Consider the following 106793-nt stretch of genomic DNA (forward strand, 5'->3'; position numbering starts at 1 on the left):
CTTGGAGGGACCTTAGTCAATTTATCTCTAGATTCCTGGCCTGAAGACAGTGTCTGGCACACTTAGACACTGAAAAAAATGATGAAAGAGGGAAAGAATTAATGAACAATTAACATAAAATTTTATATTTCGCTTAACCTTGCCTTCCCTGATCAGACTATGTTTACATAAATGGACACTTAATTTTCATTTTAAGAGCTCATTTATCTCATGATTTAAGAAAAAATCTGGGCCAGGTGCAGTGGCTCACACCAGTAATCCTAGCACTTTGGGAGGCCAAGTTGGGAGGATTGCTTGAGGCCAGGAGTTTGAGACCAGCCTGAGCAAGAGCAAGACCCCGTTTCTACTAAAAATAGAAAAATTAGCCAGGCATGGGGTCATGCACCTGTAGTCCCAGCTACTCAGGAGACTGAGGCAGGAGGATCACTTGAGCCCAGGAGTTTGAGGTTGCTGTGAGCTAGGCTGACACCATGGCACTCTAGCCCAGGTGACAGAGTGAGAGCTTGTCTCCAAAAAAAAAAAAAAAAGAAAGAAAGAAAAAGAAAAAACTCTTTGTCTTGTAATAAAAGAGATTAATTCACTCAAATGCATTATGATAATGATATGTTTGAAAGTACTTTTTCTTTGTACTTTATGCTTTTTTTTGAAGCTACCCTGCAGTTCCTTGGCTTTTCTTTTTCTCTCTTTTGCTATGCTGATCAAGTATTTTTTTCTCTTTTTCCCAAGCACAGTTGGCCTTTGGTACCCGTGGGTTCCCCATCTGTGGATTCAACCAACCATGGCTCAAAAATATTCAGCAAAAAAAAAAAAAAAAAAAATACAATGACAAAAAATAATACAAATAAAAAACGATAAGTAATCTAGAGATGATTTAAAGTACACGTTGGTTATATCAAATACTACACCATTTTATGTAAAGGACTTGAGCATCTGTGGATTTTGGTATGGGAGTCCTGGAACCAGTCCCTCCTCAGGTACCAAGAGAGGGCTGTAACTGCAATGTTAGCCTGTTAGTGGTTACTGTAAATAAAAAAGAAAAATACTATTTATTTTAGAGAACCTTCTTGCTCTGTCACCTGGGCTGGAGTGCAGTTGTGTGATCATAGCTCACTGCAATCTCCAACTCCTGGGCTCAAGCGAAGATCCTACAGCCTCAGCCTTCGGGTAGTTGGGACTACAGACATGCACCATTATACTTGGCTAATTTAAAAATTTTTTTTGTAGAGACAGAGGTCTCTTATGTTGCCCAGGGTGGTCTCAAACTCCTGGACTCAAGCAATCCTCCTACCTCAGTCTCCTGAAGTGCTGGGATTATAGGTATGAGCCACCAGCTGGGCCTGAAACTGTATTTTCATAATTAACAGCTTTAAGAATAAAAGTTTCTGACTGCCTTGCCCTCTGTGAAAGTTGAGATCTAGCACACTTTGCTTTCTCTTCCAATCTCCTCCCAGAAACTGTTGATTAACTCAGCGATATTTACTGGGAATCTACTATGTCCAGGCACTTGAATTACTAACTACTAACAATTATAAAAGTTCCTATTTAATGAACACTTCTTATGTGCTGCCGCACATGGCATTAGGAGTGTTACATATACGCCGGTTTTGTCCTATTTAATCTTCCCAGGAACCAGGGCTGTAACTTCGCCCTGGAAGGAACTAGAATCTCTGGCTGTGGAGCCTGGGCCTGGCAGTTTTAGAAATAAGATGTGCCGGTGTGTCCCCGGGTTGGGGTATACCACCGAGGCAGATTCCGTGCACCCCAGCTTTAAAGATGAGGGTCAGCGGCGACGCGGAGCCCGCTCAGAGCCCCTCCCGCCCCGCCCCCGCGCCCTGCCCCGGGGGAGAGAACGAAGGCGCGTTCCAGGGGACTCGACTGCGGACCTCGACACCCCCCGGGCTTGCAGGAGGCGGCGGTGTCCCCCAAGCTTTCCGTTTCTAGATTCTCTTTACTCAGAGGAGCCTGAGTAGAGAGAGGTTTAAAAGTTAAAAGTACAGTGTCATTCCTTCATTAAAAATAGACACACAGACGGCGAAGAAGGGGGCACACCGCCCGCCGAGCAGGACGCAGGCCGGCAGCGCCGCCTAGTGGCGGCGGCGAGTAGTCACCGCGTACCTATAGGGACCGCAGCAAACCCGCCCGGCTACCCGGGAATATCACAGACTCGCAAGGTCGAAGGCGGCTTTAAAGAGAGCATCCACTGCAACCCTCCCATTTTATATCTGGGGAAAATCGCACCTTTAAGGCGACTCTCGACGTGACAGAGAGTGAGTGAGTGACACTACGGAGGAAGGCTGCTGTTGATGAGAACCAGCCAGGGCCGGAACACTTACCTGCACCCGGTGGGCTTTCCCGAAGCCGCCTGCTTGGGGCCGAGCGAGCGAGCACCAGTTCTTCAGGACTAGCGCGTGTCGCCCTCTTCTGGACACCAGCGGTTTGTCAGTGACCGTCATGAGATTTGCTTCGCAGAACCGAAGTCCTCGTGACCATTGCGTTTTTTCATGCATGCATTCAGATTCATTTATTCAGCAACTGTTTATCAGTGGCGCCCTGTGCCAGGCACTGTGCTTCCTGCTGCAGATTCAACGGCACACCCAGCCCCAGTTCTTGGGCTCGGCGGAGACAGATAAAATATTCACACAAACTCACACAAGCTGTGATAAATGGCCAGGATGAAAGAACAGGCCAGTGAGAACACATTACAGGGGATCTGACCTAGTCTGGGGTTCAGGGAGGGCTTCCCGTAGGAGGCGAATTGCTCCCGATTAAATAATGTCACGCTGGGGGGGGGGGGGGGCCAGTGTGTCAAGGATGGAGCCTCCAGCCAGCCAGGTGCTCGGTCACTGCAGCAGTGGGGCCACTGGCCGGGCAAGCTGACCCGTAAGTGGAAACAGTCTACCAAGAGGCATAAGAAGCAGAATTCCATTTTGAAATTTCATCGAAGACTGCTAGTTGGAGGTCATTTTAAAAAAGGAAATTTGAAAAATTCTGTCATCTTTGTGGTTGCTGGTCAGTTTATACATCTGATGTTTCGCCAGGCTACAAGTCACCTTTTCCTTCTTTCTCCTATTTCAAGCAATTTTTTTCCTTCTGTCACTCTGTCACCCAGGCTGGAGTGCAGTGGCAAAATCATAGCTCACTGCAGCCTGGAACTCCTGGACTCAAGTGATCCTCCTACCTCAGCCTCCTGAGAAGCTGGGACCTCAGGTGTGTGCCACCATGCCCAGCTAATTTTTATTTTTATTTTTGAAGGGACAGGGTCTCACTATGTTGCCCAGGCTGGTCTCGAACACTTGACCTCAAGAGATCCTCCCGCCTTGGCCTCCCAAAGTGCTAGGATTACAGGTGTGAGCCCACCACGCCCAGCCTCAAGTAATTTTTTTTATTGGATGCCAGACATTGTGAAATTTGTGTTCCTGGGTGCTGGATTTTGTTGTAATCCTTTCAAAGAGGGTTGGAGTTTTTATTGTAGGCAGTTAATTTATGTGCAAGTCATTTTGATCATTTTAAGCTTTGTTTTTTAAGGTCTTTCAGAATTGGTCTGGAGTGGCCTTTGTTCTCTGGCTAATTTAACCCTACTTTTAAGGTATAGCACTTCTGGGCTCTCTACCCTATGCATTCAACAAAATCTCTTCACTCTGGCCAGTGGGAACTCAATTTCCAGTTCTTACAAGTTTGGGGAAATCACTCACTTCTGGCTCTGCAATAATTATTCTTTCCCAGGTGTTTCTGTCTGGCCTCATGGGCTTTCGCCCCACACATGCAAAACTTGATATTCAGCCAAAGACTCAAGGGATCCCCATGCAGATTTCTGCAGCTCTGTATCCACTCCCTCTCCTCTTGTCCACTCTGTCCTGTCAATTCTAGTTGTCTTGGCCTCTCCAAACTTTGATCTCTGTCTCTTCAACTTGGTGAGATTGCTGGGCTGTTTGGGTTTCCCTTCTTGGTGCCACAGTCTGGATTTTACCTACAGCCAGAAAGTCTGTGAGATAGAAGGGCTCACCTCAATTTTTTCCCTTTTCTTTTTTTGTTTTTAATTGGCACATAATAATTATACATATTTATGGGCTACAGTGTGATGTTTTGATACATGTATACATTGCATAATGATCCAATCAGGGTATTTAGCATACCCATCACCTCATACATTTATCATTTCTTTGTGGTGAGAACATTCCAAATCCTATCTTCTAGCTATTTGGAAATACATAGTATTGTTAAGCATAGTCACCCTACTGTGCACTGGAACACCAGAACTTATTCCTCCCATTTAACTATAACTTTGTACCCACTGACCAATCTCTGTCCATCCACACCCCTCCCTCCCCCAGCCTCTGGTAATCACTATACTATTCTCTACTTCTATGAGAACAACTTCCTTAGATTCCACATATAGTGAGATCATGCAGAATTTGTCTGCCTAGGTCTGGTTTATTTCACTTAATATGATGTCTCCAAGTTCATTCATGCTGCTGCAAATGGCAGCATTTCATTTTACCTTTTTTAATGGCTGAGTAATATTCCCTGTGTATACATACTACATTTTCTTTACCTATTCATCTGTTGATGGACAATTAGGTTGATTCCATATCTTAGCTATTGTGAACTGTGCTGCAATAAACATGAGAGTATAGAGATCTCTGACATACTGATTTCATTTCCTTTGTTTATTTTTAAAATTTTTTTTAGAGATGGGGTCCCAACTCCTGGCCTCAAGCAATTTTCCCACCTTGAACTCCCAAAGTGCTGAGATTACAGGCATGAGCCACTGCACCTGGCCAGCCCAGTCATTTTGTAGAATGTCCTTCAATTTGTATCTGTCCACCGTTTCCTAAAACCCAGGGAATGTGTATCACATATGCTGTGTCCTCTCCCTTCAACTTCTGTCCCACAACTGGTGGTAATAATTTTGTCCACTTCATCAAGAAGTGTCAGTGGCGTGTGTCAGTTTTTTCCACTGTCGAGTTTTTTCCTTCTCTTTGTGTTTAATAAACGTTTTGTGGGGAGATACTTTGAGACTATGTAAAATCCTGTTCTCCACCCCTTTCCACCCCCTTGTTTTAGCATGCCTATTATTTCTTACTAGACTTGATACTATGGTGGCTGCCAAACAGTGAGTCCTAATCCACCACTCCTAATGCTCTTAGCTGGCATTCCACTGTGAGGACGAGCTCTCCGTTCTCATGTCATTCGTTCATTCATTCATGTGGGCAGATGCCTGGATTTTTATGTTATTTAATGGATTATAATCTGTTACTATCATTAGTTGTTTTAATGCTAAATTGTCCCATGTTTGGCTACTGGAAGTGCCTTCAAGTTGGCTTTTCTGCCATTAAAAAGTCCCTGCTTTCTTTGCACACTTCCTAATAATCTGGCACTGAAGATGTCCCAGCTTCAGCTTGTACTTGCTCTGCTTAAGTCCTAGGATCAGTCATTTCTCCAAGGAGCAGCGGTTCCTTTCAGTGGAGAGCAGAGTTTCACAACTGTGAGGATACAGGGGGAAAACTCAGTTTCTCCTATTGTACCCTCACAACAGAACACTTCTGTGACCTGTGGTCACCAAAATGTGTGAGGATTTCTCCCCACCAAAAACCAATCAATTCTGCGGTGGATTCTCCAGCAGACACCAGCTGGGTGTCCTCTAATGCAATTCAATTCTGACACTAGCTACCTGGACACAGCATCAGATCCCACAGTGTGAGGGCTCAGTCCCACAAGACTGCCCCCACTTCAGCTGCCTGTCCTTCTGACCTGCTAGATTTAAATTGGGGTTCCCATGACAGCCTTCTTGGTCTCGATTAATTTGCTAGAGTAGCTCACAGAACTCAGGGAAACACTTGATTTTATTTACCCATTTATTACAAAGGATGCAGATGACCACCAGAGGAAGAGATGCATGGGGGAGGTATGGAGAGGGGCGCAGAGCTTCCACGTTTTCTCCAGGTGCGCCACCCTCCAGGAACCTCCATGTATTCAGCTATCTGGAAGCCCCCAGAACTCAGTTCTTTGGGGTTTTTATGGAAGCCTCACTACATAGGCATGGGTGATTAAATCATTGGCCATTGCTTTATCAACTCAACCTCTGGCCCACTCCCTCTCTCTCTCCCCAAAAGTTGGGGAAAGTAGGGCTGCAAGTTTCAACCTTCTAATCATGCAGTTAGTTTCCTCGGCAACCAGCCCCCATCCTGAGGCTGTCTGGGGTCCCCCAGCTACCAGTCATCTCATTAGTATATAAAAGATACTCTTATCACTCAAAGAACCCAAGGGTTTCTAGGAGCTATATGTCTGGAAATGGGAATGAAGACCAAATACATCTTTCACAATATGACAGTGACCAAGGCCTGGATGGTGGGTGTGGTCGTTGTTACACATTTGTTATATTCAGGAGACTGGGGAGTCAGGGAGGGGACAGTGGCCAGAGAGGCCCAGCCAGACAAGGGATTGAGAAGGGTGTTTTGTTCCTGAGTGTTCCCCATGCCAGGGAGGACACAGAAAGGGGTGGGGCCGACCATGGGGTCAGGAGAGAGCAGTGGCAAACAAGCAGATTCGTTCTAGGAATGCAAGTAGGCGTGCTCTGGGAATGCAAAGCAGGTTCAAAATTAGATAACCTACTCATGAAATTTATCACATTCATATAGTAAAGGAAAAGAAAAGGTGTCATTTGATACCTAGGAGGAAGCATTTGACAAAAGTCAACATCCATTCCTGATAGAAATTTTTGGTAAATGAGCAGTAGAATGGTTCCTTGAATGAATATGAAGAAGATTTATCTCTAGGTAACTGTAGGACATCCTAGAAGCAACTCATGTTAAATCAGAACGAGGAAGAAATCCCAGTATCACTGCAATCATATGACATTTTTTCCTGGACATTTTGGCCAATGTGATGACATAGAAAAAAATGTAGTAGTATAAATATTAGGAAAGAGAGAAGCAACGATTATTAATATATCACGATTTAAAGATGATATGGTTATCTACTTGGAAAACTCCAAAGAGCCAGCCACTCTCTCTACAAAACCAAACCAAACCAAAAACCCTATAAAATCAAAATACACAATAATTATTCTGAGGAGGGAGAGGAAAAAACAAACTCAGTTTCTTCCTACTGTACTTTCACAATACAAAATACTTCTGTGACCTGTGGTCACAGAGAATTGTGTGGGGATCTGACCACACCAACAACCAGCGAGTCAGTTCTGCAGGACGCGAGCAGGCTGTCCTCTAATTCAACTCTGACACTATCTACCTGGAGGATAGGGGAAGAATACCTGGACCTCTCTGTACTATTTTCACAACCCTGTGAGGCTACAATTATTCCAGAATAAAAACTGAAGACAACAGCAACCAAAGAGAACCTACAGAATGAGCCCACTTGTTAGAGTTCTCTAATGTGTACCTAGTACAAGGTCACACCTTGGTCAGAAGAGTGGTTTTCTCTTAGTAAGATGATGGACTTTTCTACAGCTTTTTCTTTCTTCCCATCTATACTTTCTATAAAGGAGCAGTTTTAGGTTTACAGAAAATACTGAATGAATAATACAGAGTTCCAATATATCCCCTGCCCCCCACTCCGATTTCCCCTATTTTTAGCATCTTGCTTTAGTGTGGTCCAATGATAAGCCAGTATTGATACACAATTATTAACTAAAGTCCCTAGTTTACATTAGGTGTCACTGTTTGTGCTGTACATTCTATGGATTTTGATAAATGTACAATGACACATATCCATCATTGCAGTATTAGACAGGGTAATAGTGTCACTGCCCTAAAAGTCTCATGCTCTGCCTATTCACATCACCCTCCCCTCCACCATCTCTGGCATCTTACTGTCTTCATGGTTTTGCCTTTTCCAGAACGTCATATCGTTGCAGTCATACAGTATAGAGCCTTTTCAGACTGGCTTCTTTCATTTAGCGTTATGCATTTAGGGTTCCTCCATGTCTTTTATGGCCTGATAGCTCATTTCTTTTTGTCACTGAATAATATTCCATTGTATGGATGTATCACAGTTTGTCTAACTTTTATTTTATTTTTGTTTTGTTTTTTTGAGACAGGGTCTCATTCTGTTGCTGGGGCTCGAGCGCAATGGCATGATCGCAGCTCACTATAACCTCAAATTCCTGGGCTCAAGTGATCCTCCTGGCTCAGCCTCCTGTCTAACTTTTAGTTTGTCTAATTTAGAAATAAGAAAAAAGCCCTTTATTTAGAAAGGAAAAAAAATGTTTTGGGGGAGAGGAGGCATCGATGCTGTCGCCAGGGCGGTCCAGTGAGGAGGGAACGTGAGCAGAGCAGGGCATTCCTAGGGTGAGGTGGGAGTCAGGTGCCTGGCGGAAGGACGGTGGCTGCAGGAAGCCCTTTGCTGGAGCCCCGGGCCCCTGGGTCCTGGAAGAGAGGGCGGGGGTGTGACAGGTGCTGGAGCCACGGAGATCTGATGTTGCTTCATGTTGACCTATGTCTTGAGGGATTTCCTGTCTAGCTTGTGGGGTATCAAATCACCCCTTCTGCCCCTTCCTGGCAGCTGCAGTCTGGAAAGCTTGCTACAGAGGCATCCTTTTGTAAATATGCTGCACGGATTTCCCAGGAGGCCATGGGCTCAGAGCCTGGACCTTGAGCACCTTCCTGGTCAAACTGGCAGGCTGCCGGCTTGTCGCTGGTGCCAGGGCCTAATTCATCAGCTGATGACAGCCCATCTGACACCACAGCATTCCCAGGGCCAGGGTACCTGCACGGGTAGGGGAGGTTAGCTCCCTCCAGCTTCAGTTCCGAGACCCTCAGATCTCACGACTGAATGGGGCCTTAAAGGCCATCTGGTCTATTCTTGGGTCTGCCACTGGCATCTCCTCAGCAAATCCCCCAACAGGTGGCCTTCCGGCCCCTGCTTGTTCACCTGCAATGCCTGAGCCAGCCACTCCATTTTTAGACAGCTCAAATGATCGAGAAGCTTTTCTTAAACCTAAAGGCTGTCTCGCTGTAACTTCTGCCCAGAGGTGCTGGTTCCACACACGAGGCCATTTTCCATGATCAATCATTTCGATATTTGAAGCCGTTCCTCTGGCACTGTTCCCTTCTCTAGGCTAGAGGGTTTCAGGGCCTTGGCTGTGCTGCAGGCAGCACCAGTGGTGCCCCACCTCTCTCAGAGCACTGATCAGCCCCGTGCAAAGTCAGCTAAAGCCCCTTCTCCCCCTCTGGAGAATCGGGTGTAGGTTTCCCTGAGCACATTTGTCTCCCGCCTGGGTTAGCGCTGGGACCCGTGATCTCCCAGGCTCTTGCCTGCACTCATGCAGATCAGCCTTGCCATGCTCATGGCCTGTCCTCCAACACGGAAGGCGATTTGTTCTTCCTCTGCACACCTCTCACACCACTTGCCCCATGTTTTTTATGCTCTGATCATCAATTAAAAGACTTTATGCAGTGTCGCCCTCAGTGGTTTTTGCAAGCCTCAGCTCATTTTGGACTTACATCTTTTTTGTTTTTTTTAAAACAAAAGGTCTCACATATTTATTACTGAACCAGCTTATTAGTACAGAGCATATAAACAAAGAGAAAAATCACTTTTCCCAATGAAATGTGTCTGTCCAGGTATTAGTGACATTTCCAACTTGATATGGTAAGATGATAGTGACCTTTATACAGCATAAATATGCACGCCATTATATCATATGCAATCTTTATAGACCCAGCTTGGTTCTTCTCCAATGTCTCCTCTTGGAATTGTACCTGATTTTATTGCCAGTCTTCATACGAATCCACTGGGGAACGGGACGATTTTGCTTCTGCTTCTTGGCCAGAAAGCTCTTGATTCTGAAAGTCTTGTGAGAAGACATGGCGAGGGAGACTCAATGGGACCTGGACTTACATCTTAATAACAGCTGCCCTAGAGATCCAGCCTAGTGTTGGTATGGTGCCTTTTTCCTGACTGTTTTGCATGATTTCGTTGACCTGTGACCACCTTAGCATGCCCTTAACCTGGAAAGGGACAGTCTGACCATTGGTTCTTCAGTGAACCACAGCTGGTGGCAGCTTCCCCCTTGTTTGGGACTCTAGACACTTCCCTTGTGCAGACCAGACAGAGCCCCCTGGGGGGGATTCAGGAGGGGGTCCTTGGTGGGCAGTGTGGCACTCACCTGCCTCTCGGGGCTGGCTACACTGTCCCCTCTCTGTTGGTCCCTCAAGAGCCACACCTCCTCTCTGGGGTCCTTCTCTTTACCACCTGACACTTTGCGTCCCACCACTTCTCCTCCTGCTTGGTGTGTATCCCGCCGCAGGTCAGGGTGGGGTGGGGATCCCATTAGCCCTCATATGTGGGGACTTTTTTGACCTGAGCTCACGGAGATGTTTCCCTTATTCCAAGTGCAGCTCACATTCATTTATTGTCAGGCCAGATGGTTGCCACTAAAGCACTTGCATGCTCTGTGCCGACTCAGGAAGAACCGGGGGTTAATGGCGGCTGGTAGGGAGAGCAACAAGCAGAGCATCCTTGAGTCACAGACCTGCCAGCCAACGCCCTGGTGCCAGCACCAATGGAGCCGCTGCCTGTCTGGAGAGCAGGAACCCAGGCCCTGCCTTACCGCAACATCTAGGTATTCAAATCAAACATCACCACCATGCAGGTTTTTGAACTTTTCATTTTGAAATAATTTTATTTATTTATTTTATTTATTTCTTTTTAATTGGGATGGGGGTAGGTCTTGCTATGTTGCCCAGGCTGCTCTCGAACTTCTGGGCTCAAATGATCCTCCTGCCTCAGCCTCCCAAGTAGCTGGGACTACAGGCGCACCACCATACCTGGCTGTAAAATAACTAGATTTACACAAGAGTTGCTGAGATAGTAGGCAGAGTTCCCATATGCCCTTCACCCCACTTCCCCTAATGTCACCATCTTAGCTAAACATGGCACATTGATCAAAACTAAGAAATTAGCATCGGTACACTACTGTTAATTAGACTTCAGACTATTTGGACTTCCCTGGGTTTTCCACTGATGGCTTCTTCTGTTCCGGAATCCCATCCAGGATCCCACATTACAGTCAGTCATCAGGTCTCTTCAGTCATCTGTGACAGTTTCTAGATCTTTCCTTGTCTTTCCTGATTTTGAAACTTCCGAATAGCACTGGTCAAGAATTTTGGTAGTCTGTAGAAAGGCTCTCCGAGTGGGTTTGTCTGAAGTTTTCTCATGAGTAGATTGAGGATACGGATTTGGGGGAAGAAGACCTCAGAGGTGATGTGCCCTTCTCAGCACATCCTACTGAGGCACATGTCAACGTGCGCCGCTGATGTTAACCTTGACCACTAGGCTAACGTGACGTCTGCCAGGTTCCTCCACTATAACGTGACTATTTTTCCCTTTCTACACTCATTCATTAGAAGTAAGTCACTAAGTCCAGCCCACATTCAAGGGAAAGTAAATTAAGCTCCATCTCCTGGAGTGAGGAGTATCAAATATTTATGGATATACACTAAAACCATTGCTATAATTAATAAATATTTGGGAGGAGAGATACTTTGAGGCTATGGAAAATATCCTGTTTCTCCTTAAAGTATTGCTCACTATTTTTAGCATTTATCAGTGGATCTTGCCTGTAACATTTATTAATAGGGTGTTCTGAGCTGGGTGCAGTGGTGCATGTAGTCCCAGCTACTTGGGAGGTTGAGGCAGGAGGACTGCCTGAGTCCAGGAGTTCAAGGCTGTAGTGTGCTGTGATTGTGCTTGTGAGTAGCCACTGCACTCCAGCCTGGGCAATAGCAAGTCCTTGTCTCTTAAAAAGAAACAAAAGTCCATACTTTATTCACAAGTCTCTAGTTATTACTTAATGTTCTTTTTCTGTCCCAGGGTCCTATCTAGGATACCACATGACATTCAGTCATCCTGTCTCCTGAGGCTCCTCTTGGCTATGACAGTTTCTCAGACTTTTCCTTGTTTTTATTTTTTTAGAGATAGGGTCTCACTCTGTTGTCCAGGCTGGAGGGCAATGGCTTGATCATAGCTCACATAGCTCAATGTAACCTCAAACTCCTGGACCCAAGTGATCCCCCCTGCCTTGGCCTCTTAAGTAGGTGGGACTACAGGTGCACCCTACCATGCCCAGCTAATTAAAAAAATATTTTATAGAGATGGGGTCTCACTATGTTGGCCAGGCTGGTCTTGAACTCCTGGGCTCAAGTGATCCTCCTGCCTTCGCCTCCCAAAGTGCTGGTCTTATAGGCGTAGACACTGCACCCAGACTTTCCTTGTTTTTGATGACTCCTCACATTTTGAGGAGTACTGCCAGTATTTTGTAAAATGTCTCTCTACTGGAATTTGTCTAATGTTTTCCTAATGATTAGATTGGGGTTATGGGTCTTTGGGAGGAAGACCACGGAAGTAAAGTGCCATTCTCGTCGCCTCACACCAATGGTACAACTATCACAGGACTTCTCCCTGTTGATGTTGACCTGGGTCACCTAGCTGAGGTAGTATTTTTCGGGTTTCTCCCTGGCAGGTTCACTTGTTATCTCTTTTTCATGATGTACTCTCTAGAAGGAAGTCACTGTGTGCAGCCTACACTTACGGAAGCAGTTATTCCATAAATTATTTGGAATTCTTCTCCACAGGTCATTTGTCTATTCTTTCCCATTTGTTTATCTATTCAATCATTTATTTAGGTCAGTATGGACTTGTAGATACTTATTTTATATTTTGGGTTATAATCTGATACTGCTGTATACTGTTCCTCAGATTATTCCAGCTTTGGTCACTGGAGACTCTTGCAGTTGACTCCTATGTCCCTTTGATATGTCCCCATCAATGTGGGGGTTTTTGTTTGTTTTTAGCACTTCTCTACTTTCTGACTCTACAAATTTCTCCAGGCTTATGTTGCATTTTTCTTGTCTCAGGCCTATAATAGCATTTTCATCAAGGAGCTGGGTGCCTTTTATTGGAGAATTGTAGTTAGAAAGCAAAATCCAGGTGTTCATTGCTACTGGGTGTCACTGCTTCTAGTCCCTCTCAGAGGGCAGAGCTAGGGAATATGTCTATGTATACTAACCCACGTATACACAAGTAATTTAATACATATGTGTGTATGTATTAAAATAAACATGACTTTATATTGGTATCTCCTATTCTAATCCAGAACTACAGGTTTCATTCTAGCATCTCATGTGATTTTAACAGGCTTTGCGATGCCAGTAATAAACGTGGTATACTGCAGGAAGGCTACAGTAAATGGCAATTATCCCCAGTGACTTCAGCGTCTTTTGTCTCCTCACGCCCTTGACCTGGAAGACATTTTGCTACCAGACATTGGACTCATCAAGATGAGTTGACATGCTGCCAGAATGACACTTCTGAGCCCAAGCTCATCCCTGGATGCACCCGCAGGCTGCACGTGATCTCAGCTACTGGGATCTCAGAACTGGGACCAGGAAATCAGGTTTGACCCCGTCTGGGGCTGTTAGCACTGTACCTGGTGCTGCACTGTGAGAGTTGAGGCACCGGGAAAAGGTTAGGAAATCCATGTGGTTAGGGCTAAGATGAACCGACAGGGTCTCTTGGTTTTGTTTAATTCATGCTCCCCACTTCATCAAAGCTAAGTTAACAGGACATAAGTTAGGGCAGTGATTCGCAACCCAGCTCACACTGGAATCACTAATGCCAGTCCAGACCCTGGTGATTATAATGCACAGTCAGGACCGAGACGTGCCCAGTCAAGGAGTGGTATGAGCAAGCTGGACCCCTGGGGCTCTGCCTTCCGCTGAGCTTCACATGGCTTCACCCCAGCAGACATGGACCGGGCACCACCTGCATCTCCCATCCTTTGTGGTTTCTTGACCTCCCCCCCTTGCTATAGCCACTCTCTCTCATGCTCACCCTCTGGCCTTTGCCATTGCTTGGAACTGCTCTTTCCGAAACAACTCCTACCCCATGTGCTTTCTGCCTCGCTAGGGCCTCTGGAGCCTATAACCTCTCTGTTGCTCTGCCGTGATTCACCCCACTGCCTGCCATAGGCCTCTGGGCCAGTCACTTCTGGTACCCGTGACCGGCACCCTTCTCCAGCTCGTGTCCTCCATTTCCAGCCCACCAGCTCTGCCAATTCCCAAACCTGGGATCCAGACTGGACTTGGGCCTTCCTGGTTTGAGCCACTGACGCAGGCCCTCAGCACTTCCTGAAAATCCTTCTGTGCAGGGGTACTTGTTTCCATCTCCCCACCCCTGCCCTGTGGCTCTTCCAAACCTTTATACTTCTCTATAAATAGATCCAGATTTTGTGGGAAGGGCCTTTCAAGTACAAATCAATCTCCAAAAGCCATAAAAAGACAGATTGATTGATTTGAATACATAGCAACAAGACTTTGGAAGTAAAACACCTTGGGCAAAACAAGACAAGCTTGGAAAGAATACCTGCAACTCTGCTAGTCAGCAATTTCAAGGAGAGCAAATGGAATCACTTGATGCTCCCACAGATCAGAGCAAAGGATTATTCATAGAAGATAATGACTATTAGACAGAGAGAGCTACGCAAATCAACAAGTCCTGACTAGAATCCTTACAGCGTCCAGAGGGACAGGAGACAGTGGAGTTGGACAGGTCATCAGTCACCATAACAGGAAGCAACTGTCGCTCCTTGTGGGAGGAAAGGAAAATGCTCACACCACCCTCTGGGTACCTGAGCTTCTTATATCCTGGAGATTCTAACAGGCAGCCACTTTAGAGCCCAGCTTGCCTACGTACAAGTTTTCTTGTTAAGAAAGTACAACCCATTGTTGACTCTTGCCCATCACTGGCCACCAGCAAAGTAAAGGCCTCACCCCACAACACTGGGTAAGCCACCCTGGACTCCTCACTAGATTGTGTTGGTGCCTGCTCTGGTCAAGCTCATCCTACAAACAAGGGAAGTCTCCTTAATATATAAAGAACTCCTATAAGTCAATAAGAAAAAGACCATCAATAGAAAAATGGTCAAGAGAGGACAACAAAAGCAAATACAAACTGTCCTTAAATATATAAAAAGAAATTCAATCTCAATCATAAGAAGAATGACACTGACGCCAGGTATGGTGGGCTCATGCCTATAATCCCATACTTTGGGAGGCCAAGGCAGGAGGACTGCTTGAGGTCAGGAGTTCAAGACTAGCCTGGGCAACACAGGGAGACCTCATCTGTATAAAAAAAAAATTAAAAAATTAGCTGGGCATGGTGGTGAGTGCCTGTAGTCCCAGCTACTTGGGAGGCTGAGGTAGGAGGATCACTTGAGTTCAGGAATTCAAGGTTATAGTGAGCTATGATCATGATCAATGAGCTACACTCCCGTCTGGGTAACAGGGAGAAACCCTGTCTCTAAATAAATAAATAAAAAGGAATGACATTGAAATACCAGTTTTTGACCTATCAGATTAGCAAAAATCTGAAAGTTTTATAACGTACTCTTTTGGTGAGGCTGTGATGAAACACACTCATACACTGCTAGTGAGAGTGTAAGCCGGAGAGTAATCTGGCAATATTTGACAAATCCATGTACTCTTTGACCCAGCCTGTATTAGTTCTCCAGAATCAACAGGATACTTATATGTACATGTATGAGGAGATTTATTATGGGAATTGGCTCATATGATTATAGAGGCCAAGAAGTCCCACCATCTCCTGTCTGTAAGCCAGAGAACCCAGGAAAGCCAGTGGTGTAATTCAGTCCAAGTCTGAAGGCCTGAGAACCAGGAACTCTGATGTCCAAGTGCCGAAGAGGAATGTCCCAGCTCAAGAAGAGAGAATGAATTTGCCCTCACTCTGCCTTTTTGTTCTATCTATTTGGCCTTCGATGCCCACCCCCAGGGGTGAGGCTGACCTTCCTTATGCAGTGTACTGACTTAAATGGTAATCTCTTCCCGAAACGCCCCCACAGACACACCCAGAAATAATGTTTTACCAGCTTTCTGGGCATCCCTTGCCAAGTTAACACAAAATTAACCATCAAACAGCCCAACAATTCCAATTCTGGAATTGATCCTACAGATATGCTTGTACATGTGTAAACTGATAGATATAAATATATATAATTCACATCTTTCAATCAGCAAAAGATTGGAAACAATCCAAATGTTCATTAAATTAGGGAACTAGTAAAAAAAGATGGTACATCCATGTTCTCTCCCACACAACTTTTATACTTTTTCCTCTCTTCTTTAACAGGATGCCATACATCTTAGCTCCAAAGCCAGCATCATATTTAATGGAGACGCCAAGAGGCATTCCCACCAAGCCAGGGCAAGACAGCATGCCCACTGTTACCAGTGTGAATTAACAATGTGCTGGAGGTGCTAACCACTGCAATAAAGAGAAACAAAACAGAGGCATAAAAATTTGAAAGGAGAAAGCAAAGCTTTTATAACTTGAAGATAATAAGGTTATATACCTGGCAAATGCAAGTATATCATATGGAAGCTCTACATATGGCGAGAACTTAATTCCCAGTAAACAAAACTTAATCATAGAAGTCAGTAGCTCTCACGTTACAGCTTTAGGATGGGGCACCAGTAAGAGCAGGGGACCCCATGAGCGTGAGCCTGAGGGGAGAAAATATAATAATTTCCTCGGCCAGGCGCAGTGGCTCACGCCTGTAATCCTAGCACTAGTCGAGGTGGGAGGACTGCTTGAGCTCAGGAGTTCAAGAGCAGCCTGACCAAGAGTGAGACCCCATCTCTATGAAAAATAGAAAGAAATTAGCCAGGCGTTGTGACCAGTGCCTGTAGTCCCAGCGAGGCTGAGGCAAGAGAATCACTTGAGCCCAGGAGTTGAGGTCGTTAATGAGCTATGATGACACCACTGCATTCTACCCAGGGCAACAGAGCAAGATTCTGTCTCAAAAAAAAAAAACATAACATAACATAAAATAAATAAAATTTCCTCTACCCTCCTAAGTGCATAGCTAGAACAGGCCTTCTGTAACAAAAGACAGATTAACAAGAGAAAAGCAAGTTTTATTTTATAAACCATGTGGGAGAAGCCTCAGCTCAAAGGTACTGCTCTCAAGGAAATGGCCTGAAGCTCCCCCTGTGCACAGAGGTCGAGGTGGAGGACAAGTCTCAGGGTGTGGAATCCTATTGCCTGTGTTTACTACTTATATGAGGAAGTGGGGGTGAGACAGAACGTGGCAATTTTCTTCCCACACAGTTCATGGAGAGGGTCTGATAGAACACGCCTGCTGGACAAACATGGAGAGAATGATTTGGGCAGAGGGGGCTTTACAGAAATATTCATGATGATGCCTAGAACCTACATGTTGTAATCCAGGGTGAGGCTAGTACTCAAGGTTGGGAGGATGTGCGATTAGGGGAAAGGATAGAAAACACCACCCTGCTAGCAAACCACTGTGCCCTCCTGCCCCTCACAGGGACCTCACAGGAAGCTGCCCTGCTGGCTGGCTCTGGATTTTCTATGCCAGCTGGGTAGAGCTTCTTATCTTTCGGGATCACCTGGAAGGAGTAGGAGTCATTTTGCAGCCATAGGGCCCAATCTGGAAACCTCTTTCCCAGAGATCCAAATAATGATTTACAGATTAGGTGAGCTGTAACCTACCCACATTAGGAGGTTTAAGAGCTCTAGAATTCAAGGTCAAGCTCCATCTCTGTTCTTACATGATGAATGACTTTCTGCAAGTTACTTAACTTCTTTCTGCCTGTATCGTCATCTGTAAAATGGGGAAGGCAATAATCTACCACAGGGTTGTGGTGAAATTTAAGTGAAATATGCATGTAAAGTTACTGCAGTGTCTAGCACAGAGTTTTCAAAAAACAGTACAATTTGGTACATGATACTAGTCTCACCTGTAGGCAACATCTCCAGCCCAAAGCCCATGGGCCTAACATCTGCACTTCCAGAGTCAAGGTGAGTGAAGGTCATCTGCCCACTGGACTGGGTGCACACTGACTACATTTGAACTACAAATCCTCCAGGCCTTCCTACCTTTATTCCCATCTCACTTGCTATATTCCATGCTCTCCTCTTTGGACTGTGAGCTCCTCAGGGTACAGCCCACGGCTTCCTATTCATCTCTCCATTGCCCTATCCGTCACACTGCCTAGCTCACTAGATGGGAGGCAAGTGTTTGTTGGACGGACATTCTGAGGATCGCAGAAGCTGCCTGTGGACCCTATTCTCTTGCAGTTGACACATCAGTGAGGTGTATTTCTGTGAATTGTTAGAATGGAGGTGAGTTTTTGGGTCCAGGACTTTTAAGCTTGAGTCAAAATGATCTTGGAGGGGAGCTCAGTGTTGGGGACCACATGATACTATGCATTAGGGGACAGGATTTGGCTGAGGCTTTCAACTGACATCAAACAAGAACTACAGCCAAGGAAAAGCAGACCCAAGGCCAATGAGCAGACACATGAGATGAGAAATACCAAAATGTGGACCATCCAGGTGTCCAGGGGACAGAGCTCAAAAAAAAGGACAGGGAATCAGGGAATGGATTAGTTCCCTTACACTTTGATGAACATGTAAATAGATGCATATTCTGGATGTGAATTTACATTCTCTGCTTGTAATGCTTTTCCTAGCAAAACTAATGGAATGCCTTATTCACCAGCATGATACTCTCCAGATTGCCTTTAATCAAGAAACTAATTTTATAGCAAAGGAAGTCAGGCAATGGACCTGTGAGCAGGTAATACACTGGTTTTACCATAAACCTTACTAGGAAGCAGAAGCTGAATAAACAGAAAGGAAAAATAGCCTAGTGAAGACTCAGTTACAGCAGCATTTGGGAGACAATATCCTGAAAGGATGGGTACTAACTCAGAGGTTATGTTTTGCATGAGTTTGTCTCTCCCATACCCAGAGTTCATAGGTCCAGGAATGGAGGGACAGGAGTGGAAGTTGTCTCTTTTCACTTGTCCCCTCAACTTGAAGTGCTGCCAGTTTGGAAGGATTGGTTTTCCACGCAGGAATGGCTCCAGGGGACATGACAATGGCGCCACTGAATTGCAAACTGAGGCTCACCCTGTTATTTTGGGCTCTTCAGGGCACTGAACTAACAAGCAAATAAGGGGATTAATTCCACTGACTAGGGGAGTATTGCCAGGGCTAAACGAGCTGCTGAGCAGCTGAGCTGCTGCTGCTGCGCACTAGGAGCAGAGAGAACTGTCTGGCACCCAGATTTCCTGGGGCCCCTCTTAGAAACAGCAAAAATGAATGGGAAACTATTATCAAATAAAGGCAGGACAATTAATTCTGACCCTTTAGGAATAAATGTTTGAACCAACCATAACAAAAAAAGAATCCTGACCAGCTGTGATCCCGGCTGAAGGCAAAGGAAATAGAGAACAGGCAGTGGAAAAGGAAGTAATATCACCTACAGCCTCATGACAGTTATAGATGATGCACATATTCTTTCTTGTTGTGCATGCACACACACACAGACATACTCTTTTCTTCTCTCGCCTCATGATTTCATGTAGTTTTTTGTTGGACGGTAACAAAGTAACTTTACCCCTTTAGTCTTTTGGTACCATTCTGTTGTTCTACATTCTATTCAGTGGGACTTGACTGAATTACAGGAATGAACACAGCCCAGAAGGTTGAGACAATGATTTTGGACTTTATACTACCTCATTTTTGGGAGAGGGTGAGTAGATCTTTTACTTAGTTACATCTTGTTGGGCAGAAACAGAGCTGCTTTGTGGTAGGATGGAAGGTCAAGCACGTGTGGAAGGCTGTGCACAGATGCTAAGTGGCTAAAGGGGAGGACTGAGCCAGTTAAGAAGCTCTTGTCTCTCAGCTCCACCCCTGCTCTTTTCAGCTCTGCCTTTGTGATACCAAGGATAGAACTCTGCACACAGTTCTGCTTTGCCAGCTGACACCCTACTGGATTCTTTGAATAGAGTGCACTTGAAGGAAACTTCCGCACTGGAGGAAAAAGGAACATGCTCGTGCTCCTTCCTGTTCCAGTCAGCATCACTGCAGCAGTTTGTTCCCACAGCCACAGGAGACTCCAGCTGCCCTTTTCAACCCACTCAGAACCAGCTTCATTACAGTCTAAAAGGCACCAGTGCCAGATGAGCAACACCCATCCTCAGAGCTCTTCCTGAAGTTGCTACCTCCTCGATTCTTGTTTTCTTTTTTGCTTTTTTAGTTACTGTGTCAACAGTTCCTTATATCATAATGTTAAACGAACTTGCATGGTTTCTGTCTCCTATTTGGACTGTGACCGATAGACATAGAAAGGAGATTTCTACCTACTGAAACTGAGTCTCAAGACTCTATCACTTTAAGTTCTTTGTCAACAATAACTGAGGCTTGGCAAAAATTTCTTTCTCCCTTGGTATTTCACATGGGCCCTGGTCATCCAAGTGCCTCCAATGTCCATCTTTAAGCTAAGATACTTAATCTAAACAAAACATTCCAAGCTTAGGCCTGGAGTGATTTACTTTGAAACAGAATTCTCTGAACTTCCTTCTAATCCAATATTCCTTACCCCTAGTTAAGGAGAATAAACAACTATATTTTGATATTAAAAATGTAAATTGGGCTGGGTGAGGTGGCTCACGTCTGTAGTCCCAGCTACTCTCAGGTGGCTGAGACAGGAGGATTGCTTGAGCCCAGGAGTTTGAGATTGCGACTCTGTCTCAAACAAAAAAAAAAAAAGGAAATTGAGTTGTGGCAATGATTAATACCAATTAGAAAATGTTTTCATAATAAATGTATGTCAATGACATTAACCTTGCCTGGACTGTCCCACATATTTTATTCTGCAATGCAGTTCAAGCAGAGACTCATACACCAAAGGACAGGATTAGTACAAGATCCCCATTTCCCTTGTATTGACAAGTCCACAACCTGGTTCTTGCTGATATTTTCCATTTATTACTGCAGTAGACAATTGCTCTGAAAGTGCAACACTAATGACTCTTGTCACAGCCTCTGCTCCTTCTCCACTGGCAAATACTCGGAAATTCATTCTTGGAGCATCGCAGACCACAAGCTTCTTTCTGGGTGGTAAATTATTGCCACTGCCAGTGTCACAGGGAAAACACACACACACACACACACACACGCCCGCACACACAAACACATAAACAGAAGGATACACAGAGAAGAGCACGGGAAAGGAGTGGGGGCCAATTTCAAATAAAACCCAGCAAAGGGGTGAGAGAAGAGCAGCCCCAACTGTGCAAAGTGGAGACTGACTCCCTGTTCTCCAGCGGCAACCTGGCATGCTGGTTACCTTGGCCCTGGCAGACCTTTTTTCCCTTTGTCTCTAAAACAGGTGATACCATAACCATAACTGTGTCACATCTCAGCATATGATGCCCATGGAGTCAAAATAAATGAACTCTCAAGCTGGTTTAGAAAAATGGGTGGTTTGGATAAACTGACTATTCTATCTCCCACTTAAAGCTGTTAGGCAGAATATCTGGGAGAACACTGGGAGTAAGATGCTGCCTAACAGGGAGAATCCCTTGTGCTAACCAGCATAGGGTCAGCATACTTTTGATGGGAAAAGAACTGTTAAATACTACAATGACACAGAGGAAGGGAAAACATGAGCAGCTCTAGTAAACATAAGATTTAAAAATCTGAACCAAAAAAAAAAAAAAAGCAAAACAATGGACAATACACCTAATCCCTAGGCCTGGCCAAACCCTCACTCATAAGCACGTTGTACACATATGCATCCCCTCCCACACACACACACACACACACACACACACAACGAACGGTCAGGTAGATGCCCCAAAGAGGGCAAATCCAAACGTCTGCTCTCTTTGGAATTTTCATGGCAAATCTGAGTTTAGGCAAAAGTGAAGACCTCCCTGGAATGTAAACAAATCTCAGGAGGCAGTCTTTGCTCCCCACTGTAGCCAATGTTGCTCCCATGCCTGAGCGCTTCACAATTGTCTAGACACCAGAATGCATTCTTCATATGCCTGGAGTTTAAATCACTGCTAGATCTGATCTGATCTAACTTCACCTGTAATGGAAGCACCTCCCTTTTGGCCCCTGTACTCCCCTGTTCTTTTAGGAAAAAGTATCCTAAAACAGTGGTAATTAGGGGGTATTCAGGAGTTGGAAAATAGGAAGAAAGTAATATAAATACAGTAAGGAAATGCTTGCCATTCTCGTATGATTTCTCTGAGACCAGGTTGTCAAGGATCCCCTAGCCTTCAAGGATATGTTTTAAAGAGAGGCCTTAATTTAAGGTACTGCAATCTTTGCTCACAAGAGCCAAGTAAGAAATGCTACTTGGAGGTTGCTGTAGGACTCTGACTCATTACGTATTTGAATCCTAGGTGTTTTTTTGACCTCTCTGACTTTAGTTCTTCTGCAGTGAGATCACCCAGCCTCTCTAATAAGTGACTGGGTCGTTTTCAAAGCATGCCTGCAATAGCCTTCAAGAGGTTTCTGTCTGGGCGTCACAGACCAGCACACATTTGCTAACATACATACCAGGTGATGAGGACTGAAAGTAGGGTTTTCCAACCTTCATAGACAGGCAAAGCCATGCAAATAAAGCCATCCAGCAAGGTCACCTTTCCTTCAGAAGTCCCAGTTTCAGGATCACAGAATTTACATATTAAGTATTAACAGGCCTGGCAATAACCAGTTTCGCTTCCCTTCCTCGATGAGGGGCATGCAAGATCCCACAGAAACAAGCTTGACACACCAGCCCTGCTCATCTGGGAAAATGATCTCAGTCACTGCCCTCAGCTCCAAATCCTGTACTTGGAGCCTATGTTATAAGCTAGCTCCTGGTCAAACTGGATTCTGCTCCAGTTTCTTACCAAGGCATTCCCTCTAAGCCGCCTCAGGGAAACCAGCATGACCCGCTGGATTACAATTCTTAAGTGCAGCAGTGCCTAAGAAGCAGAGAGTCCCATAGGAGGGAAGACTGGAGGGCATAAGGCAGGAGATGACACCAAATCCTGGACAATCAGCACATCAGTAACACAGCTTCAGAAAGTGGTCAGCTTGGGGGAAGAGGGGAGAGAAAGAAACAAAATGTCCCAATAATTTAATGGCAGAGCTAGAAGAGAGCATTTATAGCTATTCCGGGCTCTCCAACAGAAAGCTTTTCCTGGATGCACAGACATTCATAATACTGATTTCTCTCATCCACAGCTCTGGCATGTACACGTGGTCACAATGCCCTTCGTACAGCATGAGAAGAGCACAACAGGATGCCCAGGAGGCATCTGGACAGCACACAGCAAAATGAAAGGCTGAACTCCCCCCACAGAACCCCATTAAAAAACAATGTCTATTACAAAGTCACGTTTGCCGTTTTTCCGCTTTATAAAGTCAGCGATGCTGGAGGGTGTCTAGCGGAATCCGTCCTCCAGGAATGAGTGCAAAAGGGGAGCACACGGCTCAGGGACGTCCCTTCAGTGAGCAGATGGAAGGACTGGCTGGAGGCCTCCCATCCATTTCGGACAAACACACACACACAGAAAAGGATTATTGCCAGCTTGTGTACTTTCACAATGTGATTTTTGTATTTCGAAAGCTTGAATTGTCCCTGAAAGAAAAAATGGGAGAAAATAGAGCGTTCAATACATGGATCATCTACACACAACCACACACATACAGGGGGAGAATTGACTCGGCAGCCCTTGGGCTCTCCAGGACACCCCCAGGACCTTATCCTCACTTGCTAATCTACTGCCAAAACAACCCCAAAGCAACCCGCCTCCCAAGTCCCTTCAAAAACTTTGATTCAATTGTTTGCAATAGCCAAAGATTAGAAACAACCCAAATGCAGATCAAGTGGGGACTGGTTAAATATTAATGCTATGGCACATTCACAGAAATAAAACAAGGAAGCTCTCTACTAATATGGAAAGAACTCCAAGATAAATGTAGCATATATGTACACAGTATGCTTCCTTTTGTATAAGTGGGAGTGCGGGAAATAAGGGTAGATGTTGATACTTGCTTTTGTATACATTAAGAAACTCAGCAAGACTACACCAGACACCCATAATAGTGGTTATCTAGGGCAGCAGGGCAGAAGAGGGCACAGTGGAATCTGGGCACATGGAGTAAGCCATGTGAGGGAGACATTCTCTCTCTCACACACATATTTTAAAAAATTGAACCATGTGATTGTATTACATAAACCAAGAAACCAACCAACCAACCAAATAAAAATCCTTAGTTTACCATTTAGAGCTGCTTACAAAAGGAAAGGATATTCCAGGTGAAATCTGGGTACCCATCCCTCTGGAAACATGCTCTAATTCCTGAAAGAGTGACTGTGTGTGTGTGTGTGTGTTGGGGGATTCCAATGTGTTTCCTCTTAGTTGCATTCTATTGGATGCAAACAGGCTTGGCCACCCCCTGGTGATCTTTCCTGTCCCACACTAGAAATCCAATGACATCTTAGCAGGTCCCATCACCATCTGAATCTCAAAATCTCAGGGCTGGTAGGGGCTTTCAAGTCTACCTAGCTCCTGCCCTAGCTCAATGCTTCAGACTTAAATTTGCTGGAAATTTTGAAACAATTCTTATTAACCAGGATTATTTCCCTTTAACTTTAAAAGGACATTCTAGAAGCTCTGCCTTTAACTGACCTATCTTAAAATTGTTACAATAAACTGGGCATATGGCAATTGGTCCAGAAGAAATAAATACCAAAAAAATAATATGCTCAGCCCAGCCTAACAGCAGTCTCCTCCTGTTACCAGCTAATACATCCTCCCCTATGATGGCAGCAGGCTGAGAGCAACTAACAGCCTCCACTACACAAAGATAACGACTGCAAACAAGTACCAACTGGAAACTGGAGCTGGTGGAGGTGAACTAGGGCTGGGAACAAACCGATGTTATTTCAAAAGCCTGCTGGCATTTATACAACTGGCATGCATGTGGATCATCTTATCAATGACTACCAAGTGTTCCAACTATTTTCATCTAAGGAGCTGAACACAAAGTTAATGGGGTGGTCATCTTTTTAAAAGGCCAATGGTATAAAAAACTCCTTTCAAAAGGAGAGACCCCTCTGAGGTACTGCAAGTAGCTAGCAAAGGATAAGGAACAAGCCAGGCCTGTGGTCCCAGCTACATAAGAGGCTGAGGCAGGAAGACAGCTTGAGCCCAGGAGGCGGATGCCAGCCTGGGTCACATAGGGAGACCTTGTCTCTTTAAAAAAAAAAAAAAAAAAAAAGGATAAGGAACATATCTGATAATAACACAGAGAAAAGCAAGCCTAACTGACATGCACATGTTATTTCTGAGTTCCCTCAGGGATGATATGCTGTGTTACTGAGACTGCACTACAGAGAGCACCTTTTCGTATCTACATCTAATACTAAAGAAAGTAATTACAGAGGAACAGATGGCTCTGTTCCATTTCTTCCCTTTCAGTGACACCTCTATGCCAATATAGCCATTAGACAACAGAAGTCTATCGGTAGGGATTCCGCTCTTCCTACTAACTAACGAGTGAACAGAAAGCTGGGAGTGTGAGAAGGAAGAATCAGAGAATTTCCTGACTGTGATAGAATTAGCTATCTTGGAGTAAGGGAGATGGCAGGCAAGTATCTGGATCCAGCTCTTTCAGCTGTTCGGTGACATAGACAAGAGAACTTTTAAGATAATCATCACTATAAGCAGTCATCTTATCTTTTGGAAGAATTTCTCTACCATGCTGGGGTTGGGCCAGAAATAAATTCTTCTCTCTGTGGCAGGTAAATTGAAGAGTTCTATAACACTTTCTCATCCAGATATTTAATATTTATTCTAATTATTTCTATTATTATAGACCTCTTTACAGTCAGAAAAGCTAAGAAATTCTATCATTCTAAGGTCTGTTTGTGAAATGGAAATGGGGAGGAGAAGAGTAAAAGAAGAGCCAGGAGAGTCCAGCTGAGTTTTTCTACTGTTTGACTTAACAGGAAAACAAAGAGGGTGGGTGGCCTGCTCCTGACAGTGACAGGCTAAAGCAGGCTGGGGGCAGTGAGGCCCTATGGTTTTGGTCCAGCCTTTCGTAAAAAAAGTGGGCTGAGAACAGCTCAGTGACAAATTGGGAACTAATTCTCAATTACATTCCTCACCCCAGGCTGCAGTGCACAGAGAGATCAGGAGACAAGGCAAGGGAACATGTAGACAGGAAGTGGCACAGGCCACAGGTGACTTTTTTTTTTTTTTTTTAAATGAGCTTCTATTCTTTTAAAAGCCAACTAAAATTTAGAAAATCCACAGTGAGCTCCTGAAAGCTACCCTCTAGCCATCTGCCAATGCTGTGATGGCACATAGGCTACACTTAGGCTATCGAATAGGACACAGGAGCTGACAGTCCCACAAAGCTGGAGGAAATCAAAAGAATTCTTTCTCTACTGGATGCTCCTTCGTCCTGAAGATGAGGTTTCAAAAATATCAGAAAGCCCCATCCAAACTGGCTTCTAACTTCACATTTCCCAGGTATTGTGAAGAAAACTGTTGCCCAAATATTCTCACATGGCTTTCTATCCGCTCTGCCTCACCTTTTTGTACTTCTAGAGACAAATTCCCACTCTGGGAACAATGATCTAAGGCAGAGGTTAACTCCTGAGGGTGGACGGGGCGGGGCAAAGCAGTCACTCAGAAGAATGCCTCCCTTCTCTTAAGAGTTACCTGCCACTATGCTTGTGCCCACCAAGGGCACAAAAGTGATTCTGGGTCCTCAAGTGAAAGTTAGGAGTCATCCAAGGAGACATCCCTGCCTGAGTCTCTGCTCTGAAGAGTGGCTCTGGGGGCCACTATGGACCTAAGAGCACGTGGTCTTCAGGAGAACATTCTCTGGCTATTAGCTGTCCACCCCAGGCCAGTTCTGGCTTCCTTTTCTCTCCTTGCATATTCAATCAAGCTGTAAACTCTTTTTAGGTTTGGTGGGGCAAATTTCAATCTCGCATCTCCAACTTTATTCTCCAACAGTGTAGATCATGGTTCTGTGCATGCCAGCCCAGACAGCTAAGTAACCAGAATCCTTCCCTAGCAGCTAACTGGGACTTTTAAGCCAAGGGGAAATACTTTAAAAGGGAAATACTTATTGTAATGGAAGTCAAATGAAATAGTCCTAAAATATTAGCAGTCATAGGTAATGACATAAAATAGCAGATAAATTGAGGAAAAGTATTTGTGGTTCAAAAGTATGACTTAAATAGCAGTTTTCCTACCAAGTTTCTTCACAGATCATGATCTACTCAGAAGAGGTAAAAGAAAAGGGAGAGAGGGAGAGAAGGCTGAAGTGTTAAGGGGCCTCTAACATGGCAGATCCAAGTACGAGCTGGGCAGCATCTTACTGGAACACCTCCTTTCACTTAAAGCGACGTTAAATCAATAGAGTAGCAATATGAAATCCTTTACAAGTCTGTTAAGATAATGAAGCAAGTGGATTTTTTGTTTGTTTGTTTATATGCAACCACTCCTCATAGACTTCCAAGTCTGTGCTTCAAGGAGAACACTTAAACCACAGTACTGTCTTCATCTGCCTCCCCCACTGCACAAAAAAGATATGAGGGGGCCATAAAAAGAACAAAGAGACCACAAAATGGCAATTATGTAAATATATGACTTTTCACAGCAATTCAAAGATATTTTTCCGGGGGGATTTAGTATCTGCTAAGGGGAGAAGGAGTCATTTTAAGTTTTCTTCCCTTCTGACAATTCCACTTGTATTTTAAAGATTTTTCTCATGGTACCTAATATGCTATTGATTTTTAAAGGTACCATCATTTTATGTACTTTAAGAAACAGGTCGGGAGCAGTGGCTCATGCCTGTAATCCCAGCACTTTGGGATGCCAAGACAGGAGGATCTCATGAGGCCAGGAATTTGAGACCAGCCAGGGCAACATAGCCAGACCCCATCTCTAAAAATAAATAAATAAATAAGAAAAATCAGCCAGGAGGATTGCTTGAGCCCAGGAGTTTGAGGCTGCAGTGAGCCATGATGATGCCACTGTACTCTAGCCTGGCCAACGGGGGGAGAGAGAGAGAGAGAGAGAGAGACAGACAGACAGACAGACACAGACAGAGACACAGACACACCCTATCTAAAAAAAAAAAAAAAAGGAAAGAAGAAAGGAAGGAAGGAAGAGAAGAAAGAAAGACTATCCATTAAACTATGACAAAACCCTTCTTATGACATTCACTGTATGCATCCTGATTTTAAGAATATTAAAAGCAAAAAAAATCTTAGAAACCTTAGAAATAATTAAATGTGGTATTATTAAAACAATTCCATTTAACACCAGGCTTCTAAAAATTTAACTTATTTTATTTCAAATATTTGCTATTTTCCAGCCTGAAAATCAATACCTTATCCATTCTTAGAGGTGGTACATGTTTTACCTCCCTCCTTGTGGATATTAGCAGCCACCTCAGAATTCTATGTTGACTAAATTTTAAGGAGAAACCTTTTTTTTTTTTTGGAGACAGAGTCTTGCTCTGTTGCCCAGGCTAGAGTGCCTAGTGGCGTCAGCCTAGCTCACAGCAACCTCAAACTCCTGGGCTCAAGCCATCCTCCTGCCTCAGCCTCCCAAGTAGCTGGGACTAAGGCATGCACCACCATGCCCAGCTAATTCTTTTTTTATATATGTATTTTTAGTTGTTTAGATAATTTCTTTCTATTTTTAGTAGAGAAGGGGTCGTGCTCTTGCTCGGACTGGTCTTGAACTCCTGACCTCAAGCAATCCTCCTGCCTCGGCCTCCCAGAGTGCTAGGATTACAGGTGTGAGCCACCTCGACCGGCCAAGGAGAAACCTTTTAAATTGAAATTTTTAAACTGTGGCGTTACCATCTGAAACTGAATTTAGAATAAAGGAATTAAATATTAAAAAAAAAAAAAAAAAAAAGGCATGGGTGGCCTCAGCCATGTGCAGGAACTCTGTGACTGTGTTTTATCTGTAGGTCACATTGACACCCCAGAGCAACCAGACCCCTGGCCACCTACTGCTGTCCTTCACAGTGTCATCTTCTCTTCTAGCCCATGTGAAGGATGCAGGTCTCCTTCTCTGGAAAACCCTCATTTCCTTCCTGGGAAGGGGGAATTCTGAAGTAGCCATGACAGCTGACATGCTGTGTTCCGATTTTAGAAATGCGCGCGCACGCGCTCTCTCTCTCTCTCTCCCTCCCTCAGGGATCGCAGCAGTAGGGGTAGTCTGATGCTCAGGAATAGGCTCTCACCTCCAGCACATACAGATACTGGCCTTTCATCCATTCCTCTCATTCAGAATAAATTTACCCAATTCCCTTTCCCTTTGCTACAGAGACAGACACGGACTTGGTACTCTCTTAATTGAAATCCAAATATTCCTAAAGTCAGTGCTTTAGTTGCCCCAGCCTCTGCTATGTCAGTGCCTCTCCCTGTCAGTACACGTGTGCTGGTCTAGTGACAGTATAACCTGGAACTGTCTTTTACAGAGCCCTGAAATCCAGCCCCCATTTACTTTCACCACAGACACCTTGAATTTATATCACTGTTTCCTCACAACTGACAAACAACACCAGCAAACAGGAGACATACCTCTCATCTAACCCATACTGGGGCCTGTAGAACTGCCCTTTAGTCACAGGACACTGCTAGATGGCTTAACAATGGCCACATCTGAGCAAAACAAAAAAATCTGTGGCACATTTACCATCATGAAATGCTGGCATGGAAAGAGATCTGAGAGACCTGTTGGTCCATGGAGCCTCATTTTCCAGATGAGGAAACAGAGGCATAATGAGGGTAAATGGTCTGCCCAGGGTTCACCAGAACACACGTGACCCAGGGAGGGCAGTGTTTGGGACTCAGTGTTTTTCTCTGAGGCTCAATGTTGGCCGAGGCAAGGTTGGGAGTAAATGGGAAAAGGGCATCCCTTTGGGAAGAGGGGTCCTATGGCTGAGAGGTATGTCACAGGGTTACACAGAAGATAGACAAGGCCCTACCCTGAGTGTGAGAGACAGAGGGGGAGCGTCCGATCAGCGGCCGCTGCTGTTCACCAGGCCATGAAACTCCTCCCAGGCCCTGGCAAACCAGAGACAAAAAACAATAGCACATTCAGATCAAAAGCTTTTGAACAGAGAGCAGACACGATAACCCCACATCCCATTTCAGATGCCCTCCATGCTGAGCAGAGCCCAAGGTACCGGGGAGCAGAGCAGTGAGGTCTCTCTCAGATCAGCAGCGGCACCTGCCCTTTCAGGGGAGTGGAACTTCTCCCACTTGCTCCCCGTGGGAAGTCTGCTCCTACTCCCTCAAGGATTTGCAACTGTTCCTCCAACAAGGCTTCAGGGAAGGCCAGTGAGGTCAGAGCTAAAGCTCAACCAGCACCAAAAACACTTCTAATTTATAGTAGCACTTCCTGCCTTTCCTGCCTTGGGTGTGTGGGAATAGGTGGTAGAAACAATCTTTTTTTATCAGGCTTTACCCTCAGGGTAGAGGCAAGTACCCAACAGCATAAAGATGCTTAAAGATGCAATGAGGAAATTACACCATTTTCTCTGCTTTCACATTCCAGCCTTTTAACCTTTTTAAACTCAGACCCTAAATGTGCCAGGTTCCATCTGTTTCTTGAAATATCTAACTATTACCTCAAATTTTAAGCTGTGTAGATCATGGCACTTCAAAATTTCTAGGGAACAATGCTCACCACAGCTTTCATGCTGATTAACTCAATTCAGAATTTGGGGTTAGAAAGGGACAAGAAAATGTGACAGAAAGGGCACACAGTCTCTCAGGGTGATGTTCCACAAAGAAAAGGTCCTTGGTGACTGCAGGACGAGTAACAGAAGGAGAAAACCAGACCCTCTACATTTCCGGAAGCTCTAACCCAACCTCAGGTTTTCTCAGGGGAGCTGATTTCCTACCTTTTTGCCCTCCCATAGCATACGTTCCCTGGGGAGTATACATAAAATTTGGTGCTTCTAAGTCACAAGTTCCTTATTATCAATTATTCCATTTTTGGTTTAATTTCGTAACACAGTACCCAGGGTGACAACACACTGTGTCACTCCTTACATGTTTAATATTATGACCACTAAAATATACTTCACTACCAGGCTTTCTACAGGTAACTTTTCTTTCTTTCTTTTTTTTCCGAAAGGGAGGGATTAAATATCGAAACTTGGTACAACAAATTCATTCTTCTAGGCAATGTTTGTACCAGTTTTGTTAGTATTTCCCTCTTTCGAACAGCAGTATTTACAAGTTAATGATCTACATCTTAGAATAACATTCTACCTCTTAGAATAAGAAGCAGATTTGCAGTTAATAGTTTCTTTGGAAAGTATTCCTAAATCTACCAGTATGTGCTAACTGAATTAAGGAAGTTATGTAAAGACTGCCAAACAAGCGTTCCAGTTTTTGTCAGTTCCCAAACTCAATGTCCCCAGCAAGACATCTCTTCCACAGCCCTTTCTGGAGAGATGGTGATGTGATGCACTTTGTGACTCCTGAGTGGCATCAGAAGGCAATTTCATTCTTAACTCCAAATGAAGGACAAAGCAAAATCCAATGCTCTGGGAAAAGAACCAGGAAATCTTTCCTCTTAACAGTGAGATTTAAACTCTCTTTTAAACAATTTAGGTGTCAACAAGAAACTACATGGTTGTGTTGAAGCTTTGTTTCATTTATTCTTTTGTTTCCAGAAAGGCTCACACCTACACTAGCCCAAACAAGCAGTTCTAAGTCAAGAATCTGAAAAAATATGGACTTCAGAGCTCCTCTAGTCCACTCTAGTATTATACTGCCCTCCCAGTTTCTTCAGAAGTATGATACTTCACTATAGGTTAAACCTCAATATGAAGAATCTGGATTAAGAAATTTCCTCACATGGGTTCAGTGTAAATAAAATAGTGGGCCACAGTCTTTGGTATAATCACTCTTACTCTCATAGGCCTACAGCGTGGTTAAGAGGCAAATCTACCATCTAACACTAGCTGTGAATATACTAGTTATTTTCTCCTTGGCATTCCAGGCATGTTAGGTAATATTAAAACTTTCTTCTTTTAAAGGTAAGAAAGAACAAGATAAACATAAAAAGTGTCGTATGACTGGAGTTTCTAAAAGAAGAAAAAAATTACCAAGATTAATATACCCTATAGGGAATTCTGAACAGATTCAAATTACAGAGGAACGAAGAGCCCTCCAAGACGACTCTTGTCCCATCTCCCCAGAAAGCAAATTCTGAGAGCAGAGAGATCTTATTTCTGTGCAATTCTGTACTTCCTTCCACCCCTGTCCAAAGTCTGTGAGGTTCACAGCTTCCCACTCACCCAGCCCTCAATACTCATTAGAGAGCTCAGCCTCCTGCTACTCTGGGCCTTCCTCACTGCAACTATCAGTATGGTGGCACATTTCACAGACACAAAGCCAGCCTAGCAAGTATGCTGGTGTGACCCAGCACCACTGGGCTATGACTTAGCCATGACAAGAGAAGGGATGGATTGGTCCTTGCCTGTATGGTAAAGTTCAGGTTGAAATACAATAGCTAGATGTGGTAAAGCAAAGTCCCAATGATTCAACCTGTCTCTCCAGGATGAAGGAATAAAGAGGGATCCCCTACCCTCAAGTCTCTGCAGAAAAGTCTGGCGAGTGTTCCCCTGCATTGTGGCCCACTATGGAAGCTGGCCCTGTCCTCCCCTTTCCCATTCGAGGCCAGAGGCACAAAGGGAAGCAATGGGACAATTCTAAAGAGGAATTTCTTCACAGAAGGCACGGCTGTTCCATATGGCTTTGGGCATAGTTTCATCCTGGTGGCCCCATGATTCTGGCTGTATTATGAGATTTCTCCTTAAAGCAGAGGATATGGTGAGTCACTTGATGCTAGCAAGGACTCAAACCTATGAAAACGCAACTATGAATTGGTCTTATTAAAAGGAGTCATGACCAGTGCAAAAGCTCAGTTTAACAAGTTTTCTATTTCTTAAGGGTGAGCTGGCAGTAAACATATGGGCAGGAGCCCTCTACAGCAAAATGCTCATTACCCATGCTGTGTGGCAGTCAATGCCTCTATGGTCACCTAGGGCTGCGGTGGGAAAAGGCCACAAGCTATGTGAGTAGGGGAAGGCTGGAAAAACCAAACAGTTGTAGGACATTGGAAATTGGACCAAAACATAGCAAGCTGGAATCAGGAACACCTGACTGAAAAATCTAAGCCATGCCTCAAAAAAACTCCCCTCACCATTTCCAGCACCCCTAATCTCCCCTAATTAGGGGAGAATAATTGTTGGCTCACTTTTCCTTCATTTCCTTGCAATCTCAAGTCCCAGCAGTTCCTTGGCTCAGACAAAGCCATATCTGTGGAAGAACCACTAGGAACAGAACAAAGCAGAACTAGTTCTGACTTTTTTCACGTGTGACAAGAATCAAGCGGTCTCAAGGTCAGTTTGGTGCTTTCTGATTGACTTTTACTCTGGGAGGTAACATCAAGCTCATCCCCTGAAGCAGTTACAATACAGCTGAAATTAAGGTCAATGCATATAACATAATACAGGGTGTCCCAAAAGTCTCCAGACAAAGGAAAAATTTTGTAAAATTTTGTAATGAATATTTTATAAATAAAGGTACATTTAGCTACAATTTCCCATTTTCCGTATGTATGCTGACTTCTGGGACACCCTATAGTTGAAGGTAATAGCAATACGGCCAGAGAAGGCAATTCTTTGACAAGTGCTAAAAACAGAGAGAATGGGCCTTTCCATATGCCAGCAAATCTCCCATTTTCTAGGTAGGTTCAACTAATTTTGGATATGCAATAAACAAAAAAGCCATGACACAAACACCCCTAGAACACTGAGCCCACAGTGCTAGTCCCAGTGTGTGTTCTGTGGGATCCTGGGCCACGTGGAGATTAGGGGTAAGTCAGGATGGTATGAGCATAGGGTGTCACTGCCAAAGTGGAACAGCTACTCTGGAAAACTCCACAGCCACTTTCACAGACCCTCTCAGGCAGCCAGACCCACTGTTTGCAAAAATGATTGTTTATTTTTGGTTTTGGTGGTAGCTCCCCCAAAAACCTAGAGTAGCATGAGGCTTGCTGAAACTCTACATGCAGGTTAGGGGCCTGAAGGCCAAGCTGCAGCACATACAAGCCAAAGCCACAAAGCACATGAGGGGCTGGCATGTGCTACGGTCAGATGTCCTAAGGAGCACACTCACACAGGATGAAGATGTTTCCCCACCCCAGATCCTGATGCACAGTAACGCTGGGCCTGGGAGAAAGGGAAGGGCTATAACCTTGAGATCCTGCAAGCAGGGCTAGTTCAGAAAGAAGATGATCTGGCTCTAAAGGGAAAGCAGAAGGGAGAAGGCTGGCAAAGAGCTTGTGGCTTGGGCACCAGAGAGAAAATCCCGTTAGCACAAAGCAAGGAAGCTATATACATACAGCCACACACAGACAGAAGCAGAGATTTACCTCCAAGCAAGAGATTTCTTTGAAGTAAAGGCAAGTGGAAGTCAGCAAAGCAAAGGCTAAGGATCCCCTTTTCCAACCTTAACAGACTTTCAAGCTGAATTCTAAATCAGAAATCACTCTGTTCTGGTCCTCAGTGTGATGAGACGGAAACTAAAATTCAAGTACCAGAAAACAGGGTCTTATTTTGAGAGCTAGATGTCACCTCATTATATCAGACCTCAGCAGTCCTGGAACAAAATGCCACATGACACTACACAATGGACTTTTGGAAATGAGGCTGCATTCCCCGGATGGCCCTCCATGGAGAAGCCTGTGCCATCCCTTAATATGGTGACAGTCCGAAAGGCCACATCTTTGATGCACCATAAAGAGCAAGAGCATGAGACAAGCTAGTTTAGCACCATTTATTAAGTGATCTCAGCTGTTGTTGTAGCTGCTGTGTGTCAGCCTGTTCTTAGAACATAAAATGCTCTTCCAATTCCTCTTGTCCAGGACAGAAGGATCTTCCAGGTAGCACGCCAACAGAACAAGAGACTCCGATGACGCCAGCTTCAATGATGGTGCCATCCAGAGAGGGAGAGGGTCATGGCACATTCAACCGCGGCTTCCAGAGGTTTTGAAAAAGGAGCCTTTGGGGGCCCAGCCTGCCTGGCATTCTAGTAGAAGTGCAAAAGGTTGGCTCATTGGGAGAGGAAAGAGAGGGGGACGCAAGGGAAAGTAGTATCTGGGTCTCAAGGAAGGTTTTCTGGTCCCTACAGCTGCAGGGCTGGAGTACCAGAGTCAGACCTCTGGGTAAAGTAGTGAGCAGCAGGCCAGTCTTTCTAGCAGTCTAAGGCAAAAAGTCCACAGGCTCTCCTAGACTCTGTAAGGACTTGTACACATTTCTACAAAAGGCAGGAAGAACTGCCTCAGGGTATTAGAAATAGAGAAGAGCAGAGAGGGGAGAGTTGATGAAAAATACCTCTTTCCCTTTCCTATCCAAGTGAAAAGTTTGCTTTCAGGGTGGGTGCGGAGGGGGGTATTTGGGAACCTTGAAAACAAGAATCCTACAATCAGGTGTAGATCTCTCCAGCCTGGACTGAATGTTAGAGGGCAGAAACTACTTCTATCCCAGAACAGAGAATAAGAAAAACTTGCCTAGAGAAAAACAATGCTAACATGGGACTGCCAAGGCAAGCAACAAGGGCCACGGCTGGCTAGTAACTGTTGGTGGCTATGATGAGTCATACCTAGCCATGTGACTATGGACCAACTCCCATGGCAGTGTTCCCAGTTAAAAAATGGCACTTAGGCTGGTTTAAGCCTACTCCACCCACAACATTATCTGTGAATGCACGGGAAAGAGATTCCCAAATGGCCTGCCTGCTGAACACAATCACTGGGCTCACTACTAGTCTTTACTAAGAATAACACGATGATGATATTACTAGTGATGATGACAACAGCAATAATAATACTTGGCCCTGTAAGAGCATTCTCCATCTGAGGACTCTCAGTTACAAAGATTAAATCAGCCTCACAACAGCCTTGTTACATACAGCATTACTGGCCCCCATTTTACAGGTGGGAAAACTACAGCAGAGTTGCAAAGAGACTTGCCAGAGGCACACACTGATACGAGGCCATAGGAGAGAACTAAACCTAAGTCCTGACTCCTAGTTGGCTAGCTCTCCCTCCGGTTTTGAGACGATCTGACAGCTAATCCTCACAACTTTCTCATAATAACCTGAGCTTATTTCTGACACTCAGTCACTGAAGGAGCAAGCCTAACCAGTGATTCTCACTGTGGACAGGGAGCTCCATTTTCCTGAGTCCTCGGGAGATCACAAAACTTATTTTCCCTGAGGCCTTCATGCTTCCCTTCCCTTCTACTCTCTCACACACACTATCCTGTTTCCTCTACGATTTCAGCTCTACACACAAGGAAATAGAGTCATTCCTGATAAGTAGTCAATTTCCCAGGACAAAGAAAACAGACTGAAGCTAATAGGTTAAAAAGACGTGCAAAAGTAGGGTGAGGGGTGGGCAGGGAAGAGGACTTCATTGTTCAGTGAAATTATCTTTAAAAAGCAGCAAGAAAAAGAAAAGTGCTTTGTCTTTCATTTTAAGATAGTGGTCAGCATATGAAAGACAAGACAGACTGTAGAAATTAAGCAAGCCCAGGCAGTGCAACTGGGTTTCTGCAGAAGGGCTCTCTCTGCTACAGAGCACCCGGCAGCGTGGTGGGCAGGGAGCCTCACGACAAAGAACTGCAGCAAGTGGCCAGAAGCCCTGGAGGGAAAGCCTGGTCTGTCCCTTCTCCACAAGTTAGTCTCTTGTGCGACCATATTCCTCTGGGGCCATCTATGGATCTCCTTCTGCTAAACTTAGGGACATGTCCCCCCAATGCCCCCCAACACGTACTTGATGCTGTCGGTGTGAGTTTTGTATTCCATAATGGTGTTGGGAGGTAGGTTAAGCACTCGTCGAAGCGTATCCCGGATTCGGGCTGTGGTTGCTTGGTCGCTGGCAGTCTTATTCCATATTGAAATAATGTCCTCCTACCGGAGGAACAGAAGGAATCATAAAAGCAAACCAGAGGCAGTAAGGGGAGCAAAGGCAACACAAGAAACCAGACTGGTGGCTTACCTGAAAGCGGACAGAGACCACAGCCCCACAGATCTCCTCTCCAACCATGAACTGTTCCCCCAACATGGCCAGGATGAGATTCTCCCAACAACGGGAGGCCAAGCCCTTCCGGAGCCGAATAATCCACTTTCCACCATTTTTATTTGCGTCATCCTGTAAAAAGACAGAAAGTGTTGACATTAAAATATGGTTTGCTCTTTTTCTTTTGCATTAAGGCAGTAAATAGACAAAAATCCTTTGAGTATGAAGAAATCTTGTCATTTTACAATTATTCAACCCTATACAAAAAAATGGCAGTAGCACTAGGAAGAGAAGAAATGGAAAAACAAAAGAAAAACAAGGCTGGGATCCTTGGCATAAGCCATTTATTAATAATAAAATGGCTAAACAGACCTTTTAAAAATAGTCTCTTTTTTTTTGTTGTTGTTGAGACAGAGTCTCACTTTGTTGCCCAGGCTAGAGTGAGTGCCGTGGCGTCCGCTTAGCTCACAGCAACCTCAGACTCCTCGACTTAAGCGATCCTACTGCCTCAGCCTCCCGAGTAGCTGGGACTACAGGCATGCGCCACTATGCCCGGCTAATTTTTTCTATATAGATTTTTAGTTGTCCATATAATTTCTTTCTATTTTTAGTAGAGATGGGGTCTCGCTCTTGCTCAGGCTGGTCTCGAACTCCTGACCTCGAGCGATCCACCCGCTTCGGCCTCCCAGAGTGCTAGGATTACAGGCGTGAGCCACCGCGCCCGGCCTAAAAATAGTCTCTTTTTACTGGAATTATTTTAGGAATCAAAATGAAACGATGTCACATTTCAAGCACAGATTATTCATCACTTCACTTGCTAAATATTTTCAGAGTGTCACTACACACCAAGTACAAAGACACGAAGCCCCATCTCTACCTATATCTAGCCTACTAGAGGAGACAGACAAGAAAATTAATTACAGTAATGCTGCTATAATTACAAGTGCAGAGGTAACAGAGAGATGCACAATATGTTACAGAAGAACAAGACAGTCGGAAACACTCAAGAAGAGGAAACATTTAAGCTAGGTCCTGAGGGAAACAGGAGTTGGGCAGGAAGAGAGGGGGCACTGGGAAGGACATGCTTTGCACAAACTGAGTGTGAGTCAGGGAGCCGTAAACAGGAGGGGCCGGCTGCGGGAAGGGAAGATTTAGAGATGACCGGAGATGAGGCTTGAAAGGTAAATAAGGTGCAAGATCATGTGATCAATGGAGAGCTATGAAAGATGGGGGTGGGGAGGATGAGAAGGTAGATGTGGCCACATTTGTCTTCTAGAAAAATGCCCTGGCATCAGAAGATGCACTATACCAGAATGCAGCCAACCAATGCCTCTGCAAAGAGATCACAGAACTTAGCAAGATTATTTTCTTACCCACTTTAATCATATGTATACTATGTAAAAACATCACTCACACACCCACACCCATGGGTTCTATGGGAATAGAGTACTAAAAAAGAATCTTTTAATGTTATAACACTATTTTAGTCATAAAATAATCTTTAAAAAACCACCCAGCACCAACCCACATAGACAAGCAGTGGCATCAGTGCCTTTACACAGAGGTCTAGGTTCCAAGGATATACCAAATAGTGATGCAGTTTTGAGAGATTTTATTTATTCGTTTTTTTTTTTTTTTTTTTTTTGAGACAGTGAGACTGTCTTCTCTTGGCTGGGTACGGTGGCTCACACCTGTAATCCCAGCACTCTGGAAAGCCAAGGTGGGAGGATCGCTTGAGGGCTGGAATGCAGTGAAGTCATCACAGCTCACAGCAACCTCAAACTCCTGGGCTCAAGTAATCCTCCTGCTTCAGCCTCCCCAGTAGCTGGGACTAAAGGAGCCTGCCACCACGCCCAGCTGATTTTTAATTTTTGTAGAGATGAGGTCTCGCTCTTGCTCAGGCTGGTCTCAAACTCCTGACCTCAAGCAATCCTCCCATCTTGGCTTCCCAGAGTGTTAGGATTACAGGCATGAGCCAAGAGAAGACTTTAAAAATACTTTTAACATTGGCAGGGCTAAAAACAAAACGAACTTGCTTGAAAAAGCAGTCAGAGGCCCTCAGTCCTTACCTCCCACATGGGTTTAATTCCTTCTTTGAAGAGATGGAAGTCACTGTGGCCTGTCAGGTCTCCGGGACGTACCATATGGCTATAAAACCTCCAGAACTGCTCCACCTGCAGAGAGAAGGCCCCAGGGTATAAAAGATATGTCTTTTGCTTTGAATGTATCTAAAGATTTAGAATGTATCATAAGATTTAAGAACATAAGCATGGAGGGCACTGCTACAGGCTATCCTTTTCGGGGGAACACATTTTCATTTGTGGCATTGTGTGGAAAGGAGGACATGTTAGAGGAAAAGCATATCATAGTTTGATAAAAGAAAAATGTGACACTGACAACACAAGAATAAACTCTTTGGGTGAGAAATGCTTGCCTCAGCTAGGAGCTTTAATTGGTAAAGCCATGTTAATATGTACTCTCCACTGAAGCTGCAGGATAATCATCACATGCAGTAAGAGGACCAGTTTTTTGTACAATGTAAACCTTTTAGTCTTGAGGCCTATTAAGTTCCACACAGCCTCTGCCTGAATGCATATTTTTTTAGAACCAAATCACTTCCTTATCAAAGATTGTTTAGCTGGAAAATAAAATATAGCATTAGCTAGAATGAAATACATTTTAAATCTGTGTAGTTACTGAACAGAAGTGATAGCATCAACCACATGTACTACTCTATATCATGGTGCTGTTGCTTAAGACCAGGAAAGTCCAAAATCAAAAAGGACTTAGCTTCTCGTGGCTAAGGTTTAAGTCTTTCTTCTTAGCTAGAAAAATTATGTTTCTCCTTGCCCCTCCTTAATAATCCTGTTAGAAAACTAGACGTATTTTTCTATCAAATGTATGCTTATTTACATTCATCATAGGAGTCCTGTTTCTCTTGTTAATGTCTTAACGGGAGATATTATTTCCCTATTCACAGAGAACACCTACTAAGTACTGGCCAGCAAAGAGGCACACTTTAGGAGAAAAGAGGAAACAGAAGAGTCTGTAGAGAAACAGCTGGTATTTGCCAACACACTGCTGAGGAGGCTCTCAATCAACACACAGCAAGATACCATAACTGTGTAGCTGAAAACGGGCTGAGCAGACAGTTTCAGGTCATATTTCCAGACTTGGGTAGCAACTGAGGAGAAATCTACCTTACACTGCATGAAACAGCTGTCCTTCAGTTCCTCTCTGGAACAGGAACCTGAGATGTATCTTTTGTGATAGAAAGAAGCCAGGAACTAATGCCATTTGTAGGCCTTTAACACAGTGCCTCACCTCAACTGTGAAGCTTAACTGCACAGTGATTTGGGACATTAAGTTGTCATATGAACACAATAAGTAATAATCTAAACCTTTATCTACCCTAACACAGCTGAAAGAAACAAAGTACACCCACTGGCACCAGTGGCTCACTGTGAATGAGAACTGGAGGGGTGTGGTGGGGAGAAAGCACACCAACCATCCCCACTTCCCCAGTAAACAACCGCTTTAACAGTTTGGTTTCCTCCGATCTTACAGCCAAACTACACAGTCTTATATCCAAACCATAAGGGAGATGAAATTAAGCAGCTCGAGAAATCTCACTGAACTTTGAAAGGTGGCTTTTGAAAGTTCTAACTGAAACCAAAAAATAAATGCTCGAACTCAGAATATGAGGTGCAGAATGGACCTCAGAAATCATCTCAACTACATTCTTCATCTTACAGTTGAGAAAATGGTTTCAGGGCTTGTTCCAGCCCAGAGAGTCAAGCACCAGAATAGATTAGCCTGTGATGCCCAAGACCAGTATTCTTTCTATTTCATGATACTGCCTCCTTAGTCACCTTGATTTTAACAACTTTTAAATGTTGTTAAGATTAGGATTAAGAACCACTGGGAAATACGGCTTTGAATTTGATAAAAGGATTCACAGTGTAATTATTTCTCTGTGAGGAATTTAAAATTATGAGCCATTTCCTAATGCCTTGAATTACATGATAGCAGACTTTAAACACTCTGTGACACATCCAATGAGTACTGAAGAAGGCTTAACCCAAGATGGTGCTCATGATAAACCACTCAACTTAACATATATGCCAAAAGAAAACAAAACAAAAACCCTCCTTGCACAAGTTGAGTAAATTCATATATGCTTTGTTATAAGAGGAAAAGAAAAATGCTAACTTTGCTAATTACGTAATTCATGATTACTCCAAAAAAATTTAACAGAATCCCTTTTTGGTTTTTTTTTTTTTTTTGAGACAGAGTCTGGCTTTGTTGCCCTGGCTAGAGTGAGTGCCGTGGCATCAGCCTAGCTCACAGCAACCTCAAACTCCTGGGCTTAAGCGATCCTACTGCCTCAGCCTTCCGGGTAGCTGGGATTACAGGGATGCACCACCATGCCCGGCTAATTTTTTCTATATATATTTTAGTTGGCCAGATAATTTCTTTCTAGTTTTAGTAGAGACAGGGTCTCGCTGTTGCTCAGGCTGGTCTCCAACTCCTGACCTTGAGCAATCCACCCGCCTCGGCCTCCCACAGTACTAGGATTGCAGGCGTGAGCCACCGCGCCCGGCCAGAATCCTTTTTTTAATTAAAAAAATTTCTTTTAAGAGACAGGGTCTCACTCTGTCACCTAGACTAGAATGCAGTGGCATGATTCTAAGTTTACTGCAGCCTTGAACACCTGGGGCTCAAGTGACCCTCCTGGCTCAGCCTCCCAAGTAGCTGGAACTACAGGCATGTGCCACCACACCCAGCTAATTTTTAATTTTCTTTTGTAGAGACATGGTCTCACTATGTTGCCTGGGTTGGTCTAGAACTGGCCTCAAGCACCCTTTTGCCTCGGCCTCCCAAAGTGCTGGCATTACAGGTGTGAGCCACCACACCCAGCCATTAACAGAATCCTTAATGGCACTCCCTTTATCAATGAACATGGAAGTGTAGATAAAAGAAAAAAATAAACAAATAAAAAAAACAAACTCCCTAGTCTAGTTCCTTGTCTGGTCCTCTGAGTGTTTAACCAGTTGTTCATAACATAATGACTGCCGTTTTATCTGGAATGTCTAGCATTCCCACATAGCAAGCAGTCAAAACTTCTGGGATGGATTGAGGAATGTTACAAATGCACAGATATTTCAAAAGTTTAATTCTATTGTTCTTTCTCCCAAGAATTCCTTTCTAATCATCTGTTCAAATTCTTTAAATTCAATCTTAAACCCATCTCTTCTAAGGCAGCTTTCCTCAAGTTGGAATCAATTTCTCTTTCCTCTGAACTCCAAGAGTGCCCTAGCCATGCCTTTCCCACAGCACCATTCACTGTCTAACCTGTATTAGAAATTCCCGGGCATGTCTTATTTCCCTAAGAACAGGCTCTGTGCCTTAATTCCTTTTAGACCTCTCTCAGGGCCTTGAATTCATTTAACATTTGTTGAGCCAACTATGAACCAATACACAAGCTATTTGTAATATTTCAAAAAAGCCTAACCTTACCAGTGCTAAAAGCAGCATAGGCCAACTAAACAAGATCTTTGCTTTGGAAAGAAATTATATCAACTCAGCATAGTAATGCTGATCTCACATTAACCAACTAATCTGATTACCAGTTAAATATGTGTATCTGATTAATAACTAATGAAAAAACATAGTTTGCCTATTAAGCAACATTTAAAAAGTTGGGGCCTCTGGGCATGCATTTCATGTACTGTACGGACTTGGAACTGACTTTCACAGGCCACCCAACCTGAGTTTCAACACTGGCTCCCTCACTTAATCAAGTGAACTGTGAATGACTCAAGACTTCACATCAGATACTTAACCCAAGTCCCATTTCACTCATTAGTAAAATATGGATAATATCACCAACCTCACAGGGCTATCATAACGATTGAAGGAAATTACACAAATAAAGTATCTATTATTGTGTCCTTACTCTTTATTAATTTATTGTAATGTTTACTATTATAATATTTTTTTCTAGTTTCTGCACTTTATTTTTTTGAGATAGGGTCTTGCTTTGTTGCCCAGGCTAGAAAGCAGTGGTGGCATCATAGCTCACTGCAACCCTCAAACTCCTGTGCTTAAGCAATCCTCCTGCCTCAGCCTCCCCAGTAGCTGGGACTACAGGCACGCACCACCACGCCTGGCTAATTTCTCTAATTTTTGCACAGATGGGGTCTCACTATGTTGCTCAGGCTGGGCTCAAACTCCTGGGCTCAAGCGATCCTCTTGCCTCGGCCTCCCAAAGTGCTGGGATTACAGGTGTGAGCCACCATGCCTGGCCAGTTTCTACATTTTAAACAGGACAAATGCCTCAATAATTTCAAGAAAATGACAAATCCTGCATTTGATTCTGCCCAGAGAGTGAATATACAGCACGTGGGAGGTACACAATAACCTCTGTTGAACAAGACTGGTGTTAGTTGCAGACAGTTTCTCAGGGTTCACAAACCAAGACACCTGGGCAGGAGATGCGACAGAGCCTGGGCTTTCTGTACTGACAGTACTCACAAAAGCAATTATTAGAGATTTCATTTTCTTCCTGGACACAGGAAAAAGATGCTATTTCACGTATAATCACTAATACAGCCAAAACCCTGATGGAAGGTTCTTAAATATAAAAGAAACTTTCAAACTTTACTTTCGACTTTACTGTCAAACTTCATAAGGAGAGACATGATGTACTATAAAATTTTGTATCCTCCATAACACTCTGAACATAGTAAGCACTTCATAAATGTCTACTTAAATAAGAAAATAAAACCTGTACTTTTGTATCATGCCCTTCTGATCAATTCCACAATTCTCATACTTCATACTTACATGTTAACTATCAATGTCTAGTGAGAAACATAAGAATGAACAAATCTGATCTCAGGACTCAGGTCAGTCAATTAAGGAAACCATAATCTTAAATAGATTACACCAAGAGGGCAAATAAACATTATGATACAAATACAACCACAAATGTACTATCAAGGCATACTCTATTAAACCACTAAGTACTCACAGAGGCAAAGGTGCCAATCTGTTTGATATTCTGTTCATAGCTCTGCGAGCTGGTAGGACGGCCGGGGGTTCTCCTGGAGTACCAGAAAGTGTAGTTGTACTGAAGGGGATGTTCTGCTGGTCCAGGGACAACAGCCTGGGAAGTAAAGAATGTGTGTTAATCCTGGGCATTCATCACATGCTCTGAGACTGAGAGAACATTTCACAGTGTCAGTCCTTACCACCTCCACAATGAAAAAAGGTACAACCTCAATTACCTGCAATGTGCCCAAGATTCTGCTTACACAGTGTATTTCCTTAACAGTTAACTGATTCTAAATTCCCATAACACTTTCTCTGTGTTCTTACGGCCTTTATAACTTTCTCCCTCATATAATAGGTATTTATGTTTGCATCTTATCTTAGCATATGCCCAGTCCAACTACTGCCTCTTCTACAATACTCTTCTCACTTACTGGCAAGTTGTTTAACCTGTTTGTGCCTCAGCTTCTTACCTGCAAAATGGGGAAAATAATAATAATAATAATAATAACCACCTTACGGGGCTGTTGAGAGGATCAAATGAGTTAGTGGATATTAAGTGCTTAGCACAGTGCCTAGCGCAGAGCAAGTGCTCAGTAAATGTCAGCTATTATTATTATTACTGCTATTAAATGTAAGCTCCTTGATCCACAGTTTCATTCCCCTTTGTGTCCTCTTAGCACCTAGCATAAAATGCTTACACTTGGAGAGTATTCAATATTGTGGAATAAATGAACTAATGATTCTTTGACATTTCAAGGAAAAAACTGATCTTTCCCTCATTCTCTAAATTTTCTCTTTTTTTTTTTTTTTTTTTTTTGAGACAGAGTCTCACTCTGTTGCCCAGGCTAGAGTGAGTGCCGTGGCATCAGCCTAGCTCACAGCAACCTCAAACTCCTGAGCTCAAGCAATCCTCCTGTCTCAGCCTCCCGAGTAGCTGGGACTACAGGCATGCACCACCATGCCCGGCTAATTTTTTCTATATATATTTTTAGCTGTCCATATAATTTCTTTCTATTTTTAGTAGAGATGGGGTCTCGCTCTTGCTCAGGCTGGTCTCGAACTCCTGAGCTCAAACGATCCGCCCACCTCGGCCTCCCAGAGTGCTAGGATTACAGGCGTGAGCCACCACGCCCGGCCTAAATTTTCTCTTTTCCATGTCCTTTTCAACTTAGACTATTACTGACTGAAGAATCTAAAATTTGTAGGATTTGAAATACTCCACAGCAACTTATGAAGCAGCTAACAGCCTTGTTAAACTCCAGCGTTAATCTCCCCCATCTCAAACTAGGAGAATGCTGCAAGCAAGGCAGCACCTCAAGATCTTGTGGCAAGGCCGGGCGCAGTGGCTCATGCCTATAATCCTAGCACTTTGGGAGGCCGAGGTGGGAGGATCGCTAGAGGTCAGGAGTTCCAGACGAGCCTGAGCAAGAGCAAGACCCCGTCTCTACTAAAAAATAGAAAGAAATTATCTGGACAACTAAAAATATATAGAAAAAATTAGCCAGGCATGGTGGCGCATGCCTGTAGTCCTAGCTACTTGGGAGGCTGAGGCAGTAGGATTGCTTAAGCTCAGGAGTTTGAGGTTGCTGTGAGCTAGGCTGATGCCACAGCACTCTAGCCAGGGCAAAAGAGAGAGACTCTGTCTCCAAAAAAAAAAAAAAAAAAAAAAAAAAGATCTTGTGGCAAGAGAAAAGTTCTAAGTCCCAAAATGAACCACAGTGATTCCAAAATCTTTTTTTGAGAACAAATTCAGATATTCGAAAACAGGATACCAGCAAGTTAATTTGGTATTTTCCAGATTAACAGATTTCACAAAATAACGAAGTCTCAAATCCAAAAACAACTACATCTGTGTATGTAAAACTCACCTTCCTTTTGCTGCTGTTCTGATTCTTGTCTCGTTCCGTTTTTTCCTTCTCACCATCTTTCTGTGTGCTGTTTTCTTCATTCTGATCATGGTCCCCACTGTCATCATCTTTTAAGCTAAATGGGAAGACAAAACAATACCATTCCATGACTAAGCTGATTCTTACTTACCTAACGAAGCCACCACAAACTACCAATCTAGCCAACCCAAAATCTCTCAAAATACAGGCCATGGGATGCATGTGAGATGAGAGACGGGCAAAGGAATGAAGGCAGGCAAATTAGGAGAATTAAACAAAAATGAAACACTCATCAGCTAACTTGTGAACTCTAGGAAGCACTGTTAGTTTTCTAATAACCCACACAAAAATGCAGTTAAAGGGATTGTTTAAGGTAAACAGTTTAAGGGATTTTTCTTTGCCAAAAATACAGTCAATAATGAAAAGAGTTTCTGGATTAAATAACTGCTTTGGCATTTCAAATGAAGGTTAAAAACTTACTTATCTATACTGCTACTTTTCCTTCTTACCATCTCTCCTATCCATCCCCACTGTCACTGCTTTAGTTCAGGCTCTCTTCTCCTGATATTTCAATCATTACAACAAATTCCTAAATGGTCTCCCTAACACAAATCTCTTACCCTCCAACCATCCTTCCACCAGCATTATCTTTCTAAATGCAAATCTGATCATTTAACTTCCATGCTTAAAACTTTCAACGTCTCTCACCCTTTGATGCCCATCCTCTAAGATAAGGGACAATAAAATATAAGATCCTTTAGAATCTGACTCCTGCCAGCCGGCATTCTCCATCCCTCCTTCAGCAACCTCTGTTCCCACAACAGTGCCATTTGCAAACACTACCCCCACAGCCTAAGGTGCCATTCCTCCATGTCTGTTTTTCCTACTAGATGGAGAGTTCCCAGTGTTGATTCATCTTGGTCTCCTGCACCCAGGACAAGAAGATGCTGAATAGGCCGGGTGCGGTGGCTCACGCCTGTAATCCTAGCACTATGGAAAGCCAAAGCAGGGGGATCAGTTGAGCTCAGAAGTTGGAGACTAGCCTGCGCAAGAGCGAGACCCCGTCTCTACTAAAAAAAAATAGAAAATAAATTAGCTGGACAACTAAAAATATATAGAAAAAATTAGCCAGACATGGTGGCGCATGCCTGTAGTCCCAGCTACTCGGGAGGCTGAGGCAGGAGGATTGCTTGAGCCCAGGAGTTCAAGGTTGCTGTGAGCTAGGCTGACTCCACGGCACTTTAGCCTGGGCAACAGAGCAAGACTCTGTCTCCAAAAAAAAAAAAAAAAAATATTGGGGGGGGAAAAAAAAGATGCTGAATAAATGTTAAATGAAAAGGAAAAATACGTGACTGAAAGAAGGAATGAACGTGTTCTTGCTTCATAAACAGAGTCAAATGTACTTTACCGACTACCCTCTCAGGAGCAGTGAAGCTACCCCTAAGGCTTTCAGGTACACCTAAAATTCACTGGATGCAGACAAAGAGATAAATGGAAAGTGAGTCCACAAAAATAATAAAAATGCCATTTATTCTAGAACTGGACCAGTAACTCATCATATTCTCCAAAATCATCTTTTTGACCCCAATAACGATATGTATAGTCAAATGAAGTTAGGCAATTCTCAAGAATGATACTAGAAATGCTCTAATTATAGTTCACATATTATCCTACACAGATACAGAAACCTGTTGTAGAATATTTTGTATTTGTAGTTTGTTTTTTGCCTGCTAACTAGATCCTTGGAGACAGGCACCCCCAGTGCCTAGCATATAATAAGCACCCAAAAAATATTAGAGTGGATGAGCTAGTCTTATGTTGGGTCACCTGCTCTACCCATTTCACAGCCCTAGCTGTAGGATATACAATCAAGTGGTCACACCCTGTGCCATGAACCTCCCCATCCCTACCCTGTCAAGACACAACTAGGAAGAACACCTGACCAAAGGGCAGTACAGCATGGCCAAAAACCTATGTCTCAGGGAGGTGTTACTCAAAAATATGAGCAGATTCTTCCCTGAGCATTTCATCTAGGAGATGAAAGATAACAGGTTCACGAGCTGGGGCAGCCATATGGGCCCCATGCAAGAAAAGCCATAAGAGAACAAAGACAATGAGCAAAAGCAGAGAAGGCCAGTAAAGGGAAAGAGAAGAGAGCAATGAGCAGAGAAAGTGGAGAGAAGAGTTTGACTTTGACACTAATGCTACCATCTCTCTGGCTTAGTTCAGTCTCCTTGGACTTCTGGGAGACCATTATCTATGCTTAGGAGACTCCCCCCTACCCCTTATAACACAGATGACGAACGGATCCCTTGTCACAGCAGAAAAAAAAGCCTCCCCCTTTATTAAACTTGAGTTGGCTTGGCTCTCTTTTCAAAATGAGCCTGTCTAGCATACAAGTTCCATGGATTAAAAATTACCAACATTTACCAAGCATTTACTGTGTGTATCAGCTACCACAGTATCAGAGTGCCTGTCCCCAAGGATCTAATTAAAGAGATTAAGCACAAACATACATACACATGCCTCAGCCTGGTGCAAGGGCCCCTGCTCTGCCCTCATGTGCCAACATCATCTCCTGCCTGGTTTCAACAAACCCCTTTCACTCCAGCTGTATCAACCTAATTGCAGTTTCCCAATTTCTCCCTTCTGTTATGCTCATGATGTGATCTCTCTTCAAGAAACCACTCTTTGCCTAGTTAATTTATCCTTTAGGATTCAGATTGAGGGGCACTTTCTCTTGAAAACACTTCCTAATCTCTCCCAACCCAGACTGAGTCAAGCTCCCCTTTTTTGAATTTTCCCATATAAATGTATGCATTTGTCCCAGCTATGCTATCACAGCCAGTTTTTTTGGTCTCCCGATCAAGCACATCTCACAGGTTCTTCTGCTTAGCCCCAAGACAGCTCCTAACTCTCTTCTTTAGGGCACATCCCAGATATGCAACTACTTTCCTCTCTTCTTGGCTTCCACCCCCGACAACAGCCTTTGGGATCCCCTGGCACTAGATCTTGGCTGAAGAGGGGCACAGTCACCCCAGCATCTCCCATTTTTGCTAGCCCCAAGAAAAGTGATATTTAAGTTTCCTTCTATTCAGTGGCTTTGCTGCTGATCAATACCAGGAAACAGAGAAAGAACAAGAAAAATAATTATGTGAGAGAAGAAACAATGTTACTGTGACCCCTGGACCACTTTCCCCTCCCTTCTAAGACAGTAAATGGAAACCTTAATGGACCTTCATCTACTGCTTTTATTTCTCGAGGGTGGAGCTAACCAAACACCCTGCCCTCTGAGCCTACATTTAAGGCAAATCTTTTATATCCTATTTTTCATGGGCTACTCTTCCCAACTTGAAGATAGATTTGAGCCAAGATACAACTCAGACTGAAAAATCAGTGCTCCATAGGCAATTAGCATCTCTGAGGATATCCAGACTGAGTGGCACCTTAGTTACCAAGCTTCTGCCCAGGTATTTCCTCACATTCTCTGAACTAGACCAATTCCTTAAGGGTAGAAACTTGGTCCAATTCATCTTTACACTCCACCATCAGACAATGGCATAAAACAAACCAGTTTAATGAATGGATCTCTAAAGTCAAAGTGATGAGTGCCAAATAAGTGGTTTAGACAATAGTTAAGAATGGGCCAAAAGACTGATATAGAATAAAAAGCAAATGATATAGAACAGGGACAAAATCAAGCACGGCATCTAGATCTGAAAACCAAGTTTATTACAGGTGGGACTGCAGTTCTTGTGAAAGCATCTTAGGGTTTTACATGTCAATAGGGGGGCCTCCCCCTCCCCCCAAAAGCAATTACAATCTTCAGTTACATTTAGAGAAGCAGAATCCACACACTAAAGGAGGTGAGAGCTCCTCTTTAATCTGAGCCAACCAGATTACACTATTGTATATATAATATAATAGTTAATAATAATTATCCTTTGGCTAGGAACTCAATGGAAAAAATGTAAAATAAAAAACAAACAAAAAGTAGTTAATAAACAGAAGTATTAAAATGGCCCAGGTTCCTGAATCATAGAAAACAGGTTAAAAAAAAAAAAAAATCACCCAGGTTATTTTTTGTCAAGAGGTGCTTGAACCAAGGTTAAACCACAAACCTGGGATGGCTCTTCCAGTTCTCTTGGACAAGTGACTTAACCTTGGAGAACCTCATTATCATTATCTATAAAAGGAGGTAACAAGACCCACTTCACAGGGTTGTTAGAAAGAGAAGAAATAACATATGAAAAGAACCTAGCAAGATGCCTGTGAAGCCCATTATTGCCATTCTTACTGTAGACCCCCAAATAATTTGGGTAGGACTGAGCTAGATGACCCATAAAACATCTTCTTAGGGAGAAATCTGATTTGCTCAAATTAGTGGGGGAAGGGATAAGTGTTCTCGAGAGCTTCACTGAGGCAGGATTTAGATCTAGAGTTAGGTGTTGCAGGGTTTATGGTGGGGATGGGAGTGAGGGTCGAGGTGGGAGAAGGGGCTCATACAGAGACGGGCTCAACTAAGCAGCAGGATGGAGAAGGGGTCTGCCAAAGATTTTTCTAAAGAAGCAGAGACCTTTCAGCAACCAGAAAACATTCCTGAGCTGCCTGGAGTGTTACAAATCCAGTATCCCCTGAATTTGCACACCAGCACTGGCTGTACTGGAAAAACCCCAATTTCCCATCAGTAGCACCAGGTCACAACCTAAACTAATAGTAATGCTACTGTACATTTATATCTCACTATTTAGCAATTTGCACAAGTACCTTGAAGCACTGCCAAGTGTAATTTGATCCTTAGCACACCCGGGTGCAGCATCAGGGTACTATCCACTAATGTGGTCTGGACAACATGGCTCAGAGACTGGGACTTTTCTGCTGTGAAATAACTGGTAACTGGTGGGTCTAGGACTAGAAAGCCAGGTTTTCAGATGAGAAGACAGATTTACTAGATCACTAGAAAAGAGGTAAGAACATAATATACCTCAAGACACAATCCTTGGAGCAAGGATACTTTTGCATTTCCTTTCTGTACCTCCAAACTATTTGATGGTGAAACTAGGAATCAGAGCGGGTCCTTTAGAGTGCAGAAGGCGGCAACGACAAAGTACACCTAGCTCTTGGCAAGTGTGATGGAAGACTGCAACAGGAGGGGGAGGAAAAAGGACAGTAGGAAGAGTTTTAGAGAGATGATGAGAATTCCGCAACTGAGCCCTCCACTGTGCTGAGCGCAGCAGCCACATTACCTCATTGCATCTTTACAACTCTTAAGACACAGGCTGTTACCGTCCCCACCATGCAGATGAGAAAACTGAGGCTCTGAGGCGGAGAGGCGACTTGCCCAAATCACCGAGAAAATGTGTGATGAAAGTTGAATTCAGAGGTAGGGCGGCAAGGCTGCAGGAACCACCAAACTGCTGAGGTCTCCACCCCTCCACGTCGCCGGCAACCCGCACCCACAGGGGCGGGGCGTCCTAAAATTTCCTCCTTCCGAGCGGCACGGCCACTCCTCACCCGGACCTCGCGCTTCGCCCTCGGTCTGGACGCCCCCCTGACGTCTCCGGGACCCCTGCAACCATCGCTCCCCAGCCCCCTCCTCCCCGCGGCCCAGGCCAGGTCCGGCCGCCCCTCGAGCCCAGGAGGGAGGCCGGTACCGCAGTTCGCGCAGCCCTGGCCCCACCGGGGGCAGGCGCGGGGAAACGGTTGGTGGAAGGGGCCCCGGGGGGCCGGCCACGCGCCACTCACGCGTCGAACTTGTTGTTCATCCTCTCGCTGCCGCTGTCTCCACAGCCTCACGGAGTGACTTCCGCTCCACCGGGTCCCTCCGCCTTGGGCCCGGTCACTTCCGGTTGCGCCGGGCGCTGCGGAACGTCGGCGCGCATGCCCGGTGGGGGGCAGCTAATCCCAGGACGCCAGCCCAGGGCGGCTGCGCAGAGGCCTGGTCTCAATGGCTAGGTAGCTGCGGGCCTCGGCTGTGTCCAGGTTCCTCGTCACTGTGGGTCGCCCGCGGCCTAAGGGAGCGCGTCTTGGCCCCTCCCGCAGCGGCTCGGAAAGCAAGGCAGCACCGCGTCGTTGACAGCGCGGGCTCTGGACTCGCAGCTTGGTAAAAATCCCGACTCCACCTCCAGTGCTGGCCGCACCCTCCGGTATCTCTCTCAACCTCTTTGAGGCTCTTTCCTGTCTGGCAGTGACGCTACTATACTGTAGTACTGGCATACGTCATTTTATTGCTTCACAGATACTGCGTTTTTTTACGAATTGAAGGTTTGTGGCAACCGTGAGTGGAGCAAGTCTATTGGCGCCATTTTTCCAACAGCATGTGTCCACTGTGTTAACATCTGTAACACGTGTGTCTGTGTTACATTTTGGTAATTCTCGAAATATTTCAAACTTTTTCATTATTTTTATATCCATTATGGTGATCTGTGATCAGTAATGTTTGATGTTACCATTGTAATTGGGGGCGCCCAAACCACACCCATATAAGACAGTGGTGGACTTAAGCTGTAACTGTTGTGTGTGTTCTGACCATTCCCCTAAAGGACCATTCCCCATTCCTCTTCCTCTCCTGGGCCTCCCTATTCTCTGAGACACAACAATATTGATATTAGGCCAATTAATAATTCTATAATGGCCTCTAAGTGTTCAAGTGAAAGGAAGAGTCGCACCTCTCTCACTTTAAGTCAAAAGCTAGAAATGATTAAGCTCAGTGAGGAAGGCATGTCGAAAGCTGAGATAGGGCGAAAGCTAGGCCTCTTGCGCCAAACAGTCAGTCAAGTTGTGAATGCAAAAGAAAAGTTCTTGAAGGAAATTAAAAGTGCTACTCCAATGAACACACGGATGATAAGAAAGCGAAACAGCCTTATTGCTGATATGGAGAAAGTTTTAGTGGTCTGGATAGAAGATCAAACCAGCCACAACATTACCTTAAGCCAAAGCCTAATCCAAAGCAAGGCCCTAACTCTCTTCAATTCTATGAAGGCTGAGAGGGGTGAGGAAGCTGCAGAAGAAAAGTTCGAAGCTAGCAGAGGTTGGTTCATGAGGTTTAAGGAAAGAAGCCGTTTCCATAACATAAAAGTGCAAGGTGAAGCTGTAAGTCATGATGTAGAAGTTGCAGCAAGTTGTCCAGAAGCTCTGGCTAAGATAATTGATGAAGGTGGCTACACTAAACAACAGATTTTCAATGTAGACGAAACAGCCTTCTATTGGAAGAAGATGCCATCTAAGACTTTCATAGCTAGAGGGGAGAAGTCAATGCCCAGCTTCAAAGCTTCAAAGGACAGGCTGACTCTCTTGTTAGGGGCTAATGCAGCTGGTGACTTTAAGTTGAAGCCAATGCTCATTTACCATTCTGAAAATCCCAGAGCCCTTAAGAATTATGCTAAATCGACTCTACCTGTGCTCTATAAATGGAACAACAAAGCCCGAATGACAGCACATCTGTTTACAGCATGGTTCACTGAATATTTTAAGCCCACTGTTGAGACCTACTGCTCAGAAAAAAAAATTCCTTTCAAAATATTACTGCTCATTGACAATGCACCTAGTCACCCAATAGCTCTGATGGAGATGTACAAGGAGATTAATGTTGTTTTCATGCCTGCTAACACAACATCTATTCTGCAGCCCATGGATCAAGGAGTGATTTCAACTTTCAAGTCTTATTATTTAAGAAATACATTTCATAAAGCTATAGCTGCCATAGATAATGATTCCTCAGATGGATCTGGGCAAAGTAAATTGAAAACCTTCTGGAAAGGATTCACCATTCTAGATGCCATTAAGAATATTTGTGATTCATGGGAGGAGGTCAAAATGTCAACATTAACTGGAGTTTGGAAGAAGTTGATTCCAACCCTCATGGATGACTTTGAGGGATTTAATACTTCAGTGAAAGAAGTATCTGCAGATGTGGTGGAAATAGCAAGAGAATTAGAAGTAGAGCCTGAAGATGTGACTGAATTGCTACAATCTCATGATAGAACTTTAACACATGAGGAATTGCTTCTTATGGATGAGCAAAGAAAGTGGTTTCTTGAGATGGAGTCTACTCCTGGAAAAGATTCTGTGAACATTGTTGAAAGGACAACAAAGGAGTTAGAATATTACATAAATTTAGTTGATAAAGCAGCGGCAGGGTTTGAGAGGATTGACTCCAATTTTGAAAGAAGTTCTGCTGTGGGTAAAATGCTATCAAACAGCATTGCATGCTACAGAGAAATATTTCGTGAAAGGAAGAGTCAATCAATGCAGCAGACTTCGTTGTTGTCTTGTTTTAAGAAATTGCCACAGCCACCCCAACCTTCAGCAGCCACCACCCTGATCGGTGAGCAGCCATCAACATCGAGGCAAGATCCTCCACCAGCAAAAAGATTACGACTTGCTGAAGGCTCAAATGATCACTAACTTTTTTTAGCAATAAAGTATTTTTTCAATAAGGTATGTATCTTGTTTTTTTAGACATAATGCTATTGCACATTTACTAGACTACAGCATGGTATAAACATAACTTTTATAAAAAAAAATTCATGTGACCTGCTTTATTGTGGTGGTCTGGAACTGACCCTGCATTATCTCCAAAGTTTGCGTGAACCTACCTCTTCAGGTTGCTGGGTGGGTTCTGTGAAACAGTGTCAGGTTCGAGACACAGTAACTCACAGTAACGGTAGCTAGTGTTAATCTTTGAGTGTGCCAGGAGCTACAGAGCTAATGCTCTACCCTCTGCAGCTTTCAGAGAGGTTGAGAGACTTGTGCCAGGTGACAAAGCTAGTAAGGGGCTTACAGGAACCTGAGATGGTCCCACTGTCATCAGATTGTCTCCGGCATCGAAGACCCCCTCCCCCCCATAGGACCCTAGGGTCCTGACTGCTCTTTCTTTAAACACTGCACACTGGACATGCACACGCACAGACACACTGGAGTAAATAAAATGAACCTGCTGGTGATTGAGCCCCAAAGCCAGCAATCCTGTATTTCTGGGGTCCCCTCCCCCAATGCGTGCCATTTTCAGGCCCTTATGTGGCACTTTCACATTTTTGAATCACCATTATCTATACCTTTGATTCTGCAGTGAGGGCAGATAGGAACTGGTATTTGTGCCCATATTTACAGGTGAGGAAACAGGCTCAAGAAGCGTAAGTGACTTGCCCAAGGTTTCCCCCAGTCACCAGCAAAACTCGGGCTCCAGCCTTGCCTCTTCCCTAGGAGGACATCGGCTTGTCTTATTTCCTGATGAGGCCAGGGGAGGCCAATCGAGGTCTCCCTGTCAATGACAAGCCGCCCTGCCTGGCTTGTCTTTGTCTTAACCATCTTTGGGATCAGTGTAAATACCCTGGCCTTTGGGAAGAAGGGTCCATTTTTCAGGCCATAGAATCTTTCTTAGAGTGTCTGAGATTGGCTCAGAGTTGGGAATTCTGGACTCCAAACCTTGTTGAAGCACCAGTCCCTCTTACTCTGCCATATGAAACACGGGGGAGTAGTGACCCCTGTTTGTCCATAATGCTGAGAGGAGCTCTTAACAATAAAAAAAGATAAGAAAACTCAAATCTTTTGTAATCAATGGCAAAAAAAAAAAAAGAAAGAAAAATACATGTGAGTGGAAAAACCATTGGTGCAGGTGGGTACAGAAGGCAGGGGAGGGGGATGCCAGCTGCTGTGGGCTGCTGCCCTTTCAAGACAGCGCTGGCCGCTATGCTGCTCACCTCTCTTGACTGCCCTCCTTTAGGGAGAACTTGTCAAAGGGGAGCCAGTCCCAAGCCTGAAGGGTTAGGACCTTGCCCAGTTGGTGGCATCATAGAAAACAGAGTCCTTAGGGCTTTGAAATGATGGGAGTTGATAAAGCTTTGCTGAAGGGAGGGGAGTTCGCTCACGGGGAGTTGTTAGTGTTAGGATGAGCTAGGCAGTGCCACGTGGGTGCTGACCTTAACGGCGTACCCTGACCACAGCCCATCCCCAGCCACTCCAGGACTCCAGCTCTGTCTCTTTATTTCTCTGGCTTTTCTCAGGCCTGTTTGGCTCCCACAATCGGGAGGGACACTTCCCAAAGAGCACGGTCATGACCTCAGCAGTGTTACCCACAGAGATGACTCCCACATGCCCAGCAGCAATTGGTTGGCTCACTCTGATGAGGGCAGGTAGGGGCGAGGGTCTCCAGGGAATGGCAGGGTGGGCACCTGATTGTAGTGGGCCATGAGGAAGATGCCCGTAGTGCCACAGACGAAGAGTGAGAGCATGGCCAGGAAGCAGACACGATCCAGCACTCGGCCCACCAGGAACCACTCCTCGTTTCCCTGATGGAAGCAGGATGTGGGATGACCAGCAGTGGCACCAAGCCTGCCCCGGATCCCTCCGCCATCCTTGGGCTTCCAGCAGGCCTCCATTCTCCATTCCTTGGCCCTTCTTACCTACGTCGAGGCCCCAGCTGGTGGCTTCTTCCATGGTCCCCTGGCCCGAGGTCCCCCCCACTTCCTGTTCCGGGCTCCACTTTTTCCATCCCACTGCCCTGTCTTGGCCACCCCACGCATCCTTGCCCCCATCACAGGTCCAAGCCCAGGTACTTGCCCCACTGCACCCCACCCCAACACAGCTTACGCTGTCAAAGTGACTCTGCTGGTGCCGGGCGCGGGCAATGAGGTTGCAGGCTTGCACACAGGCCTGGATGGCTGGGGCGGCCTGCTTCAGGCTGCTGCAGAATTCTTGGCTCTGCCCAGTCTCTGGGCCTTTCTCTGATGTTGAGAGAGGTAAGGTTTGGGAGTAAAATGGAGGAGAAACAGGCAAAGGTCTTTCCTTAAGGGCTCCAGACCCTCTCTCCCTGACCTAGACACTTGCCCAATACTCATCTGCTGTGCCTGGCTCCCCATCTGGCTCCCTGGGGAAGAGTGTCTCCAACGTCACACCTGCTGTGCCTCACCTAGCTTCTCCAGCGCTGCCCTCGCCAGCCCGTGACACTGCCGCTGCTGGAAGAGGAGTTCACTGCGAGGCAGGCACAGGGTCACCTCCTCTCCAGCTGTGATCGACCACCCCGAGGAAGAGCCATTCTGTAGCCGGGGTGGGGCGTCCTGCACAGCCGCTGGTGCCAGGAGGCGAACGTGCATCCGCAGCAGCTGGGGCAAGAGCCGCAGGAACACCTGGAGAGAACAACAGGTGCTTCTGGGTGGCTGAGCTTGGGCAACCAGGCTGAGAATCATAAAGTGCTCATGCTGCTGGGTCCCTGGAGGCAGAACACTGGGGCAGTGACTTGGCCCTGCCACAGCTTGGCTGTTTGGTTCTGCACAGGGAGCCTGGGTCCCTAAACTTCTGTGCACGACAGAATCACCGAGGCACTTGTTACAAATACACAGACTCCTGTTCCCCACCCCCTTGCTATTCTGGCCTACGGTGCCTGGCGTGGGCCTGGGAATCTGCATTAGTAACAAGGGCCCCAGATGACCTCTGCAGGTGGGCTGCAGATTACACAGACTCTGGAATCAGACTACCCAGGCAGAATCCTGCTGCCTCCACTTTCTAGCTGTGTGACCTTGGGCAAGCTACTTAACTGTGCCTCAGTTTCCTCATCTGTAAAATGGAGGTGATAATAATACCCACTTGATAGGGGTTTTATGAAGATTGAGTAAGTTAATATTTGCTTTTTTCATTTTTTTTTTCTTTGGAGACAGGGTCTTGCTCCATCACCCAGGCTGGAATACAGTGATATGATCACAGTTCTCTGTATCCTCAAACCCCTGGGCTCAAGTGATCCTCCTGCTTCAGCCTCCTGCATAGCTGGGACTACAGGCGTGTACCACCACACCTGGCTAATTTTTTTTTTTATTTTTGTAGAGACAGGGTCTCACTGGTGCCCAGGCTGGTCTGAAACTCCTGGGCTCAAGCAATCCTCTCATCTTGGTCTCCCAAAGTGCTGGGATTACAGGTGTGAGCCACTGCACCTGGCCAATAAGTTAATATTTGTAATGTCCCTGGCACCTAGTAAGCACTCAGTGTTATTATTAGTCCACTTTGGCACATGCTTCAAGATACACACAGAACAGGTTTGCTGCTGAATGCGGCAGGTGAGGGATATGGCCAGGGATGGGCACAGAGGGACGCACAAGGGGCAGGAGGATGCTGGAGTGGGCAGGGAGGGGTCTTGCCTTGCGGACCCCTCGGGCCATGGAGTGTGTGTGTGGGGACCGCAAGGACACGTTGAGCACCACCACAGCGTTCACGACGATAAGGATAGTCACCACCAGGAGGAAGGTCAGGTACCTGTTGGGGTGGGTGGGCAGGGGGCTGGGGTGGCCCTTAGGCACCTATACCCAGACGCCACCCCTACCCTCAGCAGCTGTTCCCCCCAGGTCCCCTGGAGTGAGGATGGTGAGGTGGGGGAGGGCAGGAGAGTGGTGCCAGAAGGCCCCAAGCAGGGAGGGTAGGAGGGCGGGCTGGCCTCACTTGCTGATGAGCGGCACTGCCTGGGAGGTCTCGGGCACCTTCTTGGCCACAAGGAAGAGGAAGACGGTCTGGGCCAGGAGCACATTGATGGCGACGGTACACTTCTGGCCCCCGGCTGCCATTGACCGAGAGGCCCTCAGAGCAGGTCTCCACCACCCCTCCCCCGCCCCACAGAGGAACCCCCTCACCCCAGAAGGAGCCTGCTGCCCCTGTCCTGGGTCGTGGTACCACCTTATACCCTGGGCAGGGCCTGCCCTGGCAACCCAGGTGTCCCCTGTGCTGCTGGACGGGGCACGGCTCCCCTCCCGAGGCTCCAGGTACCCTTGGCAGGAAGGAAGTAGATGAGGATGGCGACAGAGGAGATGAGCACGCAGGGGGCAATGATGTTGATGACGTAGAAGAGGGGCTTGCGCTGGATGAGCAGGTAGAACACCACCTTCTGGGGGCCCGCGGCCTCAGCCGGCGCCGCCGCGTCCAGCAGCATCTTGGCCGGCCGGTGCCGGATGGCCCACTCCCCGTTCTCTGTGGGCGGGCGTGGGGAGCGCGTGCTGGGCAGATCCCTACAGCCCACGCGAGCCTGCTGTTGGGGCGGCATGTGCCCCAAGGAGCAGCGGCAGGGGGACACCCTCCAGGGACAGAAGTGAGATGGGAGATTGGATACTTGATCCCTTCCTCCACAATGGGAGTCATTGTCACAGGGAAACTCAGCTTTCTTGGACCATTTCAAACGCTTATTTCATGGTTTACTGTAGTTTTCATTTTGAGTTACATGGGAGGGGCATGACTTTGGCCTGGTCCCCACAGCGGGTGGGGGTTACCTGTGAAGGCCTCGGGGTCAATGAAAATCCACTCGATGGTCTGACCATCCTCCCGGCTCAGCTGCAGGTCGATCTCACTGGTGCTGTAGGTCTGGGACCTGGGGGCACCGGGGGAGAGGCTGGACGTGAGTGTGGGTGGGCCTGCCGGGAGGTCACAGAGATGGCGTCTGAGGGCAACTGTGGGCAGTTTTGCTTTGAAAAATGCAGCCCCATGCTTCTGAGCTCCCCGTAAAACCCCGGTGGTGAGATTCAGGGGTGAGGGGGCTCTCTGGGGTCGGGGAAGTTTGAGTTGAAGGGCCGGGAGGCTGCAGCTCGGTGCCCTGCCTGGCCAGAAGGTCCCAGGGCCACCTGCACTCGTCCCTCCCACTGCCGCCAGGCAGCAGGGCCTGCGGTTACAATGTACATGCCTACTGGAAGATGACCCTTGGTCCGTTTATTGAGGGGCGTCTCCCTGCCAGGTTTCCTTGTAGAAAGGCTGTTCTTCTAAAATATAGGAAAACCCTCACCCAGGCCTCCCTTCCCACATTTATGTACAAGGAGGTTGACCCGGAGGCCCCCAAGGGTGCATACAGGCGCCCCCGGATCCTGGCCAGGCCTGCCCCTTGCGGACAGCCCCGCCTCCCCTGGGCCTGCAGGGTGTAGTGGTCTGGTGTGTGTGCAGGCATGCATGTTGTGTGCATGTGTGTGCCTTCTCACCCACACACCCTAGATGTTACTTTTCCCTTTGGGGCACAGGCAGGGAAACCGAGGCAGTGAAGGAGGATGAGTGAGGGGCCTGGGCTGGGGCTTAGCAGGGAGAGCTTGGGCACCTTTAGGTGTCTTGGCCTGAGATGGGCACAGAGGCCCAGGAGAGGTGGTGCCAGGCCCCTGGCCTCTAGGTGCTGCCAGAGCTGAGGCCAGAATCCTCGAGTGCCCCACCCCTGCCCAGGCCCCTCTTAGGGCGGCTCCCTGAATCCTCCCCCACCCCACACAGGGCCTCACTGGAAGACAAGGGAGCAGTTCTGCCAGTCGAAGGGGAAGTAGGTGACTGAGATGGAGCAGGAGGAGCGGAAAATGGCAGGCGGCAGCCAGTAGATACAGCCATCAGGGGACACGAGCACATTGCAGTACAGGGCCACCTCGAAGACGCCGTCCACACTGTGCACAGGCCAGGCCACCAGGCTTAGGTGCAGATCCCGCAGCCCCAGACCAGCCCTCTGCCCCACTGCTGACTGCTCCCCACCTGGAACCGCTACATGCCCCCAGCAATCTCCCTGCCACCCCCACCCACCCTGCCAGGCTCCCTCGGGCCCCACCTCCTAGCCTCTTTCTCCGGCTTTCTTTAATAATAACAATAATGGTAATAACAATGACTAACGTCTGTTAAGCTCTTGCAGCATGCCAGGCCCTGAATGAAGCACTTTTCATGCCTGTCTTGTTGACCCCTGCCAGCTTCTGTAGGAGCCATCAGCGACCCCACAGGTTACAGGGAGGGGAACAGCCCACCCAGGGGGCTTAGCCCAGGGAGGAGGGAGCCAGGTGCAGGGTCAGAGCTGTACCCAGGGCCCTGATCCCGGCACCTGCTCTGTCTGGTCTTCCCACCGCTCTGGCGCCTGGTCTGCACCCTCTGCTCATCTTTCTCTTTTGCTACAGCTGCTTTCCCTTGTCCTGCTGGGCCCGGACCCTATCTCTTTTGTCCCCCCCCCACCTGTGTCCCCCCCTCACTTGTTCTCCAGCACGATGTCTGGCCGCCACACCATGGTGGATGGCACCCTCAGCACCCACAGGCCTTCGTAGTCTTGTGGGTCCCAGCGCAGGCGATAGTCGCACCACTGCTGCAGGGGGAGGGGTGGTTGCTCGACCTTTGCTGTCTGCACTGTGCCCCCAGGCATGGGGGGTGGTGAGCAGACAAAAGGAGCAGGGAGGGGCAGGCAGCTCTAAGGAGGCCTTAGGGCCCAGGGTGGGGGCCCTGATAGAAGGAGGGTGGCAGGGTGGCCTCTTACCATCTCTATCCAGACGTTGGTGGTGAGGGCCTCCTCTCGCTCGTTCTAGGGGTGCAGAATGGAGAGCTTAGCCCCTCATGACTTGCCCTCCCCCGGGAATCAGTCCCCACAGGCTGCTGATGGGGCCAAGCAGCTCCCCCCAAACCGTGGGAGTTTTCCAGACCCCCAGTCTCTCTCCTGCAGGTCCAGACCCTCCTCCACCTCCTTCCTGGCTGCTAGAGCTGGCCCTGTCCTTCCCCCAGCAGGTCCCAGAGGCCTGGGGCGCCTCCTCCCTCCTGCGGCTCACCAGGGAGATGAGGTTGGTGAGCGTGAGCTTCAGGCTGACGTTGACCACATCCGAGTCGCGCTCGGCAGGCCGCAGGTGGGGGTCGTAGTCACGCATCAGGTCTGCGAGCAGGCGTTCCTCCTGGTTCCGGCCCTGCGCCCCTGCAATAGACAGCCATGAGCCAGGGGCAGGAGCTTTGAGGCAGAAAGAGGACCAGGGCCATGGGAGTGTAAAGTGGAGACTGGAGATCTGGGATTGGGCAGGCCCCTATAGCCCTCCAGCCTCCCTGTCCCCCGAGGCCTTGGACCCCTGCTCTGGGCCTCCTGGGCCCTGATTCTCCTGTGTCCTACCCAGGCAGGCCAGCAGCGGCAGGAGAAGCCGCAGCCCCTGGCTCCCACGCATGGTGCCTCAGCTCTCTGCAGTGACAGGGTGTGATGATTGCTCTCCTGGTCTGGGGCAGAGAGAGATGGACTCTGGGTGTCATGTAACAGCCTGCACTCCCACCCCGGCCTGCCCAGCCCAGCCCCACCAGCTGTCTGACCACAGCATTGTCAGCTGTTCCAGGACACAATGCTGGGCTCAGGTTACCTGGCCAAGGAGGGGAGAGGGGGCCCGTCTGCCCCAGCAGAGACAGTCCACCCTCCAGCCCCGCTCTCAGACTCAATTGTCCCAGCCCTATGTCTGTTTTCTAGCTGGGGGGCTAAGGACACAGCTAGGGACAGCTGGGTGTGGGAGAGAAGGCAGGTCGCTGAGGAACCTGACCCAGGCTCCAGAGGGGCTGATACCCTCTCGTGCCTCCTGCTCCCTCCAGGGAGTCGGATCAGGGCAGGCGAGAAGGCTGTTGGGTCGGCAGGTTTTGTGCTTGAGCTTCTCTGTGATGTGGCTGAGGACCCCAAACCTCTCCCACCAGCCTCACATCTCCTGGGTCACTCCATGGGGCCATGACATTGAAGGTAGAGTGCCTAGGACAAAGAAGCATTATGCCCCACAGACTTTGACACCTTCACACAAATTAGGGTACCAGTTCCGGGTCCTCTCATGCCCTGAGACAGGGGACACAGACCTGGAAAGCTCTGAAGTAAGAAGGGCTGAGGAAGATCTGGAACTTGGGGCTCTTGAGACTAAGACAGCCCCTGAATAGAGTCTCCTTGGTATTTATTAAATTATCCAACAGACCGATGGAGTCCCCAGCGTGTGGCAGGCAGAGTACAAGGCCAGGGAGACCCAGGGTGAGCCTGAGCTTCCCACGGGAACTCACAGGCCAGGGAGGCAGGTGGACAACCATTGAGGCTGCACCCCAGAGTTAGATGAGGGGACGCAGAGGGAAAGGGAGGGCTGCAAATGAGCCGCACCCACATTGTGTTTTGTGGGGGGGTTGGGGGGAAAGGGTGGGGCTGAGGCTGATCTGGGGGCGAGGGCCTCGCTGCCGGCTGTGGCCGAGGGCTCAGGCCTCCTGCCCTCTGGCCACCTTCTCGAAGCAGATGGGTCAGTGTGTCTCAGCGCGTGGGCAAGACAGAAATCTTGGGTTCTCAAACGTGCCACGCACCCTTGAAGCTGCCTCCCAGGACTGGAGGGAAACCCCCTCTCCCCCACGGTGAATGGTGTCAGCAGCATCTCCACGTGCGCCAGTAAACTGGAGGTCGGCCGAGGCACTCTGTCCTTGGAGACCCAAAGGGGGTTGGCTCAGAACCCAGTCCCCTGCAGCGGGCCTCAGGTCCCTCCTGTCCTGGCCAGGACTCCATGGGGTGCGGGGAGGGGGCGGTAGTGGTGCACCTGGCTCCCCCAGTCATCTCTGGCGTTGCCTCCTCTTCCGCCCAGTTACTCTGGGGTGGCTTCTCTGCCATCCGTGTATTCGGTCCTGCTCGGGCCCCCACTCTGTTTTCATTGGCACCCCACCCCCAAGCATCACCCTCATGAGCATCTCCTGGTGCGGCCCACTCTCCCTAGAGTTTCTACAGCCAATGTCTCCCCCCCTCAGAGACTCCCTGCCTCCCAGCCTTGCCCCCTGTGCCCGCCCCCAGACTCAGTTACCTCATCCTTTGTGCAGAGCAGGCTCTCTCTACCTCGAGAGTCCCCTCTGAGCCCACACTTTGCCAAAGATCACTGATGGCCTCTGTGTCAGGAAGCGATGCCAATCAGCGGACCACCCATACCCCTGTTCCCCACCCACCCCAGGCTGATGCTTTCCCATCTCTGACTTCCCTCCCCACAGGTGTCTGGCTGGGAAAAGGAAGACTACAGAGACTGATACCCCTCTGGGGTGAATTGTGCTGCCTCCCTATGTGTGAAGATGTGCACTCCTATCTCCTCCGGTCTCTGCCTGGGAGAGACGGCGGAGAAGCCTCCTCGGTGTTCGCAGCAGGGTGAGTCATCTGTGAGGAGTGGCAGTTTCTGGAGGGGTTAAGCGTGGAGGGACAGGGCCCGTTAAGAGAAAATCATCTGTAGACATCACTCGGTGCCTAACAGCTACTGCCCCTTTGCTACTTTCTATTATAAAGGCTGGAAGAGCCAAATACTCGTTTCCCAGGCTCCCTTGCAGATGGGTCCCCAATGGGATGTCCGAGGGGGCTTCATGGGCAAGTTTGCCCCTTTTCTGCCTGAACGTTAAGTGCAAAGTGAGCAGCTGTGGAGATCGGCTCACGACCTGGGGCAGCAGGCCTGGGGACGACAGCCAACGTGCCACAGAGGCAGGGCTGAGCAGATAGAGCCTGGGTCCCTGGTGGCTTTGTTGGACAGCTGAGCCAACGCAGCCACCACCACTTTGAGAGTCTTACTATGTGAGAAAAAGGAAATCTTATTTGTTTAAGCTCCGGTTCATTGGGTTTTCTGTTCCTTGCAGCCCAACGCATTCCTAACTGATTTGTCACCCTTCAAAAGAGGTGGTCTGGAGAGAGTGCAGGAAGCTGTTCCTGTGAGTGTGACCTCCTGGGGAGGGAAGATCAAGTCCCATGTCAACCAGAGTGGACCAATGGTGGGTGCTGTTGGTGGAAACCGCTGTGACCTTGAGACCCTGAACAAGAGGAACCCTTGGTTGTGTGTGTCTTTTGGGTCTTGTCTGGAAGGTCCACTACCACTGGAGCAGGGCGCAATGCAGTTGAGGACGTGCCCGGCGGTTGGCCTAAAACCCACTGCCAACAGCGCCACCGTGTGGCAGAGAGAAGCAAAGACCACGGCTGAGGATTCAGGACCCCCCGCCCGCCCCCCCATCTCTGCCTGAGACCAGGATCCTCCTTTCCCGGGAAAGTTCTGGACTTTCTGCTCATCTGGCAGGTGGGAGTTCAAGTTGGCTTTCCTAATCAGAGGGAAAAATGAAAGATCTGTACTTTAAATTTGTGGACAGTTCATACTGGAAGGCAGAAGTAACAAGCTCAGTTTGGGTTTTAAATACATCTGAAGATTAAAAATCTCACCTTCTGTATATCTGAGCTAAGGAGGTCACCGATGCCCTCTGAGGGAAATGGGCTGATCTGTGAAGACCCCAACTGTGTGTCAAGGAGGTGAATAACTGGGCCCTCTGTGGCCTGTTCTAATCCTCTCAGTCACATGCAGACTCGGATGCAGGAGATCAGGGCGTGTGCCCATATGGGGACCCTCAGAGAGGCCCAGCTTCCATGACCCAAGCCCACAAATGAGAAATGGGGTAAGTAACTACCCCTTAAATTTGCAGGTCACCCCTTTACTCCTACTGGAAATTGGATTTTCACCATACCCCAGGACTTACTACACACACATTTTGCATATGAGAAAATCCAAGCTAAGAGGTGAGGAGCAGCTCACCCAAGGGCATGCTGCTGATGTAACAGCTTACTCAAAAACTCTGTTGCTTAAAACAACAAACATTTATTCTCTCACACGGCTTCTGAGAGTCAGGAATCCAGGAGCAGCTTAGCTGGGTGGTTCTGGCTCAGGGACTTTACCGGGCCTGCAGTCAAGCTGTCTGCCGGGGCTGCGATCTTATCTGCAGGCCCTGCTGGGCTGGAGGAGCCACTTCCAAGTTCACTGACATGACTGTTGGCAGGAGGCCTCAGTTCCTTGCCACGAAGGCCTCTGCATGGGGCTCTTCAACATGCCTGCTGGCTCCCCCAAAGTGAGAGACCCCACTGGTGTGAGAACCAGCGAGTGAGAAAGTGTCTTTCCTAACCTAATCTGGGAAGTGACCCAGCGTCACTTCTGCTACATTCCATTGGCTGGGGCCACTTTGGAGGGGGGCTGCCACACAGACCCACATCTCCCAGCTCTTGCAGCCTTGGCATGTGGCCCTCAGGATGGGATTGAGTGGGGCTCCCTTAGGGGTAGGGTTGCTAGATTTAGCAAATAAAAATATGGGATACATTTTAGATAAACAATGAATAATTTTTTAGTATACGTATGCCCCAAATATTGCATGGCAACCCTACTTTGGGGAAGAGGAGTAGGTGCTGAGGGGGGAATTTTGGAGGGGTGTTGAGTTCTGATGCTCTAGAATTGTGCATGTGACCTCAGGCTGACCCCGACCCTTTGTGGGTGCCAGACCTAACCCTTCCACTCCAGTCCTCGGCTTCCCAGAGGGACCCAGACACAGAGTGGTCAAGGCAGGAAAGGCTGGGAAGGGACACTCATGCTCCCATCCCTGCAGAAAACCTCCTTTCCTCTGCAGCCTGGGTGGAGGGAGGTGCCTCCAGCCTCTGCCCCAGGTGAGGCTGGGGTGGGTGGCAGGAGGGAGGCTGGAGGAGGCAGGGAGGGTGCAGCTTCCCGCCCACTCTACTTCACTTCGTGGGGAAGGGCAGGCAGAGCAGAGGCCTCTACCTGCCTGGCCCCTCACAGAGCTCTCCCACGAGGCCAGCCTGAGCAGTGTCCCCCCTGGCCCCAGGCCAGCCTCCCACCTCCCTCAGATCGACCTGCCCAACCCTCCCGCTGAGTCACTCTCAGACCATCTCGGTGGCTCCTGCCTTTATTTGCCAAGGAACCGCCGTCGGGGAGTGGGGCTTCTCCGTCCCTTCATTGGCAGTGCAGGGCCAAGAGCTGGCCTTGGGGCGCCACTCCTCCCAGACCCGCTGTCCACATGGCTGCCCCTCCGGCCAGCCTAGATGAAGCGCTTGTCCTGCACATGGTAGGAGTAGGGGTCCCCGGGAAAAGGCTGAGGCGGGGGCTGGTTGTAGACACCCTGCAGGAAGATCCAAGCTGTGCCCACCACCATGATGGGCGTCACCACAAACAGGCAGAGGCGGTCCACTGTGCGGGCCACGCGGTTCCAGCTGTCCTTCTCCTGGGGGCAGGGCAGAGACAGTGGTGAGGGCGTCAGATCACACAGCCCCACCCCCACGCTGGGGCCTGCTACTGAGGCAGAGGCACCTGTGGGGGCTGCCTGGGGCTCACAGCAGACAAGTGCTGGCAGGTCCCCAGCAAGGGACAGTCCCCTCTGGCCATGCAGGGCTGGTCACTGTGTTGAGGAGGCAGAGCGTGGGCCACAGCCTCCCTCCCCACATTACTACAGGGCTGCAGGGGTCTGGAGAGGAGCTGGGGCACCAGGGGAATATCTCGGGGCTGCTGCTGGCTCACATGTGAACTGGAAGAAAGACACCCCTTCCTCAAGAGAGAATTTTGAAAATTTGTATAATATTGAATAGTCATATATGGCTACTTTTTAATGTCTGGCTCTGTCTGGAGTATCAGGCTTGGAGCTGGGCAGGGACAGAAAATGATTGGCAGCTGAGAGAAACAAGAGACTCTAAGGTATGGCCAGAGCGTGGCCTGGACAGGGAGGAGCTGTGTGCCTTTGTGTGTCCCTGGCCCAGGGTGCTGCTATGGGGCTCTAGGCAGGAGTTCTCCCTCCCTGGGGTGTCTGGAATCTACACCCACCATGAACTCCCTCATCTAAGTTGGTACATGTTTTGGGGAACCATGACCTCTTAGGAGAGGATACACTGAATCAGTGCACTACTTGAAAGCCTGTACGTGGCAACCCTGTGGCCAGTCACCTCATTGTAATTGTTCTGGTCCCTCATGTGGTTAACGATGAAGTTTGCCCCATCCACAGCTGGCTTCAGCTCGCTGAAGAGTTCCTGCTGGGCCTGCTCAGAGCTTGCTGGGGGCCGGCCTATGGAGAAGACACCAGAGGGGACGTGAGGCCTGCCCCGCCCACCTCCCACAGATGGGCCGAACCCCAAGACCACTGGGGACCCAGGTGCAGTGGTGAGGCGCCGGGCCAGCCCATGCCGCTCTGACTGCTTCTCAAACATGAGGTCACTGCGGGACTTTAGCGAGAAGTACTCCTCGGCCTTGGAGATGTAGCCCAGGGAGCTGCTCCTCCGGACCAGGGCTCCAGGGCTGGGGCCGTCCTCTGCTGGGCGGGACATGTGCAGGAGCTTGGGCAGGGTCTCCAGAAAGAGCTGTGGCAGGGTCAAGAGGACACAAGAAAGGCCCATTTTACAAACAGGCTAAACTTTGTGCAACTTCACGTCTGCAGCTCCATTCCTGGCAGCCATGAGGTGCTTCCCTGTCATTTATCCCCCAGTCCTCTACTGAGGGACATGTAGGTTTCTTCCAGCTGCCCTCACTCCTCACAGCACAGAGCAGAACCCTTTCCTTGGAAACGAATGCTAAAAACAAGAAAGGCAAATGCCCCAAATGCTGAGATCTCTCCCCTCAAATGCTGAAAGCCAAAAAGAGTTGCCAACTACTTCCAGCCATCCCAGAATAGCCAGCGGGCCCTGCAGCGCTGACAGGCAAGGACAGGCCCCTCCTGAGCACCCTGCCCCAGCCCTCACCTACTTCCTTGTAACTGAGGCGTAGCAGACACACAGTGGCACGAGCAAAGCTCAAGCGTACGTGGGGCTAGATGGGTTTTTACAGGTACGTTCATCTGGGTAATCACCACCTAGATACGACAGTGAACATTGTCCCAGAAAGGTTCCCTCATGCCTCGCGCTCAGTTCCGACCCACTCCCAGAGGTAGTCACCATCCTGACTTCTGCCACCAATGACTGACTGTGCCTGTGCTTGGACTTCACAGAAAGAAAACCGTGCACGTATGCTGCGGCGTCGTGCCGGGAGCCCGAGCCCTGCTGGGGTGCTTCTGCCCGTGTGAGCCCGCCCTGTGTCTTCACCCCTCTGTGGATGGCCTTGGACACTTTCCAGCTTTTGGCTATTGAGGGTGCTCACCTTCCTGACCCCCTCGGACAGCACGTGGGTGCTGGGTGTTCGGAAGTGGATGTTGAGCACGATGACACAGATCACCACGACCATGGTGACCAGCACCATGCCGAAGAGCAGGAACCTGTGGACACACACTCAGCCTGGAGCCTCCAGGGCCAGGCCAGGCGCGCAGGGCGGGACCAGGCATGGGTGTCACTCACTTGCCGATAAGGGGGATGGCCATGGATGTGGCGGGCAGCCGCTTAGAGATGAGCAGCAGGAAGACAGACTGGGCCAGGAGCACTGAGATGGCCATTGACGTCTTCTCGCCGCCTGGGGAAGCCAGACTTAGCTGTGACCTCGGGGTCCCAGGCCCAGAGGGTCCCACTGCAGCCCTTGGCACCACTGTTCACAATGCCAAGATGCCCTGATGAAAATCATGGGCCACTGAGCTAGAGTGCCTGGGTACAAATCTTGGCTCGGCCACTTGCTAGCTGGCTGACCTTTGGCAAGTAGCCTAACCTCTCTGCGCCTCAGTTTTCTCAACTGTTAACTGTGGTGAGAGAGTGTGCACTGAACCCATGCCACTCTGCCTGGCACTGGTTAAGTGCTCAATGCACACTAGCTGCCATCATTAGCCCACCTCTGAAGCACAGATCTGCGTGTCACTCCCTGCTCAGAAAGCTCCAGGGTGTCCCCCAAGCACCAGAGTAGTACCCAACTCCCAGCCCTTCCTCAAAGCTCCCGGGCCAGCGCTGTCCTGCTCTTCCACCTGCGTTCCCGCACGCGATGGAGATGGGGGATGGGTGAGGGGACGCCCCCTGCCTGGCCCCAGCCTCATCCGTGTGGCTCCTCCTAACTCCCCCGCCTGGTACAGCCCCACCAAGTCCAGCTCAAGTGTGTTCACGCTCCACCTCCTCTAGGACCCCCAACTCCACTGCAGCTGGAAGGCCCCCCACCCTCCTAGTCCTGTGGTTTCCACCCTGTCTGCTGGGGGCAGGGGCTGGGTCGCCTTTGTCCCTGGGCCTCGCTGTGCCCTGCTCATAGTAAATAGTCTGAATTTGTAAACCTGTTGCCTCCTGGAGCCAAGTGGGCACCGACTGGTTTTCTGCCCCCACACCTTGGCTTTCTAGAGACCCCATTATCCACTGGCTGGCTGAACAGTGGATGGCCTCCTGTGTGCCAAGCCCACAGTCACACAGTGGTGACCATGACAGAGGGACAGTTTAGTGGTTCTTCCTGGGACCCTTGAGAAGCGTGTCATGAGCGGCAGAAGTATACCCAGGAGGGACCTGCCCTGTCCATTTGGGGACGTGGAGCTTCCCACGGGGCTGGCCACCTGGCCCTCATACCTGGGCCCTGGGCAGGGAGCTGCAGGAGCTTCACAATGCCATGGTGCCCTGATGTTACCCCCAGGGCTACCCCCTGGGTTACCCCCAGGTGGCCCCCAGGAGGAAGTGGGGGGAGGGGCTTGGCTCCGGGAGGCTGCTGGGGGGGGGGTAGCGGGGGCGGGGTGTTGAGGCTCACAGTCGGCCGGCAGGTAGAAGACCAGGTTGATCATGAAGGAGATGAGCACGCAGGGCACCAGGATGTTGATGATGTAGAAGAGTGGCTTGCGGCGGATGATGAGGTAGAAGGTGACGTCCTGGTGGCTGGGGCTGTCCAGAGGGGCGCTGGGGTCCACGTTGACCCTGGCTGGCCGGTGCACTATCTCCCACTCCCCATTCTCTGAGGGCGGCACACGACACCCGGGGGTCAGGCCGGGCCAGGGGTGCTGAGGGGGCCTCGGGGCAGGACGAGGGGCTGCACAGAGCGAGCAGACCAGAGGCGCGGCCAGCCCTGACTGTGGGCCCCGATGGAGGTGGGGGGCCCAGAGGAGGGTTCCCATTCTGTTGGTGGGTGTTTGTCCCTGGGAGTTGGGATGGAAGTTTCAATGAGGGGGAAATTTTCCTCTGTGATAGATTTTTTTTCTTCTCAGAAGAAAATAGAAGCTGAGGCCATACAGGTTTCAAATAAGGAGTACGTTTTGGCTCAAAAGATACCACGGAGGCCGGGCGTGGTGGCTCATGCCTGTAATCCTAGCACTTTGGGAAGCCAAGGTGGGAGGATTGCTTGAGCCCAGGAGTTCAAGACCAGCCTGGGCAACAAACATATTGAGACCCTGTCTCTACAGAAAATAGAAAAATTAGCCAGTCGTGGTGGCTTGCACCTGTAGCTCCAGCTACTTGAGAGGCTGAGGCAGGAGGATCACTTGAGCTCTGGAGTTTGAGGCTGCAGTGAACTGTGATGACCCCACTGCACTATAGCCTGGGTGAAAGAGTGAAACCGTATCTCAAAAAAATACATATATACACATATATATATACCATGAGCCAAAAATAGGTATGTGTAGATTAAAGAGACGAGGCAAAAAAAGGTTCTCAGTTATTGAGCTCATCTTCCTCAGTAAAAAGAAAAGCCACGTCCACGTTAGTTGAGCACTTGTCCCAGCCCAGGTCTGGGGATGACGAGCCAGTGAGAGTGAAGCTATCCTCTGTCCCCAGGAGGGGCCAGCCTGAGGCCAGCGGGACGTGTGTCCTTTCTGAGGGCGGGGTGAGCAATGAGCCCCATGGAGATCTGAGCTGGGTGCAGATGGGAGGTGGCGCATTGGGAGTGGCGACATACATCCCATCAGGAAGACAGCCCACACCGCTGGGCTCTGCAGGCACTGGAAAGACCAACCACCCCACTCCTCTGTGAGTCACCTGCGTCCCCAGGAACCCCTGCCCAGGCCCAGAAAAGTCTCAGGGCACCTGTGTCCCTCCCTGCCTTTGAGATGTCTTTGCGTGTCAGTGAGTGTCTGTGTGTGCTCGTCTGCCTGTCTGTGTCTAGGTGTCGATCTGAGTGCCCCAGCGTTGGTGTGTGTGCACCTGTGCACCCCTGGGGTGGGAGGTGTTGGCATGGCTGTTGGCGTGTCTCCGTGGGCCTGTGTCTGAGGGGCCGGCCCACCCACCAGCGGCTGCTCTGAGCACCTGTGAAGCCCTCAGGATCAATGATGATCCACTCCACGGGGTAGGTACGATCCTCTTCAACATCCTGCTTCAGGCTCAGGGTGATCTCCTTGGCCGTGTACTTGAGGGAACTGGGGAGGGCAGTGGGCAGAGGGGGACTCTCAGCCACTGGCTGGGGCCACAGAGAGGGGAGGAGGAGGGAGGAGGAGGACTGCTGTGGGGGAGGGGAGCCCTATTCAGGACAGGGCAGGGGCTTCTGCCTGATGGGGCTTCGCTCACCTCCTTCAGCCCCCGGCAGGGTGCTGTAGGGGGAAGGGTGGCTGGAGAAGTGGGCGCACCTGAACTTGAGGGAGCAGTTCTGCCAGTCGAAGGGGAAGTAGGTGACGGAGATAGGGCAGGAGGAGCGGAAGATGGCAGGCGGCAGCCAGTACACGGAGCCGGAGTCATAGACCAGCACGTTGCAGGAGTAGGAAATTTGGAAGGAGCCGTCGTTGCTGGGAGGCAGGGACAAGGACCACAGTGAGTACTGGCCAGCTCGGAACTGGCAGGGTGGGCAGGAAAAAGGGCGGGAGCAGGAGCTGGGGGCCTCAGGAAGCGGGTGCAGTGAGGGAGGGCAGGCCCGGGAGGGTGCAGCTCAACTTGTTCTCCAGCACAATCTCTGGGAGCCACAGCATGTCAGGGGGCAGGCGCAGGACACTGATATTCCCAAATTCTTCGGCATCCCACTTCAGCCGGCTGTCTGTCCAGCCCTGGAAGCCCAAAAGACATGTCAGCAGTGCACTCTGCTGCTGCCCAGCCTCCCTCACTCCCCCGGCTTCCCTGGGGGAAGACTGCACAGGGTCTGGTTGCTGTGATGAAAGAGGTTTGGGGGAGGCAGGTACAGAATGGGGATTCAGGTCCGTCATGGACAGCTGTGCAGGATGCTCACTGTGCAACTAAGGGAGCATTATTTCCACTGTGGGCATAGAAAATTTGTCTTTGTTATGAACTTTTGACAGGTGGCAGAAGAATATTTTCTAGTAAAAATCAGGTTACAGTGACAATTTTCCCCCAGATGAATCCTAATCCACTTGAAGCCACCATCAGGGCTAGGGAGGGCACCAGGTGGGGGGAAGGGAGTGGGGCCTGGGGTTTCTCTGTAGGGAGGAAGCAGCCGCTCCTGAAGGACAGCATCCAAGGCAGGCTGGGGGTCCCTGAGTGGAAGCGACCACAGGGGAGCCTGGGCCCCTAGTGGGCATTCTCCTTACGTGCTCTATCCACACGTTGGTGGTGAGGGTCTCCTCGACTTCTTTCTGTAATCAGACGGGTGGCCTGTCCTTCAGGGCCTGTGCCACTCTTTCCACCTGCACATGTTCACCAGGCCCCTACTCCCGGCTGGCACCCAGGGGGAACCACGGCAACGGGGCCTCCAGCCTCCTGCCCTGAGCACCCAGTCAGGAGTGGGTGGGCAGACCAGGCTGCAGAGAGGACCAACGGCCTCTGACGTGTGTCATGAGTGTGGTGTGGCAGGGGTATGGCAGGGGGCACACCCGAAGCCCAAGCAGAAGGGGAGGGCTGGAGGGTACCTCGAGCATGGTTCCGGGGCAGGGGAGCGACCTCAGGCCGATCTTGGTCCCAGGGAAGCCGTCCCCGCCCCCTGTGACCCCAGCCCAGCCGCAGGAAGGGCCTCTCACCAGGGAGATGAGGTTAGACAGGGTGAGGGCCAGGGAGACGTCCACGCGCTCCTCCTTGTGCGCCACGGGCCGGAGGTCCTTGTTGTAGCCCCTCTCTTGGAACAGGTGCCGGATCAGCCGCTCCTCCTCATTCAGGCCCCAGCTTCCTGGGAAGGGTCAGGGAGCAATAGGACACTGGGCAGGGGACCCAGGAAAGAAGCTGCCCTGCGGTCCTGTCGGACCATGGGGCTGGGCCGAGCAGGGACGTCCAAGCACTTCCTGGGCAGGGGACCCCAGAGGTTGGCCCCTCATGGGGAGAAACGGCAGCGTGGGAGCGGGGAGGTTATGGGGAGGCAACGAGAGGGGACCACGAAGTGGGTGGCCTGGGTGGGTGTCACGAGGGACCCTCAGGGCGGGGGTGATGTCTGCCCTTACCACACACGGCCAGGGTGGCCAGCAGCCCCAGTGTCAGCACAGGCCCCTCCATCCCGGCTCTCTGACCGGGCCTTACACAGCCCCTCCTGCCCTCGGGGCAGTGGAATGCGGGTGGGAGGGACACTGACAGGTGTGGGCCGGGGGTGGGGCGATGGGCAAGGCAGCCGGAAACACAGCCCGACACCTCAGGGCAGCCGGTGGGGCCTGGCCAGCCAGGGCAGGAGCCCAAGATCCCAGGCTGGGCAGTGAGGGTGGGGGTCGGGTGGAGACACCGGACACCGGTAAGCCACGGATGGGGGGTGACAGACAGGCCAGCTGCTGCCACTTCTTGGGAGGCAGAAGATAGCTTTAGACGGGGCTTCACATCCCCCCTGCGGCTTCTCTGTGCCCCCTGCCAACTGCTTCCGGACACTGGGTCCTGCCTGGGCCCCACCCTTGAGATTAAATGTCCACCCACTGGGCCCCATCCCAAGAAAGCTCCGGAGTCATTTCCGTGGATTATAAATAACATTTATTAAAGCAGCTGTGATTCTCTGATCGCAAACCTGGGAAGACACATGGGCTCAGGACCCCCACCCCACCCTACCCACACATGCCCAGCCCCCTGTGGCAGTGACAGTTTGTCATTATGTTCCCTGAACCCCTCTGAGCCCCTGGAAGCAGTAGGTCCTTACCAGGGGCGGGGGATCCAGACATGGCTCATGGCTGCCTGGCTGGGGGGATCTGAGGGCTGAGGGGGTGGTGCCCCTTCCTCCCCATCCCCGGCCCCTGCCCCACAGCCATCTGGGGTTCCTCAAGCTCCCCTTCTGCCAGGGCAGCCAAGCGGAAGGCCTGTAGGGCCTGTACCAGCAGCCGGGGGAGGCTGCGAGCCAGGGTGGCCGGCTCCAGGCCCACCAGGCCGCTGAAGACCACATGCCGGCCCCCCAAGCCTGCTCGCACCCAGGCTCTGAAGAGCCCGGTCAGCGTCTTAGAGCCCAGATCTGCCAGGACCTACAGATGGAAGAGAGGGTCAGGGGCCCAGAAACCTATTCCTCTCTTCCTGGACCTCAGAAACTCTCACCTAGACCCATTCCCCTCCCCTCCCCCTGCTCATTTCCTGCTCACTTGGACCCCCCCCAGCCCCTCCACTCACACCTGCCCCCCAAATCCCCCCCAGCTGCCCAGCTCACACTCAGCAGCCCACCCTCCCACTCCCATCCCCTGGGCCCTCTACTGCCCTCTACTGCCACCCCACAGCAGGGCAGAGGCAACCCCAGGCTGCTAGGGGGAAAGTCCTCCCTCCTGCTGTGGGGTGGGCACCCCTTCTCTCCCACCCATCAGGGCTGCGTGCTCTGCACCTTCTCTGGCCTGGGCTCCAGCCAGGTCAGCCTTCCCAGGCCACTGTGAAGGAGTCTGGAACCTGGGGACCTACCTCATGGAAGTTCATGGCCAGGTGTTCTGAGGGAACCTGCAGGATCCAGGCATGAGCCCCCTGAAGGGCGGCCAACTTCTGTCGCAGGGGCTCCAGCCCAGGGCAGCCTGCAGGCAGGGGAGAGGCCAGGGAATAACAGAACGAACCTCTGGAGGAGCCCCCAACGGGGGACTTATCCTCCTCATGCTACAGACGGGGAAACTGAGGCTCAGAGAGGTTAAGCCATAACACCAGGCAGAGTATCTCTGTTTGACACTGATGAGAGCCCAAAGCCACAAGTCCCCCAAGAATCATCTGTTCTACTGGGAGGAGGAAAGCGGTCTCCCTGTTGCCCGCTGTCATGAGTGTTTCCCAGCGCAGGAACCCTGGAGAAGCCCTTCCTGTCCTCTGCCCAGCGGGTGCCTTACTCCCCTCCCCAAGGTCGCAGGGGGCGTTGTTACCGGTGGCTTCCCCGCGCTGCTCTGGCCTCCGCTTCGGGAACCGTGTGCCGGCAGCCCGCGATCCTGGGGAGGTGCAGGATTAAGGCAACGCCTAGGCCCGGGAAAGTGGCTCCGCCGCGCAGGGTGGGGCCAGGAGGGATAAGGCGGGGCCGGGGCTGGGCTGGGCTGGAGGGCGCGGGATACCTGAGTGCAGTCGCAGCTCGCGGGCGAGGTGCGGGGCAGACTCCCGGAGCGAGGAAGCGGGGCGAGCCAGGGCGGGGACTAGGCGCCGCAGCCCCGGGCGCGGGCCGAGCAGCTCCTGGGCGTTTCGCAGCAGGCCCAGCAGCGTGTGCGCCAGCGAGCGCAGCTCTGCGAGCAGGACAAGGGTCGGAGCGGCGGTCAGAGGTGGGCCAGGCCCACTGCCCCGCGTCCCCGCCCCAGGGAACGGGACTGACCACATCGCCGCCGGCGCTGCAGGCACTGCTGGTGCGCCAGACGCGCACAGGCGCCCTCGGACCCCGGGCACAGGCGCGCGTAGAAGGCGCAGAGCCGGGCGGCGTCTTCCAGCAGCTCCTTGGGCGGGTCCCAGGCCAGAAGTTCCCTGCAGCTGGGCTCGCGGCTGGAGGAGGCTGCTGCGGGCGGGGCAGGGGCCAGTTTACCCCGTTTGGGGCCCTAGACCCTGCAGCCCTTCCCCGGAGGGAGACAGGGTTTTCTGTAGGAAGGGAGCTGGGCGTGGGCCCGGTGGAAACGGCTTGTCCCAGGGCTATGTGCGCAGACACTCTGGGGAGGAGAGTACTGGAATGGAGTGCTCACCGTTCATCTGCTCCTGGAGCCAGTCCTTGAACACAGCCACTCGGGTGTAAACCCCGGGCTTCCCTGGCTCCCCGCAGCCATCCCCCCAGGAGGTGACTCCAAACAGGACCTCCCTGGGGTGGGGGCCGGGCTCAGAACAGGTCAGGGGGCCTCCAGAGTCACCCTGTGGGGCCAAGAAAGAGGACACTGCATTCACCTGCCCCCTGTTATGTCTGCCTTACACCTGGCAGGTTAAGGCAGCTGGGAGCTCTTTTGTGGTTACCACTTGTATCCATTTTAGCCGTGAGGACATAGAGGCTCAGAGAAGTTGAGTGACAGCCAGGTCATATAAGGAAAGGAAGCCATCCTGCGCTGGGGGAACGGTTCAGCTGGCACCCCCGCCCCATCAATCTGGGTTCATACCTGGCACGAGTCAATGCCCCCCGCCAGGTAACCAGCACAGAGCATGGTGCTGGGGCGCAGCCCCGGCCCCAGGGCCCTTCGGCAGGTGTCAGCGCTGAGCAGGGGAACTCGGGCCTCCCTCACTGCCTCAGCCTCAGGCCCGTCTGCCGGGAAGGGGTGGAAGGAAGGGCTCGGGTTTGGAAGGCAGGAGCCCCGCTGCGGGGGTCCCCTTCCCACTGCCCTCCCTGACTCCTCCCCCTTTGCAAGATCTGGTAGCATTTTGCAAAGGCATCTGGGCCTCCGCAAACTCCATCTCCCCATTCTTCCCACGTAGGGCGCGCAGCTCACCCAGGCCCTGCCTAATACCTTCGAAGAGGGCCCCCCAGCCCGCGATGGCGCAGGCGGTGCCGGCGGGGGGCTCCTGGGACTCCTGGGGCAGGCACACGGGGCGCGCCGGCCCCGCCGGGCTCACTGGCGTCCACAGCTGCACCAGGGCCAGGTCGTTGTGGAAGGTTCTCGGGTCAAACTGAGGAGAGGGTGGCGGCGCAGTGTCAACAAGGAGTGGGGTGGGGGTGCTGTTCCTGGCTCTGAGGGCCTGGGGACTGTCCTCTCACCTTGGGGTGGGGTAGGATGCGGTTCACCGGCACCTCTTCCGCTTGCTCCCCCCGGGGCCCCTCGGCCAACGTCACAGTCCACAAAAGCTCATTCGGGGCGCTGCGGGGCCAACGGCGGGTGATACGCAGGAAGGACAGGGACGCAGCGACGCCCCCGGGAGACCCTACCCCTTTGCCCCCAGGCACCACCCAGCGAGCCCGCACGCTGCACTTTCTCCGCCTGGGGGTAGGACCTGCGGGCCGGGGTTGGGCGGGGGGGGCGTCGCGCTCCCTCGGGGCGAATGCTCCGTGCGGTGCCACCGCTCCGGGTGGGTATCGGGTGGGTACCCTGGCTGTGCGGGTGCTGGTGCTGGGAGGCCAGGGAGGCCAGGGAGCCTGGGAGTCCGGGCCGGCCGCCGCCAGGGGGCAGCAGAGACCGGCTCTCCCGCGCGTCTTCCGCCAGACAACCCGCAGGTGCTGCACCTGGCACTGGGGCCCCGGGCTGGGCAGGGGTCTGGGGGCCCGACATACCCCGCAAAGCAGTGCGCCGCCGTGAGCACCCAGGACGCTGCCACCAGGACGCCGCCGCACAGGGGCTGCCCGCCGAGCTGCAGCCTCACCAGCCAGGGCCAGGCCCCGGGCGGCGCCGCGCTGCCCCCCACTATGCGGCCGTGAGCCCGTGTCACGTTGGCAGTGCTAGGACGCCTCTCTCCACACCGCCCTAGAAAGGCGCAAGTGATGTCACGAGGGACAATTCTGGCTGTCCTCACCATGGAGGCCCACCCTAGGCCCACCCTGTCCTCACCCTGCCCCTCTAGGCTTTTCAGCCTCACCTGGCTCAGGTGGGTCCTGGAGGAGGGGGGCTTGAGGCCTGGAGTGCCCAGGTCCTGCTGAGAAACAGATCTTTGAGTGTAACTGCCACCTGCTTGCCTGTCCTCCACCCTACGCTGGGCCTGAATGCTCTATCCCCCCTACCGCTCCCCTTGTCCCCACCCGCTAGCTCACAGTTTCTATTTCCGCAGCTGAGAACTTCTCACGGTTCACATGGCGAGCCCAGGCCGTTTGTGCCTCCCTGCCTTTGCACACGCTGCGCCCAAGCCCGGCATGCCCTTTCCACTCGGACACACCTTAAAAAGCACAGTCTTCATTGCAGCCCCACCCAGTCTCTCCCCCCAGAAGAGGGGTCAAGTCCCAAGGGAGGGCATGGGGATGGGGACGGACAGGAGAATGGGCCCAGGGCAGTGAGTGCACGTTCCCTGGGGCCGCGGGGGTGGCATGTGGGCACAACCTTGGCATTCGTGCACCGTGTGCCGGATCTCCATCACCACTCGATTAACCGCCCACTGGGCGCTCCTCTGGGCCGCCTGCAACGCCTGTGTTCCCTGGGCCGACAGAACTGCTGGGACATGGGCACAAAATCATGCATGGTTGGGGAAGAGCCTCAGTCTAGTCCTGGTGGCCCAGCCCTCAGCCCTGCCTTGGGAGACCCTGGGGGAGGCAGGGCTCCCCGAACACCGGGATGGAATTGGGAGGAGAGTGAGCCCCAGGACCCAGAGCAGATGGACCCAGATTCTCAGCACAAGACATCTTTGTAATTCAACTGAGCTGGACTGGAATCTTTGAAAAGTGCCTTTCCTTAAAATTTTTAAAGAAAAAACCACCGCCCCAAAGATGCAAACATTACAGAACTCAGGGTTATTGACTTAAAGTGCCTGTGGTTAAGTTGCCCACCTTGGGGCCCAGACAGCCATGGGTATGCTGCACTGGGTCTTTTCCCCTCTGCCAAGTCTGGAACCTTCTCTAGATGCCCTTTGGCAGTACTTGCCAACTCCGCTTTCCAGCCTCATCTTCCCCCTTCCTCTCCTACCTATATCTCAGTTCCCGCTCCTTCTCCAGCAGGGTGGGCAGAAGTGGCCAGAAGTCCTTAGCGCAGGAGTGGCAAGCCCGTCTTCCTCGCTCTGCCTGCCCAGACCTCACTTCTCTGGGCCCCTCCTGCCTCAGCCGCTCCCTCCGACCAGCCTGGGCTTACCTTGCAGGGTGCTGGGGGGCAGGCGCATGTACAGTGGGTGCCCACAGGCGGACCACGAGTCTGGGAGGGGCAGCAGCAGCAGCAGCAGCACGGCCAGTAGCATGGTGACCAGGAGCTGGAGCGAGAGACCACGTCCTCTTGGCTCCTCAGGGTCCACCTTCCAGGCGCTGATCCTTTGGTGCCCGCCTCCCACTGCCTTTCTGCCCCTGGGCACTGAAATCTTGTCCCTCAAATCATCTGACCCTGTTCTCTTACATCAAAATTACCCGCCTCCCTTGGTCTGTCCCTCACCTGGCCCTTAACTCCTAGGAGCCCACAGGGGACTGGGGCTGTGGGGGCTATATAGAGGACAGCCTGGGGGGAGGTGTGCACGGGAGGGCGGCCAGGATTGGGGGAGGGAATGGAGTAGTGGGCTTGACCCTCACCTTTGAAGTCTCATCATCCCAGCTCTGAGCCCCCCTTCTGTCAAAGGAGCCCTTGTTTCTGCGGCTCCATCAAAGGGGCCAAGACAGGGGAGAAGAGCTGACGGTTGGGCCGAGGGCCAGGCAGAGGGGGGCTGGTGGGCAGAGGCGGGCCCTGTCGCTGGGGCTGGGATGGGGGGATTCCCATCTGCCTCTACCCCCAGGACTTTGCAGCTATGCTGGGGGCAGACACTCCTGGAGGGAGGAGCATGGGGGTGCCTGGGGTTTCTCAGCAGCCCCACCCCCTGAGGAAGCCCTTGAGCTCCCCGCCCCTCTGCCCCTAATTGCTTGGCAGCGTCCCTCCCCAATGTGGCCATTTCTAAGGATGATCAAAGCAGCCTAATTATCACCGTAATTGCCGCACTGGGGGTGGTGGAGTGGGAAGAGGCCAAGGCAAGCAGACGCTGGGATGGCGCAGGGAGGAAGGCGTGAGATGAAAGGCCCACAGTGGCCCAGTTCATGGAGAACAGGCCGCAGCAGCTTCTGACGCTCTCCCAGACCCTCCACCCCTGCACAGTGCCAGCTCCGCCTGTCTGGCATTGTTCTCAGTTGCTGTGACCCTGATCTGGCGGGAGAGAGACTTCTGGAGTCTCCCAGACAGGGCCACAAACAGGCAGCTCTCCTGGGAGTTACCACCTGGGGCAGGGGAGACTGCCTTTTTACCTTGCAGAGTGCCCTGGGGCCCCCAAAGTACCCTGACACCCCAATTCATGCTGGTGACCCTAGGGTCACTTTAGTGGCAGTATTTATATCACAGGAATCAGCAAATGCTATGAGCCAGAGCTCTTCCCTGGAAAGCTAGTGGTCCGCCACGCACCAGCACCGCTCTGCGAACCCACTTTCCCCTCCCGGGTTACACCGCGCTGTATACAGACAAGACCTCTGCCTCAGGGATGCCGTGAGGATACCGTCTGTGTATGGATGGTTGAGAGTGAATTTATGAAGTTGGAAGTTACTCGTGTTCATCAGAGTATCTGTCCATCTTGCGGGGTAGCTTTTTACCCACCATCTCCAAATTCTTGGCAGAGAGGGGCTTAGCTCAACACAGTCCGAGTCGGAAGCATAAACAAAGGTTTGAGGAAGTGTCCAAGGGAAGATTATCTGTGGTTCCGAGGAAGAGCCATCAAGGTGGAGGACCCAGAGAGTAAAGCGGGTGGGCGGGCGAGCCTCACACCTGTCCCCTGAGCTTCTGCCCCACAGGTGCTTGCTCCAGGCCAAGGGGAAAAAGGCCTGGAGCAAAGCTCCCATGCGGCTCTGTGGACACTGCCCCTGGGGAATTCCTCGAGGAGGGCGCGTCCTGCCCATCAGACACCTGAGTCCCTTGCCACTTGGATCCTGCCAGGCCAGAGCCTTCCTGCTCCCCGCTTCCCTGCTGCCTCCACGGCCGTCAGGGTGGCAGGAGGAACGATCCGACCAGAGCTGCTGTCTCTATTTTCTGTCCCTTCCGCCCCAACTCACCTCAGGGTGAGAACCCAGCCACTGCCAAAGAAAAACGGGGGCCTCACAGTGTGGACTGCAATTCTGCTCTAACCCCGTCCCACGGCTCTCTGGCTCCCCTGCCGACTTCCTGTCCCCACAGCCTGGTCATGAGCCCTCTCCTCTCCTCTATGTATGCCCCACCCAAGTCTGGGTCAGTTTCCTCCATTTCCACAGGTCACTTCTTGAGAAACACATCTAAATCCATGTCTCATGAAATTATTTCGTTTATTATTATTATTATTTTGAGACACTGTCTCACTCTGTCACCCAGGCTGGAGTACAGTGGTGCTCGCAGTGGCAGCCTTGAATGCCTGGACTCAGCTGATGGCCCCCCTCAGCCTCCAGAGCAGGTGGGACTACGGGCTTCACACCCCACGCCTGGCTAATTTTTTATTTTTTGTAGCAACGGGGTCTCACTGTGTTGTCCAGGCTGGTCTCAAGCTCCTGGCCTTAAGTGATCCTCCCACCTGGCCTCCCACAGTGCTGGGATTACAGCCGCAGTGCCTGGCGTATTTTATTTATTATTATTTATGCGTGCATTTGTTCGTTGTCTGCTTCCCCCATCAAAATGTCACAGAGGGGCCGTCCGGGCCATTGTCCCTGCAGTTCCTCTTGTTTTGTCACATAACCCTCTTGTATTTTCTTCAAAGCAATCATGTCTATGTTGCAGGATGTTGAAGGGGGTTCTTGCCTGGTAGAAGGGGCTTAGTCTCCCACAGTCTAGTTACGTGGGCACCAGCAGCAGGCCCCAGACCTCCCCTCAGTAAGCGTCTCGGGTCAGAATCTGTGCGATTCCCCCCAGCCCCTTACCCCAAGAAAATAAGAATACAAGAGGGGGAAAATAGGTGCACAGCATCTTCCCTGGCTTCCCCAGCCGAGCTGGAAAGGAGGGGTGGTGGCCCAGGAGCAATCAAGGAACTCCTGGGTCAAGGATGGGGAGCCACCAGAGGGAGAGGCTCACACTTTGGTGCCCCGTTGGATGTCAGCCAGAGGACTCACCCGCAGGAGACCCCTGAAGCGTGGGGGACAAAGTGCAGCACAGAGTGACGCCACCGGCTGCACATTGCTACAATGCACTCATCTGGCAGGCAGGACTGGCTGCATAATTTGCTGGGGTCCCAGTGCAAAACGAAAATGCAGGGCCCCTTGTTCAACAATTATTAAAATTTTTCCTTCTCTCCATAATTTTGTAAAAGAAAATTAATTTAAAAAAACCCCAATTATTAAGAATTTTAAAATAGCAACAGCAGAACATAAACTAAGTGCGAGGCCTTGCTGAGCACCAGGCCCTGTGCCCAGGGGTGCCTCCCCGAGGGAGCCCTCCGTCTCGGGCAGCTGGTGCTGCTGGCGCTGCTTGTGCCAGGTCTGAGCAGCAGTAGGGCAGTGGCCGTGGTTCTGGGGACCCCTGGCCCAGGCAAGTCAGGAGCCCAGTGTCCCTTCCTCTGTCCCTACCCCAGCACCAGAGGGGAGAGTCCCACCCACCGCTCCTCCTCCAACTAGGGCCCTGAAGCTTGGCCAGCCCCTGGGGAAGGGAGAATGGAGAGGGAGACTGGAGTTTCTTTCTGTTTGTTTGTTTTTGGAGACCAGGTCTGGCTCTGCTGCCCAGGCTGCAGTGCAGTGGCTCATGGCTCCCTGCAGCCTCTTGGCCTCAAGTGATCCTCCCTCCTCCCGCCTCAGCCTCCCAAAGCGCTGGGATTATAGGCGGGGAGCTGCCACACTCCGCCAGAGACTGGAATTTCAATGAACAATGGCCAGAAGAAGAGTCTAACCAGAGGGGGAAGGCCCAGAGTCTGGCCCAACAGGAAGGGAGCAGCCCCTTCCACTAGGAAAGGGGTCTCCCACCCGCACAGGAGAGGGCAGGGCCTGGGAAAATGAAGCTGTTTTCAGTCGAGATTCCCCAGTAAGAGTTAGAGCTGTCTTCAGGGGGAGTTGGTCAGTCATTGTCTGTCTGCTGCAGGACCTCACCAGAGCGGGACACGGACACGCATGTGCCAGTGGAGGAATGGTCAGTGCTGGCCCCTGCTGCCCCAGAGCTGAGTTTCCTGCCTCCTGGCTCTTCAACCTCAATCTGCCCAAAGCAGCCCTGGGCTCTCTCCTCCCCTGCCGCCTCCCTTTCCACTCCGCTCTGGCCATCCTTGCTGTCCACGCCCAGTCCAGTCTGTCCAGCCCCAGGGCCGCCCTCTAGCAGGCCTGGCCGGTCCTCTTCCTCCAAGTCAGGGGGTCGGGGAAAAGAAGTGACATTTTGTGAGGGCCTGTGGACAGCAGCCCTTAATGCAGTTGTTGCCAGATACAGGGAATTAATGTGGTTTAGAGAGGTACAGAGCTGAGGACCCCCTCTGCTGTCCCATGCTCACCCCTCCTTCTCCTTTCACGGGGACAGGCTGACTGTCCAGGCTGCAGGGGGGATGCAGAGGGGACCTGGAAGGCCCCTGGATTCTTCTCTTCCCCCTTTACCGCCTCCCCTCCAGGCCCCACCTCTCCTGCCTGGGAGGGGAGGACATGCCTGCAGTTTGCAGATCCTGCCTCTGCCCCTGGGTGTCCCCCAGGCCACAGCTCCCCGTGGACCCCTCCCACAGGCAAAGGGAAGTACTGGCCCAGCGCCCCCATTTCAAGAGAGGGAGGGAAAGGACCTTGGACCTCCTCACTATCTCTGGAAAAACCCCAGCAGGTTCCTGTGGGCTCAGGTGACTTGAGTCAGTCCCGAAGCCTCCTCGCTGGAGCACAGCGGCCCTCTCTTGTATTCGGGGTGGGGGTTGGGGGCTCAGCCACTGCCAATGGAGAGGAGAAACCCACACACTTGCTGCCCTGGGGCGGAAACATCTCTACAGCTGTGCCCTGGGGAAGGGCCTTCCTCTTCCTACCCTCCTTAGGACCTCTGTGTCATGGAGGTGCTTGTCCCTCCCTCTGTCCCAAACTACCCTGACCTCCCCAGCTTCTCCAGGAGAGTGGGCAAAGGGGGGTAGGAGGGAGACTCACCCAAGAACCGACCAAGCTGCCTTTGGAGGCCACGTCCCTAGACGGGAGGGTGGGACCTGCGGCTACGCCAGCTCTGCTGACCACAGGTAGCCGACAGGCATGAAAGTGGCCGTGATGCCTTGAGGTGTAAGGGCAGCTGAGGTCAGGGTCCCTTGGGATGAGAGGCCACTCGAGCTGGGATTCAGAGTTCCGGCCTCAAGTTTCTCTCTGAGAATGGGGTAGTCCTGGAACCTGCATGCAAGGTCTCACTCACCTGTGGCTGGCGAGACCCTGGCCTCTCCCCTCACTCTCACCCAATATTCGGGGCACGGAAGCCGCCAGACCACCACCCATGCCGCTGAAGACCCCTGTGTAACCGCGTGGTGAGAAGCCTGCAAACCACTGCACGGTTCCGCCTCTTTCCTCTCCTGTTCTTCTTTTTGCATCTTTTGTCTTTTCTTTCTTTTTCTCATGTGATCTCTCTTCGTAAGTTTTCTTTCCCTTTTCTCAATCTGGGTGTCAGCTGTGTTTCTTTGAAATTCGCTAATTTAGCACCTTCGATTTCTATCATAGTATTCACCTTTCCCCTCCTCCTACATAATAGACTCTCCCTGATCAGTATTTCCATTGTTGTTGCTTTCAAATCTTTTTGCTAACATGATCTTTTTAGAAAACACTATCCCTGTGATAAAGAGACGTTTCCTAGAGTCATGTGGTTCCCTTTGGCGTTACTTCCACTCATTTTCTTTTGTTAACGTAAACTAAAATTGGATTTAATGAATTGTATTAAAATTTTCAATAGGATTCCTACTCATAGCAATTTTCTATCAATCTATCTCTCTAAACTTCTATCTGTATCGATGAAAAAGAGATTGCTGGAAATGGTGGTTATTCATTAAGGATGGCTTAATTCCTGAGATTGAGATTTATTTTTATCGTTTTGCTTTTTACTTTCTTCTTTGTGCTTTCCTGTGTTCCTTGAATTCTTTAAAATCAGCAGGTAGCATTTGTACAAATACAAAACATCGAGAGTATAAAAGAAAAGTGCAGGCATCAACCTCGTCAATGATATAGAGTTTATTGATGCAATATTTCACCCAATTAATATTTATTAATGTCAAAAGCTGGTCCAATAAAGGCAATTTCATGTAGTTTGCTGTATTACTATGTATTTAACCTTCACAATAACTGTTTGAGGCAGGTGTTCTCAGACCCATATTGCAGAGGAGGCCACTGGGGCTCAGAGAAGTTAAGTGACGTGGCCAAGACCACTCTGCTAGAAACTGGAGGGGAAGAGATTGAGAACTGTTCTGCCTGCTGCTAAGGGCCACACCCTTGACCTCTGCCCAGCTCTGTCTCCAGAGTCCACAGGTGCCTCCTGACTGCTGACCCTGCAGGACTGTGCTGAAGTATGGACACAAAGGTCAAAGGTTCTTGAAATGAAAAGCTCAGGGCCAATGCTTTGTCTCCCCCTGCGGGAGGCCTGGCTGTGTGAGGCAGGCGGGGGTGAGCAGAACAGCTGGGAGGACACCTGGGGGTGGGGGTGGAGGTGGGGGTCTGTAGATGGCAGACAAAGCAGACACTGGGGGTCCAGAAGCCGGAAGGAAGAGGAAGAGGAGAAACCATGGCCACAGGTGCCACCAAAGTCTCTCCAGTGTCCGTTTTGCATCCACCTTGCACCCCCAGATTGGCGCTACTCCTCAGGGCCCTTGAGGTCTGGGAAGCCTCGTGGGGGTGCCTCAGCCACTCTCTGCTTCTGAGTCCAGCTGTGGGCCTAGAGTAGGACCAGGTGTGGACACACATCAGGGGCCCCTCTGCAAGGCCTCACCGCCCTCGGCTGGGCGTGCCCGGTCCCCCGGCCCAGAGCTCTAAGCCCCATCACTTAGGGTCCAGCAGAGGCCAGCAGCCAGGGCACAGACCAGAGGCGAAGGCCATGGAGGGCACAGGGTGAGCACACAAAGCCAATAAATCCCCTGAGGCAATTACAGGGGTGAGCGAGGCATAAACAAGGTGCTTTGCGTGCTGCAGTCACCCCCTCTCCTGCACACACGTGTGTGCCTGTGCTTGCCAGCATGCACACACACACACACACACACACACATACGCTGAAGCCGGCCCATTTGCAGGGTAATGGCTTTGCGACAGCAGGAATTATCTGCAGCATTAGAGAGAGCCCGGGCCAGGCAGGGCGGGCTAGGGCCTGGGCCCCTGGGACACTGTAGGGGTGGGGGCATGGGGAGGCTGCAAAGGGCTGGGGAGGGCCAGGCCAGGTGGGCGCCCCACCTGCTGCTGCCCACAGCCCTTTCGCTTTCTGCATCCGAGGCCTGAGCACCGGCTCCAGACCCGAAATCATGGCTGGGCCGCCCCTGCCCCTGCCCTGGCCTGGCCTCAAAGCCATGTCGTTTTACTTAGCCCAGTCTGCCGCACCTGGCAGCCTGGAGAGAGGGGCACAGGGTGACTAAGGCATGACAGGGAGCCCCAGAACGGAGGACGTGTGCTGTGGGTGTGGGGACGGGGGTGGCGGGGTTTGCATTAGTTGATTGTTTCCCTCCGTGACTGTCATGGGAATCAGGGCTGGACTGCCCGGCAGCGTGGGGGAGGAGGTGGCTCAGCAGGAAGACCTCTCCTTCCCCAGATCAGGAAACTGAAAACCAGCCAGACCCTGAGTCTTCAGAAAAGACCTCTGACTGCCTATTTCAGGCTGAGGAGGGAGGGGGCTAATCTGCCCCACACCCCTTTAGGCAGCTAGTTCTGGTAGGGGCAGCAAAACCCCGGCAAAGAAAGGGTGGCAAGCTGCACCTCCCAGGCCTACGGGACCTTGAAGTTCACAGTGACGTGGGAGTGGGGATGGTCCCTGGGGTCCCTAGTGTCCTGTCCTAGGACTTGGCCAGGCCTGGCAGCTGCTGTGGAGGTGCTAGCTGGCAAATTGCGCCTGTCAACCTGATAATAAAGCTGGGCTCCATGACTCAGGCAGCAACAGAGCATCCTGCCCACCTGTGGGCACACCCAGATTGCATTTGCTGAAATAAATTGCTGGAGAAAATAAATCCTGCACACATGATTAATGGGAGGCAGGGAGGCAGGCAGCCACTACGAGAAGCCACTGGGGAAGAGAGTGACAGTTGGGCACAAAGCCAGCACAGCCACAGGGCCTCTGGGAAGGGGCTCTAGCAACTGCATGGCCACCAGCCACTCCACTGCCACTGCAAAGGGGACTCAACCTTGCAGGCTGACAAAGCCCCTGAGAGATTCAGGCCAGTCCCCGGGTTGGCTCTCATCACTGCAGGTGTGGAGGGGCCAATCCTGAGCTTGGAGCTCAGACCTGGGTCTGACCACGCCTCCTAGAGATTGGGGGCCTACGGACTAGAGCAAGGAAGAAATACAGCCAGCATCTCAGGAGGGATAGGGGACGAGGGGAAAGCATCTTCCTACTGACCAGCTGTGAGTCCTTGAGCAAATCACCTCCTGTCTCTAAGCCTCAGTTTCCTCATCTGTCTAATGGAGCTAATACCAGGATATTCCTGATAAGGTGTGGAGAGGCTCAGCTTAGACCACCTGTGCAAAGCAGCTACTAGGGCACAAGGCACACAGGGGGCTGTCCCAGACAACAAAGGTGTATTCAGCATCATGATGTGCCTGTGCTGTGTGGGGACTGCGGTATAGTCCCTGGCTTCATGGGGCTCATAGGCTGCTGGCAGGTAAACGTTAAAGAAACAACAGTAGTAACAGTGGAGTAGTAGGTCATCTCAGATGCACACAGCTGTGCAGAAGCCCTGAATGCTAGGGGTGGGGAGGGGCTTGCTTACCGTCTGGAGGTCAGGGCAGGCTTCCCAGGGGCAGAGGGCACTGAACACAAGTGAATTCGGGGCAAAAATCCAAAAGTTTGACAGTATGCTCTTTTGGTGAGGCTGTTGCGAAACAGTCTTGTTCATTACTGGTGGGAGTGGCCAGTGGTATAAATCCCACCAAGGGCAACTGGCAACAGCCACTGGAATCACACACATTCTTACTCTTTAGGACTCCTACTTCTGGGCACTTAATCCTACAAACATGTGTTATACAAAAACATGCTTACAGAATGACAGATGTACAGGATGTTCACTGCAACAATGTCAGTAAGAGCAAAACAAGCAGCAACAAGTCAGGTGCTGATCAAGGAGGGACTGGGTTAAATAAACTGCGTGCAGCCTCCTGGAGGAGTACTACGCAACTAGAAAGAGGGGCAAGGGCTCCATTGCCATGGAAAGAATGTCAAGACAGATTAAGCAAAAAAAAAAAAAAAAAGAAAAGAAAAAAAAAAACAGTGTACAAGGTATGCTGCCTTTTGTATAAGAAAGGAGAAAACATAAGAGCACACATTTTGATTTCCTTTAGAAGACTACACACAAAATTAAAGTGGCCACCTGGGGGTGTACAGGGTGGGAGAGGAAACCAGGTGGCACGGGGATGGGAGTGGCAGGGAGACTTTTTACTTTGATTTGCTTTGATTTTTGAATCATTTGGATGCATTCTCTGGACAAAAATTTAAAAATACATATTTCAGGGACTTTGCTTCTTCCGGGAGGGCAGAGGGCTCCCAGTTGGAATCACAGCACACAACAAGGGACACAACAAGGGAGCCAGCGTAGGGAGCCGGTCCACGGTGAACACACTGACTCCAGGCCTGACCTCGAGCTGGGGTGGCTGGGAATAGTACTAAAGCACTGGGTGAGTCTGAACAAACCGGGTTTAGGAACAGTTACTCTCTGGAACCTTCAGGCAGGGACCAAAGGCTCAGAAGGAAGTGAATCCGCAGCAGGGGAGGCCCCACCAGGGGCACTAAGGCCCAGGACTCCGGGGGTGGGACTGAGGGCATGAGCAGAGAAGCTGACTGTGGGTGGCGCTGGGGCAGCCCTGGGGAGTGCGGCTTTGGTGGGACACCTGCTGGGCTCTCAGCTGTGAGGCCTGACCCTGCAGACCCTCCCCACCACCCGCCAGACCTATGGTCTCTGGGCCAGTGGGCTCTCTGAGAGCAGGTGTGGGGGCGCCTCCTGGTGGTGCTTGGTGAGAGACGCAGGCCTTGAAGGACCGGGATGCCCTGGGCAGCACGGGACCAGGTTCCAGAAGCCCAGGAGGGCTGGGAGCTAACCAAGACCACGGGTCAAAGCTGGGTGATTCGGGGAGATCTGGGGCAGCTGAAGGAAGATCTCAGTGACTGTGGTCACCGCAGTAACACCCATCCCCCACGACAAGCCCAAGCCCCCTCCCTCAGGCCTACCCAGAAGAAGGGCACAGCCGCTTGCCTTGGGTCCTGCTGGGGCTCGAGGATGTGAGCCCACTGCTCTCCTTGCACCCCCGTGGTCTTTCCACCCTTCCCCCTCTACCCCAAAGCTGCCCCTCCTCGTCTCCAAATCATCCCTCCCTGTTCAAGCCACCAACCTGGGCAGCCTTAACCACTGTGCAATCCCAAGTGAGCAAAGTGCAAGACCCACTATGTAATTTGCAGGGCTCCTTGTTCAACAATTGTTAAGCATTTCAAGATGGTGGCAGCAGAGCATTAAACCAGGCGGGGGTGTCTGAGGGCAGCCCCAGGAATCTGAGCAGGGAAGGTGCCAGGGTTGCAGGTGAAGGTGGGGGCAGGCGCCAGGGTTGGAGGTGAAGGTGGGGGCAGGCGCCAGGGTTGCAGGTGAAGGTGGGGGCAGGTGCCAGGGTTGGAGGTGAAGGTGGGGGCAGGCGCCAGGGTTGCAGGTGAAGGTGGGGGCAGGCGCCAGGGTTGCAGGACTGCTTCCCTACCCAGTACCCTCCATGCCCTGGAGCCTCAGGATCAAGTAGAGGGACATCAAAGGGCCAGCCTTGAAGCCCTGCCTCCAGCCTGGCCCTCCCTAGGGGACTGGGGACACAGCCCCCAACAGGAGTCTGAATCCGCTTGGTGGCTGACTGCTCAGCCTGGCCTCTGCCCGACTGAGACTCCCTTCCCCTGTGTGAGTGCAGGGTCTCCCCTCCCCACCTGCTCCCTTCTCTCCAAGCCCTTGTCTGTCTCTTTGTCCTTCTGCCCTCTCTCCTTCCCCTTTCTCTGCCACCTCTGTCTGGGCTTCTGTCTTCTGACACCCCTGCCCCTCTGTCTGTCTCTCAGTGAGCCTCTGTCTCTACTGTCTCTCTCCCTCCCTCCTCTCTGTCTCTTCTCTCCCAGCTGTGTCTCTGTTTCAGGGCATCTCTGTGGCCTGTCTCTCAGTGTGTCCCTCACCCTGCCCCCTGCTCCCAAAATGTCTGTGGAAATCCCTCAGCATCCCAGCCCTTCCCGGGGGCTCAGTCTTCGGGGAGCCTCCTCTCTGCAAGCTCTTCTTGGCCTTGTTGGGGGGGGCACGTTCTTGTTGGCCGGGCCTGATATCTTAATGCAAGGCCATTACTCACCCGGAGTCCAGGCAGGGCAGGCCTCTCCCCTCCTCGTTTGTCATCCAGAGTGAAGCCTCTGCGTTGTTCCTCGGGGATCAGATTAAGGGACTGACAGGCTAGTCATGAGCAAATTTAGCTGCAGGCGCCGCCCCCACTCCCTGCGGCCCCAGCCTCCCAGCCTCTGAGTCCCTGCAGCGGGGCCTGGCAGAGGCCTCGGGCCTTGGTGCAGGGGAGGCCTGGGGCTTCTGAGAGTCCTGTTTCTCACTTCTGCTTCTCTCATGTGCCTGGCAAGGGGTGAGGGGCAGCAGAAGGCTTTTCTCTTGACACAGGGAAAGAGAGGGAAGGAGTTGGGTCCAGAGCGACCTGTTCCCCTGGGGCTGATGAGCATTTACTGTAAGAATAGAAGAGCTAACAGTATAGATAGTCCTCAAAGCCTGCTAGTCCCTGTTCGAAGCCCTTTACCCGCATTCACTCTTTGAATCCTTACAATAACCCTATGAGTCAGGACCTATTAATATCCCATTTTACAGAGGCTCAGAGAAGCTAAGTGGCTTGTCCAAGGTCACACAGCAAGTGAAACCTATGTGGCAGGCATAGTGCTTTGTATCTTTGTCAATTTTCTCAACACACTGCCGGTGGGAGAGGGGGTAGCATCATGCCCATTTTACAGATGAGGACATTGAGGTGTCTGCCCAGGTCCAGAGCCTTCTGGCATGGCTCTGTGCCCCACCATGGTCATGCTTTCCCTGTCTCTTGTTTCCCAAGGAGAGGGTCTGCTCTGCTCTGCTGTCTGCAGCTAATGTGGGGAAGCACGAGGCTGCCTGGCCTGTCTTGCCCCGCAGACCCATCTTTGGGACCACATCCTCCACCAAGGCTCTTGGTTGGCAAGGGCAGTGTGCAGGGTAACTCACCATCACTGCAGCTCTCTGAGGCCCTGTCACAGAACATCTGCTGCAGAACCCAGACCCAAGAGCTGAAAGCCAAGAGCTGCCTCCCTGGGAGGGGCAGGGAAGGGGCCATGGAACCCACCTAGAGCCTTCCCCTTGCTCCTAGACACCAACTCTTTCCCCTTTTCCCATCAGCCTGGTTCCCATAGTAACTACCAGCTTGCTGTCTCCTAGCAACTAAGTGGTCCTAGGAGGGGAGGTAGAATATTGGAGAGCAGGTGACATTTGAAGCTGGAGCACTTGGGTTCAAATCCCAAGGTCTTTGGCAAGTCACTTAACCTCTCAAAACCTCTGCTTTCCCATCTGAGAAATGGGGACGATACTGTTCAAGGATTAAGCATTCGGGATTAAGTTGCCAATCTGTGAAACAGGGAGGGGCTAAGCAAAGGTGTGGAATTAATGAGAGGGCCTTGGGTCACCATTGGGGCTGCGTAGGAGCAGAAGGAGGGGAAGACTGGCTTCAGGGTGGGAGCCCTGGTGTGGGTGAGCCTCCCCTCTTGAAGGACCCCAGCTTTGCCAGCGGGGCAGCCCCACGGGACTCTATGGCCCTTCGTGTGACCACAGTCCTCAGCGTGGCGCTGTCATCGCTTAAGTGCCCAGGGTCTTTCCAGAGAAGTCACAAGCCCAGGAGTTCTGCCGCCCCCGGTGTAAAACCACAACGTATCTGCTACCAGAATCTGCTAAGTTCTAGGCCCTTTTTACATGTTATCATTCAACTTTACCCAGTGAGGCAGGTTCTTTTTATTCTTCTCAGTGTCGGATGGCAGCTGGGGCTCCGAGAGGTTAAATGACGTGCCCGAGGCCGAGCTGGGGCTCTGAGGGCCTGACTTCCAGCGCTGTGTCTTGCGTGTTAGGAAGGAAAGAGCAGAGGGGAGGAAGAGGGTGACCTAAGGATGGAAGGAGGGCGGGACAGGCCCCGCGGGCTCACTGGGAAGAAGGCGGGCCCGGAGCGGAGCGCCCGAGGCAAGGGCTGGAGGGCAGGAAGAAAACTCACGGGCGCTTAACTCAGTGTCACAAATTGCCTGCGGCGGCTCCGCGCCCCAAGGTGCGGGGGAACGCGCTCCCGGTGGGCGAGGAGGAGCTGGGGGAAGCGGCGAGGGGACAGCCGCCGCACTCCCCGGGCTCGGGAATCGGCCGCTCTCCCCGGCACCGGCGGGGGAGGAGGGTACGGAGGAGGGGGCGGGTGCCGACCGCGAGGGCAGGTGCGGAAAGTAGGCGCGGGAGGAGCGAGCGCGTCCGCAGGGACCTGATCCCCGGCCCCCACAACCCCCGGTCCACCTGGCGGGCGCCAGGCGCCAGGTCTCGGTGCTCCAGGTGCTGGGGGAGGGAGGGCTGAGCCGGACAGTGACCTATGTTCAGAGAGCGCAGTGCTCGTTCCCCCCCCCCCCCCGCGCCAGGCTAGGGGAGCGCCCCCACCGGCCGGGCAGCCCGCCCGCCCAGCCCCTCCCGGGAGCCACCGCCGAGGTCGCTGCGGCAGCTTGGGCCGCTTGAGTCAATGAACTAATTCCCGACAAGACAGATGTGCAATTCCCGGTCGCCTGCAGTCAGGCGGAGACGGAGCACCCCGCGGCTGGGGCGGGTCGGTGACGTCACGGCCCGGCCGCTGACGTCAAGGGCGGCCGGCCAGGAGTCCCGCAGCGGCCTGGCCCGCCCCGGCCTTCTGCGGCGTGCGCGTGTTTGTGCGCACACCTGTGTCTCCGGGCCTCGGGGGTCTCCACTGGGGCCATGGTTTGGCCCAACTAGGCTGACTCCCAAGGGTGCGACCTCCCCCTCCTCTCTCCCCGCCCTCCTCCGTCTTTCTGCTTCTTTGTCCTCTGCCTTTGCCATCTTCCCCCTCGCTCCACCCGCGACGTCTCTTACTTGGGCAGTACCTTGTGCGAGCACATGCACGGCGAGGCCCGCGCGTGTACGTCCACACCCAGCTATTCACACGCGTGTGCACACAGGGGCCTACCGGCACACACCGGTGTGTGTCAGCAGGAAACACTGCAGACAGGCACACGGTGGAGCCCGGGGACACGTACGTGCGTGCACACAGGAGTCTCCCCAGCCACACCTGCACACACATGTGCGCGCACACGCAGCTCTAGGCTGGCTGGGGGTGCTGCAGGCCCGACGGGGCACCCCTCAGCCATAGAGAAGCGGAGCCCCTAGCCTCAGCCCCTCCTTTGCCAGGCTCCTGGGCCCCAGAGGAGCATTAGAGCAGGGGTTGGAGAAGGGGCAGGAGAGGGGGAAGGGAAGCCTCGTCAAGGACACCAGCAAGGGAAGGGGGAAAAAAAAATAAAGTGGAAGAAATAAAATCAAAAGGCTTTTAAGGCTGCTCTCCCCAAGTAGTTGATGTCTTGGCTGCGATTGCCGGCAATGAAATATTGTGCTCTCTGATCGCTTAATGCACCGCGCTCCGCAACCCCCTCCCCCAGCCAGTGGCAGTCCTTCCCCTCCCCCTCCTCTGCCCCCTCCCCTTCCTCCCTGGCAGATCTACTTCCTTGTTCCCAGAAGGGCCCAGAGTGTTTAATGGAGGGCACAGCTGATGCCCATTTCCAGCCTGGCACTGACTGCAGGAGGGACACCCCAGCCCACAGCCTGGGCAGGAGGGGAGAGCGCAGCTGGGAGCTGTGCCCCCTGCCAGTGCCTGGCAGTTGCGGAGTGCAGGGCTCTCTCCCTGCGGAGATGCTGTCTGTGGGGCCTTTGAGGTGTGACTGCACCCTCAGCCAGGACGGGAAGGAAGTGAGGACCCCCCCTGCCCTTGAGGTCCTGAGAGGCTGGTGACACAGCTGGAGCTCAGAGACTGTGTGTGTTGAGGGAGGAGGTTGGAGAGGAGGGTCGATGGGGGATGTCTTGGCTCAATTTTCAGCCTTTAGTTAAAAACTGAGCTCGGTAATGGTTAAAAGGCCTGGCTTTACGCATCAGCTCCCATTCCAGCTCCATCACTCCCTGGCTCTGTGACCTTGGGCAAGCGCAGAACCTCCTGTGCCTAAGTTTTCACACCAGGAAGGTGTGAGCAAATAACAGAACCAGCCTCATACAGTTACTGGAGGATTAAAAGAGAAAATGTATGCAAAGTGTTTAGCACAGGGCTGGGTGCACAGGAGGGGCCATAAGTGGGGCTAATTATCTCTGTAATCTCCCCGGTGGCTCCACCCCCTTGCCTGGTGAGGAGGGGTTGGCTGGGAGCAGGCTGAAGGTGGGGGCGCATGCAGCCCCTTCTTCCCATCTTCCTCCTCCTCTCCCACCCTGGCTTCCACACCTGCCCCACCCCCAGGCAACTGTTCACTCTGCGCCTTTCTGTCAGGGCCGCCAAATTGGCCAAATCTCCGTAATGCTAAAAAATTGGTCCATTAGCTGGCAGGGAACATTGATAGGAGGGGAGAGTGGTGAGCATCGCCACCACACATGTGCCAGGGACACAAGGAAGGGGGCTGCAGGGCTCCCCCTGAGGGAGCCAGTCCCCGTGTGTGTGTGTGTGTGTGTGTGTGTGTATGCACGAGAGTGTCCGGGTCCCTGCTGGATGCCAGACATGCGCTGGGAGCTTGCACAGCATCACCTCATGTAAACCCCACAACAGCCCTGAGAGGTTGGCCCTGTTATTATTCCCATGTTACAGATGAGGAAACTGAGGCTCGCAGACAAGAAGGGCTCGAGCAAGGTGGTGCAGTGGGTGTAGGGGACAGGACTCACTCCCTGGTCTGAGATGCCACTGGCCTCCATGAGCCCCTCCCCAGCTGTCCCACTGCGCCTAGACACCCCACAGCCTTACTCCTGAAGGCTCTGCCCTCCATCCCTGCTTCCTGGCGCTGCCCGTGGGGCTTTCTCCCAGCACTGGGGCAGCTGGCTGGGGAAGTTCATCGTGCTGGGGTCAGCCATGCCCAATGGCTTCTCCACTGGAGAAACGTGGTGTGGGGAGGAGGTCATCAGGTGCTGCAGGAGGGTGGGGAGGGGAGCTCAGGGCTTCTGGCTGCCCTAGACATCCCTGTGGAGGGAGGTGCTTAGACAGGATTGCCCACACGCCGTTCTCTGGCTTCCCACCACAGGGACAAGGCTCTTCTCTGCCCTTCTTGGAAGTGATCGCATTTTAAATCTCAGATAGCTGAGGCAGGCATTATTGTCCCCATTTTTGAGTGAAGAAATTGAGGCTTAGAGGCCACGTAACCTGTTCACAGCTAGCGAGTGGCAGTGCTGGAATTTAATCCAGATTAGTCTGACTCCAGAACTCCTTTTGCTCCAGTGATGGGGTGCTACCTCACTGGGCGTCTCGTCCTATTAGGGGACAGTTTTAATCCTGAGAATGTTTCCATTCATTCCTTCATCCCATAAATATGAATTACTTCCTAGTGCCAGCACTGTGCACAGGGGACATGCAAATGAACCCGCCCTTCCCTGCCCACAGGCCCAGGCTGCTGCACACAGCTGGGGCGGCCCCACCCTCCCACAGGCCCGGGGAGCCCCTGCCCCTCATCTCGGGGCTGCAGTCCTCGCCTCTTCCCTCTCCCCTCCTTCCCTTGCTTCCAGGATCCACTTACCTCTAAGTCTGTCCACCCAGCCAGGTGCACAGAGAGGTGAGCACCTGCTAGTGGGCCTCAGGACCCCCGTCCTTCCTCTGCAGTCTCTCAGATCCCCCATCCCCCACCCCAGCACCCTCATCAGATGGCAGGGAGGGTGTAGGGACCTGGCTGGTCCCTGAGGATGTGGCTGTCCTCTTGAACCCCCTAAGTAAACAACGCATCAAGACCAGTGCCCTGGGCTGGGGTTGGGGCAGGGGGGCCAGCAGGCTGCGGGGAGCCTTCTCTCTTGGCCATACCCTGTCCTGAGACACCACCAAGAGCCTGGCTGGGCTGCTGCATGCTCTCCAGCCTCACTGTCTGCATGTTAGTGTCCCCCCAAAATTCATATATTGAAACCCTAATCCCCAAAGTGATGGTGTCTGGAGATGGGAGGTGATGAGGCCATGAGGATGGAGCCCTCGATGCTGGGATTAGTGCCCTTGGAAGATGATAAGAGAGAGCTTGTGTCCTCTCTCTGCTCTCTGCCACGTGAGGCTATGACGGGAAGACAGCCACTGCAAGCCAGGAGGGGCCCCACACCAGAACCTGGCATCATAATCCATGGTTTTCCCACCTGCAAAATGGGAGGATAATCATAGCACCTACCTGTGGAATGTTATTAGGATTCAGAGATAAAACAGAGCCTGGTACAATGTGACCCCTGACGGCAATGATGGTGGTGACAATTTTGGTGAAAATGATGATGATGATGATGATGATGATAGTGATGGTGAATTTGGTGCAAATAGTGATGACAGTTAAGCTGGCAGTGCTGATGCTGGTGGAGAGGGGGTGATGACAAGGATAGGGTGCTGCAATTCTAGGCTGCTGACGGGAGAGACCAAGGCAGAGTGGGAGCTCAGAGATGCAGGGTATGAGGCAGACGGGTGCTGCACGGCGGGCCTGTGCCTGCCCAGCGGCTGGACCCCACTGCCTCCAGCCAGCCCGGGAGAAGGTGAGGCCTCCCTCCTCTCCAGCCTGACTCTGCCTGGGCATCAGTCTGGGCTCTGGTCTGACCGTGGCCTTCTGGCCCCACCCAGGCCTCTGGGAAGCATCCACAGGTCCAGGAGCTGATATGAGCCCTGGCTTGCAGGTGACCATGGGGTCCAGAGTGGCAGGCATGGACTAGTGTGTGGGCCCTGGGCAGGGGTCTCAAGGCTGAGATCCTCCCCATGGGGCTCTGAGGAGGGGCAGGGTAGGGCTGTGGAACACTGGTAGGCTCTTCAGGAGGGGACAGTTACGTGCACTATGTAGGCAGGTTGGTGCAGTGCTTCCGAGTTTGGGGTCAGTGCAGTTCAAATCCAGTTCCACCATGGACAAGCCAGCGGTCCTGGCTGTTTGTTAATCTTTCTGAGTCTCAGCTTCATCTCTGTCCTGCCGCATGGGATAGTAGTTGTGTCTACGTGGTGGTAGCTGTTTTGCAGGTTGGGCAGTCAGCAGAACCCCTGCGCCAGGAAGGTGCTCCAAAGATGCCCCTGACTTCATTAGCATGGCCTTTACTGGCTCTCGTGGGCTGCACAGACCCTGGCCTCGGCCGCACCCAGGACGCCATGGCCGGGCTGGGGGCTCCTGGCGGCCAGCTGTGCTCAGATGCCGCACCTCCTGAGCCCTCCCTGCGCCAGGCACTTGGCCCCCAGCTCTGCATCACCCCCACCCTCTGGCCTCCCCCTGCGCCCTCTCCACAAGCTGGCGAAGGCTCTGACGTGTGAAATAAAAAGAGATTTTAATTACCTCTCAGCAAAACAGCAATTAGAGAGAATCACAGCACAACAGCGGTCCCCTCCCCCACTCACCCCGCCAGGTCCGCCTCTCCGGCCCCCACCCCAGCTCAGAGGCTGGATGTGACAGGAAGCCCTCCAGTTCAGCTCAGGCCCCCTGTCCCTGTGCCCCAGGGTGGGGTGGGGGAGCCAAAAGTCAGGAGGTGGTCTGTGCTGGGGATGGGCGTGGAGGGAAGGGCTGTAGGGAAGCCCCCCAGAGGATGAGGGCTGGTCCTTGTGCACATGCCTTGGGGATGGCCAGCGCCCCATCTCTCTGGGGTCTGTGTGGGCACCACAGGGCTATGCATCCACTGCGAGTGCCCGGTCTGTGCCTGTCCCTGTGCGCGTGGCCAGCACCGTGTACACCCGTGTGCGCATGAAACCTGTCAGCAAGCTGGGGCGGCGTAACCCTCAAGACCAGCAGGCTGCGCTGGGCAGGCAGCACATTTTTCCTCAACAGGCTTTTAAAATAATTGCATGTGACCCCGAGCAGTAGCGCTCTGTCTGCCGGCCACCCCCGCCCCAGACCCCCACTGCCAGGGGTCACTGCTCTGTCCATCTGCAGAGCCTGGGGCACCTGTGCTGCACTTCGGGAGGGGTGGGGGGCGGGTGGGGTGTCCCCATGGGTGGCCTGAGGCTGGGGGCGGCGGGTGGTGGGTGGCTGATTGAAGCAGTAATTGCAGGCAGCAGGCCCTAGCTAATGCGCTATGATTAAGCCCCATTACTGAGGGAGGCAGCTCAAGCATGGGAGTGGGGGCGGGGGGCGGGGAGGCTGACTGTGGGGGGCTGACTGACAATCTTTCTCATGGGAGGGGGAGCAGGCGGCCACTGCTACCTCTACAGTGCCCCCCCAGAGTTGTAGCTGGCAGGAGCCTGCGTAGCCATGTGGGGAGAGCCAGGTCCTAGGGGTGGGAGAGGCACGGCCCACAGACACACATGCCCACCCCGGACCAAGGTCTGCCAGCCCCCATTCGGTTGCCTAGGGGCCCAGCCCACCTGGGGAGCAGCAGTTTCTGGCCATTTATCTTGAGGTTTCCGTGCTGTGACACCTCCCAGCCGCAATGCCAGGGAACATTGTCATTGGGTCGCAGAAGTCAGACTGGCTGTGATTGGACAGATGGCAGTGGGGGCCCCAGTCCCACCTCCTCTCATCAGGTGCCACAGATACCAACCAGACACCCCGAGTGCCAACTGGCTCGGAGTCTGACCCACCTGTCCCTGAGGAATGGACCTCAGCATCCTCCATTTCACAGAGGCCCAGAGTGGTTACATGGCTTTCCTAAGAACACACAGCAAGGGCTGGATCAGATCCTGTGTTACCCTAGTGTCTCAGCTTGGCCACGTACCAGCTGTGTGACTTTGTGAAAGTCACTTAACCTCTCAGGGCCTCAGCTGCTTCCTCTGTAAACTGGTGATAATAGTAGCCTAGGACTGTTGTAAGGATTGAATGAGATCACTTAACTCTTAGAGTCCAGGGCCTGGCCCAGAAGTCAGCTCCTGGTATTCTGGGCATGGCTTTGCTCTCTGCTTCATATCCCGGTGGTAGGCAGAATCCTGATGCCCCCACGTAGTGTACACGTGCACTTCTCCACATTATTCAATGGGACACAAACCCGGGGACTGTTACGAAGGACTTTTGCAGATATATGTAGGTTCCACATCCGTTGACCTTAGGGCAGGGAGATTATTGGGGTGGGCCTGACCTAAGCACGTGAGCCCTTTAAAAGCAGTGTTTCCCTGGATGGCCAACTCGAGGAAGACAGAGATTCAAAGCACATCAAGTATTCAGTTCTCGGGGGAGGATTCCTCATTGTTGGCTTTGGAGGTGGAGGAGGCCACAGAGCAAGGAATGTTGGCGGCCTCGGAGAGCTGAGAACAGCCCCGGAGACAGGCGGCAAGAGACGGATACTGTGACAGTCCCTCATGGAACTGAATATTGCCACAACCACCGAGCCTGGAATGGGACCCTGAGCCCCAGATGAGCACCACAGCCCTGGCCGACACCTTCATTTAGCCCAGTGAGACCCTGGGCAGAGTCTCGCCACGCCACGCCTGGACTGCTGACCTACAGAAACTGTGAGGTGATAAATGTTTGTTGTTCTAGTTGCTCAGTTTGTGGGAATTCCTTTTGCAGCAAGAGAAAACTAATAACCCTCTTCGGTAGTTCTGACCCAGGCTCTGGGATGTCTTGCCAGGAGGGGAGCTTGGTGCCTGGCGAAGGGCAGCCCCAGGTGTGGGGGGCAGCCCCAGGTGTGGGGGGCACTCTCGCCGTGTGGGTGTGCACCTGGCTGCCCCTAGGAGGCCAGAGAGCCTGCCCGAGGGGGCTACGACAGGTGGAGGGGAGGGCAGGAACCTGGCGGCCAGGCTTCCTGCGCAGGGGCCAGCCCGGAGTTGTGGGAACCTGGTATCCAGCTGCCTGTCGTCAAATCTGACCTATGGCCACAACCAGAGGTGTCTGTGGGAGCCCCTGCCTGCGCTTTCTTGCCCACACCCCCAGTGTGGGCAGCGGTGGGCACAGACACAGTGTCGCATGGGTGAGTCACCACAGATCCAGACCTGGTGCTCTTGTCCTCTATCCCACAGTTACACTTTAAGGGGTCTCTGATAACACCCCCCCACCCCCCAACATACAGTCTAGAAAGAGGCCTCACTTGGGGCCAGGGCACTGTGTCCACCTCCGAGCCCCTCTGTCTCCTCCCTTCTGCAGTCCTGCTCTCTCTCCTACAAGGGACAATTAGTGGACTCAGCTTTAATTAGCTAACAATCCCCCTCAGCTCCAATCACTTGAAATGATGATGGCGTGCTGGGGGAGGGGCCTCGGGCTCAGGGACCCTGTGAGCCCAGGAAGAGGCCCTCCAGGTGCTGCTGGATTCTCTGCCTGTCCTGAGCCTGCCCCTCCCTGCGGTCACAGGCAGTGGGCCCACCAACCCCCACAACCTTGTCTGCACCCGTCTTGCAGCAGGAGCGGAGCAGCCTGTTGTGTCCTGTCCGTCACACAGGGAGCTCGAGGGCCCTGCTTGCCAGAGCCGCATGCTGCAGGATGCGGACCCCCACTGTCCCTCCTTCCTGCCCCCATCACTGCCGCCCCACTTTGCCTCTGTCAATCTGGCCCTCACCGGAATCCTGCCTGTGGCCAGGCTGTGGCACTCAGGCTGGGCAGGGAGGACCAGGCAATGAGAAAATCTGGGGTCCCAATGGAGCTGAGGAAAAGAGACTGTCATCATGAAAACACCAAGTCACAAGATAACGTCAGGTGGGGACAAAGGCAGGACAGGATGTACCCAGGGCAAGAGATAGAACACGGCTGGGCCACGTCAGACGGGATCCAGGAAGGGCCCGTGGAGGTGGGGACATCTGGAAAGCAGGCCAAGGCCCGGGCTGCAGGCCCTGAGAGTCCTCCCCACCCCCCAGACTCAGTGCCCCCAGCACAGGTCCTGGGCCTGAGGTCCCAGCGGGGCCCCTCGTTCTGAGCTGCCTTCCCCCTGCACAGCTGCCCTTTCATCTCCTAGCACGCAGTGTGCCTGTCCTTGAGACTTTGAATGCAGCAGACATGGCTTCAAATCTCAGCTTCAGCAATTACTAGCTCGGTGAACTTGGGCAACTTTCTCCCCTTCTCTGGGCCTCAGTTTCCTCCTCTGTATACTGGGGCCAACAGCGGGGCTCCTGGTGGGGTTATCCTGAGACTCAGTGGGGAGAGGTAGGTAGAGGGCTCAGCATAGAGCATGGCACCTGGGGGCTGCTCTGCCCCTTCCTATGGAGGTCCCATCCAGGTTGGAGCTGGGGCCTCGCTGCAGTCAGCCAGCTCAGGCTCTGGGCACGCCTCCACCTGGGCGCGCACCAGGCTCCAGCCTGGGCACAAGAGGGCACACCGCACCCCCACAGGAGGGGGCCTCAGGCAGCTTCCTCAGGTGGGGACCTGTTGGGGGTCCTGCAAGCTTGAGATGAACCTAAAGGAGGGACCCAGGGCTTGGCACAAGGCACTTGAATGGAGGGGACAGCTTGAACAAAGGCCTAGAGACAGGGCTGCACCACGAATACAGGGGGCTTGAGGAGGAAGGACACTCGGGGGAGTGTGAATGGGTCAGATCAAGAGGGCCTCACAGCCACAGCAGCCAGGGCTTCACAGGGGCCGTGGGGCAGGAATGGGCACCTGGGTGGTGAAAAGGCTCCTTTTCCAGTAAGAAGGGGAGGAGTAAGGGCCAGAGCTGGAAACAGGAAAGGGATGGGGAGGAGAGGAAGCGAGATGTCCTTCCAAGGCTGGGTTTGGAGCACAGTGAGCTTCCAGTGCTGGCGGTACAGGTGGCACCTGGGGCTGGAGCCAAACGCCTGGGCACAGCATCCAGGAGGCAGAGGAGGAGCCGGAGCCAGGGAGGGTGGGACATGGGTGGGCAGAGAGGGAGGGTGAGAGGCAGGACTCCGGGTTAAGGCCTTTGGCTTTAGATACCAGACAGGTGTGGATGAGACAACCTAAGGGTCCCTCACTCGAGGATGATGGCCCTGAGGACTTCTGTGCAGGAGCGGGAAATGCCAGCATGGGCCTCTGGGTAGTGATGAGATCTTTGAGACACAGGGCCACATAGGGAAGCAAGGCACTAAACCACGAATCCTATAATGTCCTATTTATTTGAAATAAATCAGTAGAATACAGATGTCCATATGGGCCCAGATGTCGTGCTGAAGCGGTCACAGAGCTAGCCTTGCCTTACCCAGGAGGGCCTTCATGCTTGTCCTCTACATATTTATGTGGGTTCAATCTTTTAAAACAAGAATGTATTTATATATTACTTGTATAAAATAAAACATTGATCTAGAGGTCAGGAGATGACCCTGAAAGTAGTCTGTGCACAGTGGGGACAGAAGCTGACCACAGGGTTGAGAGTGGAAGCGAGGGTTAGTAGGGGAATGGCCCCCTCTTGTTGTCTGATGGGTCTCAGAGGAAAGGAAAGGTGTGTCTAAGGACCCGGAAGCCTGGGCAGGTTTGTAGGTGGCTGCTATGCCTAGGCTTGGAACTGGGGGATACTCCACACAGGGGCTCTCCATGAGCTGATCACAGCTGTCATCTGAGCTTATTGCACGTGTCCCCTGTGCTGGGCTCCAGAAGGGGCTGCGGGCTGCATGCATGTAGGAAAAACAGGAGAGAACTTTGCATTCAGTGATTCCGTGTAATGGGGCCCGTGGAGGCAACACCCAACCAGATGGAAGAGGCCACTCTCGAGCGGCCCAGAAGGATGACTGGCAATTGGCAAATGGAAGAGGGAATGGAGGAAGGTGTTCCAGGCAGCCCGCACGGCAAGTGCTAAGGCCTGAGGTTTGAGAGAGCCAGCGATGCTCTGGGAAATGAACATTTATCAGGGTGACCAGAAGGAGAGAGGGAGGGGGTGGGGAGACAGAGAGAAGGACGAAGAAGGGCTGAGAAGAGGCGACTGTCTCTTGCACGCATGACGGTGTGCAAGCTCAGTCATGAGGGGTGAGAAGGGGTTCTGGGAGCTGCAGGCCGGGGCAGCCACCCAGTCTGGAGTGGGCCTTGCTAGGGGGCAGGGCCCAGCAATGGAGCTCAGCGAGGGTCAGGCCAGGGTGGAGGAGCTACTCGAGCCCAGCCCAGGGAGGACCAGGGAGTTTGGGGAGGCGATGGGCCAGGCCAGGGGCCCAAGGGCTGCCCTTGAGACACAGGAACCTGAAAGCCAGTAGAGCACAGGGTCCTGCAGTCCTCTCCCCCGCCTGGCCAGAAGCAGACCCCACTGGAGGCTCGGGCAGGACTGATGGGCACCCCCTCACCCTATGGGTCATCGCAACAGGGAGGAGTGGAGGTATAGGGCTGGGTGGTGGGGTGCAGGGGCCTTCGGGGGCCCCCAGGTCTGCTCTAGGCACCCAGCTTTCCAAGGGGAGCCTGAGTCAGCACTGTGGTGGCTGCCCTGCGGCTCCAGCCTTTCTCCGCCCCCTCCCTGCCACCCCAGCCCCTTGGGAGAGTCATTTCATTTCTCAAATTAAAAATCCATTTTGTGCTGTGAATAATAGATGGGATGAGGCCTGGGAGACTGGGCGGAGGGCAGGAACTGGTTGGGGAGGGGTGTATTCAGGGCACAGAAGATACCACAGAATTGTTGAGAGGGTGGGGGCTGGTTGGACCGGGTGGAGGCTGGGGGGGCCCTCGCCGAGCTGATTCCCTGCTCCAACACACTGAAGCAGGGCTAGGGGTTTCGTCCCTGCACATGTGCTAGCCAGAGGGGACAGAAATGGGTCTGACCATGACTGGGCTCCGGGCTGGCCAGGCCTGAATTTAGGCTGGCGGCCTCCCTTAGAGCAAGGCACTTAGCACCTCACCTGATGGACGCTTCGCAGATGTGAATCCTTAGTGTGAGCACTGCTGTCCCCAATGAAGCTGGGAGTCGTAGCTGCTCAGTTCCTTTCCCAGAACCCAGATCCAGTGATGCCCCAACTGGCAGGGTGGCAGGGATCTGCCTTGGTCAGAGAGGAGACAGAGGTCAGCTGCTGAACCCCTCACCTCTGCCCTGTGCACCCCCGCCCCCAGGCTGGGTATGCAGCTGCCTCACTCAGGGCTTGGCTGGGCTTAGCTGGGCACTGCTGTGGCCTGTCATTCTCTTGCTCACATATCATGGAGCCACTTGGGCAATTAGGGGTGAGGAGGAGCCCCAAAAAGAGAGGAAGGGAGCAGGAGGCCAGGTCACTGCCAACCCCCTGGCCCCCATCTACAGCCTCAGCTTCCCTTTCTGGAGGGGCAGAAGAGCCAAGGATGTGGGCCTCGCTCCGCTTACTGGCAGGCTGTGTAGGGGTGACCAGGACTGAATGGCCAGAGGGCCCAAAGCCAAGTCAAGTCCCATGGGCCCCCATTACTGTGCTCTGGGCTGGGGTCAGGCCAGAGGAGGCTCGTGGGGTGGGCGTGGGGGTGAGTGGGGAGCCAGGCAGGCAGGGCCCTGGCTGGGAGTTGGGAGACCCATGAACAGATCAATGGCAGCTGAGCCCGGGGAGGGATGGCCAGAAGGGGTCCCCTGAGCTGGCCTGGGAGGGAGTTGGGGGGGAGGCTGAGGACCCGGGTCCCCCACCCCTGGTGGCTGGAGCAGGAGAGTCCCTAGGGAAGCATGTTTGCCTCTGTGCCTTTCTGTTGGAAGAACGTCGGCTCCCTGAGACAATATCCATTTTTATATTTCTTGGAAATTTCACGGCATTCATTTCGGGGAAAATAAAAGCTGTCATTGCTGGAGAAATGATACCAATCAGGGCCTGAAAAGGCTGGAAAATTATCCTCCTGGAGACGGAACATTGAGGGAAAAATGCAGATTAAAAGCACAAAGAGCCACTTTGCCACCTCCCTGCCCTCCCCTCCCCCTCATGGAATCACCCATTTTAAGTAATTCCATCTCTCCTCGCCAGAATTAACAGGACCTGAGAAGAACACACAGGGCAGAGGAGGACCTGGGGTGGCCAGAGATGGAGGCAGAAGATCCTGAGTGGAGGCTTAGAAATGCAGCAAGGGACACACAGAGGACAGGCAGGACAGGGGCAGAGGCGGCCACTCAAGGCCAAGGGCCCAGTACCTGGGTTGATACATGGCCACAGAGGAGGGGAACAAGGAGATGGGTGGGTCCCTTGAGTCCCCACCCTGCGTGGTTTTTATCAGGCATTGTTTAGGCCAGTCCTGCAGGCTGGAACCCGAGTTCTGTGGCCCATGTGGGCCAAGCCTGTGGCTACGGTAAGGACACAGGCAGAAGCAGCCTCTGCCTCCAGGCAGAGGGAGGCCAGACCTTAAAAAAGCAAGTTCAACTGGGAGAAAGCAGGGCTGGGTAAATTCAGAGCCCCCGCCCAGCCTGTCCTCCCACCAGTCCACATACCAGGGTCCCGAGGCCCAGGCCTGTGTGAGGACTGGGGCTGCTGGGGGCGGGGGCAGGCTCGGCCCTCCCTGTGTCCCGCAGGAGGCCTCTCTCACTCCTCTCGGCCTTTTCTCCCTTCCTGGGCCAGGGACGTCCTGAGCAGGGAGCCGGGCCCGCCGAGGCTGGGCGAGGGGCGCAGTCTCGGCCCGGGGCCCTCTGCCTGCTGGGCTCTCCTCTGCTCTCCCTCCACCAGGGCTGGGGGCAGGGAGCGGGCCAAAGAGAAGCCCCGACACCCTCGGGGAGGGCTGCCCCTAGGTAGGGGCTGGACGTAGGACGAGGAAGGCCCTACCGCAGGTGCGCTGGGCGCCAGGCACGGCGCGGCGGACAGGGGCCACTACAGGCGGCGCCCTAGCCCTTCGGAGGAGCCTCCGGGGCGGTGGTCCAGTCCCGTGGGCTCAGCCTGGGACGGCCGCGCCTCCTTCGCTCCGGCTTCAGCCCTTCCCGGAGGGCTGGTGGGCGGCTCGAGTCGGGGCGCGGGATCGAAGGGGACCCCTCCCGGGAGGAGAGGCTGCTCCGGAGTCCCGACCGGAGCCCATGCACGACCCTCGGGAGCGTGTCCGCGCTGCCGCCGCGCTGCCAGGTAGCCCGGAGGAACGCAGGCAGAAGGAGGGGGCGCGGGGCCGGCGGAGGAGGGTGGAGCCGCCGGCGCGCCCCCTCCCTCGAGCCGGCGGGCGGCGCGGCGCGGCGGCAGAGGAGGCGGCGGGCGCACCGGGAGAGCGGTCGCCGCGCCGCTGCACTCCGGCCCCAGGCCCCGGCTCGGGCCCGACCCGCTCTGTCCCCGCGCAGCCCCGGCGCGCACCTGCGGGGTAAGTGTCGGCCGAGTTCGCAGCTGCCACGGCCACCACCGCGGCCACCTCCGCCACCGCCGCGGCCGCCGCGCCGAGCCTCCTGGCTTTGTCTGCGTCCTCGCGGCTGCGGCTCCGGCTGCGGCTGCGGCTCCCGGGCTCGGCTCTCGGGCTTCGCGGACTGCGCGGCGGGGCGCCAGGGCTCGAGTGCGCCCAGCCAGCTCGCGCACCCCCGGGGGTGAAACTTCGCCCAAGTTTGGGTTCCGGGGAGAACCTGTTGAAGCCGGGAGTGGCCTGCGGCGGGGACGGGGACGGGGACGGAACCGGTCTCGGAATC

The 106793-nt window shown here is 51.5% G+C and overlaps 6 protein-coding genes across 14 annotated transcripts in view; 1 reads left to right on the forward strand and 5 right to left on the reverse strand.

Annotated features, from left to right (window-relative positions):
• Positions 1–9669: 9669 nt before the first annotated feature.
• Positions 9670–9826, reverse strand: LOC138381623 (large ribosomal subunit protein eL39-like). Its single transcript, XM_069465965.1, has one exon. It carries the CDS (start codon positions 9824–9826, stop codon positions 9671–9673), a length of 156 nt encoding a protein of 51 aa, XP_069322066.1. The 3' UTR covers position 9670.
• A 10979-nt stretch (positions 9827–20805) lies between these two features.
• EIF4E2 (eukaryotic translation initiation factor 4E family member 2) lies at positions 20806–51758 on the reverse strand. Of its 4 annotated transcripts, XM_069470156.1 has the most exons (8): positions 51692–51758; positions 45929–46043; positions 44038–44172; positions 39071–39175; positions 36981–37133; positions 36756–36892; positions 29884–29962; positions 23444–23491 (listed from the first exon to the last, which is right to left on the reverse strand). In XM_069470156.1, the coding sequence occupies exons 1-7, from the start codon at positions 51709–51711 to the stop codon at positions 29917–29919; spliced, it is 711 nt and encodes a 236-aa protein (XP_069326257.1). In that variant the 5' UTR covers positions 51712–51758; the 3' UTR covers positions 23444–23491; positions 29884–29916. The 4 variants fall into 4 exon arrangements, with proteins under 4 accessions (XP_069326347.1, XP_069326257.1, XP_069326175.1 ...); XM_069470246.1 differs by lacking the exon at positions 29884–29962 and having other exon boundaries at positions 20806–23491; XM_069470074.1 differs by lacking the exons at positions 23444–23491; positions 29884–29962 and adding an exon at positions 34743–35008.
• Positions 51759–56061: 4303 nt separating this feature from the next.
• Positions 56062–61895, reverse strand: CHRNG (cholinergic receptor nicotinic gamma subunit). The gene is made up of 12 exons (XM_069465978.1): positions 61788–61895; positions 61459–61598; positions 61173–61217; positions 60895–61004; positions 60172–60327; positions 59191–59288; positions 58694–58894; positions 58373–58487; positions 58075–58189; positions 56856–57072; positions 56537–56670; positions 56062–56235 (listed from the first exon to the last, which is right to left on the reverse strand). The coding sequence occupies exons 1-12, from the start codon at positions 61837–61839 to the stop codon at positions 56062–56064; spliced, it is 1557 nt and encodes a 518-aa protein (XP_069322079.1). The 5' UTR covers positions 61840–61895.
• Positions 61896–66499: 4604 nt separating this feature from the next.
• On the reverse strand, positions 66500–73679 carry CHRND (cholinergic receptor nicotinic delta subunit). Of its 4 annotated transcripts, XM_069465994.1 has the most exons (12): positions 73628–73679; positions 73214–73359; positions 72788–72832; positions 72180–72289; positions 71879–72034; positions 71562–71671; positions 70078–70278; positions 68772–68883; positions 68578–68692; positions 67601–67805; positions 67395–67513; positions 66500–66682 (listed from the first exon to the last, which is right to left on the reverse strand). In XM_069465994.1, exons 1-12 carry the CDS (start codon positions 73677–73679, stop codon positions 66500–66502), a joined length of 1554 nt encoding a protein of 517 aa, XP_069322095.1. The 4 variants fall into 4 exon arrangements, with proteins under 4 accessions (XP_069322095.1, XP_069322103.1, XP_069322111.1 ...); XM_069466002.1 differs by lacking the exon at positions 72788–72832; XM_069466010.1 differs by lacking the exons at positions 72788–72832; positions 73214–73359; positions 73628–73679 and having other exon boundaries at positions 72194–72261.
• Positions 73680–74115: 436 nt separating this feature from the next.
• PRSS56 (serine protease 56) lies at positions 74116–79588 on the reverse strand. 2 transcript variants are annotated; one of them, XM_069466040.1, is made up of 13 exons: positions 79274–79588; positions 78533–78640; positions 78078–78131; positions 77776–77965; positions 77266–77365; positions 77018–77177; positions 76673–76815; positions 76271–76433; positions 75913–76086; positions 75662–75826; positions 75479–75541; positions 75039–75145; positions 74116–74617 (listed from the first exon to the last, which is right to left on the reverse strand). In XM_069466040.1, exons 1-13 carry the CDS (start codon positions 79374–79376, stop codon positions 74327–74329), a joined length of 1821 nt encoding a protein of 606 aa, XP_069322141.1. In that variant the 5' UTR covers positions 79377–79588; the 3' UTR covers positions 74116–74326. The 2 variants fall into 2 exon arrangements, with proteins under 2 accessions (XP_069322141.1, XP_069322134.1); XM_069466033.1 differs by having other exon boundaries at positions 75913–76089; positions 79274–79511.
• Positions 79589–106360: 26772 nt separating this feature from the next.
• The window catches only part of ECEL1 (endothelin converting enzyme like 1), an 8908-nt gene continuing 8475 nt past the window's right edge, over positions 106361–106793 (forward strand). For both annotated transcript variants that reach the window (XM_069466053.1, XM_069466061.1), the window contains exon 1: positions 106361–106477. The gene's annotated coding sequence lies outside the window, so the exon portion shown is untranslated. The remainder of the gene's footprint in view (positions 106478–106793) is intronic.

This window comes from Eulemur rufifrons, chromosome 1 (genome assembly GCF_041146395.1).
Source record: "Eulemur rufifrons isolate Redbay chromosome 1, OSU_ERuf_1, whole genome shotgun sequence".
NCBI lineage: Eukaryota > Metazoa > Chordata > Mammalia > Primates > Lemuridae > Eulemur > Eulemur rufifrons.

Bases quoted from the DNA above. Each gene is read 5' to 3' on its own strand.
- LOC138381623 (XM_069465965.1), bottom strand. From the start codon at position 9,826: ATGTCTTCTCACAAGACTTTCAGAATCAAGAGCTTTCTGGCCAAGAAG.
- EIF4E2 (XM_069470074.1), bottom strand. From the start codon at position 51,711: ATGAACAACAAGTTCGACGC. The intron at 46,044-51,691 runs GTGAGTGGCGCG...CTTCCCATTTAG, and splicing joins ATGAACAACAAGTTCGACGC to CTTAAAAGATGATGACAGTG. The intron at 36,893-36,980 runs GTAAGCCACCAG...TTCCTCCGGTAG, and splicing joins TGGTCTCTGTCCGCTTTCAG to GAGGACATTATTTCAATATG.
- CHRNG (XM_069465978.1), bottom strand. From the start codon at position 61,839: ATGCGTGGGAGCCAGGGGCTGCGGCTTCTCCTGCCGCTGCTGGCCTGC. The intron at 61,599-61,787 runs GTAGGACACAGG...TGTCTATTGCAG, and splicing joins GCCGCTGCTGGCCTGCCTGG to GGGCGCAGGGCCGGAACCAG. The intron at 61,218-61,458 runs GTGAGCCGCAGG...CTGCACCCCTAG, and splicing joins TCACCAACCTCATCTCCCTG to AACGAGCGAGAGGAGGCCCT.
- CHRND (XM_069465994.1), bottom strand. From the start codon at position 73,679: ATGGAGGGGCCTGTGCTGACACTGGGGCTGCTGGCCACCCTGGCCGTG. The intron at 71,672-71,878 runs GTGCGCCCACTT...TGCCCTCCCCAG, and splicing joins AACTGCTCCCTCAAGTTCAG to TTCCCTCAAGTACACGGCCA. The intron at 67,806-68,577 runs GTGAGCACCCTC...ACCCTGCCACAG, and splicing joins TGTCCGAGGGGGTCAGGAAG to CTCTTTCTGGAGACCCTGCC.
- PRSS56 (XM_069466033.1), bottom strand. From the start codon at position 79,376: ATGCTACTGGCCGTGCTGCTGCTGCTGCTGCTGCCCCTCCCAGACTCG. The intron at 78,641-79,273 runs GTAAGCCCAGGC...ATGTCCCAGCAG, and splicing joins GCCCCCCAGCACCCTGCAAG to TTCTGTCGGCCCAGGGAACA. The intron at 77,966-78,077 runs GTGAGGCTGAAA...GCGCCTTTCTAG, and splicing joins CCAGGACCCACCTGAGCCAG to GGCGGTGTGGAGAGAGGCGT.